Source organism: Mesoplodon densirostris, chromosome 10 (genome assembly GCF_025265405.1).
Source record: "Mesoplodon densirostris isolate mMesDen1 chromosome 10, mMesDen1 primary haplotype, whole genome shotgun sequence".
In the NCBI taxonomy this organism is placed as follows: domain Eukaryota; kingdom Metazoa; phylum Chordata; class Mammalia; order Artiodactyla; family Ziphiidae; genus Mesoplodon; species Mesoplodon densirostris.
Genome location: NC_082670.1, coordinates 60,983,116 through 61,118,564, shown reverse-complemented (window position 1 = coordinate 61,118,564; position 135,449 = coordinate 60,983,116). Strand labels below are relative to the sequence as shown.

Here is a 135,449-nt window from a genome sequence, read left to right as displayed (position 1 = left end):
GATCAACGGTGGGAGGGAGAAGAGGGAGGAATTACAAAGGGGCATGAGGAAACTACTGGAAGTAATGGAGATGTTCACTATCTTGATTGTGGTGAGGGTTTCATGCAGATAGACACGGGTCAAAACTTATTGAGTTGCATGGTTTAAACACGTATAGCTTATTGCAGATCAATTATACCTCAATAAGGCCTTTACTATGTAGATATACACCCACACACATACACAGAGTTTCTCAAATTTATGTGACCATGACCCCTTTTCCCTGCTCTCTTATTACCCAGTTTGTAGAACCATAGCATATTCAATGAGACAGACCTAGGACTGATCCTGGCTCTCATACTGGCTATGTGCCCTTCAGCAAGTGATTCGTGCTTTTAAAACCTCAGTTTTCTCATCAGTAAAATGGAGCTGTGGTCAGGATTCAAGTAGTGAATGTCAAATGCCCACCACATAGTACAGTCTTGAAAAACTTTAATCCACTGATCACTCCAGAAACCAAACCAGCCATACGGATGCTTTCCCCAATTGCACTAACTTTATTTGGAGCGAGAGAAACCAGCACTCAGTCATCTGGAGTCCAAAGGTCCAAGAGGAAAGACATTGAAATGCTTAGCACTGCCTTGCAGGCCCATCTGCTCTGCATTAGCTGGTTTTCCTCGGTTTATTATTCCTGGTGTTAAATCTCCTCCAATTCTTGTGTGAAAAGTTCGGACGCACAATAACCTCTTTATCACATTTTCAAAATCTGGGCCTGTTCTGGAAAGTTTACACCTTTTTCTTGTTGCCATTGTTTTCATGTGGATTCAGATTTCTGAAAAAAGGCACTTGGAACATTTTACTGGAAACATTTATGTGTAAGCTGGATGCAGATAAATATCATTGAAGAATGAAAATGAGATGTCAGAGGAATTAGAACCACACCACGTGGTCTCTGTGTCGTTCCCCAGCTGTGGTTTTGCAAGGAGGACCCGAGGCTGAAGCTGGTGGTCAGAAGCCCAGGGCTGATCAGTCCCCTCCCTCAGCCTCTCTCTTTTGGGGGTAGAAACTGAATAATACCAAAAAGAGAAACAGAAACATGCCAATGTTAGGATATGGAATAAAAAGCACACATAACTCTGCAAAAATAAATATATCATAATAACAATATTGGTAACCATTCATTGAGTATTACTTGTGTGCCATGCTTCGTTTGCTAAGTGCAATTTTATTTAAACCTCACAATAAGCCTATGAGTTAGGTATAGAGTCAGTGAGGACTCTTTGAGGCACCAAGTGACAGAAAATTCACTTCAAGCTGACTCATAATATAAAAGAATTTTTATGGGGTATGTCAATTAAAAATCCAGATTTAGTTCTGGCTTCAAGTGAGACTTGATCCAGCAACTGTAAAAGATATCCCCAGTGACTCAGGTTTTCTCCTTCTCCTTCCTGCTTTCTTATTGGCTTTCTCTTTGGGATTCATGCAGTCAACCTAGGAGTTCCAGGATTTCCCGTGATGGCAAAATGAAATATCAAAAATACAGTAACAGAAATGAAGAATCCCTCTGATGGGATCATTTAGTAGACTGGACATGACTGAGGAAAGACTCTTTGAGCGGGAGGATATGTCAACAGAAACTTCTAAAACTGAAAATTAAAGAGAAAAAAGACCAGGGAAAAAAAAGGAACAGAATAACCAGAACTGTGGGACAACTACAAAATGTGTAATATACATATAATGGAAGTACCAAAAGAAGGAGAGACAGAAAGGAACAGAAGAAAAATTTAAAGTAATAATGACTGAGAAATTGCCCCAAGTTAATGTCAGACACTCAACCACAGATCCAGGAAGTTCAGAGAACACCAAGAAGGAAAAATGCCAAAAGAAAGAAAGAGAGGAAGGAAGGAAGGGAGGGAGGGAGGGAGGGAGGGAGGGAGGAAGGAAGGAAGGAAGAGAAAGAGAGAATGAGTCCCCCGGGAGCAGGGTAAGGTATGGAGACAGCCAGAGCTTACCTGTACACTGACTTGATCAGTTCAATAAAGTATACACCTTAAAGAAGAGAAAAAAGATAAAAAGATAAAAGAAACCATACATCTAGGCATACTGTATTCAAACTGCAGAAAATCAAAGATAAAGAAGTAGATGAATCCACTATCAGAGTTGGAGACTTCAACACTCCTCCATCAGAAATGGACGGATCCAGCAGGCAGTAAGGATGTAGCTGAACTCCACAGCACCAAGAAGCCATTTCCAAAAGCGAACAACAGGAGACAAAGAGCAGGCAGAATGTTCCATGAGTGGGCCCCAGGTCTGCCCCCTGGAAGGGGCTCCCCAAACATTGTTTTTTGGGATCTTGGCCCCACGCTCTGGGGGATGCTTCCTTCCCCGTTGTCCTCCTTGGCCATATCTAGGTCGGCCATTGCTGGCTCTGCCTTCCCTGGGGCTGCACTAGGACACAAACCCTGTGCCACCTCCCAGATTCTCTTGATGGCATCCTTCCCCCATGGTTCCAGGAATCCACCCTGAAAACATCCTTCCAAAGAACAAAACAACATATATACAAGGCCATTCATTGCAGCCCTATTTGTAATCACAGCTCAACTGGAAACAACTCAAATGTTTGTCAGTAGGGGTCTGGTTGAATAAATTACATCCATGAAATGAAATTCTGATGCAGCTGTAAAAAGAATGAGGAAGTTCTCTGTGCAATGGAGTGATCTCCATAATATATTGTTAAGTGAAAAAAGCAAGAGGTGGAACAATGCACATAGTATGCCAACTTTGGTGTAAGAAAAAGGGGAAAATAAATACATGTGCTTATTTTTGCCAGAAGGAACACTGAAAAATGGGGTAAAGACTGTCGGGAGGGAAATGAGATTTCTCTAAGGATACCTTTTAATACTGTTTTGACTTGGAACTGCACAAATGTTTAACATATTCAAAAATAGTTACATCAGAAAGGAAAAAATGCAAACCCCCAAACTGAAGGCAGAGCTCTGAGGATTCAGTGATCATTAGGAGTTGGTGAGCAAGGGAAAAAGGAAAGCCTTCAACCGACAGGGGGTGACGTGGCAGGAGCAGGTCTAGGGGGATCAAGATTCAGTCTGGGACACGCTAAAGTCTACGTGCAATTAGACATCTAAATGGAAATGCTGAACGGGCCGTTCGGTGAGTCTGGGGACCAGAAAGGAGATATAAAATGAGCATCGTTGGCACGTAGTGGGTGTTTAAAGCCATGAGACAGGATGAGATCGCCGAGGGGATGCAGATAATAGAGAGGAAAGGCCTCGAGCCTGAACCCCAGGGCCCTAGGTTGTCAGCAGTCAGGGAAGCGAGGATGCCCCAGCCAGCGAGGCAGGAGAAGTGGATTCCAAGTGAGGGGAGGGGGTTCCTGAAAGACAAAGGGGTCACATGTGTGAATCAGGTGAGACCCAGTGAGACCACCTGCCTTAGCAATGGACCTGGCCAAGAGCAGTTTCCAAGGAAGGGTTTAAGGGGAATGGAAGCAAACATGTCAGGGACAGTGAGTATAGTTATCTTTTTTTTTTCTTTTTTTGGCTGCATTGGGTCTTCATTGCTGCCCGAGGGCTTTCTCTAGTTGTGGCGAGCGGGGGCTACTTTTCATTGCAGTGTGCGTGCTTCTCATTGCAGTGGCTTCTCTTGTTGCAGAGCACGGGCTCTAGGCGTGCAGGCTTCCGTAGTTGTGGCGCACAGGCTTAGCTGCTCTGCGGCATGTGGGATCTTCCCGGACCAGGGATCAAACCCATGTCCCCTGCATTGGCAGGCGGATTCTTAACTGCTGCGCCACCAGGGAAGTCCCAGTTATCTCTTTTTTAAAAGTGTTCTCTAAAGAGGAATAGAGAAACGGGGCGATAGGTGGGGGAAGATGCGGAATCCGAGAGCTTTATGTTTTGACAAAGGAGCAGTATCAGCACCCAGATGGTGATGATCCAGCAGTGAGGGGAAAACAAGACTGCCAGAGAGAAGGTGTAATTATATAACCTCTAGGAGGAGGGAAATGATGCTTCAGGAGGCAGTCAGCAGGGGCTGGGATGGTGACTTGCCAAGGTCACTGGGCAGAACGTGACCCCTACCACGAACTCCGTCGTGTTACACAGTGAGGACCAGCCTCTGGCTCTGCCCATAAATGGCCACAGACCTGGAGCAGCTCTTGCCTCCCAGGGACAATCAAAGCAAAACCACCTCCATCAATCAGCGCCCAGATTAGATATGAACGGCTGAGGCCTTGCCAACCAGCTCCAGGTCTGACAGCTGCCTGGGAAGATCGGGAGGCTCTTAAGCCCCAGCACGCCTCTGAGAGCTTCCACCAAGCCTCTGTGAGAGCAGCCACATTGCTCACACACAGCCGTCCAAGGTCAGAGGACAGGGGACCCCACAGAACCCACCACAACTGGCAGGCAGAGCATCACAGCCAGGACCTATACAAAACTCAGAGATGGGATGGCCCAGGGATAAAAGTTCTCCCTCTCTCCTTACAGCTGCAGGATCTGCATGCTGGCCTATGGTGATACTGTACTTGTAAAAAAAAAAAAAGGGGGGGGGGAAGTTACCCATACCCCCTTGCAATATGACTTTGCAACACTTCTCATTAAAGTGGAGCCTGTGTCCCCAGCCCTTCAATCAGGGTGGCCCAGTGACTTGCTTTGACCAACAGAATGTAGTGGAAGCGATGGTGGGCAGGGTGGGAGCCTGGGCCTCAAGGTCTGCAGGCTCTTACCTGCTCCCAGCCCCCTGCTACGCTGCCCGTGAACAAGCACGCGCTCCCTGCTAGACTCGGGCTGACCACACAGCAGAGACCAGCCACCTTGGCCCCTGGACCAGCCAGTCTCAGCGGACACAGAGTTGACTCCGGGTGCATGAGTGAGCCCAGCTGAGATGGGAAAAATGCCCAGCGGATCCAGCCCAAAGGGCCACCCTGCAGAGTTGTGAGCTTGATAAGTGGGGCTGCTTTAAGCAGCAAACATTAACTGATACATCAAACTGATGTCCACAGGTGACAGGAAGAATTCAGTCACCGCTGGTTGACAACACATCTTTGGTGAAGGATTATTCAATAAGGCTTTAAACCTCGATTCTTGGCACAAGAGAGTGTGTGCTGAGGCCAAGCAGTGGGAATGGAAGGCAAAGCCCCGAGGGAAGGACCAGCAAGGGTGTGGTGGGCCCAGAGGTGCACATGCAGGACGGCACGCCTGGGCAGCCCTCCGAACCACACCCCGGATCAGGCCTGCAACCCCACGCCTCTGCCCACCAGCCCGACACACACAGGCAGGAGCCCCCTGGAGCTCACATCACCAGTGCAACCCCAAATGACCCCTTCTCGAGAGGTCACAGGCCCCCTGTTCACCAGAGCCTGGACGCCATGGTCCTTCAGTCTGGAAGCTACGATGAGGAGCAAGGTGGACCTTCAGGCCAGTCATCCAAGGGGCATGGGGAAAAACACACACACCCCCCACCTTCCACTGCCAACACAAGCTGGAGAAAGCTGCAGGGGAATCAGAGTCACAAGACAAGAGTAAGGGTTTCACTTAAATCAAGAAAGCAAAAGGAGACTTCAGAGCAGAGATGGAGGATATTGGTGACTTTGCTAACAATTTAGCGTGAATTTGAGAGGGCCCAGTGGAAGGTCTGGAATCATTAAGTTCAGGGTTCAAATCCTGCTTGCTGGATTACTGGCCTACAGCTTCTTGATGTCCATGGTGACCCAGCTTCCTCACCTCTGCCTGTTCACGAAAGTTGAAGAAAATAAGGCATGCATGGTGCGGAGTGTAAAGTGAGTCAGTCAGGGCCAATTCGTTTCCATCCTACTGTTCTGACACCTGAAGTTTCAACCACCGCTTCTGATGATCAAAAATGTTTCAGGGCTTCCCTGGTGGCGCAGTGGTTGAGAGCCCGCCTGCCAATGCAGAGGACGCGGGTTCGTGCCCCAGTCCGGGAAGATCCCATATGCCGTGGAGCGGCTGGGCCTGTGAGCCATGGCCGCTGAGCCTGCGCGTCCAGTGTGCTCCGCAACGGGAGAGGCCAGGGCAGTGAGAGGCCCGCGTACCGCCAAAAAAAAAAAAACAAAAACAAAGTTTCAATGACCATCTTATCTGGTCTTTCTGTCTCCTGATGCACTCTCCCTCCCCACCCCATCTCTGGTTATGCAGTGCTAGCAGATTCCATTACTCCCAAGGAAAGAACCCAATTGTATATCATCCACCACAAGACCATGAGGCTCCTGACATTTTCTGATCCTTGCACATTTTCTTGCTCAAGCTTCTATCCTTGTCACAGCTCAATAAAGCCCAGTTTCACCTTTTAAAACAACTAAAGGTAAAACCCTAATGAGTCAAATGGGACAGCAACACCTACACCCCTGGGAGGGCTTGAACAAGTCAGTGGGTCCTGAGTCCCTCATGCTGTGAGAAGAAGATGCTCCATAAATGCTCGCTTCCTCCTCCTTCTCCATCCTCCCTCTTTAAAGGGGAGTTGTGAGCTCTGTGGGTGCCCTGAAGCGAATCTAACATTAGCTATTAGCGTGTGTAAAAGAGGAGAAGGCAAATAGTCTTGTAAGAGCAGAAGGAGGGAGAGAAGGAGGGAGAACGAAACCGAGAGGCAATCAAAGGGAAAGACATCAGCCCTGCCCACTTCCACGGGATGCACAGGTGGCCCTTTCATTCAGGGACACACCTGTCAGGCAAACAGATCTAGACAAATGCAAAGGGAAACTCATTCCAGCCACGAGGGCAACCTGCCTTGTCCTTTGATGGTCAACCAAGGACTGCCAGCCACCAGGAACCCCACCAACAGAAAGAAAAACATTCACAAACAGGACAACTAGACCCAAAGAAAACAGAGCTGTAGGATGAAGAAGGAAAAAAATTTTTTTTAATTCTAATTAGTATTTTCAGAGAAACTTAAGAGTAAGTTTCATTAGAAGACTACTTCAGTTAAAAAAATATTGAATTTATTAACACCACAATGTAGAACCTTATTTAAGTTCAGCTTATTAATCTCATTATTCTAATTATAAATCTACCAAATTTCAAGCAATTATTTTCAGAACGTTTTTATAACTTCATTAAATTCTCTTTATATTTGAAATTGCTACATTAATAAATTTATCATACTTTATCTTATTTATAAGCATTTCGTGTATTCACCTGACTCCAAAAACCTTCCAAGTACTTAAGTATTTCCTTATTTAACCAAGGTTGATAAATCTAACTGATAAAACTTAAAATAATATGTATCTTCTATGTTAAATATTCTAATGCTGTTTATAAACAATAAGGTTTCAGCTTAAAATCACAAATCTAAATCAATGCTTCAATTATAACTTTTAAAATGAATCCAAGGCTAATTTATTAGCTAATTTAGTATGCCAAGTTATCTTAAAAATACAAATAACCCGGGACTTCCCTGGTGGCACAGTGGTTAAGAATCCGCCTGTCAATGCAGGGGACACAGGTTCGATCCCTGGTCTGGGAAGATCCCACATGCCTTGGAGCAGCTAAGCCCATGCGCCACAACCACTGAGCCTGTGCTTTAGAGCCCGCGAGCCACAACTACTGAAGCCTGCGCGCCTAGAGCCCGTGCTCTGCAGCAAGAGAAGCCACCACCACAATGGAAAGCCCGTGCACCGCAACTAGAGAAAGCCCGCGTGCAGCAATGAAGACCCAATGCAGCCAAAAATAAATAAATAAATTTATTTACTTAAAAAAATATACAAATAACCCCAAAATATTAGGACCATGAACTTGCTTCACTTCGACATTTATATTCAATTCTAAATTCAGAATCATCCTAGAGAATGATTATGTCCTTCTAAACAATTTTTGGCCAAGCCTGAGTGTTGAATTAACCTGTGGGAGACTTGGTTTCTCCTCCTAAACTTGGGGGTGTCCGATAGGGTGAAAATCTCAGCGTAGAGACTGTGCGAGCAGGTGTTCAGATGCTGCAGGGGACTTGGCGGGCTGTGGCTCTTTCTCGGCCTGAGTCCTGCTTCCCTGAGAGCCCAGGGTGTTTTGGCATCTGACCCTCAGGCCCAGCCCCCAGCTCCAGAATAGGCATCCCCCAGGGCTGCTCGCTGGGAAAGACACCTGACTTCCCAAACCCGAAGACATGGAGGGCTCTGGCGCCTCTACCCCTTCTCTGCTGAGGAGCTGTCCCCTATCCAGGCTGGGCCCCTAGACTGGCCAGAGGCCTTTCAGTGCCTTCACTGGTCCTGGGAGCAGCCTCCCACACACTGCCAGTTTGGACCTAGGAGTAACTTGACTTAACTGTATGAAAGAACAATTGGGGCCAGAGGAAACATATATTAGAATCAGAAGGCAAGTCCAGGGCAAAGAAAGAGAACAGAAATTATCAAGCCACCAGGGGCAGCCCAGTTACTCAGACTCTCTGCAGTTGAAGCCTTGGAATCTGTATTTTAAAAGCTCCTTGGGGGACTTCCCTGGTGGCGCAATAGTTAAGAATCCACCTGCCAATGCAGGGGACACGGGTTCGATCCCTGGTCTGGAAAAATACCACATGCTGCGGAGCAACTAAGCCCGTGCGCCACAACTACTGAGCCTATGCTCTAGAACCCACGAGCCACAACTACTGAAGCCCGCACACCTAGAGCCCGTGCTCCACAACAAGAGAAGCCACCGCAATGAGAAGCCTGTGCACCACAACAAAGAGTAGCCCCCGCTTGCCACAACTAGAGAAAAGCCCACACATAGCAACGAAGACCCAACACAGCCAAAAATGAATAAATAAATAATTTAAAAAAAAAAAGCTCCTTGGGCCATTCTAGTTTTAAGAGTTATGAAACGTGGGACCTAAATTTGGCACCAAGCTTCCATGTGGCCAAAGTGAAAAGGGAAACATGTTACATGATACATAAAATAGTTCTTGTTGCCCAAAAGAGAAAATATACTGAAACTTTCCCCAGCACTTGTCTGTAAAATAGATTTCTTACATATTGGTGACTCGTAAAGTAGGTGTAAAGAACATATAATCATTGATTCCCTGAAGTTCTTTCTTATGGTGGCCTTTGAGTAAAGCCTAAGGCACAGTCTGAAACACAGATGAGCAAAAGCAGTTCTGCAGGGACCAAGGAAACATGGGCTAAGCATTCTCTTCCTGTTGGTCTGAATACACCCAAAGAAAGAAAACTTTTTAAAGCCTTTTGACGGCAGAATCTTTTTCAAACAAAACCTAATGTAAAACCTCAATATATAAAACAAATAAAAGTCAAGCAGCTCTAAGTGGAAAGGAGGCCCAGAACCCTGCGTTTTTGTCCCGCCCCTGCCCCTACCAGGTTCCCTGAAGCACCCCCGTCAGGGAAACTTACAGTTGTGATGGCGAACAGGCCTGATACACTGTATGAACTCAACTGATTGGTAGTGGCCGTACTGAGTTGATAAGTATTTTGATAAATTGTTTGCATTAAGGGCCCCAAATCTTCACACCCTCACTGCAGTCACACCCTTATAAAGTGACTTTTTGAATCCTCCTTTCAAGAGATGGTGTGATTTTCCCCATCCCTTAATTCTGAGTTTGGCTTAGGTTGTGATATAAGCAGAAGCTTCCAAAAGGGCTTGCAGGTTGCCATTTCTGCTCTTGCATCTGTACCTTTTTACCGACCACGGTCCTTGGACTCGTTTAATCAGTAGAAATTGATGAGGCCATATGAGAATTTCAGGCAAGGCTCTATTGGGACTCGTGTTGCAGCACAAGGGAGTGAAAGCAAGTAACAAGGTGCCCTTGTTCACAAAGGGGGCTGGTCCCTTAAATAGGGTGAGGTTAGGGGCAAACTGGTGGGTTGGGCCGGAGGGGTGGCTTAGGTGATCTGCTCATCCTCTCGGTGGTACTGTGCGCAGGGGGCATGTGCAAGTACCCTGCTTTTGCTCCCGGCACTTCAGAAGGGGCAGTTGGGTTTCGGCCTTTTTGTATCACATTGTTCATAGCCCCAACGGCTCATGCACACAGTTATTTTTAGTCCCTTATAGTTTCTTGTATTCTGTTGCTCCAGGAGAATTTGTCCAGGTACAAGCACTGCGGCACAGGGTCCCAGGTCCCAGCCCATCTCAGATCCCTGGCATGGTGAGTAAATGGCCAAGCCAGGACTTGAAGCCTGGCAGGCTGGCCCCAGAGCCTGCACTCATAGCCAGCATGCAATGTCACCTCCCCAAGAGATTAGGGGAAATTAAGCTCTTTGGACAGATTCTTTCCCCGGGCCTAAACTAATCTTCAAATCCAACATGGCTCAGTCCCAAAAGAAAAACACATCTAGGAAAGTAGGAGTGAAAACAGGGAAGGTCGGGGACTTCCCTGGTGGTCCAGTGGTTAATACTCCCTGCTTCCAATACAGGGCACGCGGGTTTGATCCCTGGTCAGGGAACTAGATCCTGCCTGCCGCACAGTATGGCCCCCACCCCCCAAAAAAAAGAAAGAAAAAGAAAACAGGGAAGGGATTCTTTCCAGTTGTACTCATTTCTACTGGTGTATCCTGATCAGTTGTGATGTGTTACAAGTAATTGGTTCCTTAAAATATTAACATCTGTAACTAACTGACTTATAAAACAAATTAAACAAAGTCCAGGTTCTGCCCATAATTGGGTTCCTCTTGTTCCCCTGTGTTCCCATATGCCTCCTCAAGAGAGAAAGAAGTCTTTAAAAATTTTCCCAGTCTTAAAAAATTTTTTTGTTTTTAATTACAAAGAAGGTACTGGTACATTTTCTCTTCTTTCTTAATTCACTTGTCCATCCATTCATTCATTTATATTCAGTAAATGCTTATTGTGTGCTTACTACATATGCTAGGTCGTAAGGACACAACCATGGACAAGACATAATTTGCCTGGCCTCTTGGAGCTTTCATTCTAGTACAAAGAAAACAACAATTTTTACTGAGGGTAGGCAATACTTGATGCCATAAAAAAAACTAAAGGAGGATGTGGAATACAGATTGGGTGGAGGTGACCAGGGAAGACCATTATGACCACTATTGTGAATTAACTGTATACGCTTCTAGTTTATATTTATTAAAAATATGTGTATCTGGGCTTCCCTGGTGGTACAGTGGTTAAGGATCCACCTGCCAATGCAGGGGACACGGGTTTGAGCTCTGGTCCAGGAAGATCCCACATGCCGTGGAGCAACTAAGCCCACGCGCCATGGATGCTGAGCCTGGGCTCTGGAGCCCGCAAGCCACACCACCTGAGCCCATGTGCCACAACTACTGAGCCTGCACTCCAGAGCCCGCGAGCCACGACTACTGAAGCCCACGTGCCTAAAGCCCGTGCTCCACAACGAGAAGCCACCGCAATGAGAAGCCCACGCACCACAACCGAGAGTAGCCCCTGCTCGCCGCAACTAGAGAAAGCCCACGCGCAGCAACAAAGATCCAAATCAGCCAAAAATAAATAACTAAATTAATTAATTTAAAAAATGTGTATCTGGAACAATATGTAATAAATATATACTAAATATAATCACAGTGCATAGGAGACCTGCTTCTGGGAGGATGGAGTAGACATACTTCTCCCTAGTCCTCCCAAGTACAATTGAAAACCCTGGACATTGTATATAAAACAAACCTAAGAAGACTCTGAAAGGTAGAGAGGAGGAGGCAGACTGGCCAGGACGCTTGGGACCTGAGGAGTGACATGCCATGAGTTACTGAGGCTTTCTCTGCCTCATATACAGCAGACTTGGACCTGAAGAAACTGGCTACCTGGAAACCGGTAGCAAAGGACCAGGAAAGGGGCAGCCTAGCAAGACACAAAGCTTTTAGACAACCATGGCTCCACTCTAGCCACACACCAAAAAAAAACCTCCAGCAAAAAACAATGTGACCCCCCTCCCACCCCTGTCAGCAAAGGCCCAGTGGGGAGCCTAGACCTCTAACAACTGCCAAGCTATAAGGAAGGACCCAAAACTCATGCAGGGTGATGTCAGAGAAGGCTGAGCAGGAAGCTGGGACTTTCATCCCTGGTGGGTAGCAATGAGACCTCCCAATCCCACCCATCCCCATGATGTCAGCAGAGACCATATGGGAAGCCTGGACTTCCACCCCCACCAGCAGCAACTAGGTCCCCTCCCCTTTCCTGCTGGGGTAGAGGGAGAGGAGGCCCAGGGGAGAGTGGACTTTCACTACCACCCAAAGGTAAAGAGGTCTCCCTCCCTACCACCCCTCCCATGGTTCAGTGGAGGTCTAGTGGGCAACTGTTAACTCTACATCCCCACCCAGCAGTGATGAGGAGACCCTCCCCACCTTGGGTGTCAATGAAGGCCTAGTAGAGAATCTGGATTTCTATCCCATCCTTTATCTGACAAAGACTTTAAAGCAGCCAGCATACATATTCTTCAATGAGCATTACAAACATGCTTGAAATAAATGAGAAAACAAGGTCTCACCAAAAAAACAGAATATCTCTGCAAAGAAATGGAAGACATAAAGACCCAAGTGGGAATTTTAGAACTGAAAAATACAATGACTGAAATTAAAAACTCAATGGACAGGTTCAACAGCAGAATGGAGGGGACAGAGAAAAGAGTCAGTGAACTTGAAAACAGAACAAGAGAAATTACTCAGTCTGAACAACAGAGAGAAATTAGACTGGAGAAAAAAAAATGAACAGAGCCTCAGGGACCTGTGGGACTATAACAAAGGATCTAACGTGTCATTGGAGTCCCAGAAGGAGAGCAGGGAGAGGAGAAAGAGAGTAGGGCTAAAAAAAATACTCAAAGAAATAATGACTGGGACTTCCCTGGTGGTCCAGTGGTTAAGAATCCGCCTTCCAATGCAGGGGACGTGGGTTCAATCCCTGGTGGGGGAACTAAGATCCCACATGCTGCGGAGCAACTAAGTCCACATGCCACAACTACAGAGCCCACACACCACAACTAAAGAGAAGCCAGCATGCCATGACGAAGAGCCCACATACCGCAACTAAGACCCGACACAGCCATAAGTAAATAAATAAATTTTTTTTTTTAAAGGAAAGAAATAACGGCTGATAAGTTCCCAAATTTGGCAAAAGACATAAACCTGTAGACTCAAGAAGCTGGGCAAACCCTAAGATAAACCTAAAGAAATCCACACCAAGACACTACATAGTCAAACTTCTAAAAACTAAAGACATCACTTTATCCTGCAAAAATAATATTTTTTTGCATGTGTCAGTTTTCACTAAGTTATGCTACAGTAACAAATGATCCCCAAATCTCAGTGGCTTATAATAATAATAATTTCTCACTCTGTTACATGTCTGGTCAATGTGTCACTATCCCAGGGTCCAAGCTAAAGGAGAACCCATTACCTCAGTCTCATGGCAGCGATAAAACAGCAATAGCTGAACTATGCAAGGGCTCTTAAAACTGCTGCTCAGATGTGGCAAAGTCATGTCCACTCAAAACTCACTGACTAAAGTCACACAGCCAATCTCAGTGTTGGTGGAGAAATGTATTTCCACCCACTAAACAGTAGGTACTTCAAAGTCAGATAACGAAGTATGTGGATGCATAACCCAAATATAGGGAGGGAGAGAAGAATTGGAAACAACAATCCAATCTACCACAATCTGCTCACTGGGTCACAAGGATTCATTTCCTTCCTGGTTGCCCGTAAATTACATTAATTAATGCTCCCAAAGACTTCCCAAAAATCTCACCCAATCATAGCATCAGACATAATGTCCAGGATCTCACGAGCCACACCGGATCCTGAGTTAACTTTTCTTGGAAACCTGGAATGAAAAAGACAAATGATATGTCCTACCCACTCCCAACATACAGTAGTGGAAAGAGAAATGACAGACATGGAAACACACTACACATTCCCCATTTAAAAGGGGAGGGCAGCCCAATCTGGGTGTGAGGTAAGCAAGAAGCAGCCTTCCTGCAGCAGGGGAATAAGCAATTGGAAAATTATAAGAGATGTACCCATAGCTGCATTTTAACTGCATTTAATCGTCAGAGTAAAATTTTAAATGGCCATATTGTTTACTGTCATATGTTCACATATGTTTGGCATTTGGACACTTCTGAAGAACATAACCACAAAAACAAAGCCTGACTAAAGAGGATCCCAAAGGAAGGCACCAGGAAATTGTTATTATTACAATGGCCGGAGGATGGAAGGAATGTCGCGGCCTTGCCTGCACCCTCACCCGCCCCGCCACTGCCACCACGGAGAGTATGCTTCAGGCATAGCTATTTCAATGCAGCTTTAACACGTTAACCAAATATGGGTGAAGCCCAGCTTTGCAACAGTGTTCTAAGAGTGTACTGACTCTGAATGCTCACCCATGCGTCACATCTTTGGAATGTTTGGGGAAAGGGTGCCAGACAAACCTGGCACACAGTCTTCTGAAGTGTGTCCGTGTTTGGCAACCAAAGGCTGTTGAGAGAAAGACAGGTTGGTCCTGGATTGTTCTTTCCAGTGTGCTTACAATATGAATAGCAAGACCGTCATGGAGTACTGAATGAAAGTGACTAATTACACACAACCTAAATGTTCAACAGTAGAGAACATGGCGTTAAATGATGGACTATTGAGGGTAAAATATTAGGCAATTAAAAATGTTTTCACAAGGGGTTTCCCTGGTGGTGCAGTGGTTGAGAGTCCGCCTGCTGATGCACGGGACATGGGTTCGTGCCCCAGTCCAGGAAGATCCCACATGCCGGAGCAGCTGGGCCCATGAGCCATGGCCGCTGAGCCTGTGCGTCTGGAGACTGTGCTCCGCAACGGGAGAGGCCACAACAGTGAGAGGCCCGCGTACTGCAAAAAAAAAAAAAAAAAGTTTTCACAGAAATTTTAATGGGCCTTAATAGAAACAGAATTATAAATGTAGTCATGTGTACACACACACACACACACACACACACACACACACACACACACGGCCTATCCTTCCATACATCCATTCACACATTAGAAAAATACTCAATAATTAAATGCATAAAAAAAAATTTCCAAATGCTTAGGCATTCAGCTCTCTTGACAAATAGTTCCTCATTATATTCACCCAGATACAACATAAATTCTTAACTATTTTGAAATAGATTTCAATTTAGGAAAAAACACAATAAGCACATTTATATAGTAAATAAACTTTATTTATCTGTTCTTCTGAGATGACATTGCCAACAGTCACAGATTTGCATACGATACAGTTATGTATTGACTATTTACAATTTACAGTAGTATTTTTTCCTCTGAAAAATATAAGTACAAAAGCTAAGTAAACAATGAGGTACTGCCATTTGGATTTATCATATGTCATAGCTTAAAGAACTAGTCTTTAGCAAATATTCAACAAATCAATCTGGATAAAATAGTCAATTAAATGCTCTAATATATCAGGAAAAAAATCCACTAAGTTCCACCTCAAAATGTATTGCACAAGTCTTTTAAAAAAATCACCCTAAAAATAAATAGGAAAGGCAAGCAGTTCTTTAAAAAGAGGGACAAAAAGAATGGAAGAAAGGAAAATTAAATGAGCCCACAAATCAGGTTAAGTTATTCAAAGTATCTTTTAAACAACACAAAACTCTTCCCAACAGAAAAACTGAAGAATCCACCCCCACAAAAAGCTATCACCGTTTCTCCACTGATATAATCTATTTTAAAGGCAGTCTGCAATCTTTCTGTGGCCAATGTCAGATTTTTCTTGGTCTTCTGGCTACATGAGGGGCCCTGAATAACAGCTTCGTTCTCTAAGAACAGCAAACGTGCACAGTTTTCCAGGCCTGCCCAACATCACTCTCCCCACTTCTTCAAGATGAAGGTCGGAGCCATGACTGGAAAAGAAAAAGGGTGAGGATAAAGAAAGAAAGAAAATGACATATGTATACTACTATGTATAAAATAGATACCTAACAAGAACCTACTGTATACCACAGGGAACTCTACTCAATGCTCTGTAGTGACCTAAATGGGAAGGAAATCTGAAAAAGAGGGGATATAAGTATCTGTGTAACTGATTCACTTTGCTGTATACCTGAAACTAACACAACATTGTAAAGCAACTATACTCCAATAAAAATTTAAAAAGAAAGGAAGGAAGGAAGGAAGGAGGGAGGGAGGGAAGGAGGAAGGAAGGGAGGGAGGAAGGAAGGTAGGGAGAAAGGGAGGGAGGAAGGAAGGTAGGGAGAAAGGGAGGGAGAAAGAAAAACCTTTTAAATCTAACTTTCTGTGAGATTTATTTTTTCAAGTTAAAGTAAAATTATATCAAGATTATATTCTATGGTCTGAGGACTGAAGCAGAAATATTCTAAATATTAAATCCTAAAGGAATCTTCTAAAAATTACTGTTCTTGGAATGACCTTTTAGTCAGCAGTCCTGGAAAGCAGTATTTTTAAGTGAAATCTGGAACTACAACCTTTCAGCACATATTGAAGGCTACCAGGTCATGATTAGAGAAAGCCAGGAGTAAACGTGCTGACATGGCAGAATCTCACAAGAATGCAGACTGGATTTAAGAAGACAAAAGGTTCTTCCTTTTTACCTGATGTAATGATTTTTCTACATATTGCAGTTCTCCCAGGATGCCAGGCATGGTGGCAGAGGATAACAGCATTTTGGTGTGAAAAAGCTATGTATGCCTCGTGAAATTAACAAACTTAATTTTAAAACCATAATCTGCTATGAAACATGATGCTAAACCTTCCTAAAAAGGTTTCTCTAATTAAGATGCTAAAAGCCAGTGGTCAAATCAAGTATGAGGTTAAAAATGCATAAAAATAAAATACCAAAAAGATTAATAGAGACAAACTTTTCAAATATATTTTAGTTCTAGAGAAAGTATCAAGGTCTTCTCAACTTGTAAATGAACAATATAATCCACCACTCATGATCTATCTCCAAGAGTTTACTATTTATAAAACTTGTTCAACACTCATGTTAGTCCTAGAAACGTAGAGAAGATAAGAAAAAGATCTCCTATGACACTTAAAACCCTTTGTCAGTTATTACTTTCAAACGTTAGCTTGCACTGTTGTAGGAAAAGAAGTTCATGCATGATTCAATAATGCTGCACGATGTCAATGTCATGAGAGACCCAAAAAAGGCTGGGAGAACTTTTCTAGTTCAAAAGAGACCTGAAGAACATGACAACAAAATGCAATGTGCAATCTTTCAATGGATCCTGGAATTTTAAAAATTATGAGACAGACATTATTTGGAAAGATGGGAAAATGTGGATATTTACTATATATTAGATAAGAGCATTGTATTAATATTAAATTTCCTGAGAGTCGTAACTGTATTGTGACTATGTAGGAAAAGGCCCTTGTTCTTAAACATACTTGGTAAAGTATTTAGTTTATGTTTGCAAGTAACTGTCAAATGCTTGCAAGCACCATGATTGCAAGCAACTGTCAAATGTCACAGACGGAAAAATATATATGGAGAGAAAGCAAGAGTGAGAGCAAGTGAGAAAATTTGGCAAATGTTAATGACTGGTAAATGTAGGTGGAGGGTATATGGATGTTCATTGTACTATTTTTACAAATCTTGTTTGAAATTTTTCAAACTAAAAGTTGAGGAGACAATCAACGGAAATGCTACAGAATATACCTTTCAAGTGATAAATGATACTATTTAAATGCAATAACAAGCATGATACAGTATTTATAATATTATAAACAAAGGTAAATGTTAAGACTTACTGAATTAGATTTGGGATTTACAAGACTAATGACAGTTTTAGATAATCACTAAGGCAGCTGACATTAAAAATAAAAATGAGATTCAAATGTAGGCAGAAAGGATATTTAAAGCAAAAACGTTAAAAAATGCTATATATTAATGTTTTAAAACTTGATACTGTTAGTTGAACACTAGGTTAATTAATAATCAGAGAACCTTTGATTGTGATCCAGCTTATTTGTCACTTGTGAAAATTCTTGCAAAGTTTGAGGTAAAGATGTACCCTAAATTTTTAGGGGTGCTAAATCACACTAACAGCATGGATAATATGTGGAGGTGATGGGAGGGGTGTTTAAATTTGAGGATAGCCAACTGTGTCCAAACATTTTAGATGCCTCCCCCTCATTGTAATAATATGTTAATTAGAAACAGCCACATTCAATTAGAGCAAGCTGCCTAAGGGTCTCCTCAGGACAAATGTGCTACTTTGTTATACTGCATGATCCCAGGAACTAATAAAACTGCCATTTATTTTAAAATCAATTTTACTAGTGCTCATTATTTCAGATTAGCCTTGACTCTAAGAATGTTTTACAATATTTTACATTCTGGATTCATGAAATACATCACTTTTATCTAGAAAATGATTTTTCATTTTTCTCTCACAAGCTTTATTAACTTCAAAGACCATTCTTGAGAAATAAAAAACAAAAAGGAATGTAAAATACATAAGATTTTTTTGGATTCTTTAGCAAAATTTCAAAGACCAATTCTGAAACATTCAGTTACTGTTTAAAGAACTAAAATTTCCTAGAATTATGTAACATTTACTGGTGGTGATTATTAATCTATATATTATTAATCTATAAAGCAAAATTAACAGAAAATCCCTATATTAACCCATAGCATAATCATATTTTCATTAAACAAAAGAGCAAAAGAACTCCAGCATAATGGTTAGTATCATGCAATACATTTAATTTTTGCAGAAAAGACAAAAGACATATTATTCTTCACTCACCACATGCTAACTAAGCACAGACTGACGGTTTACTCAGAAGATACCACTGCGAGGTGAAGTATACTACAAAGCCAGGAAGAAAAAAAGCTTATTGGATTAGTTTTAAGACAACATAACACAGAGATTATATGTGTATATGAACTTCAAAGGATTAAACAGAATGTACTTAAATTTTTCTCACATCTCCCCAAATTAAGGGAGGATAGGCTAAGGAATCTGTAATAGCTCCCTCCCATCCTAAGTAAATATAACACTATGTAGTGGAGATTTTACTTGGAACTTTAATTTAAAAGTTTAAACAACACAATTAAAGATGTACTTACACTTTAAGTACATATTTATATGCTAGACATAATTAAGTCAAGATTATTTGGTTTATAAAAGGATTTCTTTCATAATTCCATTAAAGCACACATTACAATTTGATTTACATAATTTCAATTTACCACCAAAAATCTGGGGGGAAATGTTGACGAATGTGAATACAGTGTGTCTATATGTTGAATCATCATTCCTAAAATATGTCAATTTTATCAATGAATAACTCTTGTATATCAACAGTATATCAGGAATGGTTTCAGGAATGATAACCCAAACCAAAGTTTCTGTTCAAGGGGACCCAATCTCTGCAAACACAGTTTTACTATAGCAACCTCCTTAAATAAATTCTATGTCCTATTTAACATGGTCATAAACCAAGATTATTAATTAGCTTCCTGGTTTGCTTTAAAACAGCATCAGCAAAAGCAGTTGTTTATAAAATCTGAGTCTATTCTTAGTGTAACCAACCTCAGAAGCATCACTTTATTTATCTTTTAAATTTAATGTACAGTTAGTAAGGAACAGCAAAATCAAAAGACAAAGTAGAAAATATCTGCAACACACAACACAATAAGGCTAACATCCCATTGGAAAACTGGCAAAAGCATGTGAAATATATGTATGCTCCCTGTGTCTATGCTTGTTAAGTACTGAAAAACTGAAATAATCTAAGTGTCCATGGATAGGAAATTGATGAACTCAGCTGTAGGACATCCATATAATCAACCAATCAAAAGAATAAGGTAAATCAGTTTGTAATGAGGTGGAATTATATAAAAATAAGTGAAAAAAGCAAGCCGTTGCATACTCTCATTTTTATAAAATAAAATACTTAAATGATAAAGGAATAATTATAAATACATAATTATAAAGCTGGGGGATGTTCACCACACCATTAGCAAACATGACCTTGGCAAGGTGGAGATAGCTGGGAGGCTGAAAATCATGAAGATCTCCCCTTCTATGTAATATTTCTGAGCCGTTTGCAATGTTTTTTCGCAATGATCACACATCATGTAATTCTAACGATATCAAGAGGTAAAACCACTTTTAAGATAACAAATATATGTTTTACACAGGCAGTGTTTTTCACTATGCATCATTTTTATGTGCGTTTGTTTCTTGAATCCACCTTGCATGCATCTACTGAGACCACGCAAATGGAAAGGTAAACCTCAACTAGAATGGAGAACTTTTATCCCTAACGATGCTGAAAAGTTCTGACGATTTTATTAACCTGGAAGAGATTTTTAAAGTTTCAGCCAAAAGGAGAGAATTCAGAAACATTAACTTAAATACAAGACTGGTCTAGGGTAAGGACTGATCAAGAGCTTGACACAACACAAAGGATCAGCATGAAAGCAAAGCAATAACAAAGTCAACAGAAGATCAATCTTTAAAAATGACTAGAGTGGATGAGAAATGAAAACAAGCCAAATCTTTCTCATCAGAATAGAACAATTTTCTTTTAATGGAGTCATCAAGAAAATAGCCATCCAGTTTAAACGTGTCATTAAGTTTGCTAACACTCTAAAGAGAAAAGTATACTCCTAGAAACACATTTTAAAAGAGATTTCTATATAACAAAAGAACCTCTCAATTTCAAGAGATGATTTAGCACCTGATTAAAATAAACTTTCTTACTGTAATCATCCTAAATAAATAACACTCTCTTTAAAAAAAAAAAAAAAAAAAAGTCTGATGGTGTACTTCCAGGGCAGTCTTATTCAATTAGACAAGCTAAAGACTCCCGTATTGGGACTTCCCTGGTGGCGCAGTGGTTAAGAATCTGCCTGCCAGTGCAGGGAACACGGGTTCAAGCCCTGTTCCAGGAAGATCCCACATGCCCCGGAGCAACTAAGCTCGTGCGCCACAACTACTGAGCCTGCGTTCTAGAGCCTGAGTACCACAATGACTGAACCCGCATGCCGCAACTACTGAAGCCTGTGCGCCTAGAGCTCGTGCTCCACAACAAAAGAAGCCACTGCAATGAGAAGCCCACGCACCACAACAAAGAGTAGCGCCCCTCCCCCCGCTCACCAAAACCAGAGAAAGCCCACGTGCAGCAACAAAGACCCCACATAGCCAAAAATAAATAAAATTAATTAATTAATTTTTTTTAAAAAAGACTTTCGTATTCACTCTTGCTCCCACCCTGAAACTCAAACATCCAGTCTACTCTCGCCATTTACACTACCTAAACCATCACAAACCAGGCACAATAAGCTAAAAACTGAGAGGAGGGAAAAGGTTGCTCTAGGGAACACAAAGGTATGTGCATTTGGTATGTGCACTCCTGTAACTTCTGCCTGCTGCATATAAGACAATTATTTCCCACTTGAATGAAATCTAAAACTTTAAAATTTACAACTAACTTAATACTTTAGAGGAAAAGAAACCTTAGAGATAAAACAGTCCAACATACTTGTTTTACCAACAAGGGCCAGAAATATGAAAAAGGTTTGCTCAAAGTTACACAGGGGCTGCGCTGTTGAGAGCTAGCTCTCACCAAGCAAAGCTGCATGTGGTGGCACTCAGAGGTGCTGAAACTGGAGATGGGACATGTTTTGAGCTGGTTTCATTCCTATTAAGTGACCTGACTGTTGTAGTGAGGTCTTTCATGGTTTATCTTACACACATTATTGGTTTACCTTTCCAAGTCTCACCTTCTAGGAAAGACGCGTTCTACTCATCACTACATGTGGCTCAGGAACCACCACCACCAGCCCCACCATGATCACAAAACGCCAGTGCGGGCACTATATGTACTTTGGTTCTCCAACAATCCTAACAAGATAACATTAGTTTTGTGAAGAAACAGAGGCTCTGAGACTTGTGTGTGCACTTTCTTTAACTTCTACCTGCTGCATAGAAGACAATTTTTTCCCACTTGAAAGAAATCTAAAACTTTAAAATTTATAACTAATTTAATACTTTAGAGGAAAAGGAAGCTTAGAGATAGAATAATCCAACATACTTTTGTGAAGAAACAGAGGCTCTGAGACTTGTCAAATGGAGGACTAGGATTCCTTCTCTACACATTGTGACCCTCAAATAAACCAGACTTTACTTATGCTCTATAATTTACTCTTATTTGACAGATAATGGCTTCTCATCTACGAAATACATTCTTCAAATTAGGTTAAACTCTGAAACCATTTATTAAATAAATGTTGTATTCTGTAGTGGGGTTTTTCAAATAAACAGTATAAAAGTCACTAAGGAGAGGGGAGATATGGTAAAGAGGGGACATACTGAAAAAAACCTTACCAGCAGTCATGGACAGTTTTCAATCAATGCCACAAAGCAAACATATAATAATTAGGGTCACAAAGCAAAGTTTTTAGAAAGTACTCCTCCTCTCATACCTGCTAAATAACGTAAATGCTGACGTGGCTGCACGCTCTCAGCAAAAAGTGCAATCCACGCTCTCTCAAGCATCCCAAATACTAACGGACAGGGGAGGGAGCTCTGCAATATGACGGAGTTTGTTTGGTTTACTTATACCAGCTTTGTAGCCCCCAAACCTAAAATAACAGAATAGTCAATACTGTTGATTTTTAACAGAGGGGAAACTGTAGCTGCGGTTACAACAAATTACAGAAATGGTCCATCTGGAACATATATTTAAAGCTAATGTGACTAAATAGCTTTTAAACAATGATTTAATAAAACCCTAAAAAGCTCTGCTTTCTACACATATAGGTATATTTCTATTGGATACTTCCATAGAAAAAGAGAAGTCACTATTCTTAGCAGTGTTTTGCTCTAATCAGCTACACTTCATTGGGGTATGAAACAAGTTATAATTTCTTTAGGAGGCTTGTTCAAAGACAGTGATTCTTACCACTTAGTTTATGAATGACAGCAATTTTAAGGCAAATGTGACTTATGTTTCAACTTTCCCAATCAACAGTAATCTTAATTTTCCATCAAATAAGGAAACAATCATGAGTCACTCTATCCTGTACCAAAAATCTCTTTATGCTGACAAAAGGTGGCTCAAATTGATAAGTCATCTTTGGGATCTCCCTCACTTCATGCTCACTATAACTTAGTTCATCTTTCCTAAGCATCTATTTTTATTATTTGAATTACATTACTTAAGCATATCTTTTATTCATGTATGAATGAATGGATGCTACCCCTTCCCCCTAAAATTAAAGGTTCCACAAGGGCAACAATCGTATCGTCCATGTCTTCTATTTTCCTACATTTGCCATAACAAGTAAGATGTTACAGAAAAAACCCAAACAAACTTTTTGGCCAACCCAACAGAAGAGAAGTAGGTGACTGTCAACTGAACTCATTCATTAAGCAAAAGATAATGATGGATGAGACTCTGCTTAAAATAGTAGTGGGAAAAAAAAAAAGTAGTGGAAAGAGTGGGACTTTCTTTCTGGGCAGGTCAGCCTCTGGGATAAGGAAGGATTATTTCAGGAAGTCAGTCACCACTTCATCCCTATCTAGAATGAATACCATTTTATTCACAAAAGAAGAGTGTAAAGTTTTTCAAAGATTTCTTTTTAATTAAACTTAAGAAAGAAACTTTTCGGGCTTCCCTGGTGGCGCAGTGGTTGAGAGTCCGCCTGCCGATGCAGGGGACACGGGTTCGTGCCCCGGTCTGGGGGGATCCCACATGCCGCGGAGCGGCTGGGCCCGTGAGCCATGGCCGTTGGGCCTGCGTGTCCGGGGCCTGTGCTCCACAACGGGAGAGGCCGCAACAGTGAGAGGCCCGCGTAATGCAAAAAAGAAAAGAAAGAAACTTTTCCATCCACCTTAAAAGGTTTTTAGATGGTTCACTATTTACAGGTAATCAATTCGATTAGTTTCCTTCAAGACAAACCAATCTAAGGCTGTATGTGTGCGTGTGGGGTGAGGGGGAATGTTTCCTACCACATTTGCCAAAGCAGTGACTTAGGATGAGTCTATACTATATTCTAAATCCTGACAAAATGTAGCCCAACAGTAAGATGAGAGGTTGGCTATATCCCAACATCAAGATAAAAAAGAGGCTACAGGAGAATGAACAAAGATAATAAAAGCTTTCTATTTACATCCATCATTTTAAAGTATTTTCTTAAACTGGACTATAATGACAGAATTATGTCAACGGGCTCAAACTGCATTGGAGATTTTTATTTTCACAATGACACAGTTGTTTACTAGGTGAAGAGGAAAACCACTCTGAGTGGACTACAGATTATAGAATTGGATGTTTTGCTATATTTAAAACAACATTCTCTCTACTGATGAAGGGCATACATTATAGTTACATACTTCTTTATCAAAAATATCTATAACCAGAAATAACTACAGAGGTATGGCAATATTTTTCAGACCACTAGATACCATGGAGAAATGCTTCACCAAAAAAAACAAAGGCTAACCAAAATAACTGCAACTCTCTCAGAAAATATACAATAGGTAAATAATACAGTATACAATGGAGTACTGGGACAAAAGTCAGGGATGCTGGGATGACCTTAGAGGAAGCCAGAAAGAGGTCAGAACATGCAATGGGTCAAAGGAGAGGAACTTCATAGATGGCTGATAAGTGCTGGGGTTATTTAGCCTGGAAGGTAAAAGCCCTCCACCCAGGCCATCTGTGGGTTCTTGGTTGAGTTCCATGGGTTAGAACCAGAACAGATTGGTGACCACAACAGAAAGGGAGACTTGGGATCAAGATAAGCCAGAATTTTTGTAAGAAATCCACAGTCTGTAGAGATAAGACAGGATTCTTAAGGGTAATTACTTATTGACTTAGTCCTTCTTACTGGAGATACTCAGACATGGGCTAACCCATCACTAAAGAGTAGATCTTTGTTTACTTTAAATAGGAGAGTGAAAAAAACAGCAGTACTGGGATCATGAAATAGGTAAAGAAATTGGGGGGAAGATGTGGAAGAGCTACAGGCTATTAGCAAGACAAGAAAAGGAAGCAGAAAGCGACAGCTAAGGGCCAGACAGGAAAACAGCACAAATTTCATTCTATGCTTAGAATGGATCTTCTTACTGTATTATTGGTTCAGCACAAAAAGAAGTTAGGCAAAGGGAATTTTGCATAATTTATGAAGTATGTGTTTGTTTCATTTCAGTCACAGCTGACTTGACACAAAGGTTTCTAAGAATTCAGTTATGTACATTTCCCTTGCAGGATATATGTCAAAAGCGCAAAAAAATGCTTAAACTCTTATACTCAGAATTATTGTATTTAGAAATCAAGTGAAGTAGAATAAGGAATTGTAATCTACAAAACACCTAACATCATGATATAATTCGGCTTAAAAAATTATTACTGGATATACCAGAACAAATGCCTTTTCCATCCTTCCCATAAAGAGTCCAAGTTCCAGAAATCTCATATAGCACATACTGGTGTCAACCTCATACATACTATTAAATAAGACTGTTCTTTCCTTGAGGGCATCCATTCAGATGTGCCCTCAGTTTAATTTTCTTAATGTAGTTTCACTCTCATTTTTCAGGCTACAGTACAATAAAGATGAAAACTTTTAAATTTCTCTTACCAACTCAAAGTCTTTGTAAGTGAAGCAGAATGTAAACAGATGAGATAAAGTTGTCTTCTATCTATAGCCTATTCTTAAAGCTTACCATGAGCCGAGCATCTTCTCTTTCCAAAATTTTCTGAGTCTGATCATCAGGGAACTTCAGTACAGTGGTTATAACCTTTGCCATGGTCTACAAAAAAGACAAGAGACGATCACTAGACAGTGGAGCAGATGGGTCTCACCCCATTCTGACATGTTCTGCTGGTGGAATTCTTTAGTGCTCTCAATGGAAGCCACGACCAAAGAAGTATGATGTGAAGGTACTGGTCAAGGAAATAACAGCCAACGCTAGAATTTCAATTTGAAAGGATCCCTCACAAGGTCTGGGTTGATATTATTTTAAGAAGATGTATTTACAATAGCATGAAGCTATATACAGTTCTAATGCTCTTGGCCCTCTGTCTTATTAAAATGAAACTTTATTACTCATTCATTTTATAAGGCTTTTTATTTGTAGAAATCTACCTAGTAAGTGATGTATTGCCAAAACATATGCTCTAAACAATCAGATTTAGAGACTCCCAAGTTCAGCTTGAACTAAATCACATCATATATCTCATAAACACGGGCTACTGCATGAACATGAACATGCTTATAGGTATTTTTTAATACATGCAGCACATCAGCCTAATAGAAATACAAATTACATTTTAAATAAACACAAGATGTTTTGTTTGGTAGAAAACAGGATGAATCAAAACATTACACATGGTGGCTTGCAAACAAGATCATAAACTGTGCAGATCTCAATAAATATACCGTAAGTCAGACTGTCACCCATAAGCTCGTGGAAAATTCTCCTCAAAGGTTGAAATTCCCTATTTTGTATCAAGATGACATGGTTTGAGGGAGACAGAGAGGAAAGAAGATACCACTTATGAAATAAGTAGGATAACAAGTTCAGTGCTTACATACAAATTCAGGTACTAGCGCTCTCCTGAGGATTAGTAGTAGTACTACTTACTGTAGTGCTACAGAGGATGGGAGGCTCACCAGAAAGCTGACTCTAACATTCTTTGTTCATAGTTACAAGACTGTGTGTGTGTATGGCAGGGTGGGGAAGAGTGTGTGACTGCAGAAGGTCACTGAGTAAAAGATAACATAATAGAATTAACCAAAATTTTAGGAACATACATCATTAGAAAAAAAGTATAACTATTTCCAGGAAGGAAAAGAACTAACATTTAAAAAAATTCTTACTATGTGCTAAGCCTAGGCAAGGCACTTTACATATTTCTAATATTTATTTCAACTAACAGATCAACTAACACTATTCCTCAACCACAAACCCCACAAAGAGCAAGATTTTAGTTTCAGCCCTCCTTCCTTCCTCATCCTTTAAATTGTATTGCCTAAATAGAACAGAATCTTCTGTGCTAAACTGAAGTCTAGAAACCAAGTGTATATGTGGCATGAAATGGGAAGAGAAATATGAAGTAGTAACTATTTCAATATTCTTTTTATTAGCACTCTGGAAATTTTAAATGGTTTCTGGTATACTATCTATGAAGACTGTTTTTAGGAAGTACCAAAAATCTAAAATTCAGGGATTCACAATTATAGGGAACATTTCTTTAATTTCAATAGCTTAACAAGTTCAGAAACCCAAAAGCCCATTTATATTCACTATGAAACTGCATAGTGCACATCTATGCACAAACATGTCTGTCAAAACAAAAACAAAAACCAAAAAACAAGACAAAAAATAAAACCAACTGTGGCTAGTTGCCTCTTCACACTTCTAGACAATGTTAAATGGGAAACCCACCTCTAAATTCATCACTGATGCAGCATTTGCAGTTGATTACCTAGTAAAGATTTAAAAGCTCTTCCCTGGCTTGTCAGAAAACACTTTAATGGAAAGCCCAGGCTCTTTGCTGAATCTTGGGAAAGAAATCAGACTGTCTACTCTATGTACCTAAACCTAAAGTTTCCTTAGGTCCTGGGAAGTAAGGAAAAGTTCAAATGAGCCACCTGGTTTAGAAGTGGCCTCTCCTGCCATGTTTTCTTTAGGGAAAGGAGTCAATAAAGGATAGAATGAGAAACACTTTCTATTGAAAAGGAGAACAGGCTGAATTTAAGCATCAAAAATAGCATGGAGGCTCAAAACCCAACAAAAAGAAAGTGCAAGGACAGAAGAAAGAAGGGGAGTTTACTTAACTTCGTACTATAAGAATGTGTATCACATATGTGGTCTTAGAAAAATCATCTGCCTCATCAAATAGGGAACACTGTGTACAAAAGCATATGAAGAAAGACAGGTGGGATGACATACAGATCCTACTGGACAAGAAACAACGGCAGATGGTGATCAAATCACAAAGGCCACAATATACTCCAGCTTGTTCTAAAACCACAACCTGGTCTCCATTTCAAATTCTTTGTGAATGTATGGAAATTAGGCAAATCAACAAAAGAAATGTCTAAAAATAGCTCTGATTTTGTCAACCCCTGCTCAAAAATTTTCAGGGTTACCCGCCAACAACCTACAGGTAAAACTCTGAGAATACTCCAGGCCCTCCACACCCTGCAGTCCTAAGCAGAGTCACTTCCACCTCATAGAGCTGGTATTTTAGTTGGAGCGGACTACTTGTCATTCCAAAGCCCACACTCAATTTCCTGTCTTGGACTTTCTGTCTGGGCTTTCCTCCTGTCTGAGCTCATCTATCAAAATCTATGCCCCCTTGTAAAGGCCTGTATATACATCTCCTTCTCCATGATGTCCTTGACCTTCCCACAAGTAAACATGAGGACACTGTGCTACAGTCTGCACCATACTGTGCTTAGTAAACAGCTCCACTTTCTCACTATATGGTAAACACCTTAAAGTTAGGGATGGTGTCAATTTTCATCTCCTTATCCATCATGGTGATAAACAAAGGACCACATATAGTAAGTGTTCAATAAACATGAAGTAAATTAAACTGAATATCTACTGCCAATTTTCAATATTGACTTATAAAATGTGATGGCAGAATAAAAGACTACTCAGTCTTGGTAACCAGAAAAGCACACTGAATGCTGAAGATAAAGATCAGAGAGAGCCGCCTCAACACAGATTCCCAGCCATGTGTTAGCTAGGGCTGCCCGTGCCTCAAGAGCGTCCCTTCTAGCTGTCTCCCAAGTCACAGCCTAGGAGGAAATGCAGAGCCCTGAGACCTGGCTGAAGTGGTACCACCCCAGAACGTATCTCATGCTGGGCTGGGCCTTTCCCCAGGACTCAAACTCTGTAGGGATCTCATCCCACCACACAGGCTCACAACATCCAGAAGACACAGGCTGAGGCAGTCACACTCTCTTCATTTTGCAGATCGAGAAAAGACTAAATAATTTATTTAGCAACAACTCAGGGATGATAGCTTTAGACTCAACGAATAAACCAGAGTAGCTGAAGTTCCTGAGATGCTGTTTTTCATAAAGAAATGCTTTTCCCCCTTCCCTGCAATAACAAGGTAACTTTAAACTATCTACCCCACCTCAAATACAGGCTGCTATCCAATCAGGGCATAGTAAGAGAAAGTTACATTTCATTGACTTTGTTTTTTAAAGATAAGGAGAAAATGAGTTTTAGCTATCCTCTGAATTAAAAAAAAAAAAAAAGTCCTTAAGAAAAAAAGGTACTGAGTTACTGTGAATTAATATATCCTGCCTATGATTCATGTTCAGGATCACACTAGACATTACTTTAATTTGAACTATCTGATACAGTGAAGTTAGACTTCTATAGTGTCAAGGATTCAAACGACTTCTAGCCCTATAGCTCCTGGTGTTTAGCTGAATCTACAATTCATAACATCCTTTTTTTTTTTTTAAATAAATTTTATTTATTTATTTATTTATTTGGCTGTGTTGTGTCTTCGTTGCTGCGTGCAGGCTTCTCTCTAGTTGCGGCAAGTGGGGGCTACTCTTTGTTGTGGTGCACAGGCTTCTCACTGTGGTGGCTTCTCTTGCTGCGGAGCATGGGATCTAGGCACGTGGGCTTCGGTAGTTGGGGCACATGGGCTCAGCAGTTGTGGCTCGTGGGCTCTACAGCACAGGCTCAGTAGTTGTGGCGCATGGGCTTAGTTGCTCCACGGCATGTGGGATCTTCCCGGACCAGGGATCGAACCCATGTCCCTTGCATTGGCAGGCGGATTCTTAACCACTGCGCCACCAGGGAAGTCCCCATAACATAATTAAGAGATTTTCTTATGTCCTAATTTTTAGGTCTTAAATATATTTACCAAATCAATTCCTGAACAGGTTTAGCACTCAGTAATCCCCACAGACCCATAAATTAAAACACTGATAATTTCTTAGAAAACTCATTATCCCATTCTCAGCCAACATATAAGGACAATGTAAAAGTTCATGAAGGTAAAAAGTTGAAATAATATCAGAAACAGAAATTGCTTCAAATGAAAAACTTTGAGAAAAGGCTCATGAATTTCCCTAAATGCAATCAATTCAATTAAAGATATATTTACAAAATGTCTGATATAAGGCTCTTTTAAAAACACTGCTGGGGATACAAATAACAGTAAGACAAGACTCTACACTCAAGGACCTTATAATAAATTTAACATTCTAGAAAACAAATTAACCAAGCATTATTACTTACACAGTGTGGTTATTTTTAAACGGTCAATATTCCATATGTGCAAGAGTAACTTTCTTACAGTGACTAAAGTAAAATATTTCTAAATATTCCTGCATAGTCATTCTTAATTAGGACCATTTCCAATACTAGCCATGCTATCCTCATGTCTCCATGAAATAGTCTCCATCTATTCTCCTACCTTTAAGATTTGAAGTCAAAAAAGTAGTCACATGCTTCACAAAGTATTAAGTTAATGAAATTTTGATTTTTATTTTTTAGCATCATCCACCAGTATTTTCTAAATTAATATTTTATAAATGTAACAAATATAAGCAAGATCTGCCAATTCACTTTTGCAAACAAAGAGCAATAACACAATTACCTATTGCCTACTATCAGCATGTATGGTCTGCTAATAGTAAACATATAACATCAATATGTGTATTAAAAATGGGACATATTTCCTTTTAAATTAAACCACATGCCAAATCACCAGACATGATTTATACCTTAGTCTCACGACCCATCATATACTCAAAAAGCACTTTTCGCAAATACTCAAACTCGGTAGGTTCTCCAAAGAGCGAGACATTAGTATGGTACAAATTGCCACCTGTCAAATAAAAAAAACAGACCAAACTGTAAAGACAAAACCAGATGAGCTACTTATTACTTAGAAAAAGACAAACTAAAAGACAATCAAAGGAACAAAGAGAGAGGCATCACTCTTGTATTAATTGTATTATATTGTAAGTATTGTACTGCATTACATTACATATACATTAAGCATTCCAGTTGGTATTTTTTCCCTTGGAAGAGAAAACAAGAATTATTATAGCAATTTTATTTCTCACATTCCCCCCATCCTCAAACTTCTTCTTCATCTTTCTGGCATGGCAATTTAAAAAGACTAGACCTAGGGAATACAAAGATTCCTCAGAACTGGTATTTCTTTCCTAAATATTATGTGGTTGGCTTCAGATATCCTACAATGACTAAAATGAACAATCATTTTTATTTTGTTTAAGAGTTTAGTAACTCAGAATAGTATTCTAGATATTCCAGTATTCCAAACCTGAAAGCACTGAAGTTTAAATCAAGTTTTCTGAACAGTTCTGAAACACAAGGTAGATAAAATAACTTGAAAATGCATGAAATAATAATGCCAATATAGTGGTTTTCAGATACTTTGATTCAACAACTTAAAAAGACTGTCATAAAATTTACAGTTCATCTATTAATCAAGCTCCATTTCAATCTAAAAATAAAGAATAAATACAGTTCAGGTATATGAAGTCACACTGTGACAAACTTTAATTTGAATGAATTCATAATTATGCATCATGTGAAGTCTATACTTGCATCCACTTCCAGAAGTATGGCACACTAGGTAATCTGAAAAGCCTTCTGCACCAAGAAACATCTAAAAGCATAGCAAAGAGATTAATGTGCAAATTCAAACAGACTGCTTGGATTGTTGACAGGATTAGATGAGCTGATAGACAAAATGTGTTTTATAACAGTTCCTGACAGTATTATATATGTGTCAGTTATTTAAAAAACTGTACATATGTGTTCATTTTACAGTTTGAGAAAAAAGGAAAATTAAGTATGAAATTCTTAAGTTGAAACTAAAAAAAAAAAGAATCAATACTATTCCCTATGCACGGCTGGGCACTAATTTGGCAGTTGTACGCTAAGAATCACATATGTTGACTTAGCTATGGCAAACAGTCTTTGTAGCAGGAACTTTCTCTGCAATGAGCCATAGGAAACTCCCAAGTTGGTTTTCTCTTCTTTTTGAAGTGTGTTTTGGAAAGAATCAAAGAAAGTCCTTGTTTAATTAAAAACTGTATAATGTCTTATGTTATTTCACAACAAGAGCTTTCAAAAACACAAAAGAATGTGAAATGGCTTAGATTCATGCCCCAGTGCCTTCCATGAAAAAGCAGAAAGGTTTACAAAACATTTAGCAAAATAAAACTATTCTTAATGCAGTAAGGCAGTGAAATTGAGAATGGGAAATTGTTATTCAGAAAGACTCAAGCTCATCTTTAGAATCCTTTGTAAGTGGCATACATAACTTAAGTCAACAGAGTAATACTTCCAAATCATCCTTCCTCACCTTGAAATAAATTATTTTCTCCTTTAATCCTAGTTTAAAAATAGCAATTACAGCATTATTGTAATAGTAAAAAACAGAAGCATCTAAAATATGTAACTCTGAGTTTGTATGGGTACATGTAGTGGTTTACATAAATGTCTGGATACACACAGAAGAGTCTGGAAAAATATATGTAAATTGTAAACCAGGTTCAGCTGGAGAGTGGAGAATGAAGTGGGAACTTGCAGTTTCACTTAAACATGGCAGCATTTTTTTTTTTACAACAAATACGCATTAATTTTGTTCTAGATTACTACCATTCTTTCCATAAAACTAGTTGTTACTGGTGAATTACAAAGATAAAATATATTCCTTGTAAAGAATGAGATTAACAAAGACAAAATTGAAAATCATCCAGAAGTCCACCAATACAAGATAACCATAGAGAACATGATGAGAGATCATTCCTACCTTTGTAAGGTGTCCCCACAGTTGTTGCATATACATTCTTTTCATATTCCTTCAAACGGTCTTCTAAATTGTGAATCTAAAAATAACAAATATTCCAATCGTAAGATTCATATGGAAATCATATGTAAGAAAAAGACTGCTGTAGCCACTAGATTTTCTTAATGCTGAATATAGGATATAGGCAAAAAAAAATTAATACATATGGTTTCTTAGATATGACACCAAAATCAGAGACAACGAAAGAAAAAACATATAAAATGTTTGTGCCTCAAAGGACATTATCAAGAAACTGAAAAGACAACCCACAGAATGGGAGAAAATATTTGCAAATATATCTAATGAGGGACTTATATCCAGAATATATAAAGTACATTTACAATTCAACAACAACAAAAAACAAATGACCCAACTTAAAAATGAGCAAAGGACATTGCTCCAAAGAAGATATATAAATAATAAGATGCTCAACATCATTAGTCACTAGGGAAGTACAAATTACAACCATAATGAGATATCACTTCATACCAACTAGGATAGTTATAATCAAAACACTTGCTGGGGAAGATGTGGAGAAGTTGAAATTCTTATACTTTGTGGTCAGAATGTAAAATGGTGTCCACAATGTAAAACCGTTTGATGGGTCTTCAAAGGGCTAAACATATAATTACCATACGATCTAGCAATCCCACTCCTGAGTACATAACCCAAAAAAGGAAACAGTTATTCAAACAAAAACTTGTAAACAATGTTCCTAGCAGCACTATTCACAATAGGCAGAAGGTAGAAACAACCCAAACATACAACAACTGATGAATAAGTTAACAAAATGTGGTATATCTATACAATGAAATATTACTCTGCCATAAAAAGGAGTGAAGTACTGATATATGCTGCAACACGGATGAACCTTAAAAACATCATGCTAAGTGAAAGAAGTCAGATTAAAAAGCTCATGTATTGGGCTTCCCTGGTGGCTGAGTGGTTGAGAGTCTACCTGCCGATGCAGGGGACACGGGTTCATGCCCTGGTCCGGGAAGATCCCACATGCCCTGGAGCGGTTAGGCCCGTGAGCCATGGCCGCTGAGCCTGCGCGTCCAGAGCCCGTGCTCCGCGATGGGAGAGGCCACAACAGTGAGAGGCCCACGTACCGCAAAAAGAAATAATAATAAATAAATTAAAAGCTCATGTATTAATATGATTCTATTTATATAAAATACTCAGAATAGGTAAATCCACAGACACAAAAAGCAGATTTGTGGTAGTGAGAGGCTGGGGGGAGGAGGTAATAGGGAGTGACAGCTTAATGGGTATGGGGTTTCCTTTTGGGGGTGATGGAATGTTCTGTAACTAGATAATATGAATGCAAATGTTCTTGTTTAAATATACGTGATCACAAATTTATAAAGATATGCTCTAGCACCTTCAGGTTTGGGAATAAAATTTCCTGTGTAAGACAAGATTGCAAAGTCAATTAATAAATGAGTATTAAATCCACTTTTTAAAAAACTAGCTAAATGAGTTCCAAGAACATACTAACAGAAATCAAGGAAGTCATCTCAAAATAAAAGGCACCAATTAGACCTGTACCTGTTCTCTGAACTCTTGCTCTTTCAACTTTGAATCACTGATTAGAGTAGTCTTCTGTGCTAGTTGTGTCTGAAAGAACAAGAAGTCAGATCTGAGATGCATATGGGTTTCATCATTGCCTGGACACATTTCTATACTGCTTGGTAAATTTCTCCTGAGAACAAGTCTCTTTATGTTTTAACCTAAAGTTAAGAACGCTCCTGAAAATAGACTACCTTCACTCAAATTCAATGAAAAACTAGTCTTACCTGTAGCTCCATAATTGTTACCTAAAAATGGAAAAGAAAAAAAAATTAGTGCATATAATAAAATCTACAAGAAATAATAAAATGGAACAATATGAAATTACAAGGAAACAAAAATTTAGTGTTACAGTCTTAAGAGAGTGGTTAGATTTGAGACTTTAGATATTTGCTTTTAAACCTGGTCTATGTTGGTATACAAACTATTAAAATGTAAATATACATAAAGATAGGTAAACACAAAGAAAAATGACTGGAAGGTCACCCACCAAACTCCTAACAATGATTACCACTTGGGAAAAGGAGGTATCCACCAGGAAGGGTTTATCTATATACTTCTGTATTATCTGACTTCTTTTTTTTTAACAAGAATGTATTCATCTATTACTTGTACAATTTGAAAAGATTAAACATATTAACATCTATTTATAGCACATGGGCCCTTTAAGGAAAATTCTAAAGGACCATTTCTGGGAATCCACTCTACACAATAATTACAAATTATTTTTCATTGAACTCAACACTGACATGTAGTTCAAGATATCCCAGAAGCACCGAAAGATGTTCAAAAAGGAAAAGAATAAAAAAGAAAAATATTTTTTAGAGTAGAAATAAAAGTTAAGGATAGTTTCTCCTTTCTTATGCTACAAGGTAAAGGACTCAAAAGACCTCCTGAATATTAATTTCATAATGTTTCAATACTCGATGGGATCTTGACACAGGCCTCAGTGCCACTTTATGCAACATTAATACTTAATTTGATACTAAGGAAAACAACATGTTACAGAGTAGAATACACTTATTTGGCTCATAGGAAGCAACATTTAACAGAACCAAGTATATTGATATTGTGAGCAAATGGCAAAAAAAAAACAAAACCAAAGAAAACTAAAACAATAGAACTTAGTAGCTAGTAAAGAAAGAGAGAAAGAGTCTACTCAGCTTTGCTCGTTGCTAATAATCAAGATATATGTACCAAGCAGCACAGCATAGCAAGCCTTTTATAAAGTCCTCTTCTCTCCATTTTGGAAAAGTGATCCATGTAATTGGTTGTCTAGAAAATTTCTATCTGGTCACTGACTTCTGTAATGAATCCTCTATAACTAAAGGATGAAGCCATGAATGTGTCCACCTTTCCCAAGACCCTCATGACAGAGCTATTGAAGACCATACTGGAATGAGTGAGAACATTTTAGACGTACAATGGTACACTGCCCAGATTCTTGAATGGGGGCCCACAATCCCTGCGGGTGTGCCCTTGTTGGGGTGTCCAGCAGGACAGGAAGCCAAAAGGTAAACATGGCCTCTCACAGCATCATTTTTACTTAAAGATCGGGATTATTAAAAACAGAAAGAAAAAAAAAAAAGCCTAGATATGGAGTGCCAGATCTCTCTGAATTCAGTGCAATTTTCCAAAATAATCCCACTGCATCTACAACTGGCCCATTAACCAAGGAGAAAAGGAGACATTGTTTTTCTCAAAGGTATACAACTAAAAACATTTTTATGTGACTACAAATAAGGATATATTATAGAGCAGGGGTCCCCCAACCCCCGGGCCGTGGACCGGTCCACGGCCTCTTAGGAACCAGGCCTCACAGCAGGAGGTGAGGAAGCAAAGCTTCATCTGCCGCTCCCCATCACTCACGTTACCGCCTGAACCATCCTCCCCCCACCCCACCCCCTGGTCCGTGGAAAAACTGTCTTCCACAAAACCAGTCCCTGGTGCCAAAAAGGTTGGGGACTGCTGTTATAGAGAATGTAAAATTTATATGAATTCTTAGCACAAAATATAAAAATCTAAAATTATCATACTTTCTATGGACCATTTTTGGCTCTGCCCCAGGGCTATGAGGTTAACTCTCCTCTGCTGTTCTTTCCACGGGAAAGACTGAGAAGCACTGGTATCACAGAAACGCCCTAGGCTCTGAAGTCTGGAAGATTGGGTTTATATTCCCAATAGAATATTTACTGTGTGAGCTTCAACATTTTATTTAACCTCTTTGAACCTCAGTTTCACTGTCTATAAAAGAGAGGCAGGGGCTTCCCTGGTGGCGCAGTGGTTGAGAGTCCGCCTGCCGATGCAGGGGACACCGGTTCGTGCCCCGATCTGGGAAGATCCCACATGCCGCGGAGTGGCTAGGCCCGTGAGCCATGGCCGCTGAGCCTGCGCTTCCGGAGCCTGTGCTCCGCAACGGGAGAGTCCACAACAGTGAGAGGCCTGCGTACAGGAAAAAAAAAAAAAAAAAAAAAGAGAGGCAGGAATCTCCCTCTTGAAAGGCTTTTGTTAGGATTAGATGAGGTAGGAAGGTATGTTAGTAGGCAAGCCAGTGAAAACGACAATGTTTTCAAGGAACGTATGGAGCCAAGTCCAGTTCCCCTCACTTTATCATTGCCAGGGTTCTCCTCCTGCTCTAGCCTTTGCTGGTATTTCTTCTGCAGCTCCTCAAGTTGAGTCTGTAGATCTCTTACTTTTGCAGTCATTTCTTCTTCATGAGCCTTTAGAATAAAAAAAATATTAACAAACATATCAAAAAGAATGCAGTAAAGAGGCAACATGATCTAGAGAAAACTACCTTTGTAGGAGAAACCAACACCTACACATTTTTGGAAACACAAACCACTGTTTTTACTGTAATTCATTACTGTGCTCTAAACACCTTCCCTCATCATGCCCCACTTTTAACTCTAAGCCCTTTTAAAAGCTGCTCACTCTTCCTAGGATGACTTTTCCCACCCTCAGTCCTCCTGCCCCCACCCCATAAAGCTCATCAAGCTGTTTCTTTCCCCTTAAACTAGGGTTCCAAGGTTTAAGCAACACTTAGGTGTATAACAGCGTTGTGACAAAACTGTAAAATAGAATCTCTGTTTTAAGACTTTGGCCTTTTCTACACTAGGATTTGATTTCTAGAAAATATCCAATATAAACTAGTTTTATGCACAGCACTGCTCAACCAGCTGGCAACTTACTGATCACAAGAAGTTGTGGAGGTTTTTTCTCAGCCCCTTGGGAAGGGCTGCACAAATCAAGATGGTTCTTTGTCCTAGTTAGCAAACCTCTACGTCCCCTTCACATCTGCCTGCAAACCATACCAGTGGTTCTTTGGAGTAAAATGTTCAACTAAAATCTATTTTTGAAAAAAAATTACTGTCCAATGTATTGGTAACTAACATAATGTATCCATTTGCCCTGAACTTTGCAGAAAACAGACAAGGCTGCAAAAGTAATACATGATTTACTGGTTCAGAAATCCTTTTTATAAAATTTGGCATACAAATCATTCTCTCTTCTGTTCTGACTGCCCTGGTAAAAGGCTGTTGCCCACCCTTAAATTTTTTCATTTGTCTTGATAATTGCCATCATTTGTTGTACAAAGCAGTCCAGACCTCTCCTTGCTCTTATAAATCTTGCAATAACCTTTGTGCTAAAAGAACATTTGACATTGGAATATTGATCAGATTTGAGTAATGAAGACAGGACAAGTGCTTGCTGAGTAAGAGACTAAACAGGAAAACAGCCACAAGCGGCTATCTGATTTAACAGATGCTGACTTGCCAGAACCAAGAAACATCATTCTCAAAAACAAAAACAGGCCCCAAGGCACAAAATAAAGCAACAAACCACAAGACACCTCAAAAATCTAACTTTAAATACCACTTGTCATGAAACTTAGATCAACTGAAAAAGAACGAACCCCTTCTCTCAACATAAGCAAAGCAGGGGTCTCTTGTAAATAGCCTCCTTCAACATCTGCCCAAGGCACTCTAACCCAGCCTCCACCCTAAAACACCACTGATCAGAAACTACTGTAAATCTGTAACTGCCTGCAATCCTGGTTTACTAACTGTTTTTATTCTACCATCACATATCCTGTGTGGATGTCTGTGTCAATGTGGTCTAGCCTTGTTTGAAAGGATCACCTCTTACAGCTACTTATTCAGTTAGGTCCAGATTCTGATGTGACAATCAGCTATGTCTGACATTGCCTTTGACAGCTGGGAGATACCAATAGAAAGCAAGCCCTCTAAGAATTGGAAAAGAATCCTTGATGTGTTGTTTCTAATTTAAGAAACAGTTCTATAATTTCCTTTGTAAAAGCTTTCTGTCTTCTTGAAGGGGGAAAGAAAGCAATACTGCTTGCTCTGAAGTAAAAACAGTAAGAAAAACTAAACTGAATATTTATGCACATACATGGAAATTATGTTTTAAAGACTATTATGCCAAAACCAAATCACTAAAATACAGTAAATGTCAAAAAGAAACCAGTTTTGTATCTAATGTAGCTGTAAGAGCTACTCTCTCCCAGTGAGACTGCTCTGAGGTTGGGACGAAGGCAGTCAGCTCCCTTACTTGTGAGACTCAACTCCTTTCAGATGTCACCAGCCCCTCTCCCCGAATGAATGCTCCCTTTGCCCTACTAGGTGTCACTTCCTTCAAATTTACCAAGTGTTGGGCTTCCCTGGTGGGGCGGTGGTTGAGAGTCCGCCTGCCGATGCAGGGGACACGGGTTCGTGCCCCGGTCCGGGAAGATCCCACATGCCGCGGAGCGGCTGGGCCCGTGAGCCATGGCCACTGAGCCTGCGCATCCGGAGCCTGTGCTCCGCAACGGGAGAGGCCACAGCAGTGAGAGGCCCGCGTACGGCAAAAAAAAAAAAAAAAATTTACCAAGTGTCTAGTGTGTGCCAAGCATTTGGCTAGGTCCTCAAGACTAGAGATGAACAGCAAGATCCCTGCCTACAAGATGCTAATATTCTAGAGGAGAGGACAGATACATTAATACATTCCTACACACATATGTATGTATGACAAAAGTAACATGTCATAAGTGAAGTAATAAAGTACCAAAGGAAGACAGGTGCAATTAATTCTATTTTAAGGGGTTTCAAAAAAAACTAAGTGAAAACAATATGATGCAGAAAAGCATATTCAAAAAGCTAACTCTGGGGTAGGACAGGGAAAAAACAAGAATATATTTCATTTTTGTTTCTGTTTGCATAAGGAAATACGGGAATATTATTACATAAGAAACTAATGGTTACCTGTGGAGGGAGAAGGGGAACAGGGTGTAGAATACAGAGAAAAGTTTGGATGCAATTCTCATGATAAGACCATTCTCCAAGTATACCTTTTTTAAATATTATTTTGATCTTTAAACCAAGGAATACATTTGATTCAAATGTTTTTTTCTGAACACAAGATAAATTTAAAACTTTTAAAGAAAACTGCCCAAAGAGATGACAACAGCTGCACTAACTCATGAAGTGTGAGAATGTACTCTTGAAGCACCAGGAAAAGCCTGAGCAGAGGTGAAATACAGGGAGGAAGGAGCTAAAGCTGAGCTCAGCTAGACCACAGACTGACCCGGAGGATGGGGGCACCGGGACAAGGGAAGCCACTGCAGGTGTTCAGGGGAAGGGATATGATCCCACTTTTGTTTCCAGATAGACAATAACTCTGACAGGAAGAGACGAATACTTTACGGGGAAAAAAAAACAAGAGCAAGGAGACCAGGCAGGAAATTAATACAGTAGGCCAGACCAAATGGAATACGGCAGCCTAGACCATGGCAGAAGTGGTGGAGTTAAGAGAGGAACGGGCCATGGGAGTCAATGAAACACTACAGCTGAGAGTCTGTTACATGTTGGAGAATGTGCTGGAGATCCACAATTAAAGTGAGAAAGGGGACTTCTCTGCCTAGGAAATCAGGGAAGACAGCAGATTTCATGTCCTAAAAAGTGTGTGGATGTGGATGTGTGAGGGGCTGAGGAAGACGGGAGGCGTGAATCGAGGATGACAAAGTTCTCAGTTTCCTCCAAGCAACATTAAGAATGTGAGCTAAGACAGTGAAAGCAAGAAAATGAAAATGTCTCTGTGCTCCACTTTGCTATTAACAAATCATGGAATTATTTTAATGGATGAGAAAAATATAGCATTCTACAATGTCATCATTAAGACAAATCATCAATTTGATAACAGCTTTTTCAGAGGGAAAAAAAGTATTACATAATACATACAAATCCATATAAAACTCCAATTCTGGAAAATTTTAAATGGGAGAATGGTAAGAGAATATGTCTCAGAATCAAAGCAATATGGTGTTTACCTAGAATTGGTAATATTGCTTTTAGCAATACATGCTGTTTTAAAAAAACTCTTCAAGACAGAGTATGTATTGGGGGTGTTTCGATGGGGGCTGCTGATTTAATCACTGGCCACCCTGTACTCTGGCTATAAGCACTTGAAATGTGACTAATCCAAACTGAGACAGGCTGCCAACCCAGAAGCACACTGAATCTCAGAGAATTAATACATGTATCATTTTTATATTGACTACATCTTGCAATGATAATGTCTTGGATATAACGGGTCAGCTAACATTATTATCAAAATTAAAGTCAGCTGATTCTTTTGTTTTTTTTTTAATGTGAATACCAGAAAATCTTAAATCCCGTTTGTGGCTTGCATTGTATTTCTAATGGACAGTGCTGGTCTAAGGGGCCTGGGGAAGAGTCCACCTGAGTCCTCTGGCCCACCCTCCACTTCCTGCCCACTTGTTCTACTTACTCCAAGCCTGAAGCTGGGAGGACCATTTATTTTCTAATCAACAGCAGATCTTCCAGGAGGAACCATACCAGAGATTAACTGCTACCTGTCTCCCTGTTCACTCACCCCTCCACCTACAGAGGCTTGTTGTGACCTTGGAAAGTGTACTGTGTGCTACCTCCACACCCCCATATACACACATTCAGAGACAGAAGTAGTTCACAAAAGGGAACACTACAGCCGTGACACAGTTTATCCCCTGCGAACAAAGCTCCCTGACTTAACTATCCAAGTTCTTTCCTTAGGGAGAAGCCTTTATAAAATATACGAAGCTAACGAAGAATCAGTGCTCCACCACTCGCCATGTGTAGTTTTAGGGAAATCATTTGACTATGCTGAACTCACTCTCCTGCTTCTGCCACACAAAAAACCCACAAAAATAGAAGATGAACCTAAACTAGCCGTAATGTATCTTCCAATCCCAACATTCTCTAAGCATTCAAGAAACAACAGTATTTTTTAAAGCTTCACATAATATACTCTAGGTAAGTATAGGAAAATGTGAAATCGTTCAAATTTTCTTTCACAGTGAGGTCTAAAGCTCAAAAATTACAAGAAGGTAACATTTATATTCATCTATCAGGTAATTTCAGCTTTTTCAAATACATTTACAATAATTGGGACTTCCCTGGTGGTGCAGTGGTTAGGAATCCGCCTGCCAATGCAGGGGACATGGGTTCAAGCCCTGGTCCAGGAAGATCCCACATGCCACAGGGCAACTAAATCCGTGTGCCACAACTACTGAGCCTGCGCTCTAGAGCCCGCACGCCACAACTACTGAAGCCCCCGCACCTAGAGCTTGTGCTCTGCCACAAGAGAAGCCACTGCAATGAGAAGCCCATGCACTGCAGCGAAGAATAGCCCACGCACCGCAACGAAGAGTAGCCCACGCACCGCAACGAAGAGTAGCCCCTGCTCACCATAACTAGAGAAAGCCCACACACAGCAAAGAAGACCCAATGCAGCCAAAAATAAATAAATAAATAAGACTTTAAAAAATAAAATAAAATAATTACTACTAGAATCTGTTCCTGGCTCAGACTTCTACTGCTGCCATAGTCAGCTGAGGCATGATTCTCTAATTTATGCATTCCTAATCATCAACTGGTTTTTAGCACATAGTGAAATAAGGCTTGCAGTAACTAAGGAATTTGCGGGGCTTCCCTGGTGGTGCAGTGGTTAAGAATCTGCTTGCCAGTGCAGGGGACACGGGTTCGAGCCCTGGTCCGGAAGGATCCCACAAGCCGTGGAGTAACTAAGCCCATGCACCACAACTACTGAGCCTGCGCTCTAGAGCCCACGAGCCACAACTACTGAAGTCCACGTGCCACAGCTACTGAAGCCCGAGCGCCTAGGGCCCGTGCTCTGCAACAAGAGAAGCCAACGCAATAAGAAGCCTGCACACCGCAACGAAGAGTAGCCCCTGCTTGCCGCAACTAGAGGAAGCCTGCGTGCAGCAACGAAGACCCAACTCAGCCAAAAATAAAAAATAATAATAATAAAAAAAGAATCCACAATCCAGCAAAGAATAATTTACACTGCTTTACGTTCAAAAATGTTCTGCAGTCCAAATACTCACTAGCATTCATGGCTTATCTTCATACACAAAAATGACAATACTAATCCACCACTAGAAGAATAAGTACATTGAATTTAGCTTCCAAACTACATATAAAAGATTTGGCTGATGTATTCCTTTTTTTTTTTTTCCTATCTTTTTTACTCCCTTGAGAGCAACAAAACCTATGCAAATTGGGTAGGGATTAAATAAAGTTAACTGGCCCTCTTGGAAAGTTCCCAGCTAAAGCTCATACACACACTACCTGTCCCAAGCACAGGCTCTCCATTCTTAGTCTGGTGCTCTCACAATTTGGTCTGAATTTGGGAGAAAGACATAGAATAGAAGAGAATTCATTCTTCCCCTTACTAACTCACTGTTGTTTCAAGTGGCCTATATGCCTGGTTAGCAGAAACTGATCAGAAAATTACAATCCTAGCAGAAATCAATTAGACTCCTTATAAATCTGCAAACAGTAGAGAAATACTAATTTGAATAATATTGACTCCCCCCAAAAAAAAACCCTCTACTCTAGAAAAAACAGGAAATCTGACAGCCAATCTTCTTTAGCACTACCATGAAATCTATTACAGCTAAATTTCAAGAGAGAGAAAATAAGGTACATCAAGGATTTCTTCATATCTTTTGGCTGTTCTTTTTAGATCATCTTCTTTCTCTACAATTTTTTTATATAACTGATTTGTCTCCTCTTGATGGCTTTCCAAAAGTTCAGCCTCCACTTCCTGGGCTTTATCTAATAAATAAAAAATGGACAAATACAAGAAGATACATTAGGTAAGAATTAATATCTGTATCCCAATTTCTGTAAGAACCCTTGTTCCAAATTAAATTTGATTAAAATCAATTGATCAAATTGACCAAATGTACCCTTCTCACGGAGCAGAAGTATCTTCGTTAGGTAATTAATCAGGTAATGCTTTCAGGTTCTTCCACCTGCTCCTCCCCTCTGACAGGCAAGCCACTTTCAGGCAGCACAGTTTCCCATCAGAGAACTTTCTTGGGCAAGAATCATTTTTTTCTCCACTTTATAATTACTTTAAGCACTTAGCACAGTGTGAAAAGAATAAGCTTAAATTATAAATAGTCTCTGCTGATTCTGATTTGTTTTTTAATTGAATTTAAAAGTTTACTTACCAATGGTCTCTTTTATGGTCATTTCCAGCTCCTGCTCCTTTTGTGCCAGCTGTGTATGAAACTCCCTCATCAGCTGTTTTAGTGTGGAATTGTGCTTCAACTCAAGATCTTCCTGCTCCTGTCTGAGTACCAAAAATATGAAGAGCTAACTGCTGTCATACAACAAACAAGCTGTAAAGAGTTACCTGGTCTTCACGACAGTGTATATAGTATGACCTCAGCAATATCAACCATTTTTAAGGGAGTGTGCATCCACGTGCGTGTGCGTGTGCGTGTGCATCTCCAGGCACAGAAAACTTCTGGAAGGGTAAGTAAACTATTATTAACTCTAGGGAATGGTCCTGATGATTTGAGAATTTTTACTTTCGACTTAAAATTTTTCACTATACACATCTATATTATATAATAAAAATATAAAAATAATTTTTAAAATAATTACTGGGACATGTACCTAATAACCATGATCTCATAGGCAAGAAAAGGTTTTTTTCCCCTTAAACTGACATGGAATAACACTGCCTCTTGCATTAAATTGTTTTTATTTCTCTTCGGTATTTAACTTATTATATTTATGTTCGATACTAACAAGTTTAGGTTGTGAAACTTAACTGTATTAGACAAAAAAAAGAGAGATTTCATTAAGGAGGACTGTCTTAAAAATATTCATACTGAAAAAAACTTACTTGATTTTCTCTTCCATTTCTTGTTCATACTCTTTCTTTATTATATCCAGTTCTTGCTGATGTTCCTTCCGCAACATTCGAAGATCCTTCTGCAGTTTAACCACCTCCTGGCTCAGCTTCTGCTTCTCCTGCTCCGCCCCTGCCAATTTAAACTCCAGGTCATTGTGCTCAGCCTCCATGTTACAAAGCAAGCTGGGTTGGACCACATGAGATTTGGACTTTTCTTCAGCACTTTCTTCCAAAACTTCCATGGGTTTACTTTTTCCATCCATCTGTTGTTGTAGAGCCTGTACTCTTTCAAGTTTTGAGATCAATGCTTCAATCTCAACTCTATGTCCTTCCCTCTCTCTCAATAAGCAGGAATCCAGCTCTTTTATCTTTTGCTCCAAGATCTGACAGGTCAAGTCCTTCTCCTGGAGGGCTTTCTGGACACCATCAACCACATTCTCCAAGTTCTGCTTTGCCCCTATGTTATTTTTACTTCCCTCTTCTTCCACATGATGGGATACCAACAAGGAGTATTTGTTTTTTTCTTCAAGTTCTTCTTGAAGATGCTTTATCATCACTTGATCCTCGTGTTGCTTTGCTTCAGCCTGTTCTACCTTTATTAAGAGCTCCTGGTATTTGCACTGCATTTCAGAATGAGAAGAAATTGTGTCTTCTTTTTCCTGCTCTAGCCTCTGCGATAGCTTTTCCTTTTCAATTAAATTTCTTCGTAAAACACGGATTTTTTCTTCACATGCCTTCTGCACACAGCCTGGGGATTCTGCTTCTTCTTGCTCAGCACGTGCTGCCTCATTTTCTGCCGATCTGGGTGCAACTGATGTTTCTGATTGCGGTGAACTTCCCACCGACTTAAGTTTTTCTTCCAAGACATGAATTTCTTTCTCTCTTTCCTGCAATTTTGTATTTAGTTCACTCAGATGGCTTTCTCTGTCTCTTCTATACTGCTGTTCTTTCTCTTCCATTTGAGATAACAACTGCTTCTTGATGGCAGCAATTTTTTGTTCAGCTTTTTTCTTCAGTTCCCCTAATTTTGCAGCACTTTCTAACTCAAGTCTATCTTCCAATGCCTTTAACTCCTCTTCTTTGCTTTTCACAATTGAATTCACATGTTCCAATTCTTTCTTCGTAGATTCAAGTTCAGATTTCATGGAAGATGCTTGCTTTTCAAGGCTTAAGACTTTTTCTTCAGCCTCTTTAACCCTGTTGTCCTTTTCTTCTCCTAACTCTTGAATGTGTTGAAGTTTCTGAATCATTTCTTTCCGTTCGATATCCTTTTGTTGATTGTAATTTTTAAGAACTTCATTTAAGGACTCAATTTCAATCGTTTTCTGAGTAACATGCTCCTCTAATTCCACAATTCTTGCTGTTTGAGTTTTTAACTCAGTCTGTAAATTACGTTCCTTTTTCTCCATCTTGCTCTTCTTATCTTCCACTTCCCCCTTTAAATACTCAATTCTCTTCTTTTGCTGATCAAGGTCCTCCTTCAATAAAGTTATCTGCTCATCCTTTTCACTGGTTTCCTTTGTTTTTAACTCAAGCTGCATCTGCAATTCTTTACTAGTATTTTGATATTGTGTAAATCTTGACTGTGCTTTCTTCTTCCATTCTGAGAATTTGTTGGCCTGTTCAAGAGCAGAAGTTTTCTCCTTACTCAGAGTTTCAACTTTCAAAGATAAATCTCGCACCTGATCCAGCAATTCCTGTTGCGCTTCATCACGTTGCTTACTTAGTGATGAAATGGCTGCTTCTTTTTCAGTTAGGCTGATGCTATTCTGAAGTTGAGCGCTCATATCAGTTAGTTGTTTACTAAGACTACTGATCTCAGCTTTTTTTTCTTTAAGCTCTTCTTTCATCGAAGTGACAGCATTGATGTTTTCTGATAACTCCTTCTTCAACTGAGTGATGCAAGACTCCTTTTCTGAGGCAGCCTGTTGCTGATTTCCTCCTTCCTTCTGTAAGGCTTCTTTTTCTGTCACAAGACCTTCAATATCGGCCTTCATGCTCTTAATCTGACTTTCTTTTTCTTCCAACTGATGTGTAGCATGTTGTAAAGAACTATTTAGTGTGTGCTGCTCTTCTGTTAGCTGTCTCAGTTGTGCTTCTAATTCAGAAACTTTGCAAGTTTTACTTAGTAGTGCCTCCTTAACTTTAGTTGTGTCATGTTGACAATGGGAGACCCTAGAGAGAATGGCATTAATTTTACTGCTACTAATGTGGATGAGCTCACTTGCTTTAGCTCGTAATAAGGCTTCCGTTTTCTTGGAGTAAATGTCCAGCTGAACTGCTAGCTCCTCGGACAGTTTTTTGAATTCTAAGCGTTTGTCTTCTAGGCTTTTCTTAGTTCTGTCGTGTGAAGATTTCAAACTCTGGAATTCTTCATCTGTGGTTTTCAGCTTCTCAGTCAACTCAGAGACCTTAAGCTTATCTTTTTCTGCCAGCATCTTCAGTTCAGCTACATGCTCTTGAAGAAAAGTATTTTCCTTCAGAGAGTGATTCAGGTCACCCTCCAGCTTTTCAAGTTCAGCTTTCAGTTTAGCTTCATTCTGTGAGACAGAAACCATGTGAGCAGCCTTCTGGTTTAACTGTTCCTGTAATTCCTTCAGCACTGTATCCTGCTTAGCACCCTCTTCCTTCAGCCATGCCATTTCCTTGTTCATCTCTTCTTTTTCACACCCAAATATGAGGACCTTTTGCTTCAGTTCTGCTACCTCTTGTTCTTTTTCCTGTAACTGGATTTCATGTTTTTCCTGAAGTTCTTCAGCTTGCTGGTTAAGTTTCTGCTCCCAGACTGCTATGACATCATTGAGTTCTCTCCTGTGCACCTCAGTAAGACTTTCTATTTGCTCCTTTTGGTTTGTCTCCAATCTTGACACTGCATCATTGATTCCAGCTGAGTTAGCCTGTGCCATTTCCAAAATTTTGGCATTGAACTGTTTTTCTTTCTGACTGAGCTCCAGAGCAGTATTTTCGAGCTCTTTCTTAAGTTTGGCTTCCTGATCCAACAGTTTCTTCTTTAACGTTTCTTGCATCTCCTTTGCTTTCTGCTTAATTTTTTCTATCTTTTTCTCTTGATTTTTAAATTTGGTTTCATACTCCTCTTGCAAAACACGAATACTGTCCTCCTTGGCTGATAACTTCTGTTTGAGTATTTCAATTTCTTTGCTCTGTCCTTCTCTCATTTGTAAAATTACATTTTCCTTTTCCATTAAGAGTTGCTTTGTCTGTTCCTGCTCTATATTATCTTTAAGTTGGGACTCATAGTGTTGGGTTAAAGATTTTACTTTTTCTTCCATTTCACTATTCTGTTTTTCAAGTTGCTGCATTAAGTCCTGTACCTTGATTTTGTGAGCATCTAACTCAGCACAAACATCTTTCTTTTGAGTGTCAACTTCAGCTACCTGTTTGGTAAGAAGAATTCTTTTTGTTTCCGAATCTAACAACTTCTGCTGCAACTGGGCCAACTGCTCCTCATATGTTTCTACCTGCTCATGCATGGTCTTCTGCAGTGACTGAAAGAGCTCCAGCTTAGCAGACACCTGCTGGAGTTCCCCTTCAGACCTTTTAAGATCTGCCTCTAAATTCTCCACATGAGCCTGATGCTCTTCTAAATGCTTGTCCTTTTCCTTCAGAAGAAGCCCAAGTTGGTTAATTTCATCTTTTAACGCCTTCTCAGTTCTCTGGATAGACATCTCTTGTTCTTTAATGATGCTGTCAACCTGTTGCTGGTGATGACTTTTCTGTTCATCCAGCTTGGCCTCTAATTCCCGCTTCACTCTATCTGCTTGATCCTTTAGTACAGAAAGTTCTTCTTCTAGCTTGTCACGGGCTTTTAATACTTCTGACAGTTCAGACGATAGTGATTCCAATTCTGTTTGCTTCACATCAAGCTTTTCTAAAGTCTTCTCATTCATCTCTTCTATGTGGGCCTGAAAGAGAACCTCTCTGTCATTAAACAATGTTACTTTTTCTTGTTCAAACTTTTCTCGAAGTTTTTCCATTTCAGTCTGATGCTGTTGCTTTAAGACTTGGAGTTTTTCAGTCCAAAGGTTATCCTGCTGATGCTGCAGACTTTCCAATTCTGTCTTGTGTTTTTCAACCATGACTGTAATTTCTTTATTGTGCTTATTTTTTTCAGCTTCCAAATGAATAGTTAAATCTTCGGATTGATTTTTATTTTCTTGCAAGCTTTTTTCCAAAGAACTTTCTAATTCAAGAATTCTCTGTTAATGAAAACAGATGTGTTTTTCTTAAAGTACATATTTGTTAGCAATGATATATATGACATGATGTCTACACCTACTTAAAGATTAAAATTTAGATAAACAACTTTATATATCTTACCAAACACCAGAAAGGACAAAGAATCTGTGCTCAATTCCTAAACGAATCATATAATAAAGAAAAGATTCTATTTTTTTTTTTTTTTTTTTTTTTGTGGTACGCAGGGCTCTCACTGTTGTGGCCTCTCCCGTTGCGGAGCACAGGCTCTGGACACACAGGCTCAGCAACCATGGCTCACAGGCCTAGCCGCTCCGCAGCATGTGGGATCTTCCCGGACTGGGACACGAACCCGTGTCCCCTGCATCAGCAGGCGGACTCTCAACCACTGCGCCACCAGGGAAGCCCCAAAGATTCTATTTTTTACACAACTCACAATTCCAGATTCTTTCTACCTATCTGGGTAACTATTTCAACTACCTGTTTTTTCAAGAATATTCTGAATGGATAGTGAAAAAGAAATAAATCATAACGTAGATAACAGTAACTGCTGGTAGAAAGATGAGTATATTTTTCTGTTTTTTTAAAAGGCCTATAATAGTATTCCATTACTTTCAAAACTTAATTCTGGAAGAAAAATAATGTATCTGGCTCTTACCCCCAAAATTATTACTTAGAAGATATTTTTCAAAAAGAAGGAACTTACACAAATTTTACCAAAGTAATTTACAAAAAGTAATAGTAAAATGATTATCTCATGAAAATATCAATCTTGACTGAAAGGAAAAGAGCTAAGGAATGTCAAGGCATTGTAAGGAATGTAAGGCAGAGCCAAGGAATGTCAAAGCTGGAAAGGTCTTAAGAAATTACCAAATATCAATCTCTTCAGGTGACAGGTAAGGAAATTAAGGTATAATTAATTCACAAAGCTAGTAAGTGAAAGATCTAGGCCTCCTGAGTACCCATTCCTCTCTACCACGCCACCTTACAGAAATGTTGGAAGTGGGAAAATAGTTTAGAAATAGAGGTAAGAAGTGTGACTGTGTCACTGTCTAAATCAGAGCAAAAAGGCTAAAAAGTCTAAATAACATCAGTCAGTATATTCAAAATAGGTCGAACATTTCATACACTGTTCAGGGGAAGGACAGAGGGCCTTAAAAATGTGCACACGGAGATATATATACTAACATGCTCACCATAGGACTATTTTTAATATGGGAAAATTGGGGAAAAGTTAAATGTCAAAGTAGAGCAATGAGGTAACTAAACTGTGATATAAACAGAGAATGAATTATGTCCAGGGCGTGGCACGAGATGAAGCTGAACAGGCAGGAAGGTGCCAGGGCAAGTGCTGCATACAAAATGAGGCCACTTCCTAAAGATGAAAGGTGAGTAAGCAGTGGAACTAAGATGCTGCACAGCCTGAGGGCAAAGAATCAGAGCAAGTGGCTGACAGAAATACAGCCAACTAAAGGCAGGTCAGGAGCACCATGTAGCAGACATCAAAACCACTCCCATGAACAGCTCTTACTACCTAACAATGAATGGAGTGCAGGTATATGTAAATCTAAAACAAAAGCTTCTCTACAACCTTATATCGACTGCGGAGATAACAACAGTTTTCCTATACAAGCAGTTCCACAGCTGTGGAACCTGAAGAGTATTTAAACTTACAGTTCTGTAAGTCTCTGCTTCTTGCTGAAGGTCCCAAAGTTTGTTTTCGCTCTCTGTGAGGATTGCCTTCTTCTGCAGCTCTAACTCTTCCAAGGCCAAAGATTCTTGCTGTTCTTTTTCTTGAGTGATCTTCAAATATTCAGACTGACGTTTTTCCTGTGCCAAAAACAGTAACACCACCTTAGACCCACGTAGATCTTCAGCATTCCCAAAGCACTGCCACAGGAATCATTCATTTCATTTGATCCGCACACCAGCCCCGAGAGATAGGCAGTATCATTACCTCTTTTCCCACACCCTGGTCTGCAGAAATAAGGCACTGTGGCTTTTTCCGTGTGGTCTGGCCAATCTCTGCCACAATCACTATTGATATGAAAAATTTTGTTCCAGTAACCCTACTATGTCTGCTATCTTTTCGCTACTTAAAATGTTTTGCAAAATGTCACTGAATGTGCAGGGTCACACAATTGTTACTACCTCTTCTCTGCATGCCAGTTTGGTATTTCAACTCTAGGCTGAGAAATTTATATGATTTATGAGAAATACCTCACTATAATAGGGAACCCCACACAGAAAAGCAAATCAAAATCAGAAGATTACATGTGAATATATGGATTAGATCAAGGAAACATTTATAAAAGCCTATATAACTCTTCAGATGGTCTGGCCCTGACAAGCTTCTTCTTTGACTGTCTTTAGTATATGTCAGCATTCATATTAATACTGTTTACTATTCTGAAAAGAGAAGCTCCAGAGAGCACTTTTAACATTTAGTTACTTTGGACTCCAATTAAGTATACTTATCTATACCTATTGCTTAGGGTTCATGTGGCCAACAGTAATATTTTCAGTCCATTTCACTCTGGTGAAGCATATTGCCTTAAGTAAAGATTTTGTACCATATTATAAGTAGACTGATAAGAAAATATTAGTTTCTATAACATCAATTTTAAAACATCATTTAAAAATGTTATATTGTTTAATGTAAACGGTATGTTAAATGCATCTCTATCTATGTCCATAAATATAAAACAGGAAATTTTAATAGTCTGAAGAATTTTGATTCTCAACTCCAAGCTAACTCCTTTGAGAAACTAGGTAGGAAGGGGAGTGGAAGGGGGCGAGAGCATGTGCACATATGTGTACTTTACGTGTTCATGTCCTGTGCTCGCTAGTGGGAAGATGTCTGAGTATGTCAGTTCCCAGAACACAGTGTTAAAAAGGCCAATGTTCAAGGCTCAGTGCCCCCAATTACTCCAGCATGAAAACCCACAGCAGGTCTTTATGACTTGAATTTTTAGCACCATTCCCAGCTTCATTTAGGTCCTTAACGTCCCGCTTTGTTCCTTTATTTCCTTATCCCTATTTTAAATGTATGCTATCGTGTTATAGTTTTTAAGTACTCTTGTAAACAACTTTAAATCCTTTTTGGACCAACAAAATACAAATATGTACCCGTAGAGGTGTACATTTCACAACCACAGACTAAACCACTAACCTCAGCCAACAGCACTGTCAAACCATGTGCCTGTTGGCCCCACAGAGATTAGAGAACTCCCTGACTCAGTTCAAGGATCACAGCTGCTGGAAATCCTCAGAGGCCCAGGTCCAGCTGACAGTGAAAAAAAAAATGTGTAAAAGAAAGGACATTAAAGGGACTTCCCTGGTGGGCCAGTAGTAAAGAATCTGCCTTCCAATGCAGGGGACGCAGGTTCGATCCCTGGTCGGGGAACTAAGATCCCACATGCCAGGGGCAACTAAACCCACATGCCACAACTACTGAGCCTGCACGCTACAACGAGAGAGCCCGCATGCCGCCAACTACAGAGCCCACACCCGTTGGAGCCCACACGCCAAAACCAGAGAGAGAAAACCCGCACGGTACAACTAGAGAAGCCACGTCTCAACAAAGATCCCGTGTGCCACAACTAAGACCCGATGCAGCCAAAAACAACAACAACAACAAAAAAACGGAGATTAAAATTATAAAAACTATTTCTCATCCTTTCACACTAAAAGCATTTTTTAATTATACATATTACCTCATGGATAATAGCTTCATATAAAAACAGTAAACTACATTTTCAGCATTAATACTTCACAGTTCAAGAGAAAAAAATTTTTGCTTTAAACTTCCAAATTATACTATGCCAACACATCTTTCTTATCTTCGTTTTTCTGGTTATTGTTTTAGTTAGTTCAGCCAGTTTTCTCATTTTACTTTATCTTCTTAAACATCATATGGATTGAAAATTACTGAAATTATTCTACTTAAAATGAAAACTACTTGGTTATTTTCATTTTGTCTTCTTTAAGATGCATTCAGGCAAACTCTCTGAACCTTAAGCTCTGATACATTCAGTCTGGTGAGTTTTTAGACATTCTTCCTAAGTTACGTAGTTGCTGCTTCAGTTACCCTATGTTCCCCTCTACTTCTCCCTAATCACACAGCCTACAGCCAGGGTTAGAGGAATGATAAACAAACTGATTAATGAAAGTTTGTTAGATGAGAAAATTTAATTTTCAGATAATACTAAATTAACAAGCTCTGACAGCCTCATTCCTGCCTACGGCCAACCCTCTCTGCACACTCAAATGTTAAGGCTGCCAGTAGTGTGACCTCAAGCTGGGAGGCAGGGGTGAGGGGCTGACAACTTTATAATGTGGCCGAAACAAAATAGGTACTTACAAGAGCTACTTTCATTTGCTCCTGAAATTCCCTTTCTTGGGTCTGAAACTTCTTAGTCAGTTCCTGCTCTTTGCTGGCCAGCTCCTCTTCATGAAGCTTCTGTAATTTTGCAATTTGTTCTGAGGATTTCTGAAAAGCAACCAAATAGTTAAAGTGAGACACCCAGAATAAAATATGTAACTCTACAACTAAATAATACTTCATTATAATCAAGTTAATAGCTTCTTAAGAGGAAAAATTGGAACATATTTCTCACATAAATCAAAAGTCACCAAACTCTTGAGAATTAAAAGAAAAACCAGTAAAGTGTTGCTCCTCATTTAAGACAAGGAGAGCTGCAGCTGCAATGGTCAGTCCTATGGGGTTGAAGCTCCAATTCCACATCATACAAAGATATTCCCCACCAATCGGGATAGGGAAGCACAGTAGGGGGAATAAGGATGCTCTCAGAGAGGGCACTCCACCATGGTCAAGGTGTTATGGCTACACCCATCTATTTATGCCTAGCTTTCCAGGCATGTACTACTACTTATTAAAAAGTATTGTGCTTCCCTGGTGGCACAGTGGTTGAGAATCTGCCTGCTAATGCAGGGGACACAGTTTCGAGCCCTGGTCTGGGAAGATCCCACATGCCGCGGAGCAACTAGGCCCGTGAGCCACGACTACTAAGCCTGCGCATCTGGAGCCTGTGCTCCGCAACAAGAGAGGCCACGATAGTGAGAGGCCCGTGCACCGCGATGAAGAGTGGCCCCCGCTTCCCACAACTAAAGAAAGCCCTCGCACAGAAACAAAGACCCAACACAGCCAAAAATAAATAAATAAATAAAATTTTAAAAAAAGTATTGACCTTGTTCTTTCTTGAATAGGAGGACTCAATCTTATAAAAATGTCAAATCACCCTAAATAAATTCAAAAATTTAATATAATCAAATAAAACAAAATGAGGGAAGGCCCACTGGACAAAATAAACATGCAAGAATAGCTGATCTCTTCTGAAAAATAAGAGTAACAAGGAGAGGCTACCAAATAGTAGAACATTATAAAACTAAAACATATTATAAAACTGGTATTAGTGTAATACCAGCACATGGTCAGACAAAGCAGTGGAACAGCACAGAGAATCCAGAAGGCCCATACGTAGCACTACAATAATTTAGTATGGGGGCTTCTCTGGTGGCGCAGTGGTTGAGAGTCCACCTGCTGATGCAGGGGACACGGGTTTGTGCCCCTGTCTGGGAGGATCCCACATGCCATGGAGCGGCTGGGCCCGTGAGCCGTGGCCGCTGAGCCTGCGCGTCTGGAGCCTGTGCTCTGCAACGGGAGGGGCCACAACACTGAGAGGCCTGCGTACTGCAATAACTAACTAACTAACTAAATAAATAAATAAATAAATAAATACAAATAATAATAATTTAGTATGTAATAAAGGTAGTATGGCATGTCAGAAGGGAAAACATGGGTTATTAAAGAAATGATTTGAAGGCTACTAGGTAGTCATTTGGAAAAAATTTAAGTTGGATCCCTACCTCACTCCTCACACTAAATATATTTCAGTTGGATCAAAGATTTAACCATAAAAAATGAAAACATAAAAGAGTTAGATGAGAAGGCTCCCCTGGTGGCGCAGTGGTTAAGAATCCGCCTGCCAATGCAGGGGACATGGGTTCGAGCCCTGGTCCGGGAAGATCCCACATGCTGTGGAGCAACTAAGCCCGTGTACCACAACTACTGAGCCTGGGCTCTAGAGCCTGTGAGCCACAAGTACGGAAGCCCACACACCTAGAGTCCATGCTCTGCAACAAGAGAAGCCACCACAGTGAGAGGCCTGCGTACCACAACAAAGAGTAGCCCCCGCTCACCTCAACTGGAGAAAAGCCCATGCACAGCAACGAGGACCCATCACACACACACACACACACACACACACACACACACACACACACACACCCCTACCTTGGTGTGATGGAAGGCAAAGTTACCAGGACCCATCACACACACACACACACACACACACACACACACACACACACACCTACCTTGGTGTGATGGAAGGCAAAGTTACCAGACACACACACACACACACACACACACACACACACACACACACACACACACACACACACACACACACACACACCTACCTTGGTGTGATGGAAGGCAAAGTTACCAGACACACACACACACACACACACACACACACACACACACACACACACACACACACACACACACACACACACCTACCTTGGTGTGATGGAAGGCAAAGTTACCAGGTCTGGGGATGGAGAAATGGGAAGATGTTGGTCAAACGAGACCAAAAAAAAAAAAAAAAGGGTTCGACGAGAAAAATTTAAAAAAATCTTTAATCTCAACTGAGAATGTGTTTTTAAAGCAGAACAAAATCCAGATAGCATTTAAGGAAAAGAAAACTTTCTGCATAGCCAAAAAAAACCCAAAACAAAAGCAAATCATAAACAAAGACAACAAATAACAAACTGAGGAAATATTTGGATAAACGCACCTTATATCCAATGGCTAATTCTTACTAGAGATAAAAAGCTTCTACAAATTAGTAAGAAAAAGACCAACAGCCCAAGAGGAAAATGAATCAAGGATCTGATCGGGCGACTCAAAAAGGAAAACTATAAATTCCTGTAAACATACAAAAACATGTTTGTCATATTGGTAAGAGATATGCATATTAAAACTACAGGACTTCCCTGGTGGCGCAGTGGTTAAGAATCCGCCTGCCAATGCAGGGGACACGGGTTCAAGCCCTGGTCAGGGAAGATTCCACATACCGTGGAGCAACTAAGCCCGTAAGCCACAACTACTGAGCCTGCACTCTAGAGCCCGCGAGCCACAACCACTGAGCCCACGTGCCACAACTGCTGAAGCCCACATGCCTAGAGCCCATGCTCCACAACAAGAGAAGCCACACTGCAGTGAGAAGCCCACGCGCACCGCAATGAAGAGTAGCCCCTGCTCGACACAACTAGAGAGAAGCCCACGCACAGCAATGAAGACCCAATGCAGCCAAAAATAAATAAACAAATAAATTAATTAATTAAAAAAAAAACTACAATGATGTCATTATTTTAACTTAGCTTGGAAAGATAAAAAAAATTCAGGTAATACCATCTTTGTGAGGGGGGAACATATTCTAATACATTGCTCATTAGTATAAACTGTCCTCCATTGAGCTTGTAGCAACTATCCAATAATTATAAATACACGTACTTTTTTCCTAGATTCCCCTTCTAGGAATCTATTCTAAAGAAACACAGATGTGAGCAAATACAATAAGGATATTCACAATTTCCAACAGTAAAAACTGAAAGCCTAAATATCCATCAGCAGAAGACTGATTAAATTATGAGCTATTCATACAGTGAAGTCCTGAGCAGTCTTTAAAACAAATGGGGCATCATTATCAACTCAATAATAAAGAACAACCTCCAAGACAGATTATTAAGTGGAAAAGCAAAATACAGATCAACATGCCATCTTTTGTGTTTAAAAAAAATAGACTCCCCCGGTGGTCCAGTGGTTAAGAATCCGCCTTCCAATGCAGGGGACGTGGGTTTGATCCCTGGACAGGGAACTAAGATCCCACATGCCGCGGGGCAACTAAGCCCACGTGCCGCCACTACTGAGCCTGTGCGCTCGTGCACCACAACTAGAGAGAAGTCTGCACACCACGACGGAAGATCCCGCACACCACAATGAAGATCCCATGTGCTGCAAGTAAGACCCAATGTAGCCAAACAAATAACTTAGTTAATTAATTAAAGAGAGGATTAGAAAACATAAGAAATTATATGCAGAGACTATCTCTGGGAAGTATAGCCAAAAAGGTACACATTCATTTCTCTATCAAAGTGCTTTTTTCCTATATCCTAAACATCACGAAATGATCAAGGTCTCAAACAAAATACAAATTAACTCTTCTTTACTATCAAAGATGTAGGAAAAGCGTTAAGACTTAAGTCTCAACACTGCAGTAGCCCATTTCAATCCAGAATTATTCTTACTTTCATTACATGAACAACCTCCTGTTTCACGTGGCCTAATTCTTGTTGAAGTCTGTTACGCTCCTCCTCACTTGTTTTTTCAATGGCTTTTATTTGCTCCTCCATTTCTGCTTTCATTTTTCTCCGTGCTTCTTCTGTTTTTTGGGCTGTACTCAAGGCTTTTTCAAGTTCCTCAAAAGCTATAATGAAAACAGCAGAAAACAAGTATCTCAAGAAATACTATCATTGAGCTAAAGTGTTTTACATTCAATTTATGGGAACTAAGAGCAGCAGTAGCAGAAGAGGTTAAAAAACTCATCACTGTTTTAAGCCAAGAGATATTTGAGTAGTTAAAAGCCACAGAAATGTCCAGTCACTGAAAGCAATTTGTCACTGAGTTCTGGATTCAGATATTAAGATTGCTTATATGAACTTAAGCTCAGAAGTTAGAAAAAATATTAGAAAAAATATTAAATTACTGAAGATTGCCCACTCTCCCCACAAGTGTCCTTATGGATAACAAATTCCAAGAAATGAAGACTTGTACCTACTTCTGTAGTATATAATTCCAATTGCTTTTTTGTTTGTGATAGAGTTCTTATCTAATTATTATCAATTATCTAATAATTATCTAATTATTATCTATAACTAGGTAATACTATTATATACTCACTAGGACATTTTCAAGAATGAAAAAATTATTCTTTGACTAATCTTATTTTTAAAAACCTCTTAACCATATGATAACAGCAGGGTTTTTTTAATATTTACTGTCTGAATCACATATTTAAACAATGTATTTTGATATGAAACGTACTACTTGTGTAAGTTTTGAATTAGTGTAGTTAACTAGAAAGAAATTTTTACCTGATTCAACGTGTATAAAAAGGCACTACCAGCAGGGAGTTCTTGGGTGAAATAAGTAAGAATTCAGGCCCTTAAAAAACAATCATCTAGGCTAGAGTAGTAAGATCTTTAAGGACAGCTCATCCAGTATCAAACAAAATCAGATATGATGGGTGCAAGAGCTGGGTAACTTGACACCAAAAATATATGGGTGGGTGTTTATGTATATTTGTGTGTATGTGCATGTGTGTGTATATATGTGTTTGTATGTGTGCACTGCATATGTGTGCAAACATACACTTTCCCTCTCTCTCCCCTTCTTTCCCTCTCTACTGACAGAATAGTAGCCTGTGAAAATCCTATGGCTATTATCATCCTAGACTATTTCCTTTAGTTCTCACAGACCAGAAGACACCAGACTTCACTTTACCAAAGAGACGAACTATAAATAAAACATCAATTTTCAAGATGGGTTTTAATCCTTTTAAGAAACATATACGCAGAGGTGACAGTTCATTGACATGTGTAGTATTTTCACTCCCAGTGGTATAAGAAATGTGGAACTTCAACCTATGATATCTCATTTAAAAGCCCCTTTATTAACCACAATTTGACTTAACAGACAGTGGTTTGTGCAAAGGAATTGCATACCTGAAGCAAACACGTATTCTAAAGCACTTTCTTAATGATGAACTGTAGTAGGTATAGAAAAAGGCAAGAGAAAGGCTGAATTCTGGTAACAACCAGGAAACACAACTTACTTTGCTCACTATATTAAAAAAAAAACAAAAAAACCAAAAACACTTCTCTGGCAACCATGTTTTTGATATTAAAAAAATCTACCCAATTTATTCATTTTTTTTTTTTTTTTTTTTTTTTTTTTTTTTTTTGCGGCATGCGGGCCTCTCACTGTTGTGGCCTCCCCCGCTGCGGAGCACAGGCTCCGGACGCGCAGGCTCCGGACGCGCAGGCTCAGCGGCCATGGCTCACGGGCCCAGCCGCTCCGCGGCACATGGGATCCTCCCAGACCGGGGCACGAACCCGCATCCCCTGCATCGGCAGGCGGACTCTCAACCACTTGCGCCACCAGGGAGGCCCAATTTATTCATTTTATATGCACAAAGTATAAAACTATAGCTCAAATAAGGTCTAAATTTCAAAGGCATATTAATTAGCTGAAATTATTTTTAAAGATTCCTACTCCAACTTTACTGATATTTGCCTGCAAACACCAAGATGATAATCCTTAGACATAAATATGTTGGTAAATAAAGTATTTAAAGGGAAATGCTCTTTGTTTTAGTTAGATATTCTTTTCCTATAAATTCTGGTGTCGAGCATTAAGAAGCACCTCTTGCTAGGAATAAGAAATTAGTTTCCTAGTTTCTCAAAAACGAGTGGAGTAAACTGATCAATTACGGGAAAGAAATTCTGTAACAGAGTGCTTACTGCTTAGTTTGAGCTGAAGGTTTAAATCTGGGAAAGAAAAACATGGAAAAATGGAAGGATGATATTTTTAAATGCTTATTAGATGTCATCACAATCTTTTCCTTACTGCTAATATTTGGCATGTAAGATTGCACTTACATTAGCACTTCTAAGCACTTCACAGAAATATCTTAAATCAGGCTCTAGAGAACCTGAAGATAGTTTTGATATTCTTCCAGCAAGACAGAGTTTTAAATGGAAAACTTTTGTCAATTAAGCAAAATAAAACAAAACTGTACACAGTCAATACCAAGTGAATTTTCATTGTTTTCTTTAAATTCCAGAATCCAATATAGTATAAAAATAGATGTAGTGCTCTCACTTTCTCAAGTAACAACAAAAAAATCTATGCCACAAAGTTCCTATTTGGATATAATTTTCTAATAGTTAACTTTTCTAACCACACTCAATAAATTTTAGTATATTCTCCTATATTATATTCTAATTTCAGTGTTTAATCCTCCAAAATAGCTTTCCTAAGTCACTTGATTATCCATCATATAATGATTAAGGTAGGACAGATCTGGTTCCAAAGTTCTTTTCATCTAAATTTAATCCTTTCTTCCTACTTTCTGCCACCTTGTCAGAGAACCATATAATTTTATACCTAAAAAGACACCTTTGAGATGTCCTCATTCAAATGTAGGAACTGAGTCATCCAACTTCTCCTTCAGATGATAAATCAACTTAAATATACAGGATTTAAGGAACAATCCTTACCTTGCATTATTTTTTAAAACTAAGAATGCTGACATTGATCAAGCTCAGCTGAGCAATAATATACCTTACTAAACCAGAATTTCTGAACCAATCAATTACTGATGGCTTCTAACTCTCAACAAAATGCAGCATGTTATTATACCTCTGACAGACATACAAAAACTCACTGCTTTCCACCTCCATCTTGCTTTATGAAAATGTTAAGTCCTCCCAAAATAAAATAAAATTTTAAAGAGGCAATAAAACACATTTCTATATCCACATACAGAAAACTTATTTCAAACCCACTCTACACTCTACCACAAATGAAGCCACTTCCTTACAGGAAGTCTGCGTCCAACGAGTCCCATTTCAATGTTGAAGGAGGATATACTGAGAGCTTACTTACTAACCAGAAACATCTCACCTTCTAATCTTGCAACCAGACATGGTAAAGTGGTGTCCTTAGCCTATAATATTCTCAAGTGAATTCCCCACTCTTTCCAAAATGAAACTATGCTAGGATTTTAATGTGGAGTACTAAAGAAGTATGTTCTGAATGTCTACATAATTTGTCTTCCAATTAGCAACACAGGGTAAGTGAGTGGGGAGAAAGAAAGCGTGCATCAGCCCCAGCTGACAAGTCTTCTGCCAACATGCAAGAGTGCACAGAGAAACCATGGTCACAGCACACACCAACAGGAAGGCTAAGCACGAACTGCCGCCAAATGTTGCAAGAACACGTTGTGTTCTTCCAAAGCAAAATTCAATGTATCTCAGGCAATTTTTGCTTTAAAAAAAAACCCAAAAAACTTTGAAAATATGTCTAGAAAAAATTGAATGTACCTTAAGAATGGTCCTCTGTCAGTCAAGAAAAAACACAGGGCAGACCTTTTATTGCTGGCTCATCACTTTCCCCTTCACATGAGGTTTACTCACATCCATGGGAATTATGAAAATGGACAAATGCTCACTATATGAGTTACATGAGAAAGGTTGGCAATCTACAGCTCAATAATCCAACCATTCATTCATCATATATTTATTAGATGTTTGACATCTGCCAAGCATATGTTAGGCATTGGGTGATATAAAGAAAATATTTCACAAAAAGACAGTTGAAGTAATAAGGCAGGCGGGGTGGGGTGGGGGGGGGAGGTGTATAAAAGAACGAATCCTCAGGCTAAGCTAGGAAGAATGTGGCATTTGCTTTTGCCACTTCACTGTTTTTCCCCATCCTCATCCTCAATGTCCTAACCAATCATAACAAATAACAAATGCCGGAATTGAGATTCTAGCCCGCATTACTGTTTTGTTGCACTGTCCCAGGGGACACTTTACTGTAAAAATAACAAGACCCACTCTACTCCCCCTGCAGGGAAGAAGCAAAGAGGCAGAAATGTGGAAAGGCTGCCACCTCTAGATTAACTAAGAAGCTGATTAATAACATCAAGAATGAATAAGTAAGCCAGTGCTTATTTCTTTACCCCAGCACAAAAGCTGCTAAAATTCATGTGATATAAAACCAAAAAAACACAGCTAGTACTATGAAATGAATGAAATGCAAATTAACAGAAAAAAAAACACCAAGATTTATCAGAATTTCCATCCAATCATCAAGTGTCTTTTGTGAATAAAAGCAAAAGTCTAGAGCAGCAGTTTTCAAAGTGTGGTCCACAAATCCTAGGGTCATGAGACCCTTTCTGAGGGTCTATGAGGTCCTCCTGTTTCTAAATACACATCTGCATGAGGGCAGATGTTCTTCATATATTTTAACCAAGATAATATATCACAACAGATTGAATGTAGAAACAGGCATGAAAATACAGCTATCTTCTATTAAGCCAAACAATAAGGTAAGCAAAAATGTAAAACAATGCCATTCTTCACACTAAATTGTGTTTTGGGAAATATGGGTAATTTTCATAAAAGTATTCAATACTTAAATGTAATAGGCTTACAATTGTTATTTTAAATTGAACTTTTAAAAAATTTCTTAGTTTTAATTTCTAATATAATAAATATCAATCCATATAACCCACACAAACAAATACTCTTTGGAAACCTCAGTAAGCTTTAAGGGTGTAAGGAGATCCCTGGGATTAAAAAGTTTGAAAACCACTGGTCTGGAGTTTACATAAATGAAAATAAAATAATGCTACCACCTAGTGGCATAAACCAGATATTGCAATACTTATAAGTTGGGGCCTTCAGAAATTTAATAAATATCACATGTGCAATGGAAATCTACTTTTCAAGCCACTTCCCAAAATACATAACAGGATTCACTCTAAGGATTAACTATGCTTTGACCTTTAAAACTTTTACAGATCTATCCAAATTTCATGCACTCCTTACATTAACCATGCAAATTTACTATCAAATACTTTGAAAACATCAGGATGATCTTGAAAATTATTAGGCTAAAGCTAAGTAAATTTACTTAAATGGAAAGTATGATTCTGTAGCAAAGAAATGTGTTCCTCTAGTTGTTGGTGCTTCCCAGTAACACTGACATTGCCAGGGACATAAATAAGTGCAGGCTGACAATGACTTTCTAAAGGTATGTATGTACAGCTACTATTGTAGAAATGTATCAAGCACCTACAAATACACGACTGTGAAATAAAAAACCTATATTAAATTAAAATCTAATTCCATTTAAAATAATAAAATTTTCCATCAGGTGTTCATTCAGTGCCAAAATGTGTACATACTACTCACCTAACATCGCATACTTAAATTCAACTTTAATTCACACTCTTTTGCCTGAGAAACATGGAATTTTCTTTGTAAAGCTTATTCTAAGTACCCATGATAAGAAAAAACAGCCCTTACCCCAGTCCTGTTCATACAAGGCTTGGGAAAGGCACCATGATTCACTTATTGGCATGTGTGGATGCACAAAAGTAAGATGTTTTGTGAGACTTAAGACTCCAAGAAAACTCTGTTACATAAATTATCAACAACTAACAAAGCACTTAAATACACAGGTGATTTTTGTGTGTTATATAAATATGCATAAATCTTATACATTATTTAAAAATAAACTCTATTTTAAAGGGTCCTTCAAATAAATGTTCCACTGAATGTCTTTGGTATATCAGGTTTATACTATACAAATGAAAAAGAAACTTATTTCCTGCACAAACACAACATGACAATAAAAAAGCAAAGAATGTTGTGAGTTAATCTACATTTTAAAATGCAGACAATCATATAAAACACAGAACTTCAGCAAAGACAGGGTACATGAAAGGGAAACAGGATTTACAAAAGTCAGTGCACTCTGGAAACTTTCCTAATCCGAGCAGAATATTTTATTCATTTTGCACAGTTGTAGGCAAGAACATTTTAAGGACAGGGTGTTAATACTATGATATGGGTTCTTTTTTGTAATGGCTATATTTAAATCTCTTAAAGGTAATTAACAAAAAAGACTAAAAGTCTATGGGTAAGACTTTATCCAGAGAAAAAATTCAAGAATGGAATAAGCTGTATTACAAAGTTGTTACAGTATTATTCAGAATAGTGAAAGTAGAAAATAATCTAGGTGCTGATCAATAGGGAGATGGTTAATGATGTACATGCATTCTGACAAAGCCATTAAAATTTTAGTACTTTAGCAACATGTAAAACTACTCCTAATATAATGCTAAATAAAGAAAAAGGAGCATACAAAATTATATGGACAATTATGATTACAATCGTATAAAATAAGGATTGAGAAAAGACTAAATGGAAGTGTATTGAAACAACAGCAACGTGCTTTCATTTTCTCTATTTTCCAATTTTTGGGTAATATACTACATTAACGATTAGCCAGCTACTCTACCTCCTATCCCAGGTAGAACATACACACACATGCACACAAAGAATACCCAAGACCTAGCGTGAACTTTAGCAGCATTAACATTCTGCATGGCTGCTGCATTGAAGAGGTAATATTCTAGACAATTAGTAATAATACCTAGTATCTAAAAAACCACCATCACATACTTAAGCTGAATCACCAGAATTCTCCAAATTTAAAATCTGGTTACTTGAAGATATGACCATCTGTTTTTAAGTAACACCTAGAAAGGAATACTATCAACAGTTGTAGTAAAATGCTTGTAACAAATATATTTATTTTTGGTTTTCTTTATTCACTGAAATAATTTTAACAAAAGTGCTATAGTATTGTACTTCAGAAAACATGCCTACCAGTTCCACTGTAAAGCAGAATAAGTACTACAAGCTGATACAGCATCAAGTAGGCATGTTACCATATTCCCATAGTCTTGGTATTTTATGATAGTATTATTCTTTTTAAAATCAGAGACACTCAGATTTCCTTTGTCCTCCAACATATGAGAAGCATCACAGTTTGTCTAGAAAAACTATGAGAAGCAGTGCAATAGACTGTTTTCTAAGAAAAGTAGTGAGGAATGTATTTGAGCCACACTTTGATCTCCAGAATAAGTGAACCCCCAAAAGTAGCCATTTGTCTACTAATATCCACATGTCAAGAACTGCTAAATATATGAGTTAAATTTTTTACAATCAAAAATGCATCAGGAGAGTTCAGATTCTTTGATAATTATTTTATGTAGACACATTTACTTCTAAAAACCTTAACAACCACAAACTTTAATGTTAGTGTTTCCTTCACATGGCCAGCTCTTATGTTTTATAGCCTTTGAATTTTAAATCTAAGAAAGAGAAAGACAAACATTTAACAGAGCAATTGAATTCTCCAAGAGCCAAATGATGTTTATAAAAATTTATGAAAACTCTATTTCCTTTACAAAGACCTTTTCTTACTTTTAGTACTAAATTGGGACTTTTCTGTCAATTGGCATATGCATTTTATATTTGAACTAAGAATCACATTAGAACAATTCTGTTCAGACTCAACTAAAGCCATTAGATGAAATTCAGCTGATGCACAAAACTAACTTTCATTATAGATTTAAAGGGCAACATCTTCAATATGGAATCAGTCTGTTACAACTTTCTATCATAAACCTCAATAACTATGACTACAAATATAATTTTGAAAATATCTATAAAAGCACTCATAACTGTGTTATCCAAAGACTTTCTAAAATAAATATATCTATTAAATAACTGTAAATCTTAATTCTCTCTTTAAGTATTTATTAACTTTAAATATTTTGACAGTATTATTAACAGATAAGTTTCTCAACTTATAGGCTATGAAATATTACAAAAATATAGTTTTATGAAAATCACATTTAAAGACAAAATACATAAGAGGTACAATCTACCATGCATAAAATAAATATGGTACAAAGATATATTGTACAGCACAAGAAATACAGCCAATGTTTTGTAATAACTATAAATGGAGTATAACCTTTAAAAATTGTGAATCACTATGTTGTACACCTGAAACTTATGTAATATTGTACATCAACTATACCTCAATTGTAAAAATAAATAAATAAAGACAAAATACATCTGTGCTTTGGAGAAGAAAGAGAAGGAAGGCTGTATTACAAAAGAGTTGACTGGAACAGCAGCCTGGGAAATTTTTATCCTACATATGAATTAACTGTATATTTTGTCTGCCTTTTCATCATGTGCCCCTTTTTACTTGTTATTCATGGGTTTCTACCTCCTCACAAGATGCACTTCAATTTTAAAAGGAAATGTAATCCCTGACCAGCATTATTTTCTCTCAGCTGGCTACAAGAGTCAACAAAAGCAGTCCTAAAAATGAAAAGGCTTGACGTGAGAAGCTGAGACTCTGCATTAGGTTTTCTGCTCACGGAAAGCAAACCTGTTTAACAGCGTCTCACGAGTCTCCAGCTGCTTCAGCAAAGTCTTTAGAGATTATAAGCTGAGAGATTCTACCCATTAATGCTCTCTGAAGGGAAATCTTAGGCTTTTGGGGAGCAAATTTCTAAATTTCCCAGCCACTTGTCAATAAAACAACTATAAGGAGATGAGGAGATATTTACGAGCACAACCAACTGCCTCTCTCATCCAGACCCACTCCTTTCCTTAAACCTTACAATCTGGTTTCTAAAATCATTTCTGAAACTGCATCCTGGGAATCAAATCCTCATGCAAATTAAAAGACATTTTAAAAAATCTTCATCCTACCTCCCCCACTTTTGGAAATGCCTCCTATATTCCCCCAGAAGCGTAAGTATCCGCAATTCCTATGACTTCTCAGGTTACTTTTTCTGTTTTCATTTATGTCTCTTTGCCAAACTCAATATCTCTGTGTTAAGAGCATAGGCTCTGGACTCAAAATGCCCGGATTCAAATCCTGACTATACATTTACTCTCTGTGGGTGAATGTAAGCAAGTTACTTAACTTCTATGTTCCTAGGTTTTCTTGTCTCCTTTCTTATTTGTGAAATGAGGATAACAGTAATACCCAAGTCATAGAAATTTTGAGGATTAAATACAAATACATACACAAGTGAATACGAGCAAAGCATTCATGACAGAGCCTTGCATAAAGTAAGTGCTGGCTATTATTAGCAGCAGCAGCCGCTAAGGCTACCACCACTTCTACTACCAGTAAAACAATCTTTCAGAGAAATCAGCCTCTTCTACAGATCGAACCATAGGCTTCAACCTTAGGCTAACGACTCCTAAAAGATGTTCCGATTTTTTATTTCCAAATTCCTACAGGTCAATTCCATCTGGAAACCTCATGATCGGCCCAAATTCAAAGAATCTAAGCAAACTCACCATTTCACTCTATTCCTCAGTGTCCCCATTTAGACTTCCTATTCTGACTTGACCTGATTCATTCGGCCTCCTAACCTTAAAACTCTGGCGTCATCTTGGCCTCCTACTTCTCTTCTGCCCCTCCAAGTTAACTGGATACCAAATTCTGCAAATTTGACTCTTCCTCTCCTCCCCAGACCTAGTCAAGGTGGCCAAAGCTCTCAGTTCCCAAAGCCTGGATTTCTACCCTTGCTTTTAAGTTTGACTTTCCACTTCATTTCTTTTCTACATACAACACTGGCTTCCATCACGTTATGCTTTCCTATTACTGGTTTCCTTGTTTACCAAAGTCTAAACTCAGCTACTCACTTTTACAGACTTTAACAGTCAGTTCCTTCACAATCCAACTTCATTTCCCACTTCAGCAAGAATGGTTTCCAGTTGACACACACACCCCCTATGGTCACTGGGCCCGTTTTATGATCTTAAATCTGAAATATGTGCTGCCCCCATCTCTCTGTTTAGGCCCATTCTATTCATTATCTGAGGCCCAAGTCAACTCACATCCTCACTAACCTGAAGGCACCAGTTCACCCTGCTCTCTCCTCTTTCTAGCATCTCTACTTTCTTTCCGAGCATTATTCAGTATCATACCTTGCTGAATACTGGTCTCTACACTTTACAGTCTAGCATTTATTGGGTCAAAACATAATGCAGTTATGTATAACACTGAATTATTCCATCATTCTCTTAAAAAGCAGACTACATCTTATACTTTTTATTATCCTAGAGCATCCAAAAGGTAGCAGTTATTTAATATGTACCATGCTGTGCCTATTTGGGGAGTTTCGAAGTTGTAAACCTGAATTTTGATAGTCTAAGGCAGTGGTCAGCAAACATTTTCTGTAAGGGGTCAGATAATAAATACTTCAGGCTTTGCAGGGCTCTACATAAACAGGCCAGGCATGGGCTGCATTTTACCCATAGGGCATTGTTTACCAACCCCTGCCTCTTCTGAGGAACAGTCCACAGTGTCTTTATAAAGAGTCTCTACAGTTAAACAGTTTTATCCATATTTAACTAACTTTTCTAAATGTTGGTTGGTCAAGCACTTTACATGATTTTTTATTTCTAACATAAAACAAGTAACCCCTGAGTTCTTACCAGCTCTTTCAGATTTTTCTTTCTGTTCCCGTAATTCCTCTCCCTGGCTAGTCATCTGCTTGATGTGACTACGAAGTTGGGCAATTTCTTCTTCTTTGATTTCCAGGGTTTCATGCATCTGACGTTTTGTCTCTGCTATTACCATCCCCTAAACAGAAGTGCAGACTCTAAAGCGTTTGCGTGACAAAACTGCATTATCAATAGCACATATCAAACTTACTTTAAAGGGCAGAAAACATAATGTCTCTTACTAAGTACAGCATACGAATTATTTTAGTATTTAGTATTTAGTTTATTTAGTATTTAGTCTGTGCCCTGTGTATACACTACACTATCTACTACAATAACTTCAGTTACCTGGCATATCAGGGTATTCTTAATATAAAAAATTATTTTAATAATATCTTTAATCTTTTAATTATTAACAACACATTTTAGTTAAAAGATTTATTTTATAATCTTTCTATAAATGTTTACTATAATTTTCCCTATCTTAGTAAACAGTTTATATTCAACAAAATACAGCCTTTAGTACTTGGCTCAGAACCAATCATGAACTACAATTATTGAACTGCGCTGTAACATGGGGAAAGTCCCAGAGGCTGCTGAGAGTATAAGGTGACTGCTGCCACACTGGATGGACCAAGACTGCAGTACAGAGCTACCTGGTTTTTCTCTTTCCTCTTGTGACAGTCTCTGGTCCCAACACCACTCCTGATTACTGTCAGTGAGGCATTCCTCCAATTTGCTAATTGCTACTGTCTTCCCACTCTCTGGATAATCTACACAAGAAATGAAGGTCGCTAGGGGGAAAATATTAATCAAATAGTATATATTAAATCAGTCATTTGCAACTAACAAAAAATGGGTGGTTCAACTTCCCTCTTGAAACATAAGACTCTGTGACAGCTATTTTATGACATCAAGCAGAGTATTACCTTACTTCCAGGGTTTGTCAACCCTTTTGCTTTGGGGTATGACTCTTCCAGATGGCTAATATTAATGAACAGATTAAAAACCAGGTAAGTAGGGCATTATTATACAAAATTCCAAAAGAAAATTGTGGGCCTTCAGTTTCTTCAAAAACCAAAGCACAATGGAAGAGAGAGAGAGAGAGAGAGAGAGAGGTGGAATCTATAGATTAAAAGAAGTCTTAAGAGTCACATCAACTGACTGTACTGAAAGAACCTCATTTGGATCCTGATTCATAAAAATGGGAAAGAAATGTAAGAGACAAAAGGGAAAATCTGAAACTGTCTAGGTAGTTGATTGTACTAATGAATTGCTATTAAATTTTTAGATGTGATCATGATAATGTGCTTATATTTTTATTTTAAAAAAAGACCTTTATTTTAAATATACATTAAAATACTTATGGAAGAAATGATAAGATTTCTTAGATTTGCTCTGAAACAATCCTGGGATGAGGGTACTGGGGGCTGGGAATGTACAGATGAAACAAACTTAGCCAGGAGATGTTAACTGTTGAAGTTGGGTGATGGGTTCACAGGAATTCCTTTTATTAATCTTTGTACTTTTGTAAATGTTTTAAGTTTTTCATAATACAAAGTTTTTTGTTTTTTTTTAAAGAAGGCCTTCATGAAGTTTATGGAATAGAATCCAGCAAAATGAATAGGATGAAAAAACTGCCAATACATTTCAATAGCAGAACAGCTCTAACATGTTCTTAATTACATGGCCACTTAAAATACTGCAGCTATAAAGTACCATATTAAAGAACACGGTGGATGATGTGGAACTAACCGGAAGCTACTTTTAAAAAAAGGACCCAAGAACCCGGTGCTGAAAGGCTTTGGTCAAAACTGTTTTGCCCATGAATTTTTTAGCTGTCTTTGCTGCCATAGCTAAAGTTGCTGTTCCAACTCTAAACTGCCAATCTCACTTATACATTCTAAAGTTTATTTGAAGAAATTTCTGTTTACGCTAACATATACATTACCACTTCTTTACTTTTTAGGCAATTTATCTGTGAGATTAATCTGTTTCCATTATATTTGAAAGACAATACTTATATCATTCACATTTAGTAATGCCTTAACTGTAAATAATTTAACTTTTCTCTAAAAGTAGTTATGTTCTGTAAACAAATTTCTTTTGCAACAGTATTCTAATCTATAAATCAAAATGCTGACTGGGATCAAGAAATCACAGATTCAGCTTCACATGATACAAAACTAATGCTAATGGTTATATAAATCTAGAAATGAAAACAAAAAGATTTTTCATGGAAGCAGCTGTAATAATTTTGGAAAGCAGAAGTCTGAATGCTTCCAATTGCTTCCAAAAATGAATTGGGGTGCCCCTTGACAAATTTTAGTATCATAAGTTTTGTTGTTTTACCTTATCTTGTTCAAGCTGTTCAATTAAGTTCTTTGCATCACGCAACTGAGTGATAAGTTTAGTCTTCTCAGCCATATGAAGCTCCTAAAAAAATTTTAAAAATTCATTTCCATCTCTAATAAAGCTTCTCCTCATATGAGAACTCTAAACATTTTCTCTAATTTGAATACTCCTACAAGTCTAACAGGAGAAGAGAACACAGGATGTGTCAAAAGGATGGTAAATGCTATGAAGCCCAGGGCACTCAGGGGCCCTTTCCATGCTGTCTCGGAGGAAGGGGGAAGGCTTTCCAGAGGAGGTGCAGGCCACGCTGGGGCCTGTGGATCTAGCATCACAGGGCTGCGTTAAACCACAATCATTTTCTCTTTTACCTTCATCTTTTCTAGTTCTTGAAGTCTTTCATCTAGTTGTTCTTGCAGGGCTTCTTTTTCACTGGTTAACAGCATACATTGTTCCTTATGCGACCGAATGGTTTCCTTACAGCGCTGCAGTAGATTCTCTTGACGCTTAACTCTTTGCTGAAGTATTTCCAGTGTTTTAGCAGAAGCTCCATCTCCCACTATTAACAAAGCAGCATAAGCAGGGGCAGTCAGTGAGGAATCTAAGGGCTCCCTGGGAACAGCTACTCTGTTAGTGCACAGGACCGTGTTCTCATTCCAATACTCTGCTATACTCTGAGCCAGATTGAGAAGAGAGGGGTGCCCTTCCAAACCTCTACTCTGCCACTATTTGTGTGATCTGCAGCTGAAGAAGCTGCGTAGTACATTCACCTCTTCTTCTGTGGTTCAACCCCAACCCAAATGGCACACAACACTCAAGAGTTAACTAATGTTAACTAAATCCACCCTCCTTCAAAGACAGTTTGATGACCATCTTTTGCTATTTACAAGTGCCTCCCATGTCTTAGCGCCAATCCCCAAAGGATCACTAAAGTATTCCTTCCAAAGCATTCTAATCTCATCCAGAGAGGAGTTCTGGCAAGTACAGCTTTCTCCATCTCCTTACATTTATGACATAGCCCAGGGGTGTTTCAGGAGCCCTTACAGGTTGGTTGCTCAGATAAATGGCTGCTCAGCACCTTATTCCAGCACTGGCTGGACCAAAAGTTTATCACAAATCTCTTTGTGATAAAGCTAGTAAATAAAAAATGGGAAGTTTACTAAATAGGTACCACAAAGCCTCAAAGAGTAGGGAGGGCTACAGTTGGATTTTAAAACATAATTTAACTATTCCTTCTTTTACAATTACAAAGCAAATAACAGGGCAAATATTGGCATCTTTGAATGTAGAAATACGTAAGCAATAATACTTAAAAACTAAAAGAGACAAATAATGACAAAGAGCATATTCCTTAATCTTGAGCAGACTTAACCTTTTTGTATGAAATCTAGCTACTGCTATCAGTAAAACAGTATAATATAATGAATTTCAATTACAATGAAAATGTGGTGCTACTCACAGACTTTCAAGTGTCAAAACAATTACTCACTTTCTCCTGGAAAACAATAAACAAAGAGCCCAAAAAACCATCAAAACTCTTGCATCTGCTAAAAATAGGTCCAAAATGGAGGCTTAAGCTAAGCCCCGCATCACCAAACTGAGACTTAATTACAGTTTCAGCCTCTCCCAGAAATGGAATCTGAAACCAGTGCATCAGGAATCACCTGGTCAACACTAGGGAGGTCACATGCCTGACAGACCCCTGCATTCCCTAAAAGAAAGGGACCTTGTCACAACCAATCCACTTTTTGCTACTATAACTTCCTTGTCCCACTCCCTTCTGCTTATGAAAGTCTTTCATTTTGTACAGTTCCCAGGAGCTCTTTTCTATCTGCTAGAAGGGGTACTGCCTGATTCATGAATGGTTTAATTAAGTCAATAAGATCTTTAAAATTGACTCAGTTGAATCTTTCTGGAAATATTAGGGTCAGGGACACTTTACTTCTACCTCAGTCCATGTCTACTACTTCCTGCCCTAGAATCTCTCACCATCCTCCTCTGGTTTTTAACGTAAACTTCTGACAAGCTGAAGCTTACCTACTGGCTCTACATCACCATCTGTGTTCTCTTTAGTGACGCATTCAGCCTCTGGTTCCATCTGCGAGAGTGGTTTTGGTAAATCAGCATTCATCGGGCCATTTCGTAACCGCTGTTTCAGCAAAGAAACCTAAAAAAAAAAATGTCCATTAGAAAAAAACCAAGAGAAACTTTGGCAGTAGTGCTTTCCTTGAAACAGAGAAGGAATAGAGTAAAAGATACCCTTTTTGCTATAATGGGGGAGGGGGGGAAATCAAAATAAAAAATTTACTCCCAATGCTGCTGATTTTGATATTTGCTATTTTCAATGATATCTTAGCCAGAAAATACAATAAATAAAAAATTATCCTTAAAATTAATTGAGGAAAAGCAAAGAGTTTTAAAAATCGGCCATTTGGGACTTCCCTGGTGGTCCAGTGGTTAAGAATCCGCCTTCCAATGCAGGGGACGCGGGTTCGATCCCTGGTAAGGGAACTAAGATCCCACATGCCGCAGGGCAACTAAGCCTGCATGCTCTGGAGCCAACGAGCCACAACTAGAGAGAAGTTCACACATCACAACGAAAGATCCTGCATGCTGCAGTGAAGATCCCACATGCCGCAACTAAGACTCGATGCAGCCAAATAAATAAATAAATTTTTTAGGTCCATTTTTTAAACATCTGGAACCTATTAGATATCCCATCAAAACCCCTTTATGTTTCTTTATCCAAAAATTCCACACTTCTTTTTTTACCTGAGTCTGAAGGACACTGATATACTGATCTTTTTCCTCTAAAGATGCATCGAACTCCTCTTGGAGATGTTTTTTTGCTTGCTGGTCCATTTGGAGCTCCTAAAATGTAAAGGATTCATAAGCAGTTTTCAGTATAAAACAAAAAATACAAACCTGAAATTTTCAAAGTTTAAAAACCGATCAATCCAGATTTGCATTACTCTTAAGGTAAGGTATCAGCAACAATAATTAAAGAATAATCAGCATTTAAAACATTAGTACTTACCCCAACAAGTAATTCTGTTCCTTAAAGAATATGAAAATCCAAGAAGAAAAAGTATACTTATAGATCTGTAATCACTGCTGAATTGATAATTATGTAGAGAGGATTAAAAAAATTAGTTACTTAAGATAAAGGTAAAATTTTATCCTACTTTAAGACATCTTACCGTTTGTGCTATCTTATATTCACTTGATCTAAAACTGAATCGTTATATACTAAATAGATAATCAATAGAAACTTCCTCCTCCCAATACATGAAAGTGATCAATAGTCAAAACCAGAGGCCTCCTCAAATGAAAAGGTTGACCTAGTTGATCACCAAACAGTGAAATTTCAACTTCCTTACATGCTGCTTTCCTTAAGTCATTAATGAGCCTCCCTAACTAAATCCAATGGTCTTTACCTCTCCACTATACCAGTCACTAATAATCACCTCCTCAACTGAGGAACCTGCTTTCTGTGGCTTCAGGGCTCCTACCTATATTCCTGTCTCTCAGAGTTTCCACTGTGCCCTTCACTGATTCTCTCGGCAGATATCCCTCTGGGCTCAGTTCTGTGTCCTCGGGGCTTCTCCCTTTACACTTGCTCCATTAGAATGGTGCAGATTAACACCTGGAACATAGTGGATATCCCATCAAAACCCCACAATTTTTCTGGGATTCCTACTTTTCTAATTCTCTAAGCTCAAAATATTCAAAGTCACATTTTACTTATCTTTTGTTGACCTCTGCATATAACCAGATTCCTTCATTACTTTCTCTACAATGTTTAGGTCCTTTTTCCACATCCAAAACCATAATCCCAATCTCTAATAATTTTGATGATTAATCTCCTTTAGTAGCCTTCTAGAGAGAATTCTTACCTCAAGTCTACCTCTGATTTAATCCATCCCTCACACATTTGCTAGAAAACTTTCCTCAAACACTACTTTCAAGGACTTATAAGCAATGCCTTCTTCCTGAATTGCTTCAAACTTACTAATTCTCAAAACACTGAGGTACTAACTGTCCTCTACTCTTCCCCACACCCACATGGCCCCAAGATCTCAGCACATTTACTGTTCCTCTCACTACAGACTCCTGGCTTGACCTTCTCCGGCAGTAGGAGTCTCCAAATGCTGGTCTTCAGATCAAGACACGTTTTTCTTAGATCCAAATTTCTTTCATCTGAACAACTGTACTTTATTCTGAGACTGTGTCCTTCCTAACTTTTTTTATTATTAAAAAAAAACAACTTTCTTGCATGAAATAATGACAATAAAAGAATCTGGTTCCTTATTCTCCATCTCCTCACTTGAAAAAAATAAAAGTAGCCCTATGACAAGTCTCCTTTCCCCCATTTCTGGAAGGAGCTGGAAGGTAATTAATTTCTCAGTCCCTGAAATCCAAAAGTCTGGAAAGCACTGTCTCCCCACCCATGACTCTGCACAGGCCAATTCTTTAGTAAGGACCAGCTGCACATCTCCTTAATAGCAATGCAGTCCTTTACTTTCTTTACAATTCATTTCTTCCAAATAATTTTCTACATTCTATCATACTAGACTCTGTTAATGGCATCCCTACCAGCCCACAAAAACTTCTCAATTTATATTATGATTTTCAGGTTTTGAATGTTTTCATCTCCTCATCTTAGGGTAAGAAGTCCTTGGATACAACAAAAGCATCTTTTTTTTTTGGCCTTGCCTCACGACTTGCAGGACCTCAGTTCCCCAACCAGGAATTGAACCCAGGCCATGGCAGTGAGAGCACTGAATCCTAACCACTAGACCACCAGGGAATTCCCCAGAAACATCTTTTAATCATGTCCCCTTCTCCCTCCTCCTGCTACATTAAACTATTCAACCAATAAGTATTTCATAAACAATAAAGACCACAGTTATAAAGGAACTTAAGAACTGTCAACTTATATCCTGACTACAGCCCACAGGCTGGCTAGCCAGCTGTCCAACACCACCATGATAGAGATCTCACTAGCTCCAGAACTAGACCCTAGTATCTGGGGTTAATTTCCACTTTCAGGAAGTTCTGATTAGACCCCTAGGGTCACTAAGAACAAATCTAATCCTTCTTCCATGTGATAGTACTTCCAAACTCTGAAGCCAGGCAAAATCAAACCCTGATTTTTCTCCCAAAAAACCTAATCTTCTCCCACTATTCCCTATCTCAGTAAACGATGCCACCATTCGCTGTCACTCAAGCCCAAATTCTTGGGGTCAATTTTGACTCTCTCTTTTCCCCCATGTCCAATCAACAGCAAACTCTCAAAGCATATAGCAATCTGACCATTTCTCACCACCTCTATCCCTAGCCCCATTATAGCTGCAAGAGTCTGTTAACCACCCCCAAATTACAATGAACATAATTTTCATTTTACTTCACCAAAAAGATTGTTGGTTAGGAAAAACAAAAAGATCCTGAAATACCTAATAGAAGGGACAGGTTAGCCTTAGAAGTTGCCACTGACTGTTTATGCAGGCAAATGATACACTATAGCTAAATAAGACATTCTTAGATCATTACAGGCACACCTTGGAGGTACTGTGGATTCAGTTCCAGACCAACACAATAAAGTAAGTACTGCAATAAAGCAAGTCACACAAATTTTTTGGTTTCCCAGTGCATATAAAAGTAATGTTTACACTATAATCTACTAAGTGTGCAACAGCATTCTGCTTTTTAAAAAATGTACAAACCTTAATTTAAAAAATATTTTATCGCTAAAAGATACTAATCATCATCTGACAATGCAAGGTTGCCACAAAACTTCAATCTGTAAAAAGTCAGGATCTCTGAAGCATAATAAAGTGAAGTGCAATAAAACTAGGTCTGGTGGGGTGGAGTCAAGATGGCGTACTAGCAGGACACAGAATTCGCGCCTCCTCATAACTAGGGCACTGACCAGGTACCGGTCAGGGACCATGGACACCTAAGGGGACAGGAGGAATCCCCAGCGACTGGTGATCTCTCCTTTTGGCTTCTCACCCCCGCCTTTTTTTCTTTGTTCTGTTGTGGTTTTACTTTACCTTGTTGCAGTTGTTTCAGGTATAGTTTTATTTCCTCTTATATTTTTTATCTTTCTAATTTTATTTTGTCTTCTATTCTTTGACATTGTACTGTTCCTTTTTTCTTTCTTTCTTTCTTTCTTTTTTTTTTTTTTTTTTCACTGTGCCACGAAGCTTGTGGGATCTTGGTTCCCAGGCCGGAGGTCAGCCCCAGCTCCTGTGGTGGTGGGAGGTCCGAGTCCAAACCCCTGGACTAACAGAGAACCTCAGACCCCAGGGAATATCAATCGGAGTGAGGCCTCCCAGAGGTCCTCATCTCAGCACCAAGATCCAGCTCTATCCAACTGCCTGCAAACTCCAGTGCTGAATGTCTCAGGCCAAACAACCAATAAGACAGGAATACAACACCAGCCATCAAAAAAAAAAAAAAAAAAAAAAAAAAGGAATGACATAAAAATTTGTTACAGATGAAGGAGCAAGGTAAAAATCTACAAGACCAAATAAATGAAGACAAAAAAGGCAACTTGCATGAAAAAGAATTCAGAGTAATTAATGATATTAAGGATGATCCAAAATCTCGGAAACAGAATGGAGAAAACACAAGAAACATTTAACAAGGATCTAGAAGAACTAAAGAGCAAACAAACAGTGATGAACAACACAATTTCAATTACTGAAATTAAAAATACTCTAGGGCTTCCCTGGTGGCACAGTGGTTGGGAGCCCGCCTGCCGATGCAGGGGACACGGGTTCGTGCCCGGTCCGGGAAGATGCCACGTGCCGCAGAGCAGATGGGCCCGTAAGCCATGGCCGCTGAGCCTGCGTGTCTGGAGACTGTGCTCCGCAACAGGAGAGGCCACAGCAGTGAGAGGCCCGCAAACCACACACACAAAAAAATACTCTAGAAGGAATCAATAACAGAATAACTGAGGCAGAAGAATGGATAAGTGAGCTGGAAGATAAAATGGTGGAAATAATTGCCAGGGAACAGAATAAAGAAAAAAGAATGAAAAGAATTGAGGACAGCCTCAGAGACCTCTGGGACAACATTCACGCACCAACATTCGAATTATAGGGGTCCCAGAAGAAGAAGAGAAAAAGAAAGTATCTGAGAAAATACTTGAAGACATTATAGTCAAAAACTTCCCTAACATGGGAAATGAAATAGTCAATCAGGTCCAGGAAGCACAGAGAGTACCCTACAGGATAAACTCAAAGAGAAACATGCTGAGACACATATTAATCAAACTATCAAAAATTAAATACAAAGAAAAAATACTGAAAGCAGCAAGGGAAAAGCAACAAATAACATACAACAGAATCCCGATAAGGTTAACAGCTGATTTTTCAGCAGAAACTCTGCAAGCCAGAAGGGAGTGGCAGGACATATTTAAAGTGATGAAAGGGAAAAACCTACAACCAAGATTACTCTACCCAGCAAATATCTCATTCAGATTTGATGCAGAAATTAAAAGCTTTACAGATAAGCAAAAGTTAAGAGAATTCAGCACCACCAAACCAGCTTTACAACAAATACTAAAGGAAATTCTCTAGATAGAAAACACAAGAGAAGGAAAAGACCTATAAAAAACAACCCAAGAGGGCTTCCCTGGTGGCGCAGGGCTGAGAGTCCGCCTGCCAATGCAGGGGACACGGGTTTGCGCCCCAGTCCGGGAAGATCCCACATGCCGCGGAGCGGCTGGGCCCGTGAGCCATGGCCGCTGAGCCTGTGCGTCCGGAGCCTGTGCTCCGCAACAGGAGAGACCACAACAGTGAGAGGCCCGCGTACCGCAAAAAAAAAAAAAAAAAAAAAAAAAAAAACCCAAAACAATTAAGAAAATGGTAATAGGAACATACATATCGATAATTACCTTAAATGTAAATGGATTAAATGCTCCAACCAAAAGACATAGACTGGATGGATGGATACAAAAACAAGACCCGTATATATACTGTCTACAAGAGACCCACTTCAGACCTAGGGACACATACAGACTGAAAGTGAGAGGATGGAAAAAGATATTCCATGCAAATGGAAATCAAAAGAAAGCTGGAGTAACAATTCTCATATCAGACAAAATAGACTTTAAAATAAAGACTATTACAAGAGACAAAGAAGGACACTACATAATGATCAAGGGATCAATCCAAGAAGAAGATATAACAACTGTAAATATTTATGCACCCAACATAAGAGCACCCCAATACATAAGGCAAATGCTAACAGCCATACAAGGTGAAATCGACAGTAACACAATCATAGTAGGGGACTTTAACACCCACTTTCACCAATGGACAGATCATCCAAAATGAAAATAAATAAGGAAACACAAGCTTTCAATGACACATTAAACTCAATGGACTTAACTGATATTTATAGGACATTCCATCTGAAAACAACAGAATACACTTTCTTCTCAAGTGCTCATGGAACATTCTCCAGGATAGACCATATCCTGGGTCACAAAAAAAGCCTTGGTAAATTTAAGAAAATTGAAATTGTATCAAGTATCTTTTCTGACCACAACACTATGAGACTAGATATCAATTACAGGAAAAAAACTGTAAAAATTACAAACACGTGGAGGCTAAACGATATGCTACTAGATACTGCCAAGAGATCATGAAGAAATCAAAGAGGAAATCAAAAAATACCTAGAAACAAATGACAATGAAAACATGACAACCCAAAACCTATGGGATGAAGCAAAAGCAGTTCTAACAGGAAAGTTTATAGCAATACAATCCTACTTCAAGAAACAAGAAAAGTCTCAAATAAACCACCTAAACTTACACCTAAAGCAATCAGAGAAAGAAGAAAAAACCCCAAAAAACCCAAAGTTAGCAGAAGGAAAGAAATCATAAAGATCAGATCAGAAATAAATGAAAAAGGAATAAAAGAAACAATAGCCAAGATCAAGAAAACTAAAAGTTGGTTCTCTGAGAAAATAAACAAAATTGATAAACCATTAGGCAGACTCATCAAGAAAAAAAGGAGAAGACTCAAATCAACAGAATTAGAAATGAAAAAGGAGAAGTAACAACTGACACTGCAGAAATACAAAAGATCATGAGAGATTACTACAAGCAACTATATGCCAATAAAATGGAAAACCTGGAAGAAATGGACAAATTCTTAGAAAAGCACATCCTTCTGAGACTGAACCAGGAAGAAACAGAAAATATAAACAGACCAATCACAAGCACTGAAATTGAAACTGTGATTTAAAATCTTCCAATAAACAAAAGCCCAGGACCAGATGGCTTCACAGGTGAATTCTATCAAACATTTAGAGAAGAGCTAATACCTATCCTTCTCAAACTCTTCCAAAATATAGCAGAGGGAGGAACACTCCAAAACTCATTCTAGGAGGCCACCATCACCCTGATACCAAAACCAGACAAAGATGCCACAAAAAAAGAAAACTACAGGCCAATATCTCTGATGAACAGAGATGCAAAAATCCTCAACAAAATACTAGCAAACAGAATCCAACAGCACAGTAAAAGGATCATACACCATGATCAAGTGGGGTTTATCCCAGGAATGCAAGGATTCCTCAATATATGCAAATCAATGAATGTGATACACCATATTAAAAATTCAAGTATAAAAACCGTATGATCATCTCAATAGATGCAGAAAAAGCTTTTGACAAAATTCAACACCCATTTATGATAAAAACTCTCCAGAAAGTAGGCATAGAGGTAACCTACCTCCACATAATAAAGGCCATATATGACAAACCCACAACCAACATCATTCTCAATGGTGAAAAACTGAAACCATTTCCTCTAAGATCAGGAACAAGACAAGGTTGCCCACTCTCACTGCTATTATTCAACATAGTTTTGGAAGTTTTAGCCACAGCAATCAGAAAAGAAAAAGAAATAAAAGGAATCCAAATTGGAAAAGAAGAAGTAAAACTGTCACTCTTTGCAGATGACATGATACTATACATAGAGAATCCTAAAGATGCTACCAGAAAACTACTAGAGCTAATCAATTAATTTGGTAGAGTAGTAGGATACAAAATTAATGCACAGAAATGTCTTGCATTCCTATACACTAATGATGAAAAATCTGAAAGAGAAATTAAGGAAACACTCCCATTTACCATTGCAACAAAAAGAATAAAATATCTAGGAATAAACCTACCTAAGGAGACAGAAGACCTGTATGCTGAAAACTATAATAAGACACTGATGAAAGAAATTAAAGATGATACAAACAGATGGAGAGATATACCATGTTCTTGGATTGGAAGAATCAACATTGTGAAAATGACTTTACTACCCAAAGCAATCTACAGATTCAATGCAATCTCTATCAAACTACCAATGGCATTTTTGACAGAACTAGAAAAAAAATTGCACAATCTGTATGGAAACACAAAAGACCCTGAATAGCCAAAACAATCTTGAGAAAGAAAAACGGAGCTGGAGGAATCAGGCTCCCTGACTTCAGACTATACTACAAAGCTACAGTAATCAAGACAGTATGGTACTGGCACAAAAACAGAAATATAGATCAGTGAAACAGGATAGAAAGCCTAGAGATAAACCCACACACATATGGTCACCTTATCTTTGATAAAGGAGGCAAGAATATACAATGGAGAAAAGACAGCCTCTTCAATAAGTGGTGCTGGGAAAACTGGACAGCTACATGTAAAAGAATGAAATTAGAACACTTCCTAACACCATATACAAAAATAAACTCAAAATGGATTAAAGACCTAAACGTAAGGCCAGACACTATAAAACTCTTAGAGGAGCACATAGGCAGAACACTCTAACATAAATCACAGCAAAATCCTTTTTGAACCACCTCTTAGAGAAATGGAAATAAAAACAAAAATAAACAAATGGGACCTAATGAAAGTTAAAAGCTTTTGCACAGTAAAGGAAAACTTAAACAAGACGAAAAGACAACCCTCAGAATGGGTGAAAATATTTGCAAATGAAGCAACTGACAAAGATATCTCCAAAATATACAAACAGCTCATACAGCTTAATATCAAAAAACAAACAACCCAATCCAAAAATGGGTAGAAGACCGAAATAGCCATTTCTCCAAAGAAAATATACAGATTGCCAACAAACACATGAAAAGATGCTCAACATCACTAATCATCAGAGAAATGCAAATCAAAACTACAATGAGGTATCACCTCACACCAGTCAGAATAGCCATCATCAAAAAATCTACAAACAATAAGTGCTGGAGAGGGTGTAAAGAAAAGGGAACCCTCTTTTACTGCTGGTGGGAATGTAAATTGGTACAGCCACTATGGAGGACAGTATGGAGGGTCCTTAAAAAGCTAAAAAGAGAACTACCATATGACCCAGCAATCCCACTACTGGGCATATACCCTTAGAAAACCATAATTCAAAAAGAATCATGTACCACAATGTTCATTGCAGCACTATTTACAATAGCCAGTAAGTACATGGAAGCAACCTAAGTGTCCATCAACAGATGAATGGATAAGATGTGGCATACACATATATACAATGGAATACTACTCAGCCATAAAAAGAAACGAAATTGAGTTATTTGTAGTGAGGTGGATGACCTAGAGTCTGTCATACAGAGTGAAGTAAGTTGGAAAGAGAAAAACAAATACCGTATGCTAACATACATATGGAATCTAAAAAGAAAATGATTCTGATGAACCTAGGGGCAGGACAGGAATAAAGACACAGGCGTAGAGAATGGACTTGAGGACACGAGGAGGGGGAAGTGGTAAGCTGGGACGAAGTAAGAGAGTAACATAGACATATATACACTACATGTAAATGTAAAATAGATAGCTAGTGGGAAGCAGTTGCATGGCACAGGGAGATCAGCTCGGTGCTTTGTGACCGACCACCTAGAGGGGTGGGATAAGGAGGGTGGGAGGGAGACGCAAGAGGGAGGAGATATGGGGATATACGTATGCATATAGCTGATTCACTTTGTTATACAGCAGAAACTAACACAACAATGTAAAGCAATTATACACCCATAAGGATGTTAAAAAACAACAACAACTAGGTCTGCCTGTAATTCCACCAACAGATGTTAGGGAAACCACACAAATAAAAACTATAAGAATTGATCCCTGTTCTTGTAGCTTGGACTGGTTAATTTTCCCTGTAACTAATGTAGTAGATATGAAACTATCCAAATACATACAATAGTTCTGATAAATATGAGAGATTTAGTTACTCTTCTCAAAGTACTAGTCACAACTTACCTCTCTTAACTCTCCAATCCTCCGAAGTGCTTTATCCTGACTCTGACTTAATATACCCTTTAATTTAAAAGGAAAAAGAAGCTGGTTCAAACAACCACATGACATAGTAGTGAAAAGCAAGTTTAAAAGATCACAAATCATTGAATTTTATCTCCAACACCCTTTACTTTTGCAACTATGCAACCCAAACTCTCTACTGCCACCTCGTGGTATAATTATGTAATCTCGAAATAAAAATCCGTAAGACAATTCATAGAAACACAAGCAAAGTACTCACAGAATTTAGGAATAAAATGACCTTTTGAGAATGAATTTATGGAATATTAATAGTAAAATGGATTAAATGAGAACTACCCACAATTTCTATAGACCACATGTTTAAGAAAATATTAAACTAAAAACTTTATTTGTAATAATCTAATTTGCACACTTGTTATGGACAATTAGAACACTGAATCGGCAATAAGTAACTGGTGTTATCATTCTCAGTTGATTATATTCCAGACCAAAGCCAGAAAATTTAATGTCGTACTCAAAGGAGACTAATATTTACGGCAGATTCGGTGTTTTAAAATAATGTACACGGGGAATCTAATTTGACCAAATCTCACTTTACAAATAACTTCTTGGTTATATAATTAGTGTCTTTAAATGGGACAAGACGCTAACTGTTTTAAATGACTTTTATTGTAAAAAATAAGACTATCTGCATTTTATAAATAACACAGCACCATGTGAACTGGAGTGGGTATTTCCCCTTAGCTCTGACATGTGAATTATCACCTGAGATGCCTGTTGGGAAATTTCCAGTCATGAACAGGATGACATAGAGGGGTGGAGGTGAGTCACCAGAAGAGCTATAATAGCTTCTTCTCTCCACACACTTAACCAAGGGCTTTACACGCAGCAGCCTCAGGAAATAGACATGATGCTTGTTTTTGGACCCTGACATAATAAGAAACAGAGATCTCTGCAAGTGTTTAAAAAGTAGAAGGGAAAGCTTCGAAGTTGTACATCTCTTTACCACTAAAACAAAGATGCACCCTGCACACTGGCACACCAGGAATGATGCTTGAAAGAGGCAAACATGCCTTAAATCCAAACCTCTTACACACTGCAGGGATCCAGAACTGAAAGAAGCCCATCCCTACCAGAGGTTAAATATCTGAGATTTCTTAATCATTCTCTTGATCAAAATCCCCAATGGTAAAACAGCTTAAATACTTTGGTCATATGAAGAATTATTAAAAGTGAGTGTTAGAACTATCTTATTAAAAGAACCTTTCTATTTTTAAAATTATATATGAATCAATATAACAGCCAACAAATCACTTACTTGTAGCTTTTTCTTCTCTCTCTGAAGAGTCTGATAAGCTGTAACAAGCTAAAATAAAGAAAAAAAATCACTAATAACATCAGTCATTCCTACATAAATGCAATTAATTATTCTAAACTCTGCTAAAACATCTCATTATGAAAGTCAGAAAATAAATCGAAGCAATCCTTTATAGACAATTCAACCTAGTTAGATGTACATGCAGTTGAAACTAAATAACATAGGAAATGTATTTCTAAAAAATAAAGTGTAATGACTTTATAAAGAAAGATATTAAATCTCCATTTGATCTCACCTTACACACACACACCTCTTTAAATTTCAGTACGTAATTTATAGGTGGGGATTAGAGACAACTTGCTTAAAGGTTACTCAAACTGTGGTCACAGATCAATACCATTAGCAAAAGCATCACCTGGGAGCCTGCTAGAAACAAATTCTTGGGCCCCACCCCAAACTAACTGAATGAGAAGCAGAGGGAGGGCGGAGAGACAACAATGTGTGTTTTGACTAGCTCCTCAGGTGATTTTTTGCTTTGGGCCGTAATAGATCATGTAACTGATCTCTAAAAGTTCCTCTGGTGTAGGACCTGTGACTGTGGCTCTATGAAAATCTGAGGGAAGCAACTCACAACCAACAGAGGAAAACTGCTATGTCAGGTCCTGAAGAGATATTTAACCATTTAACCTAAAAATGATATTTAAACATTCTAGCAAAACTTGATGAAATTACAGAGTAATTAACCTTTAAACCTATAAATTATATAGCATTTCTCATCGGAAGGCTAAGCACATGGCTCCACCGAATTATTTGGACCCACTTTAGAGGTGCTAGTGGGCTCTGAAGAGACAGGTTGCAGCTTCAGGAGAAAGCACTCCTGATTCTGGTCTTGCCATTTTCCTTGGAAGGCTGCTGTGTGCCCTTGAATGTGTCTACTGATGTCAAGAGGCAGGCAGCAATGGAAGGCGAGTCCAGTGATAGGGATAAGGATGTAAAAAACCAAAATTCGGCCTTAAACCAGGATCCTCCCCTTCTTATTACTTAAGACCAGTTAGGAAACCGGTACTCAAGGTGGGGGTGAGGGGTGGGGGGAGGAGTGGGAGTGGAAGAGTAACACAACAGTCAGATGGCACTTACAGCACTACCATCCTCGGTACCTACAGTAGCAAGGAAAGGTGGAGACAAAGACGATGGGCTCTTTTCATCCCTAAAAAGCCACACAGCTTTACCTGAGGTAGTACAGAATAGCGGAAACAACCAGAAAGACCTAGAATCAATGCAGAGTCTGTCAACTGCTACCTGTGTGACTATAAGCAAGTTACTTAATCTCTATGAGTAACTCTCTATGAGTCTTTAATCTCTACTCTGCAAAACAGAGATAATAAATAGCTACTTCACAGAGATGGTGCAAAATTAAATGGCACCATACACATAAAATGCATAGTGTCTTGTACATTTAAATACTAACTATACGGCTGCCCAAGCTTCAAACTTAAAAGCCATGGGTTAGTGAAAATAACATAAACCTAAACAAACAAATTCAGGACCATTATTAACTTTGACAGAAATAAAAAATAAAAATTTTTTTTTTAAATTTAAAGAAAAAAGTTGCCTGATTCCACATGTGCCTTATGAGATACATGACCTTAATGCCCTGTGTACATCTCTGGGTTCCAGCTAGCCAACAGAATTTAACCTAATAATTCCTTCCTATTTTGTCAGCACTTTGTACTTTTTTTTCTCTCTTATTAATACAGTATTCATTTGTCTTCCCTCTGTCAAACACTGAGCCAATCACTCTCCCCAGGCTGCCTGGGGAGGTACAGGAAAAGGAACATACAGGGCAGACGAGACACAAGAGAAAGAACTATGGGAGGTGGAAACGGCTCCTTCACATGGCGAAGAGGATGAGAAAGGCCAACATCAGGCAAAAGAGCCCCATGGCTTCTGAGAGTGCAGAAGCCCAGAATGGCGCAGAAGAAGAGCTGTTGCTTCAGAGAAGGGTTCCTGGCATAACCAATGATGAGGCTACCAAACACAGTCCCAATTCCAGCCCCAGAGCCAGCCACCCCTACTGTGGCAGCCCCAGCTCCAATGAACTTGGTTTCCGTGTCAATGTTCCTTGAAATGGCACTGGTTTGGGAGGTGTGGCTAGGAATAAGTGAGGTGGTCAGGGGACTCGCAGCTGCCAAGCTGCTGTGGCTCTCATCTGTCAGTGTCTCCTCTTGTTTCAGCATCACTGTAGACAGTGATCAGCTCAGTAGTGGAGAGGTTCTCTTGATCAAGGAGGAGGTGGAGACGAACTTGGCACAAGCATACGTTTTCAGATGAGAGGCCACGGCAGGAGAGCTGGTCCCAGTGCAGAGAAGACAAAGAGGGGAGCACTTTGTACTTTTAGAAAGATATTTTATATATTTCATCTAGGAGTTTTTTTGGTTGTTTTTGGCTGCAGGGTAAAACTACCCATATTACAGCCAAATTGGAAATAGAAGTAATAGCTAACTTTATACTCTAACCTTGAACTTTATTATTCATTAATTAAAATTAACTACAATGCTGATTTATCAGCATTAAGACAATAAAATATTATGGTTTTTAAAAAAATTTTATTTATTTTTTATTTATTTCTGGCTGTTGGGTCTTCGTTGCTGTGCTCGGGCTTTCTCTAGTTGCAGCGAGTGGGGGTTACTCTTCGTTGCAGTGCGCGGGCTTCTCATTGTGGTGTCTTCTCTTGTTGCGGAGCACGGGCTCTAGGCGCGCGGGCTTCAGTAGTTGTAGCACGCGAGCTCAGTAGCTGTGGCTCGCAGGCTCAGTATCTGTGGTGCACGGGCCCAGCTGCTCCGCAGCACGTGGGATCCTCCCGGACCAGGGCTCGAACAAGCATCCCCTGCACTGGCAGGCGGATTGTTAACCACTGCGCCACCAGAGAAGCCCATGGGTTTTTGTTTGTTTGTTTGTTTGTTTGTTTAAAAAAGGAAGCCACAGGCAACTCTGTCCAGAAAGGCTTTCCGGAGGAAGAACGTTTTAACTGCACAGGACAGCGAAGGCAACTAATACAATCAGCCCAAAGGGAAGGCGCCATGTTCCTAAAGGAACGAAAGAAGCGAAGGAGCAGCACCACTTCCTTCCTCTCTTAGACCAAACATTGTGAAGGGCTCCAGCAGTTAAAAGATTCACTTGAGGCAAATTGTAAATGTAGGTCCAATGAGAATGCACCAAATGTGCACATATTTGGGGTCAGAAATAATGGAATCTGGTTGGCAGAAGAGGTCATTTTGGAGCCACGACACTTAGAAGATGAACAAGGGAAGGGATGTGAGGAGGAAAGACAATGAACTCTGAGCTGGGTGTCCAAGCAAGCCTGGAGAGAGGGGCACAGAATGTGAGAATCAAAAGGCTAAGGGCAACAATCTGCTCCAAAATTTTACTACGAGTATTGTCAAAGGGCCTCAGTACCACTGAAGGTCTTTAATTAGATACTGCCACAAACTATCCCCCATCAGTATCCAGCGCAGCCAGGGAATTGACAGTTCAGCCAACGACAGGCATAAAGGCCAGAGAGTAATATGAATTAGAGAATACGGGGAGGGACTTTTCATACCAACAAAAAAGTCATGCTCTTACCTCAGAACATTTTCCTTTGTAGCCATTCAACCTCCGTTCCATTCTTCGCAACCACTGGATCAAATGTTCTTTGCTGAGACTGTCTAAATTCCCTAGTGAATCTTCGGTCTCACTCTCCATATCAGAGGGTGGATCAAAGGTGGCAGCAGAAGAGTCCAGGTCAAGTCGATTCAGGGACTCTCTAGAAGACGTTCGTACCAAAGACTCTTTAGAGGAAGATCGGAATAGAGATTCCTTCATTGGACTCCGAAACAAAGACTCAACGGAAGGCACCCGGAGTTGGAGCTTCTGTGCAAGAGACTGCATGTCACCTGACTGCAACCAAAACGCATCAGAACATGTGGGTTAAAATACATATTTAGACTTCTATAATTCCCTAATCACCAGCAATAATCTATAGAAAGCTAACACATTTAATTTATATTCCTGACATTTTACACAATACACTGTTTTCTGAAAAACAAGAAGACACCTGTTTATTTGTGAAAAGGCGCTGGACCTAGAGTCAGAGGACTGGGGTGTAGGTCCCAGGTCTGTCACCAAGCAGTGGAATGACCTTCACTAAGTCACTTCCCTTCAGCTTGCACATCTGTAAAAAGAAGGAAGCCATACTTTCCCAGCCAACCTCACAGGTGTGCTGTGAGATCTGTCTACTAAACTGTAAGACCCTTGGAGGCAGTGGTCATCTATACCACCAGTATACACCCAGTGCCTAAAATGTGGGTATGTACTGCGAAGTGTGAAGTGTGTGGCTGCATCTGGAGTCTGCATGAAGGCCTGCGCAGATTCCTCATCACTCTTCTCGGGCAGAGGGTAATGTTTAGTGAACCCATTTTGCTCAATAACAGAATGTCAGGCAGAGCTGACTAGGGATATCCAACTCTGCTCTACTTACCACTGTCTACCGGCAATAAAAATAAGCATTAAAAAATCATGGAGGACCATTAAAAAGTCTGAGCTAGAGTCCCTCTACACGGATCAGTAAGTCTGATGTTAGAAACAGTGATAAGCAAGGGCTGTTCTCTTAATTAGAATATTAATATTAATAATGATGCATTATTTTGAACAATAGCAATGGAAAATAATTCAATAACCTGCATTATTGTAAGTTGCATTTTTTTGTTCACGTGACAGCAGTCAGTACTGCAGGTGTTTCCTAGAAACTCATTCTCATTAGTGCAACAGGGTCACTGCAAGATCTCAAAGATGCCAGGAATGAAATGCTCAGGGGAGACTGAGGTCATATATAGGCAAAGATTACAGGAAAACAAAAAGATTCTCTTTAATATACAAGAAAAAACAAAAATTCAGACCAGGAATACTTTACTCATAGATTTTAGAGATTTAATAATAGTATTTGGCAAGGTGGGAGTAAGAGGGCCCCACCCCCTGCATATGCACAGATATATCACAGGACGTTCATAACAGTAAAAAGTGGTAACAACCCAAACGTTCACCACTAGAGGATACATTATATAAACCACAATGTATGTAACCAGGTTCAAGACATACTATTAATGGGAAAACTCAGGTTATAAAATTACATATACACTGTAAACTCATTTTGATTTAACGTAGTTACATATACTTTTGAATTTGTATGCATGTTTACACAAACACCCTTAGAATCAGGTTGTTAAAGGACAAACACCAAAAGTTAACAGTGAGTGGGTCTGGGTGGTAAGATTTTAGGTGATTTTTATTTTAATTTTTCTATTTTCCTGTATTTTCCAATTATTTTTTTTTCATAATGTGCAAGTTTTACCTTTATACTGGGGTGGGGTAGAGAAAGTCTTAAGGGAAAGGAGGGACCCTCACGCTCAAAAACTTGAAGAACCACTTTACCGCTATTCCATTACCATCCACTTCTGACCCATGCAAAAAGTGCTTTTCAGCTCTTACAGACAATCTCCTTGCAAATTGCCTCAGGACAAACAAGTGAGGTAAGTTTGAATAACACTAGAAACAGTTGTTATTTTAGGGTGAGCCAGGAGGTAATGAACAATTTCAAAGACATGTATTTGCAGAAGCTCATAAACTGAGTAACTGTCACATCTACTCTGCTTGGGAGTTGTTTTTTTTTTTGCGGTATGCGGGCCTCTCACTCTTGTGACCTCTCCCGTTGCGGAGCACAGGCTCTGGACGCGCAGGCCCAGCGGCCATGGCTCACCGGCCCAGCCGCTCCGCGGCATGTGGAATCTTCCCGGACCGGGGCACGAACCCGTGTCCCCTGCATCGGCAGGTGGACTCTCAACCACTGCGCCACCAGGGAAGCCCTGCTTGGAAGTCTGAGTGTTGTGATTCAGCCTGTGGGCTGCTGAGTAAGGCTGCCTAAGTTTAAATCCCAGCTCCACCACGATGTTCATGACACCGACCAAGTTACTTAACCTCGCTAGTCTTGTTTCCCCCTCTCTAAAATGGGGGTGATAAAAATAATAATGATGGTAATAATAATACCACCCACCTCATATGGATGCCACAAGGACTGAATGAGTTAATATGTACATGCAAATTGCTTACAATGCAGCAAATACTCAATAAACATTAACAATTATCATTATTATTAAAGAAAGAAGACTAAAACAAAACAAAAGACAAACTTACAAATAAGAATGTTATACGCAAGCTTATGTGGCAGACTCTTCTGGTTATAAGATGCAGTAGCTAAGAGCACAGGCTCTGCAGCCAGGCTTCTTGGGCTCAAGTCTCCGGCAATATGACCTTGGGCAAGTTACACAGCCCCTCTGTGCCTCTGTTTCTTCATAAGTTAATTGGGGAAAACAACAGCACTCATCTCGTAAGGCACTTGTGAGGAGTACTACATTAATACATGTGAAGCACTTAGCATCATGACTGGCTTGAGCTAAACAATAAATACTATCTATCACCTGATATCCAATCCTCCCTTCTTCCTCTCCACCAGATGCCAGTTTCGTGCAGGGTGACAATACAGCCAGGTTAAAACATTCACCTTCTCAAATACAAATAAAAACCATAATGATATACTACTACATATCCACCAGGATAGCTAAAATTAAAACTATGGAAAATTCCAAGTATTGGTGAGGATGTGGAACACTCCATTTCAGAAAACTACCAGTATTTACTAAAAGTAAACACACACATACTCTCCAGAACAGCAATTTCACTACTAAGTATATACACAATAGAAATGTATAGGGCTTCCCTGGTGGCGCAGTAGTTGAGAGTCTGCCTGCCGATGCGGGGGACACGGGTTCGCGCCCCGATCCCGGAAGATCCCACACACCGCAGAGTGGCTGGGCCTGTAAGCCATGGCCGCTGGGCCTGCGTGTCTGGAGCCTGTGCTCCGCAGCGGGAGAGGCCACGACAGTGAGAGGCAAAAAAAAGTACAGCAAAAAAAAAAAAAAAGAAATGTATAAATATGTTCAACAAAAGATATACGCTAGAAAGTTCACAGCAGCACTGTTTCAAATAGCGCCAAACCTGAAACCACTGCTGATGCCTATCAGTAACAGATGGGATAAGTCAAGTGTCATCTGCTCACTAACAGAATACTAGACAGTGATGAGAATTAAAGATTTACAGCCACAAGCAAGAATACAGATGAACCTCACTAACACTAACAGAGTTAGTAAGCAAAAGAAGCCAGACACAAAAGAATAACCACTATTGATTTCATTTACATAAAGTCAGAAACAGGCAAAATTAATCTATAGAGTTAGAAGTCAGGATAGTGGTTACCCCTGGTAGGGGGGAGGTGAGAGCAGAAGGGAGCACAAGGGCTTCTGGGGTGCTGGTAATTTCTGTTTCTTGATTTTGGGTGCTGGTTACAAAGTTGTGTTTGGTTTGTGAAAATTCAGTAAATTGTATAAGGAATATATGATACTTTTCTGTATACATTATTACATTGTGATATATTTATTACATTTCAATTAAAGGATTTTTTTAAATTAGCTTTTCCCAGACTCTGTTTCAGCCAGGAGTGGGCCCTGTGCCTAAGTTCAGCCAATAATGTACACTATAAGTGGGAATCTAAAGGATGGAACCTTCGGGAGTTCCCTGGCGGTCCAGGGGTTAGGACTCCGTGCTTTTCAGTGCTGGGGCCCGGGTTCAGTCCCCGGTCGGGGAACTAAGATCCCACAAGCTGCGTGGTGTGGCCAAAAAAAAAAAAAAAATGGATGGAACCTTCTAAGAGAGATATTATTTTCCTGATAAAAAGGAATATGCCTTTTGTCCTGTCAACAATGGAGATGCAATTCCTGGAGGCCAAACTTGTAACTGTGAGGGTGAAAGGCAGTGGGGAGGATGAGAAGGTAAAGGAGGGGGGGAGGACAAGAAGCCAAACGGAGAAGGGTCTTTAATGACTGTCTGTCTCTAGCCCTTCTGCTATGTGAAAAACTAAACTCCCATTGGCTCCAACTATTGTCAGGTTTCTGGTACCAAAGATATTCACTGATTTATAACTCATTTTTTAAAAAGCTGATGGGGGTTAGAGAAGGAGAAATGTATAAATGAAAATAAATGAACACAGAGTTACTTTTAGCTCCTTTCTGTCTCCCCAACTTTACCTTGTTTGCATTCCTCCTTTTTATTTCCCCAACAGTGCTGCTGTTCAGACTTTTAGCCTCTACCAGCTGCATATCTGTAGCAGCCTTCTGTTCTCTTGCCTCAAATCTCTTACCTACCAATCTGCCCCTGCCATATGGTCACCAGGATTGTCTTTTTAAAACATAATTCAGATCATTTCATTCCAATTCCTAAACTGAACTCCCACGAAATATAAAGTTCAAAATCCTTAGCTTATACTCAAGGTTCTCACTTCCCAAGACCCATTTCTCTTCATGTAACAAAAACTTGAGTTCCAACAGGTAACTTCCTGTTCCCTGAACAAATGCATCCTTGTGTGCCTCTGTACTATCACCCAAACTTTCCCTGCGCGTGGAAACTCAGACATCCTTCAAAAGTGAGCTCAAGTTTCTGCTCTTCCAGGAAACCTCAGATCTCACCCATCAGAAACAACCCTTCTTAATGGCCTAAGCACTTTACCAGGACCACTACTGGAGCACATACTGCATTCTGACTCACCATTAGTTACTTACTTGCTGATATAACAACTAACTGAATTGTTTATGCCTTAGAACAACTACAGAGACAATACAGCACAGTGGTTAAGACTCAGACTCTGACCAAAACTCCATGATTTGAATCCCAGCTTTACCATTTACTAGATTTAGGACCTCTTTGTTTCAATTTCCTCATCTATAAATCAACACTACTCTAGTAGGTTGCTATGAGGATTAAATGGGTAAAAGCATTTAAAATAGTGCCTCATATGCAGGAAGCACTAAATACATTTTCTTATCATTGTATCTGCCACACACACCCTCACCCCAGACTTTATGCTCTTTTAGAACAGAATTCATATTCTCTATCTCTGTAGTCTTGCCTCAGTGCTTTCCACAAAGTATGTAGTTATTACACATTTGTTCAGCTGAACCTTAACTGGCAATATGATAATGATGATCTAATGGGGGATCTTTAAATACTCAATGCTTGATCAAAACGATATGTATCACTTTTTATATATAGCATATCTTATTCTAGAAATCATCAAAAAGCATTAATACATAATCAGTAACACTCAAGAAGAAAAAAATGAAAACATACATCCACAAGATTTCTACAATAACATTCATGATAGTTTTATTGTTAATAGCAGAAAACTGGAAACAGCCCAGGTGTCCATCGATAGGTAAATAACTACAGAATATTCATTCAAACGAATCCTACACAGCAATAGAAAGGAACAAACTACTGATAACCACAACATGGATGAAATTTCAAAAACATAATGCTGAGTGAAAGAAGTCTTCCACAAAAGAGCACATACTTATAAGGTCACTTATATAAAGTTCTAAAGTAAGCAAAACTAATGTGTTGTATGGTGGAAAAAAATTACAACACGTTGTCTCTGAGAGGGAGGACCATAAGGGAACTTTCTGGTGTGTTGATAATCTTCTATAACCTGTGCCTGGGTTTGGCACATTTGTCAAATGTATGTGTCGATGTACAAATCAGTCAATGTACATTTGAGGTTTGTATATTTCATTTTATATAAAATTCACTTCAAAATAGAAATTATAAACACTGAACTCTAGATAATGATATACATACTAAAACATTAGTACTGTGGCCTGTGACTTACTCTGAAAGGCATCAGAAAAATAAAATGGATTGAGGGATGAATAGAGGAATGAATATATGGACAGATTTGTGATTAAAAAAAAAAAAAGTACAGGACTTCCCTGGTGGTCCCTGGCGGTTAAGACTCTGCGCTTCCACTGCGGGGGGCATGGGTTCAATCCCTGGTCAGGGAAGTTCCACGTGCAGTGCAGCCAAAAAAGAAAAGTAAAATATCAATGATAGAATCTAGGTGGTAGGTATACACATGTTCACTTTATAAAGTTCTTTCAACTTTTCTGTATGATTGAAATTTTTCATAACTGTTGAAAATAAAATTAAAAGCAGTATTCAAAAAATGGCAACAGAAATTTCAAATTTTAATTATACTACTATAATTTCTCTTTTTTAAAAAACTCATAGGGAGTTCCCTGGTGGTCCAGTGGTAAAGAATCCGCCTCCCAATGCAGGAGATGCAGGTTCGATCCCTGGTCAGGGAAGTAAAATCCCACATGCCGCGGGGCAACTAAGCTCGCATGCCACAACTACTGAGCTCGTGTGCCTCAAGGAGACAGCCCGTGTGCTGCAAACTACAGAGCCCACGTGCCACAACTAGAGAGAGAAAAAACCCACACGCCCCAACCAGAGAGAAGTCTGCGTGCCACAACTAAGACCTGAAGCAGCTAAAAATTAAAATAAATAAATACATTAAAAAAAAATTGACAGGTTGACTTGCTTTAAAAAAAAATCATAAATGATTTTCAAAACCAGACTTTTTCCTATAGTTAAAAAAAATAATAGCATATGAGAATGGTCATTTAAATCCCTATGATTTGCTCTATTCAATTTAACAAAATTCTGTCGTTACTTTTTATTTTTTTTATTTATTTATTTTTTTTTTGCGGTACGTGGGCCTCTCACTGTTGTGGCCTCTCCCGTTGCGGAGCACAGGCTCCGGACGCGCAGGCCCAGCAGCCATGGCTCACGGGCCCAGCCGCTCCGCGGCATGTGGGATCTTCCCAGACCGGGGCACAAACCCGTATCTCCTGCATCAGCAGGCGGACTCTCAACCACTGCGCCACCAGGGAAGCCCACTTTTTATTGTTTTTACCAAAGTATAGTTGACTTACAATGTTATGTTCATTTCAGGCATAAAACATAGTAATTCGATATTTTTATAGATTACAAACCAAAGTTATTACAATATTACTGACTATATTCCCTGTGCTGTACATTACATCCCTGTAACTTATTTATTTTATAGCTGGAAGTTTGTACCTCTCAATCCCCTTCACCTATATCGCCATCCTCTCCACCCTCCTCAGCTCCGGCAACCACTAGTTTATTCTCATTTTGTTTTAATAGCATATAAACTTAAATGAGGCAATACATGGCAAAAAATTATAGTGGGGTAGACTGATGTTTTTGTCTATCTATGATAATCCCACTATCAATAACTAGCCACTGGTCTTTGGGCAAATAATTTAAAGTTTCATGCCTGATAGCTCATCTATACAGTAAGAGGGTAATACTAGATCCTAGATTCATCCTAAACTGCTAAAACACTAAAACTATGATCCAATAAAACTATTTCACAGCTTCTCAGATAAGGATGAATGCTCACACCTACCTGTTTTGCAAAATATATTTTTCTCTATTACATGGTGGCATACACTAATTATTTTCAAATATCTGAGTTTTATAAGTCTGTTTGAGGTAAAATGTCAACTACCTGCATTCCTTTGGAAATGAATGAAGAATCATTTTGATTAGCTGAATTTTATGTACTGCATTAAGCAATTTAAGAGTTAACTATTTAACAGAAAATTTTCTGAGATAGGTATACTGCACTTTTCTGCCTTCTTAAATAAGGACAGTGAGTAACCCTTTTTAATGACATCCCCACCACAATCATTACATTGTGTGCCAAAATCTATTGGTTTACAGAGGATGCTCTACCCAGTAGTAAGGGGGTCACGGGCAGCTACACTTTATAAACTCTTGGGCTTGCTTTTCACCATCTCTTCTACCTTGGTGTCAACTCTGATTTCCTGCTGCCCAACCACAGTAAGCATTCTACCCACTTTGGGGATACCCACTGTTCCTAATTTGCTAACAATAACCAACAACCAACTTGTCAGAAATTTGTATAAAAGTAAACAGTCTCTGAGTGAAGGTGTCTCCTTGTTATGAGAATTAAATGAGATCATATACATAAAATGCTTAACAATGCCTGACACACAGTAAACTCAATAAACACAATTAACTTCCTAAATATCACCCATGTTCATTCTTCACCTTAATTAAACTTAAATCTCTCCTGAATTTGATCATAAAGCTGGTTATCTAATTAATTCTAATTAATATTCCTTCAAGATCACTGGATCTGTCCAGTACCATTTAAATTGGTGCCTCCCAATATTTTACCCCTACCTCAAGGCACTAATAGAAAATGATTTATTTGTAGAGGACTTAGGGGATGCTGCTCAAGGCCCAGGGACATGGACTATGCCCAGAACCTGACCCGCCTCCCTGAAAAGAATGAGACTCTCAGCTCACAGGTAACCTGTTCATGGAGTTTGGAAAGCTAGACAATACTTTAGAATGTTTAACCTACATGATTTAGTTCAGAAATTGCCTATGTTCCTGCTCCAGGTTCACAGAATCAGAAATGTTATTGCTCTACACAGAGACTGTTGAGAATAGCCAGGTTAATGATAATAATAATCACTAAAGCCAAAGAAAATAAATGTTCATCTCAGACACTGCTATCATTAAGGTTTTTTTTAATGAATTTCTTTCTTTCTTTTTTGGAAGGAGTCAACAGAATGTTACATGAGCCCCACTCTCCAAATAACTTTTTAAAATCAAAGATAAACTAAATTCTCTAGTAGTAAGATATTCTGCCTTAGAACAAACTTTAAAAGAAATCCCATTTTCTTCACATCTCCCTTCCAGAATATGTAACTCAACATGTCTTTCAATATGATTTACTCCATAATCTTTTACTATAAAATCAGTCTTTTTTTCCGAAGTTTTCTCTTCAGTGCCATTAGTTTTTTAAATGAGTAATAATGGAATCTTACATGACTGATATATATATACATGTATTGCTTTCATTTTAAACTTTTTCCAAGAAACCATCAACAAACCTGGATTTACCATAGACAATGTATCAATGTGCAGACATCACTGTTTTAATGTAAAGTCAAATGCTAATAATACTGATTGACTGACATCCTAAAATGACTTGCTCTTTCTTTTAAGTAACATTAATAACGGACCTGAGGAGTTGTGGGTTCACTTCCATTAATACTGTCAGGAGATTTCATGGCTTGGATAGATGCAGTCTAAGAAAAAGAAAGAAACATTGTAAAGAAAGGATCAGAAAACTAAAATTTTAAAACTGTTAAGAACAAAGAAAGGCCAAGTACCAAAACCTATTAGATACATTTATCTGTTAAACAAAATTAGTAATTGTTCACTTATTAGAATTTTTCATGCAAGGCAAAACTAGTATGGTAAGTATTTTAGAAAATTCATTTTGCTATAATATCTGTAACTAAATAGCAAAGATTAGTATGCAGCCAAATTTATTTCAAGCTAATCACATACCTCTCCCCATTACTATCTCCCCAGCTTTTTCCCTCAATATGAAGTTAACATCAGGGATTCAATTAGCAAAACGCATTCAAGTAGAAAACTATCCAGAAAAAGTAACGTCAATTGTTCCTTACAGTAAAATAATATTTAAAGTTATTTGGGCTGAGCTCTGAAAAATATCTTGGTAACAAGAAATGGAAATGCCTCATTCATTTGAAGCCAGCAGTCTAAATGAAACTGTTATGACAATTTTCAGAAAAACTTATAATTAAAAATAATTTCTTCCACATATGAAAGCTTTTTGTTTTCTTTTGTTGGTATGACAAATGCTCCAAGTTACACAACATTCTACTGACTATATCATGCCGGTGTGAGTTCCATAATGGATGATATTCTTCGAGATTCAAAATTCTACATTGCATTCATAATACACCAAGTGTCTAACTAAAATTAAAGCTATAGAAGCAGCTCATGATAAAATAACTTCCATGTTTTAAACAAAAGCATTCAACCATATACTAGCCACTATGTTTCAGTAACTTGAAAGTACATTTCCCCTACAACTCTAGGGCTAACCAAGAAAGGGTCAAATATACGACTCTTCTTATTCTTAAATACAAGTGGAGAAGGCACTCAGCTTTGAAAAAGTGTTCTCAAATTTTTGAACTCTCATTAGGTATTTGATACTAAGAAATAATTTTAGGTGTGATAAATGTATTGTGGTTATATATTTTTAGTCTTTATCTTTTAGAAATATATACCAAAATATTTAGATAAGATATCTGAAATTTGCTTCAAATAATCCCACAGGAATGGGCAGAGGGTATCTGCACATGTGGGGAGGGTGGGAGTGGTGTGGTTAGGGAGGTATGGGGGGGTGGTAATAAGATGGCCATGACTTATTAATTGTTGACACTGGATAATGGATACTGGGGAAGCGGGAAGAAATCTTACGTGACTCATTACTATTTTCACTCTTGCAATACATTTGAATTTCTTCCTCATAAAAATTTAAATACCTTCTCCCTCTGACATAAAAAGTTATCAAATTTTATCAGTCCGAGACACTTCCTTAAAGTTACATAGGGGAGAACGGTTGGGGGAACATAGGAATTAACTTTTATCTTCCTGCTCTCTGTCATTTCAAAGAATTAGAAGTCATATACATGGCATATTATTTGTGTAGCATCATAATTAATGTTTTCCAGCCCTAAAAATATCCTACACTACACACTATAAAATAAAAAACATACTTCAGAGAAATCAGCAAGTCTCTCTGCCACGCAGTATACCGAAAAGTAAGTTACTGTTAAATTATGGAGAAAGCAAATGAAAGGGCTCCAAAAAATGTTTCGGTTAGGAAGAAGAGTGGCAAGAGAGTCCATATTCTATTTTAAGTAAATTACTTGACACGTGATTGTGGTCCATACAAAAAAAGCCATTCTACAATTGTCTGAAATATCACCCTACCAAACAAACAGCATAACATTTAAAAACTTTTCATCTCTGCATCTATTTCAATTTACTTGTTATACTATATATCTAAATAAATGCAAGACAGCTAAGGAAAGTACTGGCCTCTGTTACCATGTAAATCTATGTTAGGAATCTCTAGAAGCAAAATTAGAGATTTTATCACTACTTATAATGCCTTCTCCATTTCTGCCCAGCAAATTCTTATTTGTCTTTCAACTTTCAAATGCCCTTTATTTTGTGAAGCTGCATATGGCTGGCCTGAGGGGCTAACACATTTCCTATGCCTGTATTTTCTTCTATGAAGACTTAATTCCTTTGCATTGTTAAGTGTATTCTGACATCTTTGTCTCCATACTAAACTATAAACGCTCAGAGGGCAGGAACCCTACATTTTGCCTGACTGTAGTAGAGGCTCAGTAATTGCTTGTTAAATCTTTATACAGTTACTTCCTTCAGGGTAAGGAGCCTTCTTAAGGCCTCCCCCAAGAAAGAAGCCTAAAGAACTAGCTCAACACATGTCACTACTCAGTCACCAACACTTTCTCCTGGAGGCAATTCTTAGATAACAGGAAAACATTTCTAAAGTGCATTTAACTTAAAAGCACACACAGGTTCCCTGCCAGATTTGTCTTCAATTATGGTGTTTCGTGTATGTGTGTTTTGTTTTTTTGTTTGTTTGTTTTCAATTTTCAGCCACATTGCGTGGCTCACATGATCTTAGTTCCCCGACCAGGGACCGAACCCCATCCCCAGAGCAGTGAAAGCGCTGAGTCCTAACCACTGGACCGCCAGGGAATTCCCTTCAATTACGTTTTGTTCAATCTTTCAACAACTACTTTTGACTACCGAGCACTAAGGATACAGCAACTTTTAGAATTTGGGGTAAAGAGATGCATTTTTCAAAATACTGAATTAAGGAAAAGTCAGCAGTTGGTGAAATAAAATAATGAATTAGACACTCACTAAATTTTTATTCTACTATAGGTTATGCTATGGTTTTATGTGAGGAGAAATAAGTTTTTATCTGAACAAAACAAAATTTAAATAAGATTAATGTAGACTTTCAGCCTACTTAAATTATTTTAAATAGTTCTAAAGCCTCCATTATAAAATTATTAGCATTTTTCACAGTAGGATAGGCACTCAATACAAATCATTTTATGCTCTAACGGAAGTGGGCCTGAGAGAAGCTCTTTTTTGTTGTGGTTTTTTAAGGCTCTGTTACTACTACATGAAGTGTAATATCCTTTTATGTTTTTAAAATAAGTTGGTAAGTTATCTCTAACTGGGACTCCTGTCTCCCTCTCAAACCAGTACTGAAAACAGTGAGGTGTTACTTGTAGCCAGAACCAAGGAGAGACCACTACACCTGAGAGCCAAGCTAAGGCATTATGAGAACTCTGAGCTGCTTCCTTTTCTAAAACCAAGTTTAGAATGTAATATAAGATTGATACTGGCCATATGCAGACCAAGTCTTTACTGGCTGCATGGATAAATACAGAAGTGTTCTAACTTCATTACTAGCCACTTAATAAATTAAACCAATTCTCGCTGTTTAAAAAAACCTCAATCCCAGTTCAGTCGGTGTCCATTCTAACAACAAGAGCATCCTTACTAGGCAATCAAACATCTCTAAGTTTTAATTTGCTAAATTAAGAACTCAGATACTTTATGAAGAAAGTCTACTTTCCCCAAGTGAAATTATCAATATATACAAGATTCAAAATTGTATGAATTCAGTCAGTTGAAAAATAAAGAGGTAACTATTTCCTTTCAAATGCTTAATACACAGAAAACTGGTACTCTCCCAAAATAAGATGCAATTACTTGTTACAGTAGACTCCACCTGCCTACTCAATGTTGTTTAATTATGGATTTACATACAATGCATTTTTCTTTCCTAAAAATGTGAGTCACATCTCAAAATATTCTTGGCCTCCTACCAACAGAGATTCCTAGCAATGCCTACCTCTTTTAGTTAACGAGCAAACATTCCCTAGGGAGAAAACTTAAGAGTTTAGACCAAGTGAAAGTATTCTTCACTACATTAATGAAAACAGTGTTATTTTGTTGCTGTTAAAAAGCTAGCAGAAAACACACCAGCCATCAGAATTCAGCAATTGACTCTCTGATTTTTTAGAGGGAGGTTAGCAACAGGGCACTGAAGATGCTTTGAGAGATGGTAAGTGACAAGCAATGTGAGATGTGCTTCTAGAATTACCAAATTACTTTGCTTCCCCACAAAGGGAATGCAGAAAGCGGTGGAAGGACTCACCACACCATCAGTCTGGGTTTTAGGCTGCTTGGAGGAATCCAAAGCAAAGATAGTATACTCAGAGAGAAAAGCAGGCTCTGCTATCATCCCGGCTAGGAGCTGTCTCATTCAGTGTAATGAGCAGAGGTATAAAAATAAAACAAAGGATGAAAGACAAATCATAAGGGCATGTTGCCAAGTGTTCCCACCGCACAGCACACACAACGCTATAATGGCCTTGTGCTACCACCACTGCTGCCACCCATCACTCCACCCACAGAAATAGTAAGCTGCTGGGAAAGGCCAGGAAGGGAGATGAGGTGAGCTGTTTTGGATCTCAAAACTCAACTTTAAACAACTTGCTTATTGGCATACAAATGATATATGCAACAGGCACCACAGCACATCTGGCAATTCAGTATGAGAGCCTATACCAGTAAGAACAATACATGGTAAAGAACACAAAGCCTTAGTATAACAAATATTGAGCCACTCATTTTTATATATTCAAAAAGACAGCATGGAAATTTATGGGGAGTATAAACACATAAAACTTGAAATCATCAGTTATTTCTACTTATATACAAATACAGTTTTCTCCAATACCTACAGAAGAAACTTTTGAAACAAACTTATAATAAGTTTTAAGGATAAATTCTATTATACTAGGTCTTTTGATATATATTCTCTTCTGAGCTTCAATTTTCTTTCAGAACCTGTATACTATACACCAAAATACTAGCTATCATGAATTAGATGTATAAGAAATTATAATTAAAATGAACTTTTTCATGGTGGGGGTTACACAAACATACATATGTAATAAAACTGCATAAAACTACACACACACACACACACACAAAAAAAAACAGGTGAAATCTGAATAAGCTCTGTGATGTCAGAGAGGTTACCAATGTCAATTTCCTTGTTTTGATAGTGTACTATAGTTATGTAAGATGTTACCTTTGGGAGAAACTGGATAAAGGGTACACAGAGCCTCCCTAAGAAGAAATTTTTTAACCTCCCATGAATCCGATTATTTCAAAATAAATACTTTAAAAAACAAAAGTTTTGCAACATTAACTTAGCTGTTAATGTATATTATATAATATATAATGAAGAATTATGTCATAAAATAAATGTCTGCAAAAGTTTAAAAACTTACACTTTTCATCTCAGTGCTCTAGAGTTATGGATAACGACTAGAGCCTTCACTAACTCTTCATCTGGTCCTACATTAGAGGCCACCTTACAGATGAGACAATTTTTTTTTTTAAGTCTTTTTTGGTTATGTTAGTAACTGGTACTCTTTGGGTAGGATTCAAGAATTGATCTTACACTAAACCCTAAAATTTAGTGTCAGTAGTATACTAAAATACACTAGATGCCTCTTTGGCTCTAGGGTATCTTATAAAGTTTCCACTCCTGCTGAAAATCTTACTCTCCCGGAAACTCAGAAAAGTCATCTTTTGAGTGGATGTTATCTTAAGTTAAACGCTATACAAATTCACTCTTCTTAGGCTTCCAAAGTTAATTTTTGAAATGAAGTCATTCTTCATATCACATAAGAAATAATTTAAAATTTCACAGTTAAGAGTAGATTTGGGGCTTCCCTCGTGGCTGAGTGGTTAAGAATCCGCCTGTCAATGCAGGGGACACGGGTTCGAGCCCTGGTCCAGGAAGATCCCACATGCCGTGGAGCAACTAAGCCTGTGCGCCACAACTACTGAGCCTGAGCTCTAGAGCTTGCAAGTCACAACTACTGAGCCCAAGTGCTGCAACTACTGAAGCCTGCACGCCTAGAGCCCATGCTCCACAAGAGAAGCCACCATAATGAGGAGCCCGCACACCGCAATGAAGAGTAGCTGCACTCTGCTCTCCGCTCACTGCAACTAGAGAAAGCCTGCGCGCAGCAACGAAGACCCAACACAGCCAAAAATAAAAATAAATAAAATAAATTAATTAAAATTTTTAAAAAATTTGGAATTTTAAGAGAAAAACACAAAAGCTGTATAGAAACCAGTATAGAAACACATGCTGACCAAACATTTCAAAAGAAGGTGCTACCAAACGATTTACATTCCATGCCATAGCCCAAGTAAAAAAGCAAAGTATGTCGAAATTAGTTTCCATTGACAGCTATTTCAAAGCCTAAGGAGGCTTCCTCCCCACTTGTGGTCCTTGTCATTTGCTTCTTATGCCTATCAAAGTCTCCCAAGATTCAGTTCTCAAATATCCTCAATAAGTCTGTCTCAACTCTTTCAAACTTCATTGAAATTCTAATTCAAATCTGCTAAGAATTTAATTCGCCTCTTCTGTGTGGTCCCATCAGTTGAACTAACACTGACTAAAGTTTTATGTATCTCAACATTCATGACCACTACCTAAAACTCCTATCAGATATGTGTTGAAAGCTTTCAATCTATCCTCCATGTCTCTTACTCTTAGATAATTATCTATCTCTATCTCTGTGTTTTTGGTGGGATTACTCAGTATTCTTTTCAAACTCCCTAATTTTCCCTTGAACTGGGACCAGTCTGAGTTTTATTCTGATTTACATTCTTATATCATTCTTTTTTATTTCCAGGATTTCTAATTGGTTCTTTTTCATATCTATCTAATCTATTTTTTGGCCTGTTTTTTCCCCACAATTCTCTGTTCTTTTTAAGAAAACTATTACTTCATTTATCCTACTGAAAATACTTGTTTCAAAGTCTTATCCAGACTGCCCTTTGTTTTTTTTTGTTTTTGCAGTACGCGGGCCTCTCACTGTTGTGGCCTCTCCCGCTGCGGAGCACCGGCTGCGGACGCGCAGGTTCAGCGGCCATGGCTCACGGGCCCAGCCGCTCCGCGGCATGTGAGATCTTCCCGGACTGGGGCACGAACCCATGTCCCCTGCATCGGCAGGCAGACTCTCAACCACTGCGCCACCAGGGAAGCCCCAGACTGCCCTTTTAATTATTCTAATTTCACCTGGAATAAATTGATATCCCAATTCCGATTTTTATTGGCCGTCTTCTTAGCATTTATTTTAGCATTTTCATTTACAGGTTTATTTTGAGGAAGGTATTTTCCTTCTCCTTCCTCCTGTGCTCATCCCTCCTTATCCAGTCAGTCTGATTCCCTGGGCCCCAGTTTGGGTTTCCTGCCCTATCACAACACAGAGGTTACCACAGACTCAGTCACTAAGTGGATGCGAGGTTTGGTTCAGTTGTTGGTCACGAAGCCTCCCTAGAGACAGCAGCTTCTCACAATGGGCCACAGAGAGCTCTATGCATCAGCTGGGAAACGCTTTTTTCAACCTCCTTTCACCAGTGCCATGAGCCCCACCTTAGCCTCTGGCGTGCAGCACTCAATCAAACTCTGGCAGCACAGAACCCTCCTAGTCCTTCTCAACCAGAGTTCAAAGAGAAAATTAAGTCCTAATGCCAGCGGAAAAGCATCTGCTACCTAGCATCCACTATATGTAATGAATTAATATGTCTCCTATGTACTAATGCACCTCCTATTAGGAGAGGGACCCTAAAAAGTTTAGTATCTTTTAGTATATCTGCCTTGAAGAGAAGAGGTCCTGTTTCTATCTTCCCAGACACTGTTATATATAGCTGTTAGTAGCAACACTTACTTTTTTGAGTCAAATTCACTTCCTTCTTATTTGCAATAATGTGTACCTTAAGAAGTACACAATATACTCAGCAGAAGATACAAGAAAAAAACTGCCTATAGTAGCAGCCATTAAACAAAAAAGATAGCAAAAAAGGACTGATGAACACTGAAAAGACCAAAGCTATATAAAGATGGTAAAAAACACATATCAGGCCAGAAAACCAGGAAAGTAACAAAACAGATTCAAGTAATTTCTGCTAAGTCCCAGGGCATCTGGGACTTGAGAAAAATAAGTCATCAAAGATCAGCTTGCCACTCCAATCCTGAGAATGCTCACTACACTCATCAAGAAAGTGGAATCAAACACTGGTTCATATTTTGTTTGACAGAGTAAAATAAAAAGAGAGAAGATTCATATTATATTACTAATATCAGGAATAAAAGAGGAAAAATTACTACTGCATTTACAGAAATAAAAAGGATTATAAGGCAATGCTACGAACAACTGTATGCCAACAAACTGGACAACATGGATAACACAGACAAATTCCTAGACAGACACATACTACTAAAACTGATGCAGGGAGGAACAGAAAATATCAACAGAACTATAAAAAATGAAGAGATTGAATTAGTGATCAAAACACTTCTCACAAAGAAAAGCCCAGGATCAGATGGCTTCATTGGTAAATTATACCAAACATTTAAAGAACTAATACTAATCTTCAAAGTTTTCCCACAAAATACAAGAGGGAACACTTCCCAACGCATTTTATAAGGCCAAAATTTCCTGACACCAAAACCAGACATCACACACACACACAAAAGAAAACTGCAGACCAACATCTCTTATGAATATAGACACAAAAATCCTCAAAAAAAAAAAAAACTAGCAAATCAAATCCAGCCATTTAAAATTACACACCATGAACAAGTGGAATTTATCCTATACAGGGCTGGTTTAATATCCAAAACCAATTAATATAACACATCGTATCAACAGAGTAAAACAAAGCCACAATGTCAATCTCAAGATGCAAAGAAAGCATCTGACAAAATCCAACACTGCTTCATGCTAAGAACATTCAACAAACTAGGAACAGAAGGGGACTTCTTCAACATGAGAAAGGGAATCTATTAAACACCAAGGCTAGTATCATACTTAATGACAAAAAGACTGAATGCCTTTTCCCTAAGATCAGGAATGAGAGACAAGCATGTCTGCTCTCACCATTTCTATTCAACTGGAGGTTCTAGCCAGGAAAATTAGGCAAGAAAATGTAATAAAAGGCAGCCAGATTAAAGGAAGATGTAAAACTACCTCTATTTGCAGATGACTTGATCTTGTACAAAGAAGAAACTAAGTAATCCACGAAAGAATGATTAGAACTACGAAATGAGTTCAGCAAGGTTACAGGATAACAAGATTAATTTATAAAAATCCAATTTTATTTCTGTAGAATAACAAGAAAACTGAAAATGAAATTCAGAAAACAATTCAACTTATATTAACATTAAAAAGAAAAAAATATCTGGGAATAAATTTAACAAAAGTAGTACAAAAAACTTAAACTCTGAAAACAATAAAATTTTTTTGAAAGAAATTAAAGAAGACCTAAATAAATGGAGGAGGAGAAGGAAAAGAAAGGAGCAAGAAGAGAAGATAGAAAGTTTCCAATTTATTAAACCCCTCTCCTTACAAATAGAGTCAGAGAAAATGTTAATAAAATGAGTATCAGAGAACAACGGTATATTAAAAATGCACTCTGACCAGCAGAGTTGATTTAAGGAATGAATGACTGGATTAATATTAGGAAACCTATTAATATAATTCATGTCCTATCATTAGATCAAAAGAAAAAATATGAGAGTTGAATAGATACCAAAGACAATCTAACAGGCATGGCTTTTCCTTTGATTAACTGACAGAGGGTAAGTAGGTTATAATCTAACATCTAACAACAAAAGAAAGCATATCCAGCTTTGAAAGCCAATTCATTTAGGGGCAAAATTAATTCCAAACTTAGGAAGAAACATTTATCACCCATTATTTTGAAGATACTTCTTAATAATTCCTAAAGAACGATGCCTTTAGAAGCCCTGAAACAAAGAATAATTTCCAAAAAACCGAACAAAATTCAAAAAAAGAATTGTCCAAATCTGAGAGTATCAAGAATCCCTGTTAGGGGTCATCACACGGAGTGTGAAAATTGACTTGGAAATACAAAGACAACCACTAAGGTAAGAGGCAGCATTTTGCTGCTGAAAAATATCTCAGATTAAGAGAATAAGAAAGAAAAAGGGACACCTTTCTTGAAGCTTGGGAAAGCACCTACTCCAAAGCAGCCTGACACTTCATTGTTTCTTTCCCCACAATGTCACTCTTAATACAAAATGCAGTGTCCATGCTGTTCAAGAGCTGGTGAGTACAGAAGCCTTTTCTTTTCTGTATAATAACGATCTTTTGTATGTGATACACAAATTATGAGTATTTTCATACTTCTGAATTCACTTGCCTTCACAAGAACCCTGTGAGAGTATATATTCATTTCACTACAATTTGAAGTTGAGAGAGCTGAGGCTCTGTGAAGTTAAAGAAAGCTGCCTAAAGCCACACAGCAGGTAAGGGATGGAATCCTGTGACCCTTCTACTACACCAGGCTCTCTCTCTGCATGTAGGGAAGCAAAAAAAGCATACAGTATATATGAACAGACATCTACTAAACAGAACAGAATCCATTGATTAACTACAATAGTTTATTTCTTTCTATGCATTTTTTAGTCAAAATACATATATAAAAATAAACCGATCTCTAAAGTTTAATTTTAAAATAATATGAAAAATTTGAACAGATGAGTTCCCAGGGAAAGAATGGACATGCCTACTTTGACCCCCAATCTATGAGGAAGTGCCTCCACAAGACAGCAAACTAGAGAACAGGGTAGCAGGGAAAGTGAAAATATCATTCCTTCGAAAGTTCAGCAGGCAAAGATGGCGCAATAACATCCCTAGGGCCCCAATCCGCATAATGGTCCATCTGTTTCCCTCCCCTCGTGAGGGGACCTACGCAGGGTAAGTGGAGCAGCCCTTCCCGTCTTCCGTGGCTGCCCCAGTAACAACTTAGTAAGCACCTACCACATGCACGGCACCACGTGAGGAGAGTTACCTGCTGTACTACTGGTAATCCCCACACCACCACAAGGAAGGCATTATTATTGCCATCTTACACATGAGAAAACCTCAGTCACTGAAAAGTCAACCTTCAAAGATCCTTCAGCCAGCAAATCCAGATGACTCCAAAAACCAACCCCTTCTCACTAGTCTATTCCAGATCTTACTCCAAACAAATAAACATATTCTCATTCTCTTAGAAAAATCATTAGACTCGGCCATAAAAAGGAATGAAGTAGTGATACATGCTGCAATATAGATGAACCTTGAAAACATGATGCTAAGTGAAAGAAGCCAGATGCAAAAAGTCACATATTGTGTGATTTCATTTAAATGAAATATCTAAAATAGGTAAATCCATACAGTAGGTAAGCAAATTAGTGGTGGCTGGGGAAAAGGGAGAATGGGAGTGACTGCTTCATGAGTAGGGGGTTTCCTTTTAGGGTAATGAAAATATCATGGAACTAGACAAATATGATGGATGCACAACATTGTGAATGTACTAAATACCACCTAATTGTTCACTTTAAAATGGTAAATTTTATGTTATAGGAATTTTTTCTCAGTTAAAAAAAAAATCGGAGTGGAGCAGAGGGCAGGAGGACAGTTAGTGTCATTTGCCTAGTTAGCCTTTTACATGATGCCACACTACATATTGCTCAAAGGCACCCCGCTCTAGAGGCAAAAAAGATTCATCTCAAGCAACACAAAGGGGAAGGGAGCCCTGTGATGACGGTACTGAGGCTGTGCCTAGGATCCCCAGGAGAGAGTACCAGGTCAACTGGACAGATCAGCCATCTGTGCAGGATGAAAGAGCGCCAGAGAGCCGCAGACCTCAGGGTCAGTGCACATCACCCTACTCTCCTTTGCCTTTAATGTCTACAATCATATAGATGATTTTTTACAGCCCTATAAGGAAGCCTGAGACACTGCAATCAAAGACAGACTTACTTAGATTTACATATAATATTTACTAATATGGGAAAATAGACATTAGGATTTTCAGCAATAGCTGAAAAAAGGTAAAACATTTAACTGATGGAAATTAACTTAATTTCAACTTAATGAAACCATTCTACTTCCCAAGCATTCTAGATTGCATAGACTTTACTGTACCTACTGGAGAGATGGGACAAATATTTATAATTTGAATTAAACTTCCACATTTTGCTAAAAAGAAACTTAAAACTAAAAGTGAGGATCCCACCACTGACAGAGTATCTTCCATCTTAGAGGTTTAACAAGATGAAAAACCTGGGGCGGGGGGTGGGGGTGGCGTGCAGCATGGTGACTAACAATGTTTTTCTTTTTCTTGCAACAGGAAAAAAAATTATATTTTCATTGACTTGTTTTGTAAATCTGGATTTTTACATTAGGTTAAGATGATACATCTGTATTTACCATTTACCTTAAGGTGGATTATGGTACAAGATGGATCTGTCTTAGACTTTATCTACCAAGCTTTTTTCTTTTTTTTAACATCTTTACTGGAGTATAATTGCTTTACAATGGTGTGTCAGTTTCTGCTGTATAACAAGGTGAATCAGCTATACATATACATATATCCCCACATCTCCTCCCTCTTTCATCTCCCTCCCACCCACCCTATCCTACCCCTCTAGGTGGACACAAAGCACTGAGCTGATCTCCCTGTGCTATGCGGCTGCTTCCCACTAGCTATCTATTTTACATTTAGTAGTGTATATAAGTCCATCCCACTCTCTCACTTTGTCCCAGCTTACCCTTCCCCCTCCTCATGTCCTCAGGTCCATTCTCTATAACAAGATAATTTTATGTAATGTCCTTTAATCTATAAGTTAATCATGAAATTTAAAAGTCCTTTATTTACTGTAAAATAAGTTGAACTAAAGTTTACATTTCACTCTGTGGTCAAAAATATCTTTTAGAGTTGTTAGAAAATGCTTAACAAGCAAGGAGACGGGGCTTCCCTGGTGGTGCAGTGGTTGAGAATCTGCCTGCCAATACAGGGGACACGGGTTCGAGCCCTGGTCTGGGAGGGTCCCACGTGCTGCGGAGCAAATGGGCCCATGAGCCACAACTACTGAGCCTGCGCGTCTGGAGCCTGTGCTCCGCAGCAAGAGAGGCCGCGATAGTGAGAGGCCCGCGCACCGCGATGAAGAGTGGCCCCCACTTGCCGCAGCTGGGGAAAGCCCTCGCACAGAAGCGAAGACCCAACACAGCCATAAATTAATTAATTAATTAATTAATTAATTTTTAAAAAGCAAGGAGACGAAGTGATGATACTGCTTTGGCTTTCAATCAGAAACCATTTCTTAAACTATACCTATAAGCACAGGACCTTTAGTATTGAAATTTGGGAAGAAATAAAAACTAACCTTTAGCTTACTTAGCCTGCTGTAAAAGAATGCTCAAACCATCCCTTTCAGAAAGGATTATTTTGTAAAGATATATTCAATTTTAATGTTTTAAAGCATCCTAGATAAATCTTTTTTAAAAAAGCAATAGTAGCAATCAACAAGTTGTCTTCAAGGTTTCTACTATATTATATGTAAACCAATATACCATAACATCAATCAATATAGTAAGTGTAGGAATGATGCCATTAACACTGACTGCAAAAAGTGTTTTCACTACTCAGTACTGCAGCTTTCATTCCAACTGGTTACACATATACACTAAGTTCAACAACATTAAACTTGAAATCATAAAGTTAAAGAATTGCAATATTGCAAATAATGCATAAGAAAATAAGATCTCAAAGAAAGTATGCATATACTTTATACTCTTATGTACTTTGTCAGATCATTTAAATATATAAACCAAGGACACAGTATATATGCCATTAACTTTGAATGCAAAAACTACTATGAAGTTTTTAAGTTTATTTTGCTATCAACATCTATTAAATAAAGGTTTCTTAAAATTATGTTTTAAAATAACATCAAGGAAGTTTGGAAAAATCTTTCAAATTTTTTAATTTGCATACACCCTATGACCCAGCAATCCCACTCTTAGAAATCTATCCTAAAGAATAACAGCATTATAACTTATGCATTATGTAAAATGCTCAGTCCAGTACTACTTATAATACTGAAAAAATTATAAAATTTGACTCATAATATTGAGACTTTTCCCTAACTAATCTATAGAGTCAATGCAATCCCAATAAAAATCTCTACAGGTTTGTTTCTTTGTTGTCAGTGCTATATTTTATTTTGTTTTGTTTTGAGTTTGTTTTGTACGACTTGAAAATCTGATTCTAAAATTTACATGGAATTATATGGAAAGGTACAAGAATTACTAAGACATTCAAGAAGAACAAGGTAGGAGTGCTATGGACTGCATATGTCCCCCAAAATTCATATATTGAAGCCTTAACCCCCAAGGATATTTAGTGATGGTATTTGGAGGCGGAGCCTTTGGGAGGTAATTAGAGTTAGATGAGGTAATGAGGGAAGGGCCCTCATGATGGGATTACTGTCCTTATAAAAGAGAAAGATACAAGAGAGCTGCCTCCCCACTCTTCCATCTCTCCCTAGGTGCATGCAACAAAGAAAGGCCACGCTAGGACATCATGAGATGACAGCTGTGTGCAAATCAGGAAGAGGGCCCTCACCAGATACTGAATCTGTTGGCATCTTGATCCTGGACTGCCCAGCCTCCAGAACGCTTGAGAAATAAATGTCTGTTGCTTAAGCCACCCAGTCTATGGAATTCTGGTTTTAAAACTAAGACAGGGAAGACCTACTCTAATGAGGGCAAGATTTAACATAAAACTATAGTTATGAAGACAGTGTGGGATCAGATCAAAGACAAAGCAAATGACAGAACAGAAACAAGAGTCCAGAAATCCACTCAAATATGGACACTTAGTTTCTGAAAAAAAGGTAGCGCAGTACAGCAGTATGGAAAGAATGGAACGACTGGATAGCTATGTGGGGAGGGGGGCGGTGGTGAAACTTGATCCCTACCTCACACCATATTGAAAAAAATTTTCTCCAAATGGAGTATAGATCCAAATGTGAAAGGTAAAACAGGATAATAATGGGAAATACTCTGAAGGGCAAGAAAAGAATACTAAAAAATGAAAAACACTGGCCATAAAATAAAATATTGATAAACTGGAATGTATTAAAACTAAGAACTTCTGTTCAAAAGACACCATTAAGAGAGTAAAAGGCAAGCCACAGAGTGGAAGCAGATATTTGCAAGGCATGTACCCAATAAAAAATTCCTATCCACACTATATAAAAAAGAACTCCTACAAATCAATAAGACAAAGATAAACCAATAGAAAAATGAGCAAGAGACTTAAGTAAGCACTTCGCAAAAGAAGTTATCAGTACACAGACGAAAAGTGATCAATCTTATTAGTCATCAGCGAAACGCAAATTAAAACTACAATAAGAGAACATTACACACCCACCAGAATGGCTGAAATTAAAGACTAGCAAGGATATAGAGCAACAAGAACTTTCATAAACTCCTGGTCGGAAGGTAAAATTCTACAACTATTCTGAAAAACAATGGGCATTATCTTCTAAAGTGGTAAAACTATGTATACCCTTTAACCCAGTGATTCTACTCCTAAGTACATAGCAAAAGAAATGCAGGTACATGTGTAGCAAAAGAAATATACAATAATGTTCACAGCACCATAATTCATAATAGCCAAAAACTAGACAACCCAAAGGTTTAACTATAAGGTTTACAACAGAAAGCATATTTAAGTGGTACTATAAAAATTAAAAAAGTTTAAAAAAAGAAGGAAGCAAATATCAAGAAGTCAGGATGATGGTACTCTTCTGTGGGGAAGGGAAGCAGCACTCTAGTGCTGGCAGTGTTCCTTTTCTTGACCTGGGTGGTGGTCACACAGGGATTCACTTCATAATAATTCACTGATTTATGCATTTATTTTTTATCCTTTTTTCTTTTACCCTCTTTTTACCCTGATTTCTGTACTTATGTTTTACTTGCATGACTCATATAATCCTTCACAGAAAGAAAAAAAGTTGGAAAAAAATCTAATCTGAGTTATAGTGCCAGCTCCAAGTCACATGGAATTAGGAGTTACTTCACAGTTTCCAATCACTAGCTTGAAAATATAGGACTTCTCCCCACATAATGCTATGCTGAACAAATTGTTATCAAATCATTCTGAAAATTTCAAATATTAAAGGCAAAGTATATTATCCTCTCAAATTAAGATATTCAAAGAAAACACACTTTACAAAAGCAACACTACTATTTGAAAACAAAAATTGTTACTAAAATAAAAACAATACCTAGGAATTACATAATTTCCCATTTTGTTATCAACAGTAGCATTACATTTTAAATTAATAAGCTTCTTGTAAAAGATTTATTGAAGAAGAAATTCCAAACTTACCTCTCTATTGGGTGTACCTTCATCAAGCTGCTCTGTAAGTGAAGACGTCCTGCTCCTGGTTCTCGTTGGCGTTGAAGAATTGGAGGAAGCCTAGATTTAAAAATTATTGCACAAATTAGAAAGACTACATTGACGAGTGCACTATGTACTAGGTAGTCCTTCTCACAGTCCATGCCCAAAGAACCCAGTGAAAGGAAGGAAAAGAGCAAATACATGAAAAACAGAAAAGGATAACTGAAACATAATCAACTAGCAGACCCAGGCTACCTACTGGGTCCTTGGTCTGATTCTGCCACCAACTAGAACTATGATCTTAGCTAAATTAACATTTTGAGGGCTAAAATTAACCTCAAAAATAAGGTCATGATGATAACATAAAATGATAACATTAGGACTTCCCTGGTGGCGCAGTGGTTAAGAATCCTCCTGCCAATGCAGGGGACACGGGTTCGAGCCCTGGTCCAGGAAGATCCCACATGCCGTGGAGCAACTAAGCCCGTGAGCCACAACTACTGAGCCTGCGTGCCACAACTACTGAAGCCCGCACACCTAGAGCCCGTGCTCCGCAACAAGAGAAGCCACCGCGATGAGAAGCCCGCATACTGCAAAGAAGAGCAGCCCCCGCTCACCACAACTAGAGAAAGCAACGAAGACCCAATGCAGCCAAAAATAAATAAATAAAATTGTATTTAAAAGATGATAACATTAGGGGAAACTGAAACCAGGTGAGAAGTATATGAAATCCCTCTGTACTATCTTTGCAACTTTCCTATAAATCAAAATTATTCCAAAATTAAAAGTTCATTAAAAAATAAGGTTGTCAATTCAATCTTTGAAGTGCCATCCAGCTCTAATATTCAATATAATGAACTGCACAGGTAAACATCTCTCTAGTCAAGGGCTGTGCTTTGAGAACACCATGCACACCATAGCCCAATACTGAGATGCCAGCCCATTTGTTCTGTAAAGGAACACATGAGTCCTATACAGAAACCCACAGGAGAAAGGGCCCCAAATTTAAACTAGGAGTCTGAGGTGTACTCTAAGGTGAGCTAAAAACAGTCCAAAAAGTATAAAACCAAAACTTCAAGACCCCCCCATCACCCATAACAAGACAGATCCTAACTCATCTCCACAAAGAAATGTCTCAATGTCTTACCCTTCTGTAGTCTGTAGAGCACTACCTAAAAAGGCATTTAATAAATATTTGTTAAATAAATGATTGAATGAACAAATGCAGCCCTAATCTGTAAAGTCAGTACATACTGCTGTGGCTATGCTAGAACAGAGAGGTCACGAGGAATGTTGCACACACATACACACACTCTACACACACATATACATATTCAGTTTACAATAAGTCTAAAATTTCTAATCAAGACAAATGCTCAATAAACGGTGCTGGGACAAATGGCCATCCATATGGGGGAGCAATATCAATCAGATCCTCACTTCATACTTAAGCTATATTAAAGATTTAAATGATTTTTAATTGAAATGTAAGAGAAAATATGAGAGTCTATTTCTATCATCTCTGAATGGGAAAGAGATTTTTATGTCAGAAGCAGAAATCAAAAGGAATAGTTTAACTGGGAGGAGGGGAAAACATCAACAAAACGTGACAAAGTTTAATAACCTTTTTTTCTAAACAGCTCTTGTAAGTGCTTGTAAGTCAGAATTCAGAAAACTCACCATCCCAGTCTTCTGTTCATCTAGGGCAGGTGATCTGAAATCCACCAATGAACATACCCACACGAGAGCCTGAGTCATAAGTGGGTAATATGAGAAAACAGACATGCAAAATTAATACAGTTCATCAGCTGGTGAACATGGAGACACGGAGCTTCATGCAGTCGTTCACAAGAGCTGTCCAGTGCAAGATGCAATGCTGCCAAACTGAGGCGGCTGCAACATTCTTATTATTAGTGCAGCCCCCCAAGTGTGGCTGAGCACAGCGATCAGCCCAGACTTTCAGGCCCTCCTGAAAATTCTGTAAGTCACCAACTATTCATTAATAGACCCCTTTTCTGCTTAACTAGCTAGACTGAGTTCTGTTGCTTACAGCGTAGAATTCCAGCACACACATACCTTCTAAAAGATGAACCAGAAAAATCAACATGTGACAGAAGGAATTAGCTATGTGCAGCAGTTACCTTAGGGGATAAGATATCCCTTCTCAATCAAGATAAAACAGAAACAGTAAGGCCTTAAAATTTTAAGCAACAAAATGGTTGAATGTGAAATAAAGCTGAAGCTTATCAATGTTTTAAATGTCTAGAAAATGTATGAAGCCAACATTGTGCTTAGAAAATGGGAAGGGAAAGCAGTTACTGGACAGTGTTTACCCAGGACTGAAACAAAAATCCCAAGTATTCAGAGCACTTCAGAAACAGTTCTCACTGAAGTTGAGGGAAGTGCAATAACCCTTCCCACACCTAGAGCCATAAATTTCAAACCATGCCAGCTTCAAAGGCTGTAGATGTTTCAAACGCTACCACTATGACTGGGAGAAACTCCATTTGTATCTACTTTTAAATGGTTGTATGTAATATCTCCTTTAATAAAAGAACCACCAGGACTGCCTTGGTGGTCCAGTGGTTAAGAATCCGCCTTCCAATGCAGGGAACATGGGTTCAGTCCCTGGTTGGGGACCTAAGATCCCACATGCCACGGGGCAACTAAGCCCACGTGCCCCAACTACAGAGCCCACATGCTCTGGAGCCTCTGTGCCACGACTAGAGAGAAACCCGCACGCTGCAACTAAGACCCGACGCGGCCAAAAAAATTAAATAAATATTTTTTAAAACAGACCAATAAATAAATAAATGAAATAAAAGGGCCACCGAGAGGGCAAAAAGTTAGGAAAGTAATTAGAGAAGTAATACTAGGCTAAAGGATATAGCTCTTAGCTAACCCTCTCTGTTGTGATGTCATCATATCCAAAAAATTGGGGGATTAATAATTCAGCTTTCCAAATGCCCAGATGCCAGGACAGGGCTACTTCAGACAGGGACCTTGAAATCACTTGAAAAGTACACCTCCACTGTGAATTTTTTTAAGTGGGACTATGTCTTTTTACTTTGGCCTCATGTGAGCCTAATCGTAATGGGAGCCTCATCAGCTCTGGATAAATCAGCAAAATCAAATGTTGGGGTTTATAAAGTTAAAGAATAGGTTCTAACACACACTGTCCTCCAAAAAGTAGTACCACGTGGCAAGGTTTGGCCTGATGGCTTGTAGGTCTTCCTCTGGAGTTGCAAAAGTAAGGATCACATGAGGGAATGGATATGACTGTAAAGTATAAAACATGCATAAAAAACTAACTGTACTTGAGTGTTTATCCCAAAGTCCTGGATCTTTAACAGGCTAACCTCTCACTTCAAAATATATAAGGATTTAGATTCCTTCAAACTAAATTTGGTCTAATTAATTCTCATAGCTTAGAAATCTGTCTTCAGATTTCTCATGGCTATTTACCAAAAAAACCTGATGGCTATAACCAGGCTCACAATTAATATTTTTATTGCCAACTAACTAATTATTAATTGACCATAGCCCTCAACTTCAGTATAAAAAGACCCATTTTAGTCACTGTGGTATGCAGAATTTGAAGATGACCCCAAATGACCCTCACCTTGTGAATATGAGATATCACTGCCCTGATTATCTTACCTTACATAGCAAAAAGGTTTCTGCAGGTATATTTAAGGTTACTAACCAGGTGACTCTGAGTTAATTGAAAGGAGATTGTCTGGGCAGGTCCAACCTAATCACACAAGCCCTTCAAATGAGTCCAGAGTGCAGAGGCAGTAGCAGAAAGCAGAGAGATGCACTCCTGCTGCCCTGAAAGAAAACAAAAGGCCTGTGGGGGCCAAGTGGCAGGAACTATGAGCAGCCGTAGTAGCTGAAAGCAGTCCCGTTCAACAGCCAGCAAGAAATAAGGACCTCTGTCCTACAACCACAAAGGACTAAATTCTACCACGACCACATAAGCATGGAAGAGGACCCTCACCTCCAGATGAGAACACAGTTTGGACAATAATTGATCTTAGTCTTATGAGACCCTGAGCAGAGAAGCCAGTCATGTCATGCCAGACTTCTGACATACAGATTGTGAAACAATAACTGGGTTATTACGCAGCAAGGTTGTGGTAATGTGTTATGCAACATTAGGAAACTAGTACAGTCACCTTTAGGAATAATAAGCCTTGAACACCATGACTTTTCATTACCCATCAAGACTCTATCAGATGCCACCCTGATCCTCTCACACTCCCACCACACCAGGAGTAACTGTCTCTCAACCCTATGGTACAGAGACTACATCTACCCTTCAAGACAAATACAACACCAGCACAGCACCTTAGCAGGCTCTGTTAAATAAAGAAGCGTTCTGAAATTACAAATGCTTTCAAATACTTTCTCTTTTGATTCTCACAACCAATCTGAAAGGTAAGCAGGACAGTTATCATCCCCAATTTCCTGACAAGAAAGTAAGAAGCTCACAGTGCTTATGTGGCTTGATCAGGTTGCATACTGCAAGATCTGGGTTAGCAAACAGGTCTTCTGAGCCCCTCATCCACTTCCCCAGTATTCTCTGGATCACTATGTCTCAAATTTTTTTTCACTGGGACCCACAGTAAAACAAAAACTTCCTTTTCACACAGACACTTCTAAAACAAAAGTTTTACGAAACCTTAACCTTTACAACATAAGATGCCACATTTTGACCTAATCTAGTCTTTCATTAAAAAAAAAGAGCTGATCCCAATCCACAGATTCCACAACCCACCTGAACTGCTTTCATCATACCATGTTCTGTATAAGAACAATGTTGATAAACATGGCCACTAACTATTAAATCTAGAATACATCAAATATATCTAAATATATTTATATCTAAATATAAATATCTAATATATTTTAAATATACCACAAAATAGAAATTAAAAAGCATTAATTCTAGGTTGAACAATAAAATCTAAAGATAACAAAAACACAAATTTTGGACATTCACATTACTGGGAAGTTCTACATTAAAGTCAAAACTATGTTGGGCCTCCCTGGTGGCGCAAGTGGTTGAGAGTCCGCCTGCCGATGCAGGGGATACGGGTTCGTGCCCCGGTCTGGGAGGATCCCATATGCCGCGGAGCGGCTGGGCCCGTGAGCCATGGCCGCTGAGCCTGCGCGTCCGGAGCCTGCGCGTCCGGAGCCTGTGCTCCGCAACGGGGGAGGCCACAACAGTGAGAGGCCCGCATACCGCAAAAAAAAAAAAAACTATGTTAATCATAGTTTATTCCATAAGGGGCTCTATTATCTGGGAGTTTTCATAGAAAGAATTACTCAAATAGCTGAATTGTTAGACAGATATCTATCTACAGTTATAGATTCAAGATGATTAAACCTCACTAATACCTGAAGGGGTTTGGAGATAACAATGAGGTTTAACCATTTTGAATCTACACTTTTCTGAAATGAGGTTTCACCTTTCCAAAAATAACTAATTCTAGTTTTCAAAGATAAAAGGAAATTGAATATAATTTAACATTTTCTAGGTCAGTTGTCATTCCTGTCAATATGCTACTTGTAGTATATCTTCTCTGTCCATTTTATCCTGCTACTAGTTTAGAAACTAGATAACTACATTTATTGGAACTGTAGACAAAATAAGCATAAGGAAGCTCTGAGCGAGGGATTTTTTAAAGTATTCTTATAAACAACATACATTAACTATGGAATGTGAAGCTAGTGACATTAACATTTTGGCTGCTTAGAGGCCTTTTGACACTACTCAGTTCTCAAGTTTTGCCCCCAATAGATGAGATGTTAAATTCTTACACAAGCATAACAAACACCTGGCTTCACTTCTCCCTCCTACACCCATGGTAATCAATCATGGCAAGGACATAGCCGTAGACTCCTTCTCACCATGGCACTCCTGAAAGTCTCTGCCAAACCCATCCGACATCCCAGCTATAAAGGAATGGCCAAAGTAACTGGGAGTTAATGCTTCACATAAACCTCTGTATACTAGTTACCAAAATTATTAGAGCTTTCCATTATGTCTGTAATAAAGTACCTTCCACATCCTGACATCTAAATAGTAGTGCCGGAAATGAAATATTGCTGTTCATGTTATAAATGCTTACCTCTCAAAAACAGCCCTTTAATATGGCGAAATCCACTCATTCAAAAGTAATTTAAGGAGACTTTTAGTTAAACATAGTAGATTGGCTATATATGTTCCTATTTTCTCTCCCTCCCAAAGAGTTAAATTTCAACCAATTTTCAGAAGATTGGATGTGAGTGAAAGAATACTAAAGTAACAGTACTGCTGACAGCCACTACAACCCCATGGAGAAGGGAATAGTAATGAGAAGGGAATAGTGATGAGAAGAAGCCTATTTTCATCCCCAGAACCATAAAAAGACTTAGGACTTAAAGCAAAAGTTATAAAGCAAGATGAGACAGGATCAAAACCAGAAAGATTGGTTGAAAGATTCCCCAGGTCCCCTGTCCCACCTTACATAGCCTCTGAGGAAACAGAGGTTTATTTTCTGGAGCCAATGAGACTTCAAACTGGGTGAAACCAAGCACAGTAAGACAGGAGAGAAGGGCAAAGTGCGTGACTAAACAGAGCAGGATTAGGCGATGTTCTGCACAGTGAACAGTGGAACCTCCAGCAGTCCTTCTCAGACCTGCTTCCAGAAACTTGGCAGCTAGGCCTCTGATTACCAACATGTAGATATTTCTCCCAACAATAAAACCAGTTTACAGCTTGTCACCCACCAGTGAGCCCCAGTGTCAATCACATGCTACTTCCAAATAGCATCAGATTGTTAGTGCCTCGCCCTTAAATATGAACAGATAGCCCAGAGCACTGAATGAAGAAAATTTCCAATGTAAGAGGGAGCCAAAAACAAGAAGAAAAAAAACCCAAAACCAAAAAACAAACACAGGACTTCCCTGGTGGTCCAGTGGTTAAGACTCCACACTCCCAATGCAGGGGTCCCAGTTCAATCCCTGGTCAGGGAACTAGATTCTGCACACCACAACTAAGACCCAGCGCAGCCAAGTAAATAAGTAAATAAATAAATAAACAATTTTTTAAAAAACCCTAACACAATAAAGATTAAAAGAAAATGAAAGATAAAAAATCCCCATTATTCTCAGAGAGAGAAAAGATATATCAGTATGTCAAAAGCAATGCTATGAAAAAGCAAAAGACAATAAGAAACAGCCTTGGGAAATTTAAAAATAGAGTAGCCAAAATTAAAAATTCAATTGAAGCAAACTAACACAACATTGTAAATCAACTATACTTCAATAAATAAATAAATATATAAAACAAAAAATTCAACTGAAGAGTTAAATTGAAGCACACTCTCAAAAATAGAACAAAAAAATAAAAATAGACCATAAAGGGTAAAAAATAATAAATGAGAATCTATCCTGAAGGCACAAAAGCTAACTAACTGGACTTTCAGGACAGAAGAGAAAAAACAAAGGGGAGGGAATTATCAAAGAAATAATACCTAAAAGTTTCCAAGAATTTAAGCACAGGAGTCACCACACTTAAAGCGTCCACTGGGTGTCCAGCACAATGCAAAAATAAACACTGTTTACTCCTCTTCCTCCCCCAAACCCAAAAGCCATTGAAATAAAGGTTAAAAAAAAATAGAAAAGCAGACAGATTAACACTCTAGAACAAGAGAGAGAACACCACAGGCAAAAAGAAAATAAATTTTTGAAGACTCAAAGGCAAAAGGATTCACATTGGTGGAAAAATCAGGGCAAAGGTAGCCATAACCCTGAACACGCAGAGAAGCTCTGCGGGAGAGGCTAGCAGCAACTTTCTGCAACAGGAAAAAAAAAAAATAACAGTTTTAGACACTATAAAGGGAGATTACTGCTCTCAGCAATGTGTTAAGTGTCTGCAAGACAAACAGGTACGTGGGGTCAGCCTCCCCCAACCCAAATAGATCTCCAGACAACAGTAACAGCCAAATACAAAGAGCAACACCTTGGAGGAGTTAGCGCTCCAATAGCAGGGGCTGGTACCACAAAGCAGCAGGGTAACAATACACCCCAGTCTGACCAAGGCAATCCCAGTCCCACCCAGTTCATGCCAGTTTATGTTCCAAGATAACTGCCAGTAGCGTCCCCATTCATTCATAAGAATGTTTGGATAATAAATCGTATGGTCACCTTTCAAAGCAGGACTCTGTGTTTTGGCTGGCCCTCGACACAGGAGAGTAGCAGGTAAGAGCAGAGAAAACCCATGTTAGCTACTGAAATAAACCACTCACCAGGTCTTCATAAATATAAACAAACAACCAATAATAACAAGGCATTTTTCTCAAAAAAAAAGAAGAAAGATAAACGATGACAAGTATGAAGGAATACAAGTATAACAAGTAACCCAGAGCAATCGATAAATCAAGGAAGAGAACTTAAATATATATGTACGTATAATATATAACACTTATCCTGCAAGAGTTTTGAGAAGCTCTAGTTTCCGTTAAAACACAAGCTGCTACTAAAAACTGAAACAAAGCAACAAGCATAGTACTCTGGTTAAGAGAATGGGCTTTAGAGCAAGACTGGGTTCATATCTCGGCTTTACCACTTAGCTGTGTGGTACTAGCTGTCTACCACAGACAAGTTACTTAACCTCCCTAGGCCTCAATTTCTTATCTGTAAAATGGGGATAATACAAATCCACACCTTTTATTATTTCATGTATTAATTTAGTTAATACATGCAATGCACCAAGAAAGCACCTGACTAAAAATAACTATCCAGTGTTGACTAGTGTGGAAATTAAATATATGATTAGGGTTTCCCTAGTGGCACAGTGGTTAAGAATCCGCCTGCCAATGCAGGGGACATGGGTTTGAGCCCTGGTCCAGGAAAATCCCACATGCCGCGGAGCAACTAAGCCCGTGTGCCACAACTACTGAGCCTGTGCTCTAGAGCCTGCGAGCCACAACTACTGAGCCCGCGTGCTACAACTACTGAAGCCCGCACACCTAGAGCCCGTGCTCCGCAACAAGAGAAGCCACTGTGATGAGAAGCCCGTGCACCGCAACGAAGAGTAGACCTTGCTCGCAGCAACCAGAGAAAGCCCACATGCAGCAACAAAGACCCAACACAGCCAGTAAATAAAGAAATCAATAAATATTTTTTTTAAAAAAGGAGGGGAACTGGGCTTCCCTGGTGGCGCAGTGGTTGAGAGTCTGCCTGCCGATGCAGGGGACACGGGTTCGTGCCCGGGTCCGGGAAGATCCCACATGCCGTGGAGCAGCTGGGCCCATGAAGCATGGCCGCTGAGCCTGCACGTCCGGAGCCTGTGCTCCGCAACGGGAGAGGCCACAACAGTGAGAGGCCCACATATCACACACACACACAAAAATTTCTATTACATAAACAATTATTTTGAGGCCCCGCTCTAAAAAAGCTATAATTCTGCAGGTTTGGGGTAGGCCCACATTTTGCGCTTTTAAAAAATTTTTTTTTATTGTGGTAAAGTATACATAACATAAAAGTTACCATTTTAAACATTTGTAGGTGTACAGTTCAGTGGTATTAATTATATTTACACTGTTGTGCAACCATCACCACTATCCATCTCCAGAACTTTTTCATCCTCCCAAACTGAAACTCTGTTCTTATTAAACAGTAATTCCCCACTCCCCCCTCCCCTCTCCACCCCTGGCAACCACCATTCTATTTTTTGTCTCTATGAAATTGACTAATCTAGGTACCCCATACAAGTAGAATCATACAATTGTCCATTTGCGCCTGTGCTTTTTATAATTTTTAAGTTTCAGTAATATTTGAAAAAGGCTGAAAATGTTAAAAAATATTTTTACTCATGGCACTACATATATCCTAAGAAGTTAGAAAGTATTCTATATTACTTTTTAATAATTTTTATCAAATTCATTCTGTAAGGAATTTAAAAATCCAAGTAGATATTTGTTGTTAGAAAAATATTAAATGGAGGGACTTCCCTGGCGGTCCAGTGGTAAAGAATCCACCTTACAATGCAGGGGACGCGGGTTCACTCCCTGGTCAGAGAACTAAGATCCAGCATGTCGCGGGGCAACTAAGCCATGTGCTGCAAACTACAGAGCCCACGCGCCCTGGAGCCTGCGCACCACAACTAGAGAAAAGAAAACCCGCACACCGCAACTAGAGAGAAGCCGTGGGCAGCAACAAAAGATCCCACATGCCTCAACGAAGATCCCGCGTGCTGCAACCAAGACCCGACGCAGCCAAAAATAAATAAAATAAATAATAAATAAATCTTAAAAATATATATACATATTAGGGCTTCCCTGGTGGCGCAGTGGTTGAGAGTCCGCCTGCCGATGCAGGGAACACGGGTTCATGCCCCGGTTTGGGAAGACCCACATGCCGCGGAGCGGCTGGGCCCGTGAGCCATGGCCGCTGAGCCTGCGCATCCGGAGCCTGTGCTCCGCAACGGCAGAGGCCACAACAGTGAGAGGCCGGCGTACCGCAAAAAAAAAAAAAAAAAAAAAAGACATTGCTATTATACAAATTCAGGATCCTTTGCACGAGAAAACAAGGATATGTGTAATCTGTTATAAAAGGACTGTTCCATCAAAAAATATTGTTTAATTCATGCTTGAAAGAAATCCTTAACTCTGAAAACAATAATCCAGAACTTCGGGACTTCCCTGGTGGTGTAGTGGTTAAGAATCTGCCTGCCAACGCAGGGGACACGGATTCGATCCCTGGTCTGGTAAGGTCCCACATGCTGCAGAGCAACTAAGCCCGTGCGCCACAACTACTGAGTCCACGTGCCACAACTACCGAAGCCCACATGCCTCAAGCCCGTGCTCCGCAACAAGAGAAGCCACCACAATGAGAAGCCCGCACACCGCAACAAAGAGTAGCCCCCGCTCGCCACAACTAGAGACAGCCCACGTGCAACAACGAAGACCCAATGCAGCCAAAAATAAATAAACAAAATAAATAAATAAACAAATAAACAAAATAAATAAATAAATACTCTGGCATTCTGAATAAATAAATATATGTTATCAGAGAGGAATGTTTTAAATCTTTTGTATACAAGGTGATATTATTTGCTCCACATGCACTGTCTCACCAGAGGCATCAACCCATAGAAACTGGGAGCTCTAATACATTATCTTTTAACTAGCTCTTTTACTATTTTTCTAAAGACAACCTCCCTTTGTTAAAGCTCATGAAAAAAAGATAATATTACAAATAAGAAAAAGAATTAGCACCTTGGAGCATATTCTTCTTAAACTATTTTCACTATTTCTGTGTGTATATATATACACACTTATATACATACTTTCCCCACAAAGGAAGCCCCTACACACTGTTTTTCAATCTTTTACTACAAGTTAGAGCCTACATCTCTGTAGGCTCTAACTCTAGCTGTGTGACATCAGGCAGGTTACTTAGCCCCTTTGAACCTCATTCCATGTATGAAAGATTCTCTAAGTTGTAGAGTTACGTGAGAATTAAACAAAATAATACAAGCAAAATGCCTAGCATAGAGGAAGAACCTAAAAAATGACAGCATTTTTTTAAGGCTGCGGAATAACTATCCAATATAACGTGTTTAACCAATTTTCTAGCGTTGAACATTTTTGGCCAGATTTTACCTATTAAAACAACACTGAAGTGAAAATCCATGTGGTTAACTGCTTAATACATCCTAAATTTTCTTAGAATAAATTTCTATAGGTAGAATCCTGGATCAGTGATATGTATAGAGTCCCTTACATTCACTACCATGCCTGTTTCCCCACACTCCTCATCTGTACCTCATTTTTTAGTTTTTCCTTTGTTTCTTAAATAATGGTGTTTTGTAAAATTTAAAAGCTTATGGTAAATGGTATGAAAAGTAAAATTTTAGTACTGAAATCTTAATCACTATTTACATTTCACTTGGGAGAATGAACAAGCTTTCAGTCCCATGTACCTATGTATCTCAACCACTGTTTCACTCTACAGGAGCTTAACATTTTTAGAGAACAACTTCAATTTACAGTTTCAGAATAAACTCAAGTTGTTTGATTTAGTACTTGTTAATTAGTTAGCTATATTTAAAAGTTGTATACGATAAATGTTATGTTAAAGATGTTTAGAAATGCCTCCAAATTAGTCAAAACTCAGCCTTTCTTGTAGAAACTCTAAAGTTAAGAGAGAGATTTGCTCCATCTGTTGAGACTCTGAAAGGCTGGGAAGGAATTTAGCAGACGCCCTCCCCTTTGCTGAAGGGACCACGTGCTGCCAGCCCCCAAACACACGATCACAGCTGCTTAGGAAACTGCTTCTGCTTCTTTAAATTAACACTACTAACACGCCCCCTTTTTCCTGAAAACTGTCATTTCCTGAAGCAACAGCGTTCGTGAAAAACAAACATTAACGAGACTTGAAGAAGCAGAGCGAAGCAGAGCCGAGCTGTGGGCAGGCGCAAGCCCTGCTGGGCCGCATAGTGTCAGCCCCTCCGCCCGTCCCGGATCAACAAAGTTATGTGAAGTGCCTAACTCGTGACAGCCTCGGGCGCTGGACGCCGGCCACACCGCCACCTCTTTCAGGTCCCAATGCTCCTGCAAGCAGCCTGGGCAGGAATGGCTCGACCCCTGGCCCTCACGCCTGGACCAGGGTTTGGAATTAGACTTCGTCACGGGCCAGGAGGCCCTCCGTACTCAATCTCGGGTCGGGGATCAGAGAGGGGACTTCAGTCGAGAGATCAGATGTTACAAGGGACCCTGGTTTTCCCATTCCGCCCTCACTCTTGAGTTGGGGTCTCGGATGGTTGGTGGAACCTTCGATATGGGTCAAAAATCATGCAAGATCAGAGCCCTTCTCACTTACTCTCAGACCGGGTTGGGCATTAGGGGAAATTACCAGAGGTCAGGTGTCACGAATCCAGCCACCCCCAACCAGAACGGAGTTTTAGGATGGGGACCCGGTTCAGGAGTCACGGAGGACCTGGACCGCCCTGAGCTCTTTCCCAGTCCGGGGTTTGGGGGAAGCCTCAGGTTAGAGGTCAAAGGTCAGGGAACTAGGGGAGCGCGGCGGCCATAGTACCAGAGTAGAGGCCAGCGCCTGCTGGAGCTGCTGCTGCTCCTCGCTGATCTTTTGCTTCAGTTTCTTGAACATGGCGCAACGCGGGTTCCTGAATGTGAATGCGACCTGAGGGCGAGTGCTCTGAGAGACCCGGCCGCGGCGGCGACGGAGGGTTCTCTACACCAGGGACCGCGGGGGCCGGGCCTCGCGTCTCCTCCTTGGCCTCGCGGGCGGGTCGGCACACTCGTCCTGCGGGTGTCGGCGTCGCCGCCGCCGCGTCTCTCTCTTCTGGGTGCCACCGGTTGGCCTCGGCCCCCCATCCAGCCTCTGCGGCGGCGGCGGCGGCGACAACGGCACCAGGTGAGCGTGTGCCCAAGGCGCCTGCGCGGCCTACGTGGAGCTCGCCGAGGGAGCGCTACGGAGTGCCGGAGGGGACAAGCTGGAGTCGGGCCCGCACATGCGCGCTCCAGGGTCGCTCCCGGAAGATGCAGGGATTTGCGCTGTTTATGCTCACTGAGTGCCTAGATGCCCTCAGATACGGAGCCCGGGCTCGTCTGAGCGCTACGCTGACGCACATCAGGACTTCGGCGCTGCGAAGTCTGGTGGGGAGGGTGCTGCTTCTGTTGAGGACCGCAAGGCTAACAGTCCTGCCGCAAAGAACCGCATGTGTGGGTGTCCGGAGTGCGAGAAGAGGGGACCCAGGGAACCTGCCGAGGGCTCTGAAGGATAGTGTACTTTTGTTCAGTATTTGTGGTTAGGATTCTCTGCCTTCAGTGTCTCGTACTCCTACTGCTTCCCAGAGGGGCCCTCTTCCCTTCGCTGGACTCTTCCAGGGTTCAAGAAGTGCCTGACACGGGGCTCCCAGGGTCCAGATGTTTCTGGCCGATATTGTAAGATTTCAGTCCTTTGGACATCGCCTTTATTTATTTTTTATTTCACAGAAATCGTATATTTTCATATATTCCTTCAAAAATCTTTAATTCTAAGTGCCAGGTCCTTGGGGGGTCTCTCTCAGTCTTTAATAGAAGAAGTAGACAAAAAAATTAGTAAGGATATAGAGAAGTTGGATCAGCTAACTTTGCCTAATTGATCTTTTTCGAAAAGACCCAACAACTGCAGAATACACGGGGGTTTTTTGGAATACTTATAGAACATTCCCCAAGATAGACCATGTGCTAATTCATAATACAGGTCTCAATTAATTTCAAAGGCTTAATATCATGTAGTGTGTTCTCCGACCACAAAGTAATTAAATTAGAAATCAATAGCAGAGATATCTAGAAAGTCCCCAAATATTTGGAAATTATGCTGCACAGTTCCAAATAGTTGATGGGCCAAAAAGCAAAGCACAAGGGAAACTAGAAAATATTTTAAAAGAATGACAATGAGAACAGAGCATAGCAAAATTTGTGAGGTTCAGCTAAAGCAGTGCTTACATGGAAAATAATAGTATTATGTGTTTGTATTACAAAGGAAATAAAGATTGAAAATCAATCATCTAAGCTTCCACCTTAAGAAGTTTGAAAAAGAAGAAAAAACTAAAATCGAAGTAAGTAGAAGGAATGAAATAAAAGATACTGAGCAAAACATCAATGAAATAGAAAACAGACAATAGAGGAAAACCAACAAGACTAAAATTTGGTTCTTAGAAAACATTAATAAAATTGGTAAGCCCCTAGTAAGACTCAGAGAAAGAAAAACAGTAATTATCAATATCAGGAGTTAAAGAGGGCTTATTGCCACAGATTCTACAGATATTATAAGGGAATATCTGACACAAATTATCAAAACCCAGATGCCCTTAGGTCAATGAATGGATAAATAAACTGTGGTACTTCCATACCATGGAATGCTACTCTGAAATATAAAGGACAGAGTGTTGATACTCATAACAACCTAAATGGATCTCCTTAAGTTTTGTTGAGTGACCCAAAAGAAGCCATACATATATATCTTGCTCTCTGTACAGTCCCTGCGTCACCTACACCCTACTCACTTGACTGACCTCCCCTCTTAATCATAGACCTTCATCAGTAAATGCCTGCATACTTGCCCCAGCCCCAACTAGTGATAGTTCTCATCTTTAGATCAGAATCTCGCCACTATGATAGTTTACCAAAGGGGAGGTGTGGGGCATGCTCCTCTGCTGGTTTCCTTGGTAATCAATGAGCCAACCGGAAGTCAATTCTCTCTATAACTGGTAACCTCCCCTCTGCCTGGAAGCAAAGACTAGTGCCGTGTCCTGCTGCACACGGTGGGGTGTCGCTCCAGGACCTTGTTTCAGACATGTAAGATCCCCCATCCATTAAACCACTGATATCTCTGTCGCTGACTCTGGACTCTCTTTGGTCTTGAAGCTGGCCAAGTACAAGGCTTGCAGGCCTGTGGGATGCAGCCCAACAGATTCCACTTATAGGACATTATGAAAAGGCAAAGCTATAGGGAGGGAGAATGGACCAGTGGTTGGTAGGAGTTGAGTGGGCCAGGACTGGGTTGGGGTAGAAGTGGTGTTAACTGCAAAAGGGCAGGATGAGAGAATCTTTGGGATGATGAAACAGTTCATATTATAATTATAGTGGTAGATATACAACTTTGTGTGCATTTGTCAAAACCCGGAAAACTATATACCACAAACACTAAACTTCACTGTATGAAAACTTTAAAATGGAAATTAAAAACCCGAGGCTCAGAGAGGTTAAGAATTTCACCCAAAGTAACACAGCTTGGACATGGTGGAGGCAGCATTTGAACCCAGAGCTTTCATGGCTGTAAAGCCCATGCCCACACCACCCACCCACACTGCCTCTGGATCCCTTACCATGGTGGCATAGACTACCATTGACATTAATTTCGCTATGTTCTCCAATACTTTGCTCCAAAATGATTTACTGATTGATATCCAGTGTTCTCACCAGCATATATTCTTTCCTGGTTGCAAAGAAAAAAAAAAAAAAGGGAAAGAAAGAAAAGAAAAAATATTTTTTTTTAAGAAAAAATATTTTGTACATTGAGAGCACTTATCCACAAATGTGAAAGTGCTACAGCTGTGTTGTTCTTCACATACCAGATTTGCCAACATTTGTAAGGTTGGGGGGGATATATATGTATATAATATATATGCATACCTATTTTGGCTATAGCAAGTAAACAGATCTGGAGCGGACTGAAGTACTTGTATTCCTATCCTGTTTTAATATACTTCACCAGAACACTTTGAAACACAGTATGTTTTTAATATTTACTTTGCAAAAGAACATCTTGGGCTTCCCTGGTGGCGCAGTGGTTGAGAGTCCGCCTGCCGATGCAGGGGACACGGGTTCATGCCCCAGTTCGGGAAGATCCCACATGCCGCGGAGCGGCTGGGCCCGTGAGCCATGGACGCTGAGCCTGCGCGTCCGGAGCCTGTGCTCCGCAACGGGAGAGGCCACAACAGTGAGAGGCCCGCATACCGCAAAAAAAAAAAAGAACATCTTCTGGCTACGTAAATTAAAATTATATGGGGACTTCCCTGGCAGTCCAGTGGTTAAGACTCTACAGGGAACTAAGATCCTGCATGCCACGTAGCACGGCCAAAAACTTATTTAAAAAATTAAAGTTATAAAACAGTTGGAAGACCTCCCATGGAAGAAAGGTTTGCACATCAGTGTCTAAGCTGACTGTGACTCTCCCAGGAATTTAGCTTACTTTTCAGCCTGGGGCCTTTTCTTTAAAGAATTTTTGGGTTTTTTTGGTATCTTTGTTTTTAATTTAATTCCCATTGTAGGCAGAAATAAGGAAACTAAGGAAAAGTGAAGGGCTACATTATTATTGCTCTTGCAAAATGAAGAGCCAAAAAGTGACCTTCCCGGAGTCATATGATCTCAGTGACCGAAGTGGAAACTGACCTCAGGCTTCTTGCCCTTTATCCTGGTCTCCAACTGTAGTATGTTTCACATTTCCTTCTCTTCTCTGAGACACACCCTGCACAATTTTTTAACAGTTTTGTAATTGTTCACACATGTCCTAGGGCTGTTTACCCAGATGATGACTCAACAATCTAATGAGAAGAGTCCTTGGAAGGAAAAACCCAACACTGGGATAAGAAAAAAAAAAAATCTTATTTCAAGAATGAGGCCTCTTGGTAACAAAGAGAAGGGCTGAGGGAGTGGAGGTGAAGTGTCAAATTCTCTGCTCCTACTGAATAACTATGTGATCATCAGACTCCTAAGTAAACAAATTCACTCTTGAAAAGGTTTGGATCCTTGCCTCATACTCAAGATACTGTGTGGGTGGAAAGGCTGGGTAGTATAATGAATAAGCACAAAGGCATTAAACTCAACTGACTGGGTTCAAGTCACATCTTTGCCATTTATTAGTTCAGTGATGGGGGAAAATGAACTTTTGTATGTGTCAGTTTCTTCATCTGTAAAATGAAGACGTGTCATTGTATCCATCATAAATTTCCCATGAAGATTAAATGAATATTTGGATAAATTAGTATCTTGAAAAAATAATTGGATTCATTCCTCACACCTGAAAAAATGAAATTATTAAATTACTAGAAGAAAACATTGGAAGATTTATTTTATAACCCTGGAGTGCTAAAAGCCTTCTTAAGTATAGCACAAAATCCAGAAACCATTACAAAAAAAGTTTATATGAAAGGTTTTTTTTTATTCTGCATGCCAAAAAAATGCTATAAAATAATGAAATATTGTGTAATTCATTGTTCTATAGTAATCACATAACAACATGGATGAATCTTACATAATGTTGAGCCAAAGAAGGCAAACAAAAGAATGTATACTCCTTTACTTCATGTAGGCAAAACTAACCTACAGTGTTAGAAGTCAAGAGAAATATTGTCTTGGGGTGTAGGAAAGGCATAACAATCGGGAGGGAGGTTTGAGGTGCCTGCCAGTAGTATTCTTTGTCATTGGTGGTGATGACATAGATATGTTTGAAATATTTCTGTTTCCTGATTGTAGTGGTGGGTACACAGATGTTAGAACACAAAGAACTGTACATCAAAATTAAAATTCAATTTTACTATACGTAAATTTAAAAATAATAAGTTTGCCATGAAAACAAATAAATAGGCACAAAATTAAAAAAGAATGAGGCAGCTCTATGCATACAGTTATGGGGAGATCTCAAGATGTTTCATTAAGTCAGAAACCAAAGTGCACTACAGTGTGTACAGCACACTATCATTAGTGCGATTAAAAATTATATTCATATATATGTGTGTTAGGTTAAATTGCATGAAGTTGCTGATTTTTAACTTCAAAAATGGCAATTTCATATGGTTCAACATGTGTGTATGTATATTTGTAAACACATAGATATTACAGAATATATCTGGAAATACACATAAGAAACCAGCGACAAGAAACAAGGCAGCTGGAAGTATTAGTGGTATCCTTTTTTATATTTCAAATTCATCCCCCAAGCATGTACTTACTATTCAAAAATTAATTTTAACATGCAAAAAAAAAAAGTAGTTGATGGAGCAATACCTTCGAAATTTTGAAGAGAAATTGTTTTCAATCTCATTTTTTTAACATCTTAGAGTATAATTGCTTTACAATGCTGTGTTAGTTTCTGCTTTATAACAAAGTAAATCAGTTATACATATACACATATATACATATCTCTTCCCTCTTGCATCTCCCTCCCTCCCACCCTCCCTATCCCACCCCTCTAGGTGGTCACAAAGCACCAAGCTGACCTCCCTATGCTATGCGGCTGCTTCCCACTAGCTATCTATTTTACATTTGGTAGTGTATATATGTCCATGCCACTCTCTCACTTTGTCCCAGCTTACCATTCCTCCTCCCCATATCCTCAAGTCCATTCTTTAGTAGGTCTGCGTCTTTATTCCCGACTTGCCCCTAGGTTCTTCATGACCAGTTTTTGTTTGTTTTTTAGATTCCATATATATGCGTTAGCATGCGGTATTTGTTTTTCTCTTTCTGACTTACTTCACTCTGTATAACAGACTCTAGGTCCATCCACCTCACTACAAATAACTCAATTTCGTTTCTTTTTATGGCTGAGTAATATTCCATTGTATATATGTGCCACATCTTCTTTATCCATTCATCTGTTGATGGACACTTAGGTTGATTCCATGTCCTGGCTATTGTAAATAGAGCTGCAATGAACATTGTGGTACATGACTCTTTTTGAATTATGGATTTCTCAGGGTATATGCCCAGTAGTGGGATTGCTGGGTCGTATGGCAGTTCTATTTTTTAGTTTTTTAAGGAACCTCCATACTGTTCTCCATAGTGGCTGATTCAATTTACATTCCCACCAACAGTGCAAGAGGGTTCCCTTTTCTCCATCAATCTCATTTTTTTGAGCCAAATTATTTATCAATCATGTACATGTCCATAAATGCTTAGGAAAACTATTGAAGGATACACATCAAACTATTAGCTTTGGATAGGTGAACTCTGAACACTGGGATTAATTAAAACAGGGGAAGTGCAATATCGCTTTTTGCTTTGTGTGTTTCTTCATGCTTTGAATATTTAAGATGTTAAATATATACAACACCCAGCACCAAAGATGTGGATATTTTACTCCAGAATCTAGAATTTCTAGTCTAGATTTTCTAGGGGGAGCAAAAGTCATGGTTTACATTGTCTAGTGCACAGTATTTCCTCCAAATAATCTTTTTTTTTTCTTTTATTTTTTTTTGCATTACGCGGGCCTCTCACTGTTGTGGCCTCTCCCGTTGCGGAGCACAGGCTCCAGACGCGCAGGCTCAGCGTCCATGGCTCATGGGCCTAGCCGCTTCGCGGCATGTGGGATCTTCCCGGACTGGGTCACGAACCCATGTCCCCTGCATCGGCAGGAGGACTCTCAACCACTGCGCCACCAGGGAAGCCCCCCCAAATAATGGCTTCCCCCAAATAATGTTATTAAGCATCTCTTTTCTCCTCAAACCACCCTACCTGCTGCTCTGTGGTCAGTGTCTTAATTTCCCCATGCCGACCTCAGCCTTGTTTGACCCCACCCTCCTCCACCAGCTCCAAGGCCTCTGGCAATCTGTCTCTCCTTTCCTGAAGCAGCGCTTCCCCTGCCCCACATCCCCAGTCTTCCATCCCCACGTCTATCACTTAAGTCTGTCCTGGACAGGAGAGGCAATTGTTACAGGAAGTTGATTTTGTACTTAGCCAGAAAAAGTGGTTACTAGGCACTGCCTCCTTTGGAGAAAGAGAGGACATTCTAAACACTAAGTCTTTTTCTGTCATTGATAATCCTGAAAGGATCATACTTTGTTTATTTTTTTAAATTTATTTTTGGCTGCGTTGGGTCTTCGTTGCTGCGCGTGGGCTTTCTCTAGTTGCGGCGAGCAGGGTAGCGCTACTCTTGGTTGAAGTGCACGGGCTTCTCGTTGCAGTGGCTTCTCTTTTTTGCGGAGCACGGGCTCTAGGCGCACGGGCTTCAGTAGTTGTGGCATGCTGGCTCAGTAGTTGTGGTTCGCGGGCTCTAGAGAGCACTCAGGCTCAGTTGTGGCGCACAGGCTTAGTTGCTCTGCGGCATGTGGGATCTTCCTGGACCAGGGCTCAAACCCATGTCCCCTGCATTGGCAGGCAGATTCTTAACCACTGTGCCACCAGGGAAGTCCAAGGATCATACTTCTAATTTAAGAAAATTAGAGCTAAAAAATAAAGACTTTTTACTGACATTTTCTTAACCATGGAGATTTGTTTTCAACATGTAAGCTAAGGATCTTTAGTTTAACCAGGGGTTCCAGGCACTAGGCTCCTTTAGGGATAGATGAAGAAAATGAAAGTGAATGAGGCATAATTCAAAGAAACAGGCTTGGCTTTTCAACCCAGAGAAAAAAGGAAAGGTGGAACACATTTGTGAGGGTTCAGGATGCTCGCGGCTGCACCTTTTAGACCTTCAGAAGAGAAAGAGCATGTGCGTCCACCTTCTATCAGGGGTCATTACCCGCCAGCTACCCTCCACAGCTCTGACGGCAGCCAGGAGGTGCTGGGTCAACCTCCCCTCACACTGGGCAGACAGCAGGGACCTCTAGACTCAGTCAGAACCTCCACCCACTGCACCTCCAGGCTAAGCTGCATCTTCGCTTGTAAAAGGCTAAAAGGCGAAGAAGCATTCCTCTCACCTCAGACCACCCCTGGCATACCAGTTCCACAGCTCCCCAGAGGGACACCCAGGTGTGGAATCCCCACCTGCCTTGCATTCTCAGCCTCAGCATTGTCTGCACTTCCAGACACAGTATAATTCTCATCCCCTGTCTTGATCATAGGACACTTGAAGGGTGACGGGTTTCAACATACATATACAAACACTCATGAGATATTCTGAATAAATACATTTTCTTTTTCTCAGACTTTGAGGCTTACATTTCATTACACAATCATCTCGCAAAAATCATACTCAGTAAACTGCCCTCTCTAAATGTCCTAGAAGTGTGTGATTCTAGAATCCAATTCTTTCTCCCTTTGAAAGGGCATTATTCAGGGTGCAATGGCCCGCTACTCGAACAGTCTTTGAGAGAAAGACAGTCTCTCTCTTGTATCGTTTCCCATTATATATGAAAGAATTGCCTGTCCTCCTACGGCCAAGGGACAGATGCCAGGGTGAGATGTAGCTCAGCTGTGTGGGACGACTGTGAAAATATTGACATTCAGTGTCACCAATTGTGACAACTCAGCAGCTGGCCTAACCAAGACCGATCATGGAAGCGGCCAAAAAAAGTTGTCCCCAACCTGTTCCTAGATGAAGAGGTTTCTCTTGGGGACAACTCCTCTGACCCCCATCCAGCAGCTGTCCAATAACACTGACTAATTTGTGACTTAACTGACAACCACCAGAGAGAACCACTCATGTGCAGAGAGATGGATTGCCCTCTGGAACTGGCCTTTTTCTCTATTCCTAAAACTTGCTCACAATCCTTAGGGTGGAGGACATTGGACTGCAAAGGAAAACACTGTTAGAGTGATGGTTTTTGAGGGCTCATGACACCAGTGGGCTGCCGTTGCCTCCTGGTTTCCAGTATGTTCCCTGATGTGCCTTGAGCAAGTCAAGTAGAGTTCACCTATCTGAGACTGGTGTGTCACCCCTGCATGGTGCTCTCCCTACATCCA

At 39.3% G+C, this 135,449-nt stretch overlaps 2 protein-coding genes and 1 pseudogene across 5 annotated transcripts; 1 reads left to right on the top strand and 2 right to left on the bottom strand.

Annotated features, from left to right (window-relative positions):
* Positions 1 to 15,068: 15,068 nt before the first annotated feature.
* Positions 15,069 to 126,764, bottom strand: GOLGA4 (golgin A4). Of its 4 annotated transcripts, XM_060109167.1 has the most exons (26): positions 126,358 to 126,764; positions 113,254 to 113,343; positions 101,126 to 101,224; positions 97,056 to 97,121; positions 87,610 to 87,924; positions 83,986 to 84,033; positions 82,650 to 82,706; positions 73,145 to 73,243; positions 72,410 to 72,539; positions 70,744 to 70,931; positions 70,373 to 70,456; positions 68,012 to 68,159; positions 57,143 to 57,321; positions 53,109 to 53,237; positions 50,420 to 50,575; positions 44,522 to 48,747; positions 43,839 to 43,960; positions 43,307 to 43,437; positions 36,907 to 37,020; positions 34,528 to 34,548; positions 34,280 to 34,348; positions 32,693 to 32,768; positions 30,627 to 30,730; positions 25,582 to 25,668; positions 18,646 to 18,708; positions 15,069 to 15,774 (listed from the first exon to the last, which is right to left on the bottom strand). In XM_060109167.1, exons 1-25 carry the CDS (start codon positions 126,427 to 126,429, stop codon positions 18,679 to 18,681), a joined length of 6,840 nt encoding a protein of 2,279 aa, XP_059965150.1. In that variant the 5' UTR covers positions 126,430 to 126,764; the 3' UTR covers positions 15,069 to 15,774; positions 18,646 to 18,678. The 4 variants fall into 4 exon arrangements, with proteins under 4 accessions (XP_059965150.1, XP_059965151.1, XP_059965152.1 ...); XM_060109168.1 differs by lacking the exon at positions 18,646 to 18,708; XM_060109169.1 differs by lacking the exon at positions 70,373 to 70,456.
* LOC132497250 (ATP synthase F(0) complex subunit C2, mitochondrial-like) lies at positions 85,812 to 86,405 on the bottom strand (annotated as a pseudogene).
* LOC132497934 (uncharacterized) lies at positions 126,456 to 127,390 on the top strand. Its single transcript, XM_060111467.1, has one exon. It carries the CDS (start codon positions 126,456 to 126,458, stop codon positions 127,092 to 127,094), a length of 639 nt encoding a protein of 212 aa, XP_059967450.1. The 3' UTR covers positions 127,095 to 127,390.
* The last annotated feature ends 8,059 nt before the right edge of the window (positions 127,391 to 135,449 follow it).

Coding starts and splice junctions, on each gene's coding strand:
- GOLGA4 (XM_060109167.1), bottom strand. CDS start 126,429: ATGTTCAAGAAACTGAAGCAAAAGATCAGCGAGGAGCAGCAGCAGCTC. Junction 101,225..113,253: donor AAGGTACACCCAATAGAGAG/GTAAGTTTGGAA, acceptor TGAATGAGACAG/CTCCTAGCCGGGATGATAGC. Junction 43,438..43,838: donor GACCATAAAAGAGACCATTG/GTAAGTAAACTT, acceptor TTTATTTATTAG/ATAAAGCCCAGGAAGTGGAG.
- LOC132497934 (XM_060111467.1), top strand. CDS start 126,456: ATGCGACCTGAGGGCGAGTGCTCTGAGAGACCCGGCCGCGGCGGCGAC.